This window comes from Pantherophis guttatus, chromosome 6, assembly GCF_059756535.1.
Source record: "Pantherophis guttatus breed Tessera chromosome 6, ASM5975653v1, whole genome shotgun sequence".
In the NCBI taxonomy this organism is placed as follows: domain Eukaryota; kingdom Metazoa; phylum Chordata; class Lepidosauria; order Squamata; family Colubridae; genus Pantherophis; species Pantherophis guttatus.
Window position 1 is genome coordinate 18,272,808 of NC_142068.1, and position 144,179 is coordinate 18,416,986.

Consider the following 144,179-nt stretch of genomic DNA (forward strand, 5'->3'; position numbering starts at 1 on the left):
ACATGATAGCAGTGTTCCAATATCTCAGGGGCTGCCACAAAGAAGAGGGAGTCAAGCTATTCTCCAAAGCACTTGAAGGCAGGACAAGAAGCAATGATCAAGGAGAGAAGCAATCTAGAACTAAGAAGAAATTTCCTGACAGTTAGAACAATTAATCAGTGGAACGACTTGCCTCCAGAAGTTGTGAATGCTCCAACACTGGAAGGTTTTAAGAAGATGTTGGATAACTATTTGTCTGAAGTGGTGTATGGCTTCCTGCCTAAGCAGGGGGTTGGACTAGAAGACCTCCAAGGTCCCTTCCAACTCTGTTATTCTATTCTGTTCTGTTCTGTTCTATTCTATTCTATTCTATTCTATTCTATTCTATTCTATTCTATTCTATTCTATTCTATTCTTTGTGGGGTGCCATAATTAATATCCTGCCATTGACAGATGAACTTTTCCTAATATCTGGTAGATCATGATAGCAATAGCATTTAGACTTATATACCGCTTTACAGTGCTTTGCAGCCCACTCTAAATGGTTTACAGAGTCAGCATATTGCCTCCAATAATTTGGGTCCTTTTATGATGATAAGGAACTGCACTAAACATTGTCCCAAAGGTGCATTTCCAAAAGGCAACTGGATTTTTGTTGTTGTTGTTGCTTTTCCTTTGAAATTTCAGTTCTGGAACAGAAGCAGCTTCTTGAATGAGAAAAGAAACATTTTTCAAGCATCTTTTGGACAACCATGAGCTGGATTGAGAATTTCCATAGGCATTTGCACCAAACTTCATTCGCTCAGGCTGTTTCCTGCTAAAATGTTCCCTCCTGGAGAAATAATACGGCTTTCCTCTCTTTGTATGAAAAGAGTAGGTTTGGTTGATGGTATTGTCAAGACAAAAGGTCAGATTGTAGGAGGCAAGTGAAGGCAGGGTAATTTAGCTAAGGGCATGAGCCAGCCCATATTCTATCTTGTTTTGTCCCACGGGGAAACACATTGATTCAGATCCACTCCCTTTTATCCCATTCTGTCTTTCATTCATGAGTTAGTGCCATTCTTCCCTCTTTTCTCTTCCTTCAAAACATTACCTATAGATCGTGAAAACAATCTTGGGTAAGAAGAAAGGCCATCTATCTTTTTTTTTTTCCTTAAGCCACATGGATGAACAAGTGGAAGAAGATGATTCATGGTCAGAACTCCTGTCTTGAGAAAAAAAGGAGAGCATCCAAACAATAAGGGAGAGATTTTATTTATTTATTTATTAGTTCGATTTATATATACTGCCCTTCTCCGGAGACTCAGGGCAGCTTACAATGCATTAAGCAATAGCCTTCATACTTTTGTATATACCTGCTTAGTAGGGCTTTTTGGCCCCCCACATTATATATTATATAATATATATTCTATATTATTACAGAATATATTCTGTATATTATACAGAATATATTATACAAAGTCAGCTTATTGCCCACACAAACCGGGTCCTCATTTTACCTCATTTTACCTACCTCGAAAGGATTGAAAGCTGAGTCAACCTTGAGCCTGGTGAGAATTGAACTCGCAGTACTTGCAGGCAGCTGGCAGCTAAGTGCTACTTTAACAGCAGCAGTTTAGTCCGCTGCGCCACCCAAGATCAGTGTATCATTCACATCTTACGTGAAGAACACCAGCACTGTCCAGTAATCATCTGTGATATTAAATGACCCACTTCCCTTTGTGAGAAAACAGTAGTGTTGCTTATTGTTGAAACCAGCTATAGTTTCTTTTTAGAAGCAAGCACAGGCTGTTCACAGCTAATTTTATTTCTGGTACAGTGAGAGCATTGGCTGTTCTGGCCATATTCTATTGTCTTTTCATTGTGATGGCAGGAAGTAGAATGATCTCAGGGTATTTCTCTCTCTCTTTTTTTTTTTTTACAATTTTTTTTTATTTTTTTTATAAAAATGTCAAATCAATGCGTGAACAGTGTGGCACCTGGGTGCCATACATTCCAATACAAATGAAACTGATCAGATTAAACATTATTATTACATTCAATCAACTTATGTATTTCTAATGACAGTGCACATCTATATTAGGTTACGGTCTATCATTATTCAATTATTCTACCTATTTCTCATTATTACTTTTACTTTATCAAATAAAAATGTATACATTAATATTCCCTTTATTTCTATCACTTATTCTAGCTTTTAATCATGTCACCCTTTATTAAGATGCTTTTTCTTTCTTTCCTGTCTTAACTTCTAATCATGTCAGCTGCCTAAAAAGAGAGGAAGGGAAAAGAATAGAGAGGGGGAGAGAGGGAAAAGCAACTCAGAGTAGCAACAAAAAAGAGGAATCATCCATCCATCATCTCTTGCCCGCTTCATACTTTGATTGCTATGCTTTAAACGAAAGAGAGGAAAAGGGAAAAGCGAATCAGAACAACAATAAAGATGAAAATCATCTACCCATCATCTGTTGTCCGCTTCAACACTTTAATTGCTATGCTTTTTTTTTTTTTTTGACTTGCCTCCCATATTCCTCTCTTAAATCTCCGTCTATATCTATTTCTTGGATGTCCAAGTGTTCCTCTCACCTCTACCCTCTTCCGTTGCCTAGTTTCTAAAATGTTTACCGAGGCCCCTGCCTACATTTCAAACATATCTTCTGACTTAATATGTTTTAGGGTATATCTCTGTACAAAGTACATACCCATGCAATTGTCAAGCTACTCACTGGCACTTTCTCTACTTCGGAAATCCCTCAAAATGGTAATAGCATGCACATCTTCCAGAGCTCACAGGTTATGTTTAAACATCTGTTTTCACCTTGTGACCTGGAAATGCACAGGTAGACATGGAACAGAGCATCTATAATGGGAAGGAGAAAATATAGGTGGCAAAATTGTCACCTAAATAGTAGTTTTAGGCATCTTAGATAGATTTTCAATCTAGATTCTCTGACTGTGTCAATAATCATCTTCTAAGTCTTAAGCAGTCCTTCCCTGATGAAGTTTAGCAATAGAACTTAACTGTTCTAGAAAATGTAAGTTCTAGTATTTTCCTCCTCTGGATTTCCTTGGCAGCACCTCATGTTTTAAGGTCTGCTGATAAAAAGACCTGCTGTAAAACACTCTATGAAAGTCTTCTATTTTACACATCCTTTTCCCTCTTTAAAATATGATTCTTGTGCAAACTAGACATAAGAAACTGACATAATCCAGATGGTAGTGGAGAAGGTTTCCCAACCTGTTAACATAAAATGTGAGCTGTACCAAAATAGTACAATAGGAAGGGTAATATAATGAGCTGGCTTTTCTTTCTTTCTTTCTTTCTTTCTTTCTTTCTTTCTTTCTTTCTTTCTTTCTTTCTTTCTTTCTTTCTTCTTTCTTTCCTTAATTTTCTTTCTTTATTTTCTTTTCTTTCTTTCCTTCCTTCCTTCTTTCCTTCTTTCCTTTCTTCTTTCTGCCTTTCCTTCTTTCTTTCCTTCCTTCTGTCTTTTTCTTTCTTATCTTCCTTCCTTCCTATCTTCCTTCATTTTCTTTCTTTATTTTCTTTTCTTCGTTTTTTTTCTTTGCATTTGGCAAAAATCATGTGCGAAATTGCATTTGTGTTTTCTCTTTGTTTTTTTTGCAAAACTGTCTGAAAGTGACCTTAAACTTGATGGGATTTGAGAACCATGCTGTGATGAGTGCCTCAGACTTCTATTTCTCTCTCTCTCTCTCTCTCTTTCTGTCCTCCCCTAAATAAATCGTTGCCCTCTGATTAAATTGAGAGTTTTAAGAATTGTGGCAGATGCCGTTTATGCAGCCTGGGGTAATCTCTTTCAGGTACATTACCCTGCTCTAGAGTCTTTCCTTAATAAGTGACACATTAGGCACAAACAGCAGGTTGCTGCAGCTGTAACACACTGCTGACAATTTCTGCCAGACTTGTAATTCAGCTAAAATAGCATCAACTGGCTTTCTTTCTCTTTCTCATTTTTTTCCCTTTTTCATTGCCAGCAGAGACTAGAAGGAAGAACAGACATTCTTCTGTTGCTAGATTAGATTGTATGTTTCCAACCGCAGATGGAAGTGGGGGAAGGGAAGGGATACTGCAATGGAAGCACCTAAGCTTCATTGAAACTAATAGGCAACTAAGCTTGTGTGCTCTATGGCAGGGGTCTCCAACCTTGGCAACTTTAAGACTTGTGGACTTCAACTCCCAGAGTTCCTCAGCCAGCTTTGCTGACTTCTGGGAGTTGAAGTCCACAAGTCTTAAAGTTGCCAAGGTTGGAGAGCCCTGCTCTATGGGACCAAAAGAAATTTACTAATCTGTGCACCTCAGAGTAGCCTGCCTACTCAGGGGCTGCCACAAAGAAGAGGGAGGCAAGCTATTCTCCAAAGCACCTGATGAGGGTAGGACAAGAAGTGGAAACTAATCAAGGAGAGAAGCAACTTAGAACTAAGGAGAATTTTCCTGACAGTTAGAACAATTAATCAATGGAACAACTTGCCTCCAGAAGTTGTGAATGCTCCAACACTGGAAATTTTTAAGAAAAGGTTGAATAACCATTTGTCTGAAGTGGTGTAGGATTTCCTGCCTAGGCAGGGGGTTGGACTAGAAGACCTCCAAGGTCCCTTCCAACTCTGTTATTCTATTCTAGCCACTGTGAAAAAGAATTAGCTCGAAAGAATGGCCAGGTGTTTTGGTGAATTCCAGATTACGTAGGCCAGAAGGCTTGAGTTACCAACACCTTCTGTGGTTGGTGGCCATGCGAAAAATCGGTGACTGGTTTTGTTTGATTTTCAAACAAGCATTAGTGCAGAGATACACACAATGTGACGTTCCAGGGCTGGACACAACTTCTGAACACCCAGGTTACACATAAATGCAAGGGTTGCCAACTAGAATGAAGACAACTGAAAGGAGAAGTTATTAAATCAATGGGAAGCAATCCCACCTAAAGTGGGTCAGGTGTGCATTTAATTAGGGACTGATTTGATAGGTTGAGACGCAGTGAAAATAAATATCCATGTGTGTGTGTGTGTCCCCGTCCGTCCGTCCGTCCAGGCCCACCTTTTTTTTTATAACATGGCCCTAACTGACTGGATAAAAGAAAGCCAAGACTATTACAAGCCAAAATCATGTGGCTAAAATAAAATGCCATTTTGCATTTTCTTTTTAAATTTTGTAATTACCATTTTTAAGGTAGTAGGCAAAATACCAGATAACTGCCCTATGCCAGGATCTAAATCCAGATTTCTGGTTTGGATGCAGTGATCCTGCCAAAATAGAGCATATTTTTCTCAAACAACCTATCAGCTACCCTTTACCCCACACAAGCTTTGTTCTTTTTGCATGCCAATCTTGGTAGCTGCATCAAAATTAATCCATACCATTTCTCTCCAAACAGCAAATGATGGTTTTGTTAATGTACTTAGAAGCCTGGTTTCATATAGTGCATCGGAGACCCAAGGGTGATCCCTAGTTTCTCTGTTAAGACATAGTCTAACTGGTTTTAGGTACAAGCAGAGACAGGTGTGGGCTTCAAAAATTTTAGCAAGGGGTTCTCTGCCCGGTTGCTGGGTAGGTGTGGCCATGGCATGCCTAGTCAGCTTCCTGCACCATGGCGGGGGGGGGACGTTTTTGCCCTCCCCGGGATCCGGAAGCTTTCCTCGAGCCTCCAAGAAGGTGAAAACGGCCTCCATTTCTGGCCTTCCCGTTTTTCACCCTCCCTGAGCCTCCGCACGTGCGCTGCACTTACCTGCATCCAAAACTGGCCTTGTGGGGACTCCTGGGAAGGGTGGGCAGGGCCAGCCAGGAATGGGATTTGGGGGTTCTCTGAACTGCACAGAATCTTAGCTAAAGTTTCTCCTGAATCCCTACGAACCCCCCAGCAGCCAACCCCTGGGCACAGATCCCTGGATATCAGGAGAGGAGAAGAGATCCAAGGCCAGTTCTATACAGCTCATTTAATAGGCAGGGAGTGGAATTCTTGCAAACTCTGCTTCTGAAATGTCTTAAGCTGTAATATTTATTTCCAAACCAATTCACTGAGAACATGTAAGAAAGGATATTATCGTTCATTTACTCAAGGGATCCTGGCGTGATTAAAACTGTACAGCAATAGGAACATAAAATTCCAGGCAACTTTCCAGCCCAGGTCTGAATGAGTATACTAACTTAAAGCTCCCCACCTGCTTCTGGACAACTAGAAGGAACCAAAGATAAGTTATCAGACAGCAGATGTTCGCTTAGTCCAGTGATGTTGCGCGAAAATGTCACGCGCACGCCCGCTCATTGGGGCCATGCTCTGGAAAAGCCAAACTTCCTTGTTCTAGCACGCATGCGCGCCTGACAATCAGCCGGCTGGCGGGTATGTGAAGGCTGGTTTTCTGCACTGCTGTGCGCACGAAGGGATCACGCTCCGGAAAAGCCAAACATCCAGGTTCTAGCGCGCATGCATGCCCAACAGTCAGCTGGCCAGCGCGCATGCACACATCGGTTTTCAGCACTGCCACACGTATGAAGGACAGCTGATTGTCGCATGCGCATGTGCACCAGAACACCGGAAGGCAAGGCCGCATGTGCCGGGCAACATGGCTTCGCGTGCCACTTTGGGCATGCGTGCCTTAGGTTCACCATCACAGGCTTAGTCCTTTTCTTGACAATATTTTTTTATGACTGGATTTATGCAGCACACAAAGCCAGGAGTGATAATTTCTGTGTGCGATCGTGTGCTGCTCTATTTTTTGAGCTCCGAGGACTGGATTAGTATCATCACCAAACTCTACAAGCAAAACATTTTGGCACCCATTCCTGGAGGAGATTGAGTCATTGATAGATGATCCCCATGTTGACATGCAGAAGGGGAGAAATGTAGTTATTTAGTGAGATTAGAGATGTCCATTTACTTCTAAAGTCCATTTAAAGTAGCTTTTCCAGTTGGGTCCCCTTCTGAGATTGCCTTAAATTCTCATACAGGTAGTCCTCGACCTATGACCAGAATTGAGCCCTAAATTTCTGTTGTTAAGTAAGACATTTGTTAAGTGAGTTTTGCCCCATTTTACACCCTTTCTTGCCACAGTTGTGAATCACTGCAGTCATAAAGTCAGTAACACGGTTGTTAAGCAAATCTGGCTTTTCCATTGATTTTGCTTGTCAGATGGTTGCAAAAGATGATCACATGATCCCAGGACACTGTGACCATCATAAATATGAGTCAATTGCCAGGTGTCTGAATTTTGATCACATGACCATGAGGATGCTGCAATGATCGTGTGAAAAATGGTCATAAGTCACTTCTTTCAGTGCTGTTGTAACTTAGAACACTAAATGCACTGTTATAAATTGAGGATTATCTGTCCTAATCTGGTCATCATAGACCAGTTAGGCTGAAGTATTATGGAGTTGAAGACTAGTCCCTCTGGAAAACAGCTAGTTGGGGAAAGCTTATGTAAAGGAAATTTTAATATTACTAGTCTGAGAATGTAGCAGGTATTGGATATTACTATATTTCCCATGGGATAGTTGATCTATGCCAGGAGTCAGCAACCTGTGGCTCTGGAGCCGCATGTAGCTCTTTCATTCCTCTGCTGCAGCTCCCTGTCGCTATTCAGCTCCACAATTGATGGAGCTTTTAGTTAGGACAGGTAGAGGAAAAAGGATGCCATGCTAGGAGGAGACTCTATGGTGGGGGAACTGGACTTCCGGTCAGCTCCAAAATTGAATGGGGGGGCTTCTGGTTAGGACCTTTGTGGCTCTTTGAGTGTTAAAGGTTGCCGACCCCTGCCCTATGCTGTTAAGCATTGTCAAAATTGAACATCGCCACCCAAAGATAAAGAATGAGACCAAATAATTATGTCAAGCACATTTTAATACGCTCTCTTATAAAGTCAGCACATTCTTATTAGAGGATTCTGTTAATGTAAGATACTGTATAGAAGATGGCAAGCACATTGTGATGAAACTACATTCAGATCCACATTTTTTCCCCCCATTTTTCCCACCAGTTTATTTCTAAAATGATCTCTGGCCCAGTAAAGAAGCCCAGTGAATTTGCAGTGAGGGCAAGTATCACGCTAGGCTACACTTGCAATAACCGTGCTATGGGGGCACAGCTCTAGTGGTGCGAGAATCCCGAGATCCTGATAGGACACTTAGTCAAGCGGTTCTGTTTGTGCCAATCATTTCTTTGAAAGCTCTATATCCTACAGTCAGCACTTCTGCTCTGGTTGTCGGCTGCCATGAAACCTGTAGGCATTTCCAGATCGACAGGTTCCAGACACCTGCTTTAAACATGAAAAACATGTTGACTCCACTGTCCTTATAATATTCTCTTCTGCATCCTGTCACCTCCCCGATAGCCTTTCCCATTGGTATAAATTTCTAGCATTTCTAGATTCCACGGTCTTTTAAAAAAGAAGATCATAAGATCTGATGTAGAAGCATGCTGCCACCAACTCTCTGGCCTGTGAGCTCATTTTGTGTTGCATGTCCTCCTAATGTCACCTCTGTCAATAGTTGCCTCTTGCTGCATGTTGTACGTCAAGAAGCCGGGGTCTTGTTTTTGTGCTTGCTTAAGAGTGTGGGTTGATATGGCAACCTTGGGGTTGTGTGGTTTTTTTTTTGTTTTGTTTTGTTTCCTTCTGCAATTCCTCCTCCTCTTCTTTTCCATATGACTTGTGTCTCTGCAGACTTCTGGTGACCACAAGCGCTCAGGCCACCCAGCCAGCAATGGCTTTGCTGGCCATGTCAACCTTCCCGATCTAGTGCAACAAAGCCACTCACCTGCGGGCACGCCGACTGAGGGCTTGGGGAGAGTCTCCACCCATGGGCAAGAGATGGAGCCAGTGGCTGAAGTAGGTAGCAGAGGCCCTTTGGGTTTTAGACACTTGTCTCTTTCCCTTTGTTTCGCTTTGTAGCATTCTTTTTTATAGAGGCACTCTTGAGTGGGGGGGCGGGGGGGTTGCGAGCTTTCCTGCTCTTTTTTTCTTAATTGCATTCTTTATTAAGATGACAAGCAGAATCTCAGCAGTACTTCCTCTCTTGTTACAAAGGGATGAGAAAGAAGCTAGAATGCTCCCAAGATACAGTCGTTCCACATGTTGGTAGCTATAAAACCCCTCCAAATGAAACAGGAAGTATATTATAGAAAAGGCAATCATTGCTACTTTTGCTCAAACCTTCTCATCACTGATCGTGCTGTTGTGGCACTAAGCAGCATTTTGGAGACATTCCAAATCTTCCAAGATCCTCAACAATCATCGCTATGTGTTTGAAATATTGATGTGCAGTGCCCTATAGTTACACAAGAAAGAACTGCAGTTCTTGCAATATTTAGAGCCATTACCGTTGTGAAGCAGAGTTTTCAGAAGAAGGGACTAGAGCTTCATTGACCAGTCTCACGCTTTTCACAGAACCACACATTTTATTTTTTGATTGATTTGATTTATAAATAAGATTTGTATAGCTGCCCGTCTTACGTAACATAATCCTGGGTGGCTCACAAAAAAAGTAAAACGATAGGAACCATAAAAGCCAACAAAAGCCTCCCAGAACAGGGGTCCCCCCAACCCCTGGGCCATGGCCCACTATCGGACCTTGAGCTGTTCCCAGTCAAGCCGTGGAAGTGGCAGGCAAGTGCACGCCTGTGTGCACATCCAACTTGCACAAGCAGCGGCCAAGCATATGCACGTGCACTCCACTTGCATGGAACCATTCCCCTCTCTCACACACACACCCCAGTCCGCAAATCTGGAAAGGTTGGGGAAAGGTTGTCCGGGGTGGGATCCTACTGGTTGAACAACCAGTTCGCTAAGCGACAAGGAAAGGAGCAAGGAAAACAGCTGAGGAGGGCCAATTCAATCTGCCGCCCCTGATTAGCTGGGCTTCAGAAGCAGAAATAAAGGTCAGTATAACCCAGGGGTGGGCGGGCCCACTATCACAGCAACAGAGAACCGGTTCACTCTCGGCAGGAAGTGGGAACTACTGGTTCGGGCGAACCGGTCTGAACCGGTAGAATCCCACCACTGACTTTGTCCCAGAACATTCAAGCACAACATTGTCCCAAAATGAACCGTAGAGCTTCCATGAGCTCCAAAGCTTGTGGGGGAAAACCAAGACAGCTTTTTGGAAGGCCAGGAGGAGAGTAGCCTGACGGATCTCATGGTAAAGTGTAGGAAAGTTGCTAAAAAGACAGTATCTAAGTGTCACCAACTGGTATCATTGAAAGGAAGGGACTTGGAGTATGCCCATTCTACCAGCCCTAGTGAAACAAAAAGATGCCCCCAGAGAAAAGTGGCCACAAATAACCTAGCCCTGTGCGATCTAGGGCTTTAAAGGTGATAACCAGCACCTTCAATTGCACCTGGAAAGAAATGGGAAGCTAGTGTAGTTCACAAAAATGATAGAAGAACATGGGCAAATCATGGGGTGCTCAAAATTACATGTGTCTTCTGTACAAGCTGTAATTTGTAGATGGTCACGAAGGGCAGCCCGTGTAAAGTATGTTACAGTAACCAAACTAGGATGTGACCAGGGATTGCGTTTCCTAATAAATGCAGAATAAATAACCAAATCGGAGAAATTGCCATGGTGGCGCAGTGGTTAGAAAGCAGTATGCAGCCTCCAAACTCACCCTTCATGTATTTTAACAGACTCTGCCATGGTTTGGGTTATACATGGTAGGCTAGGTAGTTAGTTATTCAGTGTAATGTCTCTCTGACTACAGGTAGATCCCGACCTTCGACCCCATTTGGAATAGAGTTTCCCTTGCTAAACAAGGCACTTGCACCCACTTTTATGATCTTTCTTTGCCACGGTTGTTAAGCGAATCGTGCGCTCGTTAAGCAAATTTGGCTCTTCCCATTGATTGACTGCTTGTCGGAAGCCGCCAATCACGTGATTCCGGAACATGGCAACCCAAATTTTGATCACATAATCCTGGGTTTGCTGTGACAATCATAAGTAACTTTTTTCAGTGCCGTTGTAAATTAAAACTGTTGCTAAATTAATAGTTGTAAGTCAAGGACTACCTGTACAGCTTTTATCCCGGATTGCAGGCATGGTGCTGGATGGCAGTGGTTTTTGAAAGAAATTCTAGGAAAAGGAATCGAATAGCCCTGGTGAAAAGAATTCCCCTCCCTCCCGCCCCTTGCTGCTTCCTATTATTATGACTCCTAACAGAGGTCATAAATATAGCAGACCCTGGATAAACAGCACACAGGAAGGAAAATAAACTCAAGAGCTCAGCCCCTGCATAAGCTTTGCAGCTATCAAAAGGAATGTAGCAGTGAGATTGTAGGGAGGCTGCAAAAGGAATAGAAGGGAGAATAAGCAAACAACCAAGAGACAGCCAGGGAGTCCATTTATAGCTAATCTCATAAATGGCAGTTTAGCTCAGATGCCAAAAAAAACTTGGGAAGAAAGGATTTCAGATCATTCAAAGAAATTCCACCTTAGTGAAATCCCTTATGTCGATATGGGTTGGAAATTCCTTTGGCAGTTTCCCCAAGACTATCATTAAAGATACTTTGCCGAATTCTGTGCAGTTCTTGCTTCCTTGATCTTGCCCAGCTCCCGGACTTGATCATTTCCTTCATGAGGAAATCTTTTGATTTTGGAGGCAAGCAGGGCTGTTTCCAAAGAAAATCATCCAACCGCTATGAATTTTTTTTACCTTGATTTCCTGTTTATGTACACACACACACACACACAAATGCCCTCTCCCCAAAAAACAAATGCAGGTATTCCTCAACTTACCACTATAATTGGGCCTGCAAAATTTATCATTAAGTGGCATGGTTATTAAGTAAGACTGCACTCGATTTTACTGCCTTTTTTGCCGCAGTCGTTAAATGAGACATTACGTTGCGACCAGTTGTGAAATCCAAATTGTTTTACTACCGGTTCTGTGGGCGGGGCTTGGTGGGCATGGTGTGGCTTGGTGGGTGTGGCGGGAGAAGGATACTGCAAAATCCCCATTCCCTCCCCACTCCTGGGGGAAGGATATTGCAAAATCTCCATTCCTACTCTGGGGCCAGCCAGAGGTGGCATTTGCCGGTTCTCCGAACTACTCAAAATTTCCGCTACCGGTTCTCCAGAACCTGTCAGAACCTGCTGGACTTCACCCCTGATTGGGACCTTCTGTGCTGGCTTCCCTCTTGATATGGCTTGATCGTAAGTCACTTTTTTCAGCGCCATCATAACTTCAAACCTTCATTAAACGAATGGTTGTAAATCAAGGACAACCTCTATCCCCCTTCTTTTTAAATAGCCTCCAATTCATACATTTGTTTTAGGCCACTTAACATTGGAAAACAAAGAAATTAAACACGGCAGAATCCCTATCTTTGTGGGAGTCACTTAGGAGGGTGCACTTGTTTTCTGGGACTTGGGGAAGGAAGAGAATTAGGTGATGGACTAATTAGGAAAAAGTAAAAAGTTGCTATGAGCACTGATACAGAAAGAGGGCAGAATACTGTCCCATTCATTTTCAAGAAAATTTGCAGCTGCTGATCTGTATAATTACTCTAAAATTGCACTTTTATCACCATGTCACCTGTAAGTGCAATTTGAAGGTACATTTCATAACTTTTCAACCCTTTGGTGTTGATTACTGCTTTTCCATTAAAACGTAGGGATCAACTGAATTGTCCATGCTAGCTGGAGATATATGGACTAGCTTAACATAGTGCCAGCTTGGTGTAGTAATTAAGGCACTAGGCTAGAAACCAGGAGACTGTGAGTTCTAGTCCTGCCATAGACAAGAAGCCAACTGGGTTTGACCTTTGACCAGTCACCCTTTCTCAATCCTAGGAAAAAAGTGATGGCAAACCACTTTTGATAAAACCTTGACAACAAAACTGCAAGGTCTTGTCCAGGCAGTTGTCAGGCATCAACACCAACTCAAAGAAACACAGACACACAGAAACACACAATGCTAGACCAGTTCCTGGTTTGCTAAAATTGTACCTGCCCTGGGTTTTGAATGAAACTTTTCCAGGTTCCACATACAAGAGTTCACACATGCGAGTGTAGCCACCTTGGCTTTTTCATCGCCCGATGAAATCCAACTGAATATATCAGATGGTTCTGCTGGAAAGGATGGTTAATTATTTTGCCTCTCCAAAGAGAGAGTCGCAGTGATGCTTATTTGATCATGAAGCATTGGCGTGGGGGGGAAAAATGCTAGCTCTCTCTGCTATATGAGCCACAAGGGGTCATTTACGCATGTAATCACCATTAGATGCTACAGGAGTGAATTATCTATACCATTAAAGTAGTCCTTAAATGAAAATACGAACAAGGAAACCTAGATCTGCACAGCTGGGCATAGAAGTCATTGTAACACAAGGATACCATGGGTGATTAGGGTGATGATGACAACCTTATGAATCGTTTCTTTGTTCTTCCCTTTATAGTACGGCATGGGGAGCAGTACAAAAGCTTCTTTCGCCCCATTTGTGGACACCAGAGTGTATCAGACCTCTCCAACTGATGAAGACGAAGATGATGATGAAGAATCCTCGGCTACAGGTATATTTATTTAGCATGTTAAGGAATATGCGCAGAGTAACCCTTGAGTAGCAAGGTTGTGCACATGAGAAACGGCTGAGAGTGATTGTGAATAAGCACTGTTAATACATAGACACACTGAGTTGTGATATTCTTTTACTTTTAGGAAAAAGCAAAGCAAAGTCAATAAACAATCCAGGTCATACACAGATAAAGATAGTTAAATTGTCAATCCAGGGATATTCCAAGAACAAAGTCTTCTTACCAGTTGTTGTAGTCATATGCAATAAAACAGTTCTTTTTGGAGTTGCAAACAGGAACAAGTACAGCAGTAAAACAATCAGTAAAACAGTAGAAAACAACAAGTAGCAATGATCAAGCAGTGATCATGCAGAGAGAACAGGCAGAGAGGAGCAGAGGTAGCAATAATAATGTAATAAGAAAAAACAAGCCATGATTCAAGCTTCCTCTTAAGTACATTGGCTACAGAGCCAGCCAATTAGAATACAGTATGATACAATACAGCATTACAGTCTTAAAGCTATACATTACATTTTGACTGCAAACATGCATTGATGGTTTATATATATTGCCAACCCAACCAGTTAGACAATAGCCATTCCCTAACATAGCATATGGCATGAAATACATGGATGAGTGGTGCGGTGGCCTAGAGGTGGAGCTCTTGCCTCACAATCATGGGGCTGTGAGTTCGATCCTAGGTAGAGGCAGATATTTCTCTCTCTCTGGGCACGGTGAGATTATATCTGCTGAATATAATTCCGCACTGGCGACAGGAAGGGCATCTGGCCAGTAAACACTCAGCTCCATTCAGTTGCCCACCCCGCAAGGGATTATGAGGTCATTAAAAAAACAATGATGGCATGAAATACATGGATAGCAGAAGGAAGAATATAAGGAAGGAACACATAGTGAAACAGTAACAGAGTCAGAAGGGGCCTTGGAGGTCATCTAGTCCAACCCCCTGTTCTCACAGGAGACCTATACTATTTCTGTTCAATCCCTTCTTAAAAGCCTCCAGTAATGAGACACCCACAGCTTCCAAAGGCAATTTGTCCCACTGGTTATTCATTCTCACTGTTAGGAATTTTCTCCTTAGTTCTAGGTGGCTTCTCTCCTTGGTTAGTTTCCACCCACTGTTTCTTGTCCTGACTACAGATACTTTGGTAAATAAATTGGACCGCTCTTCCTACTGGCAGTCCTTCAGATATTGAAAGACTGGTATCATGTCACCCCTGGTATCATGTCTTTCTTTTCACTAGACTAGGCATACCCAGTTCCTGCTGAGTGATATGTTACACTTAAAATGGAGATATGTGGTCAGTTTTGTAAGGTATAAGAAATTCAGGAAGTTGTACATTAAGTTATAAGTGACATTTTAAAATTCGTTGGGTCATGAAAATAAAATAAGGGTTCTATATATTAACATCAGCTATAGGTAAAGAATTATTTACCAGCCTAGGAAGGATGGAAGGCTGAGCTTTGCGCACGAGCATAAGCACCTTCTTGCACATGAAGTTCCATTCATATGAGTGGAGGGTGTGCGTGGATGCCGCTTGCACAAATGGAGCCGTGCGCATGCACCTGCCACTCACATAACCCTCCCTGCCCCGGGCTGGGCCAGGCCACCAAACTGAAAAGGTTTGGGACAACTGACCTACAGGATTTTCATTCTGCCTGTTTTTATCTCAGTTGGCACACTTTGAATCTCAACTAAAAAGATCATTTTATGGGAGCCATAAGACGCATCTTCTTGGTAGCTGCAACTTCTCTGTGGAATAAAACGCCCCTTGGTGTCCATATAGCTCCAGTCCTATTGGGCTTCTATAAAGCCATAAAAACTGTTTCTTTCAATAGACCTTGGAGTGGAGTGGAATGATCAGATCCCTGATGGTAATTGATGGGAAATGGCTTAGCCTCCATAATGTCTGTAGTATATTCTTCTGCTGGTTCTGTTTTTTTGTTATTTTTCATTATTATTGTTATTTGATGACTTAATCTTCTTGTGTAAGATGCCTAGAGTCACTTCCTGATTGAAGCATCATAACAATTGTCAGGGACCAAGGGAAAGAAAGGAAATCTTCAGAGCTTCAGAAAATAACTGCCTTAGCAAACATGACCAGATAGGCACATTTGGGTTAGCGTTGGTCTTTGGTTTGTAGCATACCAGCTTTCCCATTTTTTTAGTTAAAGAGAATTTATTAAAGTGTAGATACTTATTAAAATATAGATAATTAGTGGGACGCGGTGGCTCAGTGGCTAAGACACTGAACTTGTCGATTGAAAGGTTGGCAGTTCAGCGGTTCAACTCACTAGTGCTGCGTAACAGAGTGAGCTCCCGTTACTTGTCCCAGCTTCTGCCAATTTAGCAGTTCAAAAGCACGTAAAAAAATGCAAGTAGAAAAATAGGGACCACCTTTGGTGGGAAGGTAACAGCGTTCCGTGCATCTTTGGCGTTTAGTCATGCCGGCCACATGACCACGGAGATGTCTTCGGACAGCGCTGGCTCTTAAGCTTTGTAACGGAGATGAGCACTGCCCCCTAGAGTTGGGAACGACTAGCATATATGTGTGAGGGGAACTTTACCTTTACCTCTTTAGATAATTAGGACAACAAGACATCCAGGTACCGTATTGAATGCTATGCAACCCTAGGCTTGTTCCATTCCAGAATGGTGCAATTAAAATCTGATGAAATCCCTCAGTTACATATTTAACAAAGCTGCTACTGTGGTGTTTTTTTTCCCCCCTTTTCAGCATTATTTACCAGTGAGCTGCTGAGGCAAGAACAGGCCAAGCTTAATGAAGCAAGAAAAATTTCTGTAGTAAATGTGAATCCTACCAACATCCGTCCTCATAGTGATACCCCAGAGATTCGAAAGTACAAGAAACGCTTCAATTCAGAAATCCTGTGTGCTGCTTTATGGGGTATACATTTCATTATTCATGTAAATAGTAGAAATGAAGTCTGCATGATTAAAAGAGAGGGGAGAAGAAAAAATACTTCTGTTCAGAAGATAATAGAATTTAGCCCAGTGTTTTTATTGCAGTTCTGACTGGATATGTGGAAATGAACATGCAAATGTTAAGTCATTAGGCAGGCCATGACCATCTGTGTCCCTCAAGCCTAAGCAAAGGCTGTTTTTATGGTTTTACTGCTATTGCAGTTGGAATATTTGTAGGCCATATATTTAATGTAATTTACATTAAAGTAGAATTTCCTAAAATTGGCAAGAGCTGCAATAATTATAATTCCTTGGCTCTGAATAGGAAATGAAAATAGTTCAATACAGCGGTCTGTTCAAAATCCTAGCCTCTTTCTACGGCAATGATTGTATAAATATTTGCCCCCATAGAGATTTTAATGTGGAAATAATAGTCATCAGGTTAAGAAGAAAATATTAGAAAGAAAAGAGGATGAGGGGATGTTGGTGCTCTCTGAGCTTGGGTGTTTTCTTGCAGATGTTTCATTACTCAAGCTGCATTGAGGATGTTATCTAGTTTGGGTAATGAAATATCTGCAAGAAAATAACCAAGCTCAGAGAGCACCGTGGACCCCTCATTTCAACCCTGAGCTATAAATATTCTCTATCAGAAGAGAGGATGGCAGCTTGAAGTAGTAAATTCAGTATGAGAGAATGCAGTTAGATGTAAGAGGAATTCAGGCATTCTCATCCTGAAGAAGCTGACTTGCCTTTGGTTAGCAAGTTACATGAAGGTGGTTTCTAAACCAACTTCTTGCTTAGCCTGCTATCAAGTTAGTCTGGTTCCCAGTCACTGAAAATCCCCATCTAGGGTAACAAATGTGCATATGCTGTAGCAACTTAGTTCAACCAGCTCTTTGTATCTTCAAAGGGAAGATCTCTGTATGCATGCATTTTTTTTCCTGATGTAGTTTGCATATAGCAGGAGAACCTAAGTACCTCCATCCTACACACGCCCTGCCACACATATATACCTTTACCACACAGTTCATATGACAGTGCTTTTGTTTGACTTCTTTTGCTTATAACTTTGCTTCCTTCTCAACTACATAATGGGTAGTATCTCATATGTTTCATCCTCCATGATTTTTATGGGAAAATCAGGAATCCATCATTTCTTTCAATAACATCATTAGAACTCAAATTCTTCTGTGCTTTTCCAATAAAGCTCAGGTCCATTCAGGAAGTGCATCTAGAAGGTGAAAATATTAGATTTCAAGTGTAGAAAAATCCACAAAGGATGAATGAAATTACGAATAAAATTAAAATAATTACCAGAGTGGCTAAGCCTGTGGCCATATATCTTGATCCTTTAGCCCTTGAACAGTGGTGTCAATGGCATCAAAACTGAATTAAAGGCACACATACAATCAATAAATCTCTTAGAAAGGATTCCTAACTCAGGGAAGGGAAGCTGCATGTCTTGCCCTTCAGATATTCTTATATGACTTTCTTTCATTCGTGATCATAGGCCAAATTGACGGAAATCAAGGAGGACTGGAGGACCAAAGCTTTCCTAATTTCTCTCCCTAAGCAAATGAAGTATATAGCCAATAATGAGACCCTCGGTTCAAATGAATAAGTTGCCCCTGCTTAAAATGGAAACAGATGTTTCTGATTATACTATTTTTTTAATACCATTCATATAAAACTCCAGATTGCAAAAACTATCTTGAAGAGACATTCTTCCCCCATTTTGCCTCATGGGACAATGAGCTGTTCCATATAAGGTCATGGATTTTACAAAAACAATTGAAAAAAATGTTTCCTAAATATTACTTTCATCCTTAAAAAAAAAAAATCGATTCGCTAGTTAACTGTAGTGTTGCAGCTGTACTTTGATCCCCTTATTTTGTCATTGATGACCCCAATTTTTGTTTCATCTCCTTTTTTCCGTAATGTAGGTGTAAACCTGCTGGTGGGAACCGAGAATGGGCTTATGCTGTTGGATCGGAGTGGACAAGGAAAAGTGTACAATCTGATCAATAGGAGACGGTTCCAACAAATGGATGTTTTAGAAGGCCTCAACGTCCTAGTAACTATCTCAGGTATAATCACAAGACCACATCATGCTTCCATTATGCTCCTGGTGTCTACAGTAATTCCATCTGTAGTGAAAGCCAAGGTATATTTTGCAGGTTTCAATGAAATAAGCCAGTCAGATTGGAACTGGTCATTTTGTGTTAGCGATGACTAGCATAGGTTTAGACTCTAATTGCCCTTTCATTCAAACAAGAACAGGATGGCAGTTTCACCACGACCATCCTGTGTATCCTTCAGTCTGTTCTATGTCCAGAAGATGAATTGGGAAAATCAAGCCATTGTCAGATGGAAGCAGTAGATGTACAGTATCCCGTAAGCTACAGAAACAAACAAATAGTAGATTTTTTATTTCATTAAGAAGAAAACAGGCAAGATATATTCACACCATGTGTTAAATCATTGCAGCTGGCTCACATGAATGCATGAGCCACCTCATTTATGTTCAAAAATAGCATATGCTGACACACAGATATGTTGAACCCTGGATCAGTTCAGAGGGACCTGTTCAAATATATTTGCTGATTTAGAAGATTCAGTTTGGTCAAATCACCTTCTAATGGAGCCCTTAAGTCTAAGGTGTTACTAGTGGATTGCTTGGCCTCAGCACTCACCCAGATCAGATTGTCTCTTCTCTAAACTCTCTCCAGAGTTATGAAAGATTCTGCTCCCAATATGTCTTGTTTCTTTAGTACTTTTATCAGGGTTCCCTTCTGGGTTGCCAAAATGGGATTATAGAATATTCTAGTAAAGGAGATCTTAGACTACTAGCCCATTTGGGCTTTGTGTATTACACTGAAAATTCTCCTTGCTCCCTCTCTTGCTAACTTTAAGCAGTCATAAAATTGATTATATATTCATAATCACAAAGCAATATATAATTTTCTGTAATTTCTGTTCACTACAGCAGCGATAGGCAAATGGTGCTATCAGGATCCATGGCCATTGACCATGCTAGCTGAATCAGAAGAATGGGTTTTTTAAAATATAATTTGTATTAAGAATTCTGATTACGATATAAAAACTAATATAAACTAAACATAAAGGGAAGAGGAAATATAGTCTTCACTAACGTTGAGATAGATTTCACTAAATTCTGGCTCCATTCTTCAAAGATCTCCTTTAATATTTCTGATATAATTTTTTTTAATCTTTGAAATTCTGTATGTCCAGTTTTAACTGAAATCAAGAACAGGCTTCTATTTTTTTTTCCTTCTGTTTAGATTCTTTAGTCCCCTCTTGTGTCTGGTTTCCAAAATTATAAAGTAACTTATCTTTGTTATGACTTACAATAGTCAGGCTAACTAAAATTAATCTATTTCCAAGGATAAGCTATTTATTTTTTATAATTAATTCCAAAATCTTACAGTGACAATCAGTATTTCAAATTTATCTGGATCCTTAATCCATATTATAACTTTCTTAGATCAATATTATGTTTAGCTTTTTTCTGTTTATTTCAAATTCTTTAAGTTCTTAAGCTTATAATTAATTTTCTGTTTGTTCAGAGTTGAAGATAAACTGGCCCAATGAAGGTTTTTCAAACTTCTCATTCCAAAGATCACTAATAAATTTAAGATAGTTAATAGGCAATTTCCAAAAGTAAAGAGGAAAGTGAGGTTAGTGTCTTAAAAGTCTCCACATAGTTGCAAGCAAGAGGATTAATCCCTTTGGCCGTCAGTGCTCACAGTCATGGAAAACAATTGTCCTTCTCTGATTGTGTGTAAAGTAGCCATCTGGAATACAGCTTGAAGCTTAATACCTCAAAAATCAAGATCATGGTCATCAGCATACAACCGATTAATTTACCACCGATAACTTCGAAAGGAATACCAATAGAAAAAGTTGAAAGGATCACGTACCTCGGTTCTAATTTACATGAACGCTGGAACATGATCACTGAAGTAAAGACAAGGATAGAGAAAGCTCGAACAGCATTCTTCAAAATGAAAAAGGTCTTCTGCAATCACGACATAAGCCTAAGATTGAAAATCAGGCTTGTCAGATGCTACATCTTTTCTATCCTGCTCTCCGGAATGGAGAGTTGGTCTCTGACAGAAAGCCACTTGAAAAGACTAGAAGCATTTGAAATGTGGATTTACAGGTGGCTGTTAAGTATAAGTTGGGTTGGCAAAATCAGAAATGAGGAGGTGATATGCAGCCTGGAAAAGTCAAGAGAAATAATCAAAACCATAAAAAAGCTAAAGTTAGAATATTTTGGACATGTGTTGCGACGCCCAGAAAAATACAGCATACTTCATTTAATCCTCCAAGGAAAGATTGAAGGCAAACGAGATCCAGGCAGAAGAAGATCATGACTTCAAAACCTAAGGGACTCGTTTGGACAAAACTCAACAGTATTTTTTTGTGCAGCTGTTGATAAAAATAGGATCGCCAACATGATCGCCAACGCCCGATGACAGATATGGCACAAGAAGGAAAAGAAGGATCTCCTATCCTCTGTTTAACTGGAGAGATTCTAAGGAACTTGTCAACCCCGTCAGTTCCTTGGTCTTTGCCATGATCATCAGCTCCACTTTCACAGACATCTTCAGTTTGCCATATCTCTCCTGGAGGACCTCACCATATGATCCCCAGAAATCAGAAGCATGTTGATGTGTTTAATAACTGGAGGGCATCAGTTTGGCTGTGTCTGTAGTAGAAAAGCCAGCAGTGACAATTTTTAATACATGGTGATAAAAATATTTTAGTATTCAGGAAGACTAGCACAAGCATATTGTAATGTTCCAAAAGGATTTGTCCACTTGTGTGAGATAGATAGAGAGTAGAAAATAAATAAAGAATGAAATGAGAAGCATCCCTCGTGTTGCATATGTGTACTGTGGATTTTTTTAAAAAACAGTTAATATCCCCCAAATTAACTTGCTTGAACAGAATAATGAAACAGGAAAAAGCAAATGAATTAAACATATTGTCTATAGTTGGTGGAATCTATCTATCTATCTATCTATCTATCTATCTATCTATCTATCTATCTATGGTAGAAAAAATGAGCTACATGTCTCAACAGGAAAAAAGAATAAGCTTCGAGTTTACTACCTTTCATGGTTAAGAAACAGAATATTGCACAATGATCCAGAGGTAGAAAAGAAACAAGGTTGGATTACTGTAGGTGATTTGGAAGGCTGCATCCATTATAAAGTTGGTAAGTATAAAACAATTACACAAATACTGGTGGAAGCTCTCTTGCACGCAGAGCAAGTAAATTCATAAAATCAGTATTCCTATCACATAAGACCCATGCAAGTCCTGTGTAGCAAACTATGTTCTAGGGATAACAATCCCTAAATCTTCCATAGAAGCCTTGATGTGGCTAATGCCGCAATTTCAGAAGTAGTTTTCTGCAACAAGATGGATGGTGGTGTACTACACTTCATAAATTATCTTCTACCTGATTCACAGGACCTACTATTACAGGGGTTGAATATGCACACGTTGGACTTGTTATGGATTGGTTTGTGTTTCAGTGTCGTTTTCAATTCTTGTATGTAAAATTGGACCGTGAATGAAATAGGCAGGCATGGTCTTAATTCCCAAATTTCCCTAAAACGTTAATCAACAAATGGATTTTTTTGTTCTTGTCAAGTAGTTGAAAGCATTGCACATCAAGGTTTTTTGGGGGGTGGGGGGAACTGGTTGATTTCAGTAGACTTACTTTGCTTTGGCGAAATCTACGGAAGTTACGATTTTAAATCAATTACTTTCATTATCGTAAACAGTATTTTCTGCTCACCATGTTCTAACCTTAAATCATATATTACTCACTGAATGAATGTAGATAGTCCTCCACTTACAATGAGGTTATCTTCCAAGAATCTGATTGTAAGTCCATTTTGTTTGTAAGTCCAGCTAAATATAAAAACATGCACAATGCAGTTCATACCTTAGATAATTGTCAGGTATGCCTCAATATCTAATGGCAGTGGATGACCGAATGGGGTAGAATTCAAAATGGCGTACATTCAGCCCCCCAATGTGCAAGATATGTATGCAGCACATTATAAATTAACCCTTTCCCATATTTTCCCACTTTCCGGAACCTTCTAGATTGGGGTTTTCAACAGGTTTGTTCGTATTGGTGAAAGTAACTCAAAAGTTTATAAGAAGAGGACTGTCTGTATTAAAGATAGTATTACATGTGAAATTACTTTTCTCAACTTAAATCCAGTTTTCTTCCAGATACTGCATGCCTTTCTTCAAAGGCCTGCATTTGTATTAATTGGAGTTCTCTAATTACGATAAAGGCCCAAAATATGTTGCCACCTTTAATTTGCTTAAGAAATGGCAACCATATGAGTGACAAATAGACAAGAAAATTAAAATGGTTGCCTTTAGAAAATGATTCAATTTTGTATTTCAGTTTATGTAAATAGGATGTTTAAAAATTTTAGCTTTATTTCAATTTTAGTGAAATATGAGAGAATCAAGTTCTTGGTGATTGCCTTAAAGAATGCTGTAGAGATATATGCTTGGGCTCCTAAACCTTATCACAAGTTTATGGCATTTAAGGTATGTTTTGTGTTTTATGTTACCAAAAAATATCACTACTCATACATTTATTAATGTTTTTTGCAGATAAAAATATCTGTCATTCATTACTGGTGTTTATCTACCTATAGCAAATAATGACTTCAACTCATGCCCTTGGCAAAAAAAAAAATAATACCACATCATTAGAGCTGCTTTTCTTATCCACTGAAGTTCTTAGCAACCAAATCTGACTGTTCCATTATTAAATTACTGGTTGTGCTCTGACTGGATACCATGTTTGATGGGGCTGCATATATATCTAAAATGTCTGTAAGATTCAACACTGCAGTAATGTCCTGGATTTTACAAAGATCGCAGTCCACGTAGTTAGCCAATGGATTTCACATTTAAGTGATTGCTCCTTCCATCTTAGGACAAGAGGTAGGACAGTGACCCAAGCTACTCTACCCCAATCTGTGTACATCCCAAAGAGGCCTAATGAGTATTTGGAACAATTTGATAAAATTGAACCGGATTTTTTCTACGTTGTTTCCCCTTTCTGACTTTTTGTAACAATCTTGTTCCTCTTCACTAAGGAATTTAAAAGCAAATAAGTAATGAAAGTGCACAGCCTAGAAGTTAGTCCAAGATCTGAATGTGAGGGGTTTGAAATGCTCATTTCAAAGAAGAAGTAACAATGCCACGCTCGAGATTTTCTGCACTTTGGATTAAATCAGAACCCAAAATGGTTTCCTATTTAGGTCTAGATATCCCTTTAATCAGGGGTGAAATTCACTTACCTTCCCTACTGGTTTGCAAAGCCTTCTGCGCATGTGCAGAGGCTGAAATCGTCAGAAAAAAGGGATGTAATGACGTCCGTGCGGGTGGGCGGAGCCTCCTGGAGCCACCGCTACTGGTTCGCCCAAGCTGGATAGAACTGGCTGAATTTCACCCCTGCCTTTAATCCTAAAATCCTCTTTCTGTTCAGTTTTTAAGTGTAACGAAAGCTATAGAATTGTTACAGCAGGAATGGGGGCAGAATGCAAATGTCTTCTCCAGCCTATGTATCAGAACATAATGAATAAATCAGCCTGGTGGCCCTTGGAAACTACAGTTTTCTTAATGGGTTTAAGAAATTCTTGTTCATGCAACATGTGAAATGGGCTCACTCTCAAAAAATCCTTAAAAATAAAGAGGCAAAATTCCTGTGGAACTTTCCTATGGAACTTTAGACCTTCTCGTAATAGATCAATATATTTTAAAAAGCTTAATTTTGTCTAAATCTGCAGAGACCGTAAACTAGGAGACATAGAGGAGCACATTTTTAAAAGGAGAATGTCAGACTGTCACTTTGTTGCCACTGAATCCTAATTATTAGGATATTTATTTAATTACTTTGCATCTCACTCAAAAAAATTCATTGAGGGGATTTTAAAAAGTCTTTTGCAGATCTTCAGCACAAACCGTTGCTTGTTGACCTCACAGTAGAAGAAGGACAGAGGTTGAAAGTCATCTTTGGATCACATACTGGCTTTCATGTTATTGATGTAGATTCAGGCAATTCTTACGACATCTACATACCATCTCATGTAAGTTTGTGGTTGCTCTATGGTTACTTTTGTGAGTGGGATGGGCAGGAAACCATAATAATCTGATGCCATTTAGCTATAATTATTAACGATTGGAAAGTCTTTGTTTCCGATTCTGTCATCAAAAGAAATAATTCAGCTGTAGAAACCTCTGGAGGGTCTTTATGATAACTATAAGCTTTGGAATGTCCTGCTGCAGAAAACTCTTAGTCCTGTTTCCATTTATAGCTATGTAATTTCTAACGTTGAATGCTTCTGTTCAGTGTTGCTTCCATTTTTAACTCAATTGGATATTTAATTTTGTTTTATTAGTTAAAGAATATTTTTGCCCACAAACAGCAATGAATATGTCTTTGCAAACTAGCAGAAAAGCATATCAAACATAAAATGCAATTAAGCGGAACCACTTAAGCTAGAATATCCCTGCTCATATTAATGGATTTAAACATGAATATATCCAAGTATGTGTCTCAGATATTAAACAAAGCTTAATTTGAGCCTGAGCTGTAAGAAGCTTCCCGTTATTCCCAGAGCTCTTATACTTTGTCAGCCAAGTTTTGATAAACCTTCTGTCTTATGGGTAGACTATAGCATAACTCTGGCAAGCTTGTCAAAAGACATAGCCAATGTGCAGTCCGTAACCCTGGAAGCACATATAATTTCACTAGGCTGATGATTGCTCTGCTTATAGTGACCTATACCAAAGCAGGTTGGCTCTTCTTACCCTGAAAATGTGACTTAATGCTGGTTTGGGGGATGTTCTGTTCTATCCACAGATTCAGGGCAATATTACACCTCATGCCATCGTCATCTTACCCAAGACAGATGGAATGGAAATGCTTGTGTGCTATGAGGATGAAGGAGTATACGTTAATACCTATGGACGCATAACAAAAGATGTGGTGCTCCAGTGGGGAGAAATGCCCACTTCAGTGGGTATGTCACTACTACTACTACTACTACTACTACTTCTTCTTCTTCTTCTTCTTCTTCTTCTTCCTCTGCCTCCACCTCCTCCTCCTCCTCCTCCTCCTCCTCCTCCTCCTCCTCCTCCTCCTCCTCCTCTTCTTCTTCTTCTTCTTCTTCTTCTTCTTCTTCTTCTTCTTCTTCTTCTTCTTCTTCCTCCTCCTCCTCCTCCGCCTCCACTTCTTCTTCTTCTTCTTCTTCTTCTTCTTCTTCTTCTTCTTCTTCTTCTTCTTCTTCTTCTTCTTCTTCCTCCGCCTCCTCCTCTTCTTCTTCTTCTTCTTCTTCTTCTTCTTCTTCTTCTTCTTCTTCTTCTTCTTCTTCTTCTTCTTCTTCTTCCTCTTCTTCCTCCTCCTCTTCTTCTTCTTCTTCTTATTCTTCTTTTCTTTCTCTTTTTCTTCTTCTTCTTCTCCTCCTACTCCTCCTACTCCTACTCCTTCTTCTTCTTCTTCTCTTTAAAGATAAAGATGGTGATGACATAGATTGATATATTTAGAGTGAGGTAAGCAAGAATTATGGGTCGAATTGTGGTGTTGGACAACACTCTTAAGAGTCCCTTGGACTGCAAGGAGATCAAATCAGTCACTCAATCCTGGCTGTCCTTTGGAAGGACAGATACTGAAACTGAAGCTCATGTGCTTTGGCCACCAAATGAGAAGAGAGGACTCATAGGAAAAGACCCTGATGTTGGGAAAGATTGAAAGCAAAAGGAGAAAGACATGGCAGACGATGAGATGGTTAAATTGGGTCTTCAGTGTAGCAGGCATGAGTTTGGGCAGTGGAGGACAGGGGTCCTGGAGTACTAGGGTCTATGGGGTAGTGAAGAGTCGGACATACCTTAGCAATTGAACAACAACAAAGCTAAAATTATCTATTTTTCTGTATTTTAATGATGGAACCAGGATGCTGATTGATGTCTTGAACTTCGACCCTATGACATTTCCATTGTGAATAATAATACCTGCTAGGGAAGCTATTTTCCAGCTGTTTTTAATCAGAAGATATTACTGAATGTTTATGGATTGTCTGTTTGTTTGTTATATGACAAGCCTATATTCACTCCAATCAAATAATGGGCTGGGGTGAGAAAGCTATTGAGATACGATCCGTGGAGACGGGACATTTGGATGGAGTATTTATGCACAAGCGTGCCCAGCGGTTAAAGTTTCTATGTGAAAGAAATGATAAGGTAAGTCTATTTTCAGGACCATTAACTGCTTGGGGTGATTTTTCTCGAATCAGCATGGATAGCCTCCAGCCCCCAAATGTTTTAACTCATTAGTTCTACCTGATTATGGGAATATTAGTTTAGAAACATATGTTCTCTACTAACATCTGGAGGAGCCAGAAGATCCACGTCCTTCTCCCCAAAACTGCACACTTGTTTGTTCTGAACTTCTCCAAATGTGTAGATTTCACATTTAGAATTCTCAACAAAGAGCCATGCTTGGTGGGGAATTCTATGTTCTGAAGATCTTACATCCCTTAAATGTTCTTTAAAATAGGCTGGTTTATCTGGAAGGTAGGCTGTAAAAATATAGGACCATCCCCTGCTTCCAGGTGTGAGTCAATTCAGAATCTAAAATTCTGTAATCTGTGTTTCAGTGTTGCATGGTTGCTAAACAGACACATCTGAAAAGCTTATTTTGCTTAAAAAACAGCAGCAAAGCTTTTTTTTCTTTTTAATAAAAAGAATATATATGAAACATCTGAGTACCATTCCACACAAAGAAATATTTCTTCCATGTATCACAGAACATTCTGAAAACATGTCCTCATTCATAAGAGGTCACATTTTTCATGCAATGTGGACTTACAAATAATTTCCAAATTTGAAAAGTAAAACATCAAGAGTTTATTTTCACAGCATAAATGTATTTAAATCCTACTGATAGTTCTCACACTCTAAGTAAACTTGTATAATCCTAGTCATTAAAAGAATCCAAAGGACTTCCATTATTTTATCACATTCTCTGTTCAATAAAGTATTAACAAGAGGGGGGAAAAGTTTTTTTTTTAAATAAACACCCCAAAACCCAACCCTTCTAAAGAAGGCGAAAATCCTTGCAATCATCTTCTTCTACCCCAAACCCAATTTACAAAACATCCCTAATCAATAAAGTAATTGATATAATTATAGATTTTGCATTGATTTCCCTGATATCTATAGAGCTTTTAAATCATCCAGGCCATGGTTGTCCCAAAGGTGCTTTTCCAAAAGACTTTCCTGGGATTTTTTTTCCCTTGAAAAAATTTAGCTTCTCATCCAAGAAGCTTCTTCAGTTCTGACTGAATGGTAGGGAATAGAAGGATTTATGTTCTTTGCAGTCATCTGATAATTCGCATTCAGCTTGGTGCCAGTGGTGTAAATGTAAAATTTGTTACTGCTGGTTCTGTGCACGTGGCTTGGTGGTGGGGTAATGTGACTGAGTGGGCGTGGCCAACTTTTTTTTTTCTTTTAAAAGCATTTTTTCTACAACCTCCTCAGCCGAAGAGGTTGTAGAAAAAATGCTTTTAAAAGCCTCTGACGATCCCAGCTGAGCCGCACGATCATCAGAGGCTTTTTTTAAAAAATTTTTAAAAGCATTTTTTCGGCCGAAGAGGTGGTAGAAAAAATGCTTTTAAAAGTTTTTTTTAAAAAGCCTCTGATGATTGAACGGCTCAGCTGGTCATGGGGGGGAGGGGGCAGCACAGGGATTTTTGCTACCGGTTCTTTGAACCACATGCCGCCATCGCTATTGGATCAGGCTATCCGGTCCGAACCAGGAGCATCTCATCCCTGTTTGGTTCCCATATTGTGTGAGAATTCTGGGAGTGTGGTCCAAAGACACGGAGAATGGTTTTAAAAACATTCTGAGTTTTTAAAGATAAAAATAGTAGACATGGTTGTTTAAATGAATGATCAAATGGAGAAATTAAACAGACATGTTTAATTAAGTCTCTAGATCCTTCTGATTAAATACAGAAATGTGTGGGAGAGAGGAAGACACTTTTTTTCCCCATTTATATTTAATCAGAATACTTTCTTTCCAAACAGGTATTTTTTGCATCGGTAAGATCAGGGGGAAGTAGCCAAGTATTTTTCATGACCCTGAACAGAAATTCCATGATGAACTGGTAATGAAAGGGCATGTGGTGCTGATTTTGATGCCAAGATGTGTTAAATTTTGAAGGACATCTGAATTTGCAGAGTTACACTGTCAGAGCAAGCGAAGGAGAAGATATTGTGGATCCTGTAGCTTTCTTCGGTGATCACAGTCTGCTCATGGAGCCACATTCTGAGAACATGACATACTTTTCCCACAGTGATTTCGGAATGCAGGTTTCTTCAAGATCCCAAGAATGCAACACTGTTTGAGCAGGAAAGGACCAACGCTGAAGAGGTTTAGCTGAATAAACCTCTCCGAGGTGTTCAAACTAAGCTGTGATAGAATCGGCTCTAGGGTTTTTAAAAATAATAATTATTTTTTTTTTCCTTGATCCTGAGTTTGTATGAATAGAGACAGGTCTTAAAGTTAAAACAGAATATCTGTTTTAATAATGTCTGCCTATTAGCACCGATTATATAGTACGATGTAAGGCAGATTCCCCTGACCTGGTGTCTTTTAGGTGTGGTGGACTAGAGCTCCCATGATCATGGCTAGTGAGCCAGATGGGTATGTTGGTTTGGAATGATGGGAGTTGTAATCAAACACATCTGTGTGGAGGTTAGGCTGAGAACTGCTGTTAAGAAGTTATCACTTAAAACTGATGCAAGAGAGCACAATAAATGTACCATTTTTAATCTTTGTGTGAGAGGCCCTAACCATAGAGTGGCCACTTTTTGTAAACTCTTTTTCCTTTTATGGACATTTGTGTGAGGATTATTTTGTTGTGGTTGTTTTTGTTTTATTTTATTTTTATTGTTTGCAAACCGGTCAAAGATATTTCAGATAAGAGTATACATGAGATTTTTGTCCCATTCCTTTGGGAAATCTAAATGGCTAGACTCCTAGCTTTGGAGAGTATAAGATGATCGTGATAAGAGTTAACTTTTTGTCAATCTTTCAGTTCATACTACTTCTTCCCCAGCCTGGCCATCTCCAGATGGGATGAGAGGCCACCTCCCCAGATTCCCAGCCAGCGAGGTCACAAGCTGAATACATCTGGCTGATCAATGCTCTTCTTTATAGATCTTTGCATAATGGTGCTCATTGATTAAAAAAAAAAAAAAAAACAGCAGTGCCATTCTTGTTAGTCATTCCCACTTGTTGCCTTTCTCCAAGCTGTAACACGAAGGTATCTCTAAATGGGAAGCTAATTGAAATGGGTTGTAAGATTCCAAAGATTGGCTAAAGAATGCCCCTAGCAGCTTGATACGTAAGGCATCTTAACTCGGATGTGTTTGAATCCAAATCATACCTATTCTGTACAGTTGTACTTTACTTCGGGGGATAAGGGGGCATGATTCCTTGTAGATACTGGTGTGTTTTATTTCTTCCACTAAAAATTACAAAGAGACGACATCATTCCGATATTTCCAAGATGGAAGTCCCAAATACAGATCAGTATTTTTTAATCTAATGGTGTCCTCTTCTCAATAATGGAAAATCTTAATAAAATATTCACCTCTCGGTACGAAGACGTGCAGGAGAAGGAGAGCGGATTAAAGGAGGGTTTCATTGATCGGTTATCTGACATTTAGATTTCATCTTTCTGCCCTTCCCCCGTGTACCCATCTGTATAATGACCAACAAATGTGCAGAAGGATGTATGTTTTTCATTTGAATTTATCTCTGTCTTTATATGCTTTGTTCAAATTATTTGTATTTTTAAATTAGTTATTTCCACTGTCTCCAAGCCTGGATTCTCCTCCCTGGTTTCTGGATATAACATAATTGGATCTGTTTTGCTATTTTTAACCTACCTCATTTTATTTTTATTTCAGTTCTCTCTTCCTTATTAGCTCCCATAGATACTCGGAGAGTTTAACTGGCCAGTCCAAGGAATAGCTGAGTATTCTGCAGAGGCCAGGTTTTTGAGAAGTGGAAAACTGACATCAAACTCTCCATTTCCTTTCCCCCTCCCCTTTCAACCATTCCATAACTTCAGAATTTTGACTGTATATGCCAGTTGATGCTACTGTAGTCACAATGCATTGATCCGTGAGAGCAGTTGGCTATAAACACACAACCATGCAAAGTCATCTGTCAGAGACGCTACCCAAAATTACTGGAAGCCAGGAGCTCAGAATGTATTGCTATCATTATGCATACATGAAGTTATGAGTTACAAGCTCAGTTAGTCTATGTTACTCTTGAAAGTCATCAGAAGTCACTGACTTCTCGGAAACGGGCTTTCTGGATAGGCATATGCAAGCTGGATGGGAGAAATAATTGATACCTTTCTTAATGATACATTCCATCAGAAATAAGATCATGTTTGTCATCCACATTCAACTCTATCTCACTATCTGGCCTAGAGAGATGATGGTGATAGCAGTGCTGGCTATATGTACAACCAGATGAACCTTTCAGGTTAAGCATGCTCTGTCATTAGTATTCAACGTAATTGGTGCTTCCAAACTTTCTGAAGAGAGTGTTTGCTGGCACCTTTCAACTTCATACTGTTTGGTGGCTTTTCTGTAATAAGACACGGTGGGAGGAGTTGGTGATCATCTATGTCAGAAGATCTATGTCAGAGGATCTTGTTTCTTCCCCCTTTAAAAAGGGGCTAATATACAGAGTCATAAGTTCAGACTCCAACATTGACACATTATCTCCGAGATGGACATTCAAATCCGCTCTGCATGAATTCTGAGCATCAAAGTTGCACTCCCTCCATTTTTGGCTAAGCTCACAAAGGGGTTAATTAGGATTCTTTCATTACCTTATTTAGTTAGGATTTTTGCAAGCCTAACATTACTCCAACTTCTACAGATCAAATGATTAATTTATAATCAATTATTACAACCAGAAAATGTCGTAACCTAATCTATAAAAGAGAGACAGTTTGATGTAGCAGCTCTTGGGTTAGAAACCAGGAGACCATGAGTTCTAGTCCTGCCTTAGTACAAAGCCAGCTGGGTCACCTTGGGCCAGTCACACAGTCTCAACCCTCGTAAGGAAGGGCAAACCGCTTCTGAAATCTTGCCAAGAAAACTGCAGGGACTTACCGAGGCAGTCACCAGGAGACTGATTCAAAATTGAGTCATCCAAAAACATCTCAAATTGAGCTCAACTTCTAGTTACTTCATGGACGCATCCATCTAGATTTCTTGACGTTACTTGCTCATGTCTTCTATAGTCTTGGACTTTCCTGGCTTCCATCTACATATAAAATCTGTACTGATTTTTGTGATCAGCTAAGGTCAGCTAATGAAATATGCAAGTAATTTTAACAATAGATGTTTATCTCTACGTATTGCCACCCAGCCTCAAGTACTCTCCAGTACTCTTTCCTTTTGCCTCAAAAAAATGATTTAATGGAATGATATATACTTTAAAAAATGAAGTTCTCCACTTGAAGGAAAATAATAAAATTAAGATGCTGGAGAGACCTATAAGAACTTGTCTCAAAGATAGAAAACAAATACAATCAAGCAAATATGTGGCTGCTGAGTGACATTCAGTATGTCTGAATCTATGGACATTTTCTTCCAATGGAAGATCCAAGCAAGGCACTTCTGTTAATATAAAGATTTGCCCACCCTTTACCTTCCATTGTCATTGACCTAATTTTGTAATATAGAGCTCAAAATTGGTGCTGTAAAAGGGAGGGCTCACCTCATACCAACCACCAGCACTTTTATAACTTCAGTGCTTTTTGTGTTGGCACCCAGTGGAACTCTATTGAATACCTAAGATAGAGGTTTCCATATGTTTGCTCAGCATCATGCCAATTAATATATGGCATTCCACACAAGGTATTTGTGATACTCCAGAACCATCTCTGGACTTATCCAGTCTCATGACCTCAGGTATCTTAAGAACCAAGTTGATGTTTTGCTGGTTCAGCTGCAATATCTCCACATTGCATCAAAAACTGTTCTTTTCATTGGTGTTCCAGTATTGGGGATAACTCTGGATTAATTTCATGTCCCACCTTCTTCCTTTCCCAGCCCCCAGATGTTCAGCAGGAATACCATTCGCTGTGTGTTTTAAGGTTAATGAAATGAACATGATTATGAGTCAGCTTCAAAACTCTTGTGGGGTGGGGTAATGGGACTAGAGAGCAGAAACAACAGGCAAGCAGCAATGCCATCAGCACTGTAATAATGAACAATTGTCCAAATAAAGAGTCACCAACGTTTAGGAACGTTGTCACTTAAGCAAAAGAAGTTATTGAAAACTTTAGCAGCATTTTGCATCTGACTAGGCAAGTACAATGCATCGCCCTTACACCAACCTGGTGTCCTCTTCCAATTGTCATCCCAAAAATTGCTGGTTTCAATTCAATGATGTATGAGAATTCTGGGACCAACCCATTTGGAGGATATTTGATTGAGGAAGACTTAATCTGTGTTTACCATTTGTCATTCTTAGTAGCTGAAATAGAATGTTTCAGAAAGTGATCTGAGCTACCTAGTATTCATTGCCAACTTGAGCAATCTAAGCTAGACAGCTTGAGGCCTAAGGTCCATTTTTGCAAAATCCACCCATCCATATAACTTTATTGGAGTACTCTTAAAGACATACCCATCTCTTTTTTTACCCCTAATTTATTATACCATTACTCTTACAAATTATGCCAAACAGAGACCAAAATTACTTGGCTGGATCTGTTTTTTTTTAAATGACAAGAATCTCAATTGGAGTTCCGTATTCACGCACCCCCATCCCTCAGTGCTCCTTGTGTTTCTTCCTTGCTGCTAAAATGAGAAGGTCCCACAAAGAAAACAACTCTATATTCCATACATCAAATTGAGCAATAACATTTCCAACTCAGTTAAGTCTACAAGTGTAACTTCTGGGGACTGGTTTGAGTAAGAGCAAGTTTCATAACAACTGCCACCAGCTCTTTTATGTCTTTGCTGTGGTTACCTTTTAAACCAGAAGCTTCTTATTAAATTATGTTGAAAACATGAGTGAGTTTGTGTTGGGTTTTTTTTTCCATTCAGAAAACAAAAAAGCTTCAAGCATTGGGTTTAAATAATCAAAGCAGAAAGGATGAGGCCCAAATTATCATACCATTTATTTATTTAGGGTGTGTAGAAAGTTAGCACCCACCCCTCTCCTAGAAGAATGAAATATTTTAGGAAATATTTAAAAAGGCAGAATATTATATTTCCCTAAAGGAGGAATGGAGAAACATGCTCTTGGAGACAGAAAACAGCCCCCACCTTTCTTAATAGCCCTCAGCAGATGTTAGCACTTAAAGAGATTACAGAGTTTATTGAAAGAAGCCAAGTATCTAGGTAGCTCTATTCATAGGCAAAACAAATACTGCAAGCAGAAATCCATTCAACATAGGATATTTTGGAATTCCCTGCAGCAAGGTCTGAACAAAGGTAGGATTAGCCCTCAGCCACAATAGGAATTGCCCAATGCCTCTTCATTAAATCACCCTCAGAAACTTCAACCAAACTTAGATCAGACAAACACCTAGAATTTGTACTTCGCCTATAGAGCCAGCTATGATCCCTACATAACCCCCACAACAGTCAATAGAATAACATGTTCTTGCACAGGAACCGGAAGCTCAAGTACAAAGCCCAGGAGAAGGTATAAACCCCATCACTCAACTCCAGGTGGTCGGCTGCACCAGAACCCATGTGGTTCTATTCATCATTAAATGATCTTTCCAATCTGCCTCCATGTTTCCAGTGTCTTTCTCCCAGCTTGGAACTGAACCAGATGGATATTTCTTCCCACAAGTGTGACATATACACGGCAATTGTGAAATCCAAATTTTTTTACTACTGGTTCTATGGGCGTGGTGTGGTATGGCTTGGTGGGCATGGCAGGGGAAGGATAGTGCAAAATCTCCATTCCCATCCCACTCCAGGGGAAGGATAGTGCAAAATCTCCATTCCCTCCCCACTCCTGGGAGAAGGACATTGCAAAATCTCCATTCCCACCCCACTCTGGGGCCAGCCAGAGGTGGTGTTTGCCGGTTCTCCGAACTACTCAAAATTTCCGCTACCAGTTCTCCAGAACCTGTCAGAACCTGCTGGATTTCACCCCTGATACAAGGACTACCAATAGAAATTAACATTTCTACTAAATTAGTAGAACCCAATAAAATATAAATGTTAAAAAGATCTATGTTCCAATATCGAATGTCTAGGCCATCTAACCCTTGAAGCACAGCATTGTTTGTTTTTTCTTTAAAAAAAATCTGATTGTAAGCCCTCATCTTATGGCCGGTCATGATGTGATTTACAGCTTGACATGGAACCCTGGAGTCATGCTGAGGGGACGATACTATGCCCCATTTATACAGACCGTCCCGGCAGACGCTATGTGAGATGCGAAAGCTATTCAGGATTGTCCATTGCTGATGTGATAGTTCAAAGCCTGGCACCTTTTTTGTGGGTCATTTATATGTCTTCCTATAACTGAGTGTTCAGTGACCCATTTGGATTATCGTACTTTGGATACGTTATATAAACACCCAGCTCTCTGGAGAAAGCTCTAACGCTGGGAAAGGTGGAAGGAAGGCAAAGGAGAGGGCAACCCAGGAGCAAGATGGATGCAGTCAATTACAACAGCAGTAGGTGTGCTGTTAGAAGGCCTGAAGAACCAAGTTGTGTCACAGATGCTGTTGGAGAATATCTGTCTTATTTGGTTGCTAAAAACTGACACTTGACCGGCTGCCCATAATCAGTTTTTAAATAAGAGAATGAGAAGTTGGGAATTGGCATTCATTAAAAAGCACCGCAAGAAGGTTTAGGATAAAACGGGAGCTAAAATATTTTTTTCAGCTCCTAATTCAGCCTTCTGCAATTTAGTAGACCTCAGATTGCTCCACCAGAACTCTCATCACCTTCAATTCCATTGAAGATTCAATCTTATTCCTCCACATGTATTGGACTTCAATATTTACCAACATTTTTTTGCTTTCTGGAGATTAGAAGAGCTGAATGGAGGGCGACAGTTCTAAAATCACCTTAAGTTTATCTAGAAATGAAGAAACAGTCAAAAGCTCCTAAATAGTGTGTTAATGGCTATTGATGTTTCCTAGTAATGTGTTATCCAGGAACACATTGCATTGAGATTAGTGGGTTTCAAATCCCGTTGCTACCGGTTCGCTCATGGACGTGCTCATGCAACACTTCTGCATATGCACAGAGACGTCCGGGCAGGTGGGACTGCCATGATTCACTTACAGCTATGGCTAGAAAGGTTGTAAAATGGGGCAAAACTCCCTCAACTGTCTTGCTTAGCAATAGAAAAATTCAGACTCAGTTGTGGTTGGAAGTCAACGATTATCTGTATTGAAGTTTCTTCTTCTTCTTCTTCTTCTTCTTCTTCTTCTTCTTCTTCTTCTTCTTCTTCTTCTTCTTCTTCTTCTTCTTCTTCTTCTCCTCCTCCTCCTCCTCCTCCTCCTCCTCCTCCTCCTCCTCCTCCTCCTCCTCCTCCTTCTCATATTCCCGTAAGTGCAGGGTCCACTTTTCAGATCATTGAACGCCATTTTGCACAGTCAGCTGCATCTCCAGGGTGACGGCCCACGGCTTGCATAGCTTTGTTGATAGTGTCTTGCCATCTCTGTTTTGGACACCCACAAGGTCTTCTAGTTGGTAGGCAGTCTTGGCAACAGTGGAAGGTTCTGCTCTCAGGACATATCCATACCAGTGGAGCTGGCCTTCTCTCATTTTCTCTATAATTGGTGCCACACCAAAATGTTGTCGAATGGTTACATTTGTGATGTGGTCAAGAAGGGAGATGCCCAATATCCAATGGAGCATTCCGGAGGTGGTATTCAGCAGGTTCTGACCAGTTTGGGAGAACCAGTGGCAGAAAGTTTGAGTAGTCCGGAGAACCGGTCACCTCTGACTGACCCTGCCCCCAACTATTCTCTGCCTGCCGAGTCCCAGCTGATTGGGAGGAAATGGGCTTTTGTAGTAACCTTCCCCTGGAGTGCAGAGGGAATGGAGATTTTACAGTATCCTTCTCCTGCCATGCCCACCAAGCCATGCCCACAGAACCGGGATTCAAAAATTTTGAATCTCACCACTGGAGCATTCACATTTCTATGGCATGGAGATGTTTTCGGTCCCTGTTGTTGCTGCCCAGAATTCAGTGCCATACAGTGCAACAGGATGGATGGCTGTCTTGTAAATCTTAGATTTAAGATAGGTTGGTTTATCCGTATTGAAGTACTGTACTTTTATCCTTGGATTACTTGCCATTATACCTAAATTGCACTTTTACCAATGAATTCAGATGGAAATTGCAGTAGAAATGGGAGTGAAACAAAAGAATGTATCGGGACCCTGAAGCAAATTACAAACACAAGCATACATAGAACGAGTGAACACAAAGAGACATGCTGTAATGAAATCATGTTTAGTAGCCATAGTGTATTGAGCGTTAGTTGGAAAAGAAAAGCAGAAACTTTGGGAAATGGAGTAGCTTGAGGGAGACCGTGGTTGGTTGGCACTTGGAACAGCAGTAATTTAAATGCTCTGCAAAACTGCTTTCCAAGTCCTTCTTGTGATGTGCAAATGTGGTTATTTGCTCTGTTTTTTGAACTGACAATAAACGAAGTGACTTTTGACTGAGTATTGTCTGTTCCTAAGGTTCCTTGCAAAAAAAAAAAAAAAAAAAAAAAACCACGAGCAATTGTAAATAAAGAGCAGATAACCAACAAATAGACCTTGCAAAAACAAATGTCCCTGGAGCAAATGAGACTTTGGACATCGGTTTTATATGATTTGCATAAGGACTTCATTTGGAAAATCTTAGTTTTGGGAAGGGAAAGTCATTATCTTGTACTTTCTGAAGCTGATTCCACTTTCTGTAAATATCTCGGGGCAGGGATATAACAAATATCCAGGAACCTTTTCTTTGAAAAAAAACCTGATGAAATGAATAAACACCAAGGAATAATGGGAGGCACATTCTGCTAATCTTATAAACGTGTCAACTAAAGTCACTAATAGAATGGGCTACTTGTTTAGCAGCATTTTCAGGAAGTGAAGACATTTCACACGGATGAAATGGATGGATATTCCTCCTTCCCCCCCCCCCCTAAATCTGGAAGGATTGCATTGCTGGATTTTGCTAGCTTCAAATGCACATTTTAACTTCCTGATGGAAATGGGGAAAACGGCAGATTTGATTTTCGGCTATTGGTCTTTGTTTTATTGGAGCGACCCTGGAGAGACTCTGAAGGACTCCAAACGAAGTTCAAGGCCCGCTGTGGCCAATAGATTGCTTGCCCCAGGCTACAGCAGTGCAATATGCAGGACATCTGTTGAAAGCAATCCAGTGTGGCAGGAAATAAAGTTTATAGGGTTTGTATGTATTTTATTATGCCTCCTGCCAAACCATTTGGGCTAACAATCAAAAGTTATTGGCACTCCTCTTTAGCTACAGCTGAATACCTGGACTGAAATGCTCTTGAGAAGGACACTGCAGTTATGCTGCTGTTGGTGCCTGAAACTACCGTATTTTTCAGAGTATAAGATGCACCTTAGTTTTTAGGGAGGAAAATAAGAAAAAAGCTGATTGGCAGGTGGATAGGCCTCCCGGAATACCCCCAATCAGCTGTTCCCAGAGGTGAATTTCAGCGACAGGTTCCTTGGTTGTGAGCTCTGTGCCTTGCCTTTTTTTGCTTTTTTTCCCTGCTTCTGAAACAGAGCTTCAGAAAAAAAAGCTTCTGAAGCTCTGTTTGGGGACTTCTTTTCTGAAGCTTTGTTTCTGATGCTTTTTTCAGCCTCTGAAACCTCCGTTTGAGAAGCTGGGCGGGGCTACATTCGGAGTATAAGACGCACCCAGATTTTCATCATCTTTTTGGGGGGGAAAGGTGCATTTTATACTCCAACAAATATGGTAGGTTGAAAGTCATTGGCTGGCTGAGTTCAAGCAACAGGTAGTCCTCAATTTATGACCACAATTAAGCCCAAAATTTATGTTGCTAAGTGAGAAATGTGTGAAGTGAGTTTTCCCCCATTTTATGACTTTTCTTGCCACATTTGATAAGTGTTTCCCTGCAGTTGTTAAATTAGTAGCACGGTTGTTAAGTAAATCTATTTTCCCTATTGACTTTGCTCATCAGAAGGTTGAAAAGGCCGTCATATGACACCGGGATACTGCAACTGTCATAAATGTGAGTCAGTGGTCAAGCGTGACCGTGGGGATGCTGCAACAGTCGTAAGTGTGAAAAATGGTCATAACTCACTTTTTTCAGTGCCGTTGTAACTTCGGTCACTAAGTGAACTGCTGCAGGTCAAGGTCTGTCTGTATTTGTGATCCCTTTTCAGGTCCCATTTGGTTTGGCATATCCTGATTTGGAGGAACATCTTATCCTATGAACATCTACCCAAGTGTGAAGTTTTATGATTTTTCTGCATTTCTCCCCATTGGGGATATTACCTTCTCAGTTGGGACCCTTGAAATTTAGAATTGCTACCTCTCTGAAGATCTGCCAAATGAAAACCTACTTTCCCCAAGCTTTGGGTACAAGCAGATAAAGCCTGATGCCCTAACTAAATTATGAGCCTTGAGCCAAGCTTCAAAAGAAATCCAGTTATTTATTAGGAGCTTCATGTCCACATGTTCCAGGTGAAGCCAACTCCAACCCCACGTAATACGGCCCCAATCATGACCCTGTTTCCCCCCCTCCCCCCCAGAGTGTGTCATCAATCACATTCGCCAACAGAGCAATTTCACAGGTTGTAGACATCACTGCCCTCTGGCCGCTGTGGGTAACTCTGGGAGACAGCCTTGAGAGAGATATGTCTGAAATGTGCTCCTGTCTTTGGCTGCCATGCTTTGTCGGTTTCCCATCCCCCTTGCCTATGGCAACTCGAGAGCAGGCCAGGGATGCTTTGCAAGTTGACAGCCTGATCTTTTTAATTGCATGCAATGTTTTCTGAATGGCCCCCTTACTTTACTAATTGTATCCCATCAATCGAAGCCAAATTATAAATATTTTAATTTGATAGATTCATGGTTAAATTGACATGAATGCTATGTTACAGAATGTCAATGCCATCAAGGAAGGAACCCTGTCCTGGCACCTTATTTACTTTGGAAAACAAGGATGCCAAAAGTGTGATTCAAAAGGTGCCAATTTTGGTAGCTCCAATAGCCCACACAGAGCGGACACACAGAGCGGAGGTGGCCAATATTTTGATTCCTTTTCTGTATTTAGGAAGTTTGGGGAGCAGGTATAAAAGGCAGCATAGATCCTTCAAACCTTGCATTCATTCCACTCTTAAAGCTTACCTTGACCACAACTGGTTGGGAGTCTAGCATTTGCCATGCAGCGCCTGATGGAAGCTGTACATTTTTGCTTGAAAATCTATCTACTTCGGCACATGTATCAGAAGACATAAGGTATGGTTTTGTCATCTGCTCACTGCTGGAGGTGGCTGATGGGATAAGAAAACTTCATTCCTGGCCCCTCTGTCTCTTAGCTCTCTTGGTTTCGGTTTTAGTGCCATTTTTAGTAATATTTTAATCTGTGTAGTTTATATTGTTTTAATTATTTGTTTTAATTTGTTTTATAACTTGTAAGCCACCCAGAGTCATCTTGTAGGGAAGATGGATGGCATAAAATTTTAATAAATAAATAATTAAGCAAGCAAACAAACACATATCTGCTGCAGGAAGCAAAAACTGACCCCAGCAGTTTTCTTTAACAAGTGGGGAATGTATAAATGCTACATGAAAGCACAGCTAATTTAAGCTTACTTTTTATCAGAACAGAAGGCAGTGTATTACTGTATCATGCAGTCCAGTGATAAGAGAGGAAAATAACTTGGTTCCTCACCCAATTTTTTTTAATAACATTTATATTGGGGAAAATCATTTAATCTTTCACTGATTCCCTCAACGACCATCTTACTGAAGTTTGCTTAGAACAGAATCAATACATTCAGAATATAAAGATGTTTTTAACTCTCTCCACGAGGCTTGGGATTTTTGTAAGTCTTTAAATCAGTATTTCTTAACCTTTATGTGTGGACTCCAATTCCCAGAATTCTGGGAGTTGAAGTCCACATATCTTTAAATGGCTAAACTTTAGAAACATTGCTCTAAAGTCAGGTATTTGAGACAAACCAGAGAGATCTGGTTCGAACTTCCATTCTTAACCTTTTTAAAGCAATTCTGGGTCCCCTCCTCTCTGCCTACCTCCCACCCCCACCCCTGCCCATCAGAAGTGTTGTGAGAATAAAATGGGCTGCAGAAAATCTACAAGGAACCAAAAATCACAATAAATTTTATTTGGTTTACATTACCTGAAACTCTTGGAGTTAGGGAGCTAGGAATATCTGCTTTCAGAATGGGCAATCAATGCTCTTTTAAAATACCATTAATAGCCCCAAATAGCCCCAAACAATGTAGAAATAGCTGGTTGCATGTGGTTTTGATCTATATCCATTTCACAATGGTAACAGGTCAGCTGTATTCAAATCACCAGGAGGGGACATTGGGCTAAAACCTTTCCAGTAATGTTTTGCACAAAGCAGATAGTATTTCCAAAGCCTTATCTGGATGCATGTCCTAGGATTCTTTGGTGTCATTTAAAAGGATCCAGAGTTCAAACTCTTTCAGCAAAATCATCTTCTTGCATTGACACATCAGTTCCTCAAGGGAAAAGGATGAGGGAAGAATAAACTTGTGCATGGAGTGGAAACAATCTAATGGAAATTGATTCATTAAGGCAAGAGAAGGAGGAAACTGCATGCAGATGCCCAAATCCCTTTTGTAAAGATGCACAACTCCACTTTGTCTCACTCTGGAATTGTATCTCCTTTTGGAGGGGTGGGAATTAATATTACAAACTGACCAAACAATGTGGATTTAAGACAGGGGTGGGTTGGACTTACCTTTATTACTGGTTCGCAACAGGATCGCGCATGTGTGCTTGCTTCGCTCACGTGCGTGCCTTGCTTCTGCGCATGCTCAGATCGCCGATGATGACATCTGGGGCAGTGGGCGGGGCCTCCCACTGGTTTTACTACTGGTTCTTGTGAACCAGTCCGAAACGGGGGCAACCCACCACTGGTTTAAGATCAGACAAACCTGTTTACTACGAAGCATGTAAATAAACCAAGAACTATGCCCTACCTAGTATTTTCAATGACATTTGAAATAACTTATACATATATTTCTTGGAATTGATTGATTACATAACCTCATTTTTTCTTTATTCCTAGCAACCATACAAATATATTTTCTCCAAAGTGATCTAGCCCTAACATCTTTCAAGTCTTTCCATAGGTGCACTGATTGCCATTGTAACCATCTCCCTTGCTGTTGTGGCCCGTATGCGGCCTGTGCGGCTGGTGGCTGATTCGGACAGAGAGGAGGCTGGTGTGGTGCTGCGCCAGGAGCCTGTGCAGCTGGCACTCGAGTCGGACAATGAGGCTGGAGAAGATGTGGTGCCAGAGGCGGGGATTCAGCCAGGGCCTTCAGAACCTCCAGAAGCTCCCTTAAGTGAAGAGGATGAAGAGGAGGAGCCTCTTCTCGATGCACGAGCGCGCAGAGCTGCGAAAAGGCAGAAGTGGCTCCTCAGGAGGAGGTCTCCTCCAGAGTAAGGCTTGGGGCTAATTGCCCATTCCCTTAGCCTATTTAAGGAGGAACACCGACTGAAGCAATTTGCAGGGAACAACTTCATTCACTCTCCTTCGTGCCTTGATCTTAGTTCTTTGCAAATTGCTTCTGGGCTTTCTGCCAACCATAGTAAGATTAAGATTATTTATTCTTTGGATTCTTGTAGGCTGTTAAGAAAGTTAATTAACAGCCTTTGTTTGGGAAAAAAAACTTATTTAATTTAGTAAACTAAGGTTTGTACAGACTTTGTGTGTGCTGCATTCTTTGGGGTCCATAGCTGGGGTAGAACACTTGAGGCAGAAGTGGACAGAAGCATCCTCTTCTCAGTCCTACTATTTTTCCCCATATCTTTTGCAATACCTGACCCAACTTTCTGACTTGCCTTGGTGTATGGTATGGATACCTGAATCAAGACAAGAAGCAATACTTTTTGAATTGGTGTAGCTTGGCTGTACTTGAAGAACCTTCACGGTGTTGATACTGGCATCTCAGTGTTGTGAACAAGTTTGAAGTTGTTAAAGGCAGGTTACTTTTCTATTGCTGTACATCAACCAATTTGATGTCCTGAAGATACATTGCATTAACTTCCATAATCCGGTGGTCACGCTACTTAGGAGCTGAACTCTGATATATTTGATGGCTTGTCATGTGATATTGGAATTTTGATCACATGACCATGGGGATGCTGCAACAGTCCTAAGTGTGAAAAACAGTCATAAATGATTTTTAAGTGAATCACTGCAGTTGTTAAGTTAGTAACACATTGTTAAGTGAATCTGGCTTGACTTTGCTTGTTAGAAGGTCACAAAAGGGGATCACATGATCCCGGGACACTGCAATCGTCATAAATATGAGTCAGTTGACAAGCATCTGAATTTTGATCATGTGACTGTGGAGATCCTGCAACGGTCATAAATGTGAAAAACAGTCATGTCAGATTTTTTCAGCGTTGTTGTAACTTTGAATGGTCACTAAATGAACTATTGTAAATCAAGAACTACCTGCTACCCCATTAAGAGCATTCTTCAAAATTCTGAGAATTTTGTCACAAAGAATGGCATTTAATCACTGTCCTATCAGGAGTTGATGTGATCCTGGATTAACAAAATTCCCCTTATTCCTATTCTGTATGTTGTGCCTTTCCCCATCAATCTCCTTAATGCCTGTTATATGCATTATCTGATTGTGTACAAACAAACTGGAACATAACAGCTTATGAAGAGAAGCTAAGAAGCTGTCAAGCCACCTTTCCCCTTAAAAGACCTGCAAAGATGGCTGAAGTCCAGGAGCACTTGCAAATGGAGAATTGTTTCCCCTTACATTTCACACAGCCACAACATTTTGAAGATTAGTTTTAATGTGGTTTCAAAATGCTCTGCAAATGAGCCAGGAATAAATCACCTGAACTTTCAAACTTAGCCAATATCATGGGAAAACAGAAGTCCTGCTTTTGAATGGGCGTAGAGACCTCTTGTGGAAATGCCAAGAGAAACCATGAGGGAAGCTTGGAATTTATAAAATGCCCATTTGCAGACAGTAGAAATCTGTGCTTGTTTTTAATGGACAACTTCTAACGACTTCATTGAAAAAGAAAAGATGTAAAATGAGAATGTGACAATTCTCAGAAAGAATTGAGACCAGATTAAAATCTGCAAAACATCTTTAGTAGTGCAAACTTGAAAGCAAGTGGCTAGCAAGAACTCCATGAATTAAATCCAAGAATTCAGATAATCCCAAAGATAGGAATCCTGCAATAGATTCCTTCAGTATTGGGTTGAACTATCTGATGGCACATATCCAGAATTATTTTGAAATACGGTATTAGATTTGACCTTTAAAACACTAAATAGTTTGGATCTATTTGAAAGATGGGCTGTACCATCCAAATGTATCTGTGGTCGAAAGTTCAGGTTCAGGGACTCAGTTTGAAAATCAGCCGTTCAAACTGACAAGCATTAGAAACACAATTATTCTACCATTATTTATGAACATTTTCGGAATTGTATACAATTAGTTTCACATTTTAGGTGGCTTATGCTGGCCCTTAAATGGTCTTTAGACCTCTTATTTTTATTCCGTGCTTAACCTACAATTAAATTCTACTAACTTGTCTTCAATTGGTTTTGTGTTACTACTGGATTATGCAAGGTTTTGGATTCATGATTAAATGTGCTATTGTGCCATGAGAAAATTTTGTTCCAAAACAGCAAATAGCATTTAGGCTTACATACCATCCAATAGCAATTTATAGCACTCTCTGGGTGCTTTACAATATAGAAGCATTATTTGCATATTGCCCCCAACAATCTGGGTCCTCGTTTTACCAACTTTGGAAGGATGGAAGCTTGAGTCAACCTTGAGCCCAGTGTGGCTCAAACTCCATTCATATATAGCTGAGCTGTTCTCCATTGGGAAATGGATATGGATCATGCACCCAACTTCTACATTGTTAGGGTATATACTAGGGCTATTAATGGTATTTTAAAGACCACTGAGTGCCCATTCTGAAAGCAAATATTCCTACCTCCTCAATGCCAAGAGTTTCAGATAATGCAAAGTAAAAAAATATAATTTGAGCCACGGTGGCTCAGTGGTTAGAATGCAGTACTTCAGGCTACTACTGCTGACTGCCGGATGCCTGTAATTTGGCAGTTCAAATCTCACCAGGCTCAAGGTTGACTCAGCCTTCCATCCTTCTGTGCATAAAATGAGGACCCAGATTGTTGGGGGCAATATGCTGTAAAACTGCTTAGACAGGACTGTAAAGTACTGTGAAGCGGTATATAAATCCAAGTGCTATTGCTATTTATTTTGGTGTATGTAGGTTTCTGCAGCCCCTTTTATAAAGAGCTGTGAAACTAAATACCACACCTTCTGAAAATTTCACTTACCATAGTTCTTGAGCTTTAAAGAACCCTACTATCTGCCTGACCAAGCAGAGTGAACAGAATTTATAGCACATTGTTTTTAGAATGTAGAGAATATTAAATTTCAATTGAAACCAAATTCCAAGTGAAACAGATTGATTTTTTGATTGATTGGTTTTTTTCCATACCAAGTTAATATTTGGGCAAATATTACCAAATCTACCTCAAGGCTATCTGAAATATTTATTTGATTTTGTTCAATAAACCCTGAATGCATAATCCAAATACAATAGTATTCTCGTACATCAACTACTATGATAGGACAATATACTCAAATTAACATGTTTGAGTATAAAGGACAGGGCACAGGTCGTCTCACGATTAGAGCAAGTAGGAATCTTTACTGACATTGAAGAAAGAAAGTGAAGAGAGTACAGCTGGTTACAACAAAACAGTTGGAGGAAAGGTGATCAGTAGGAAAACAAATGTTTTGCATACCAAAAGAGCCAAGCCAGTTCAGTTCTGTGCATTTTGAGACAGAACTGGGAAAAAAACCATCTGAATGTTGTTGCAGAAGCTGATGTGGAAAATATTCAAGATATGTATTACTTTTTTAAAAAACAGCACAATAGTAAACCATTACAGTCCCTGCTTTTAAGGTCCTTCTTGTTTCAATCAGAATTAGGTACCTTACCTTTTGGACTTTGTAAATATTACACCATCATAATCCAGAGAACATCCTTGATGTTATGAAGGCAGACATGTGACGTATCACAAAACAACCACTTCATACCTTTATCTAAAGTTTCTTGAATCAATAAATAATAGCCACATTTTACTCTTTTCTGTCCGTTGAGAAACCAACTGGCCTATTTTTTTTTCCTCCTTAAATTAAGGTTTTATTTGCAATCAGAGCAAATGAAGTTTGTTTGTGCATATTATTTTCACGTGGAAAGCATTTAAAAGAGTGCACGGTTGACCTATGACGATTTAAAAAACAAAACAGCTTATAGTGCAGACTCTCTACCATCACTCTTGACTGTCCTTGGACTTCCTCGAAGGGGCAGTGCACAAATTCAACATCCAACATCCAACTGGAGCTGAATTATTTGTGGTGCTTTGATCTTGATAAATAGGCATTCCAAAATCCAGGCGATTCTCTTCCATTCCAGGGACCATCACTGAAACCCATAGCATGTAATAGATTAAAGGTATCCTCAAAGGTGAACCAGAACTGAGTTCCTAGTGTCCCCCAATGATTCTTTAGAAATATGGGAATAACATTGTGAACTTTGTTCACAGAGTTACAAGTGAAAGTATTAACCGCTTGCTCTTAACTTGTTAACTGGGGTTCAAAATCAAATGGCTCTAGTTCAGAAAAAATACACATCTTTGAAAACTAAATATACAGCACTTACTGTCTCTTTTTGCCCTAAGGCAATATAATTGTTGGAACTATTAATTCAGGACCCAGGAAGCATTTTAAAATGTAATTTTCTAGACATCTCTGGTTAGAATTAAGCTCCAAGGAATTCATACCACCAGATGAATATTAGACGGGAATAAATAATATTTCTTTGGAGGAACCAAGTTGTATAAAGGAGAATATTTGTAGCTCAAGGTTGAAATAAGGGGTCTTTGGTGCTCTCTAAACTTGGTTGTTTCATTACCCAAACTAGGTAACATCATCAGTATTTCAAGTTCAGGAAGGCTGGAGAAGAACTCTTCCATCTTCTATCCACTTATGGTACTAGGATACACTAACTTCAACTGGGTTAACTATTCTCCAAGTATTTAGGGTAAATGATTTTAATGGAATTTAAATATTCTCTTAATAATTAGCACAGGAATAGGCTGGATTGGCCATCCACTTGTTAGATGCCAATTATATCCAGCATAGCCAAATGTGAGAGATGATAGCAACATCATTCCATGGAGATTTGTTATTTCATATTTCTGACAGTTGTGATTTGAATCAAAATCCTGGAGGCTCCATGGATGATGATGATGATGATGATGATGATTTGCAACTATCTAATCTCAGTTTAACCATAAATCAGTACTAACCATACCTTAGCAATGGAGTTCTGGTCCCAATTGTAGTCATAAATTGAGGACTACCTATAAAAGTTATGAATAGAATATATGTAGAACAGGGTTCTCCAAACTTGGCAACTTTAAGATTTATAGACTTCAACTCCCAGAATTCCCCAGCCAGCATGACTGCCTGAGGAATTCTGGGAGCTGAAGTCCACAAGACTTAAAATTGCCGAGTTTGGAGACTCTGATGTAGAAGAAAAACAACATCTTGCAATTTTTTATTGGAGGAGCAAAAAATCAGAATTACTATCCTAGAGAAATTTCCCAACAATCCGGCATTATCAAACTGGGATTGCAACCCTGAAAATGATAGCCAACTAGGATGGGAATCTGAGAATTGCAAACCCAGGATTTTCCTAGGTACCAGTTTGGAAAAGGGTAACTCTTATGAAATTATCTGAATATTTTGGAGTTGGAGTCCAGCATATTGGGACAACAAGTTAGGGGAAGACTTCCTCTATTTCGCTGTCTAGAATGCAATAAACTCCTAGTGAACATTTCAGCTCATTTTGGTGGGTTTATCATTGTGCAAACTCCTTTGGCCTTTGCACTTTCTCTATTTAAACAACTGGTGTGCAGAATGCTTGGTTTTTCATTAACATTTGAGTTGATTAATTATATGCTTACCAGTGGCTACAAATAAGCTTCCTCTAATTCTCTCATGTTGTCTGCCACCAACTGTCTCTCCTTCTCCTCCTCCCCTTGGGAATCGTATACGATCAACTATGCCTCTCCAGCTCTTTAAGCAACAAATCTAATAAAAGTCGGAAACTCATCTTTTGCACAACTCTTTTGAGCAAGTGACTACCAGCAATCATGGATCCAATGACAAGAAACACGTTGATGGGCGTGAAACCTAAACAGCGGTTAACAAAGGTAATACTTATCGCAAAATCTCTTACTAAACTTCCAAATCAAGATTTATGCCCAGCATCTTAACTAGGTGCTGAATCCTGCAGTGCATCCCTAAGCATGGTTTAGTTGATACATGGATGTTCAGAAAGAAAGCCAATGTATCTATTGAGGCTTACTTCAGGGGAAACAGAGGCAAAGTTGCAGTCTCATTCATTACTGAGATAAGTCATTATAATTGAGGTGGAAAAAAATGAAAAAGAAAGGAAAGAACATATTCATAATTACAATCTAGAAGCTAGCGAATTGGAAAAATCAGCTCTTTTCTTGCGTCAATAGAATACATTGACTTCTTTCAAATATGTTTTGAATAAAACATGTTGTCAATAGCTTTCACACTGAGAGTGTTGCTTCTAGAGAATTTGTGAATGTTAGTATTAAACATACGCTGTTCACAACAATTTTCACTCTGGTGAATATTCTTGTGAACGTTTTTCATCCAGCCCAATCTGGCACACTCTGTTTACTTCTTTGATTTAATAAAACTGAAATTTGACATCAGTAAAAGTTTTCTGCAACTTTGGAGACAATTATTCTTTGCTTTATAAAAAAAATAAAATAAAGCGTTCATTCAAATATGCTAACAGTGGAATCCTATGCATATCTAACCGGGGGAAAAACATGGGTGTCAGTAAGCTTCAGCTTTTTGGGCTAAAATTTGGGTTTTTATTGAAACAAGAAGGGCCCTAAAAACAGGGAGTTTTTATTTTTTTTAAAAGAAGAAAGAAAATCAAATGAGCAAGCAAAAAGGGAAAAGAAGAAAATTATTGATATAGAAATATAATATCAATCAGTGGAACTAGTTTTATTAAAATTTCTATCATTGTGGTCTGGAGATTATGATGTGAGTTAAAACATGTTGACTGGGAACTGCAAGAATTCAGTTCCAATGTAACTGGATATTAGTAAGCTGGGAACACCAGTTGTATAACTCTGTAGGATTGCACTAAAGTTGTAAGTATACTTACTCAGAAATCCTTGCTATTGAATATAGTTAGACTTCACTGGAAGTCAAATCTACGTTTTCAGTTTCAAGCCCATACTGATTATTATGCATGAAATACTGTACATCTTAGAATTTCTCTCCAGGTTAGACACACATAAAACAGTACACACTAGGTAGGACTTCTGCGTCTCAAATATTTGTGATTTGGTGGTGATCTATGCTTCTTACTCTTCCTTTTGCAACATTGTTCTCCTTTCTTGCATTGGCCCTCTAAACGCCATTGCAATTTACATTTTATCAGCAGTTTTTGGTATGGTTTGGTCTGGGACAAATGCATTTAAATAAAGGTGTAAAAGAGCCATTTCCAGTTGTTGTTGATTTTCTCTTATAAATCTGACTTCAAAACATATCACCTATCTAGTTGAATAAGTTGGCTGATTTTGGACTTTATTTCCAGAGTTTCTAAGGCTATTTCTTTGCAGAGGTTGCTTGGCAATATGAACTGCATTGCATATGCTAAGACTCTAGATTTGCCTCTGTTTTTACTTTCAACTCTATCAAAAGCTTTATTTTTGATATGAAACGGATTACAATGCTCACGTTCTAAGAGTGCAACCCTATGCAGACTTCTTAGGCTGTAAATCACAGTCAATATAGTAGGACTTAATTTGGAATAAATATGCACTTGCAATATTGCTCACTTGGAATATTGCATTCAGTTTTGGTCACCACGGTGTAAAAAAGATGTTGAGACTCTAGAAAGAGTGCAGAGAAGAGCAACAAAGATGATTAGGGGACTGGAGGCTAAAACATATGAAGAACAGTTGCAGGAACTGGGTATGTCTAGTTTAATGAAAAGAAGGACTAGGGGAGACATGATCGCAGTGTTCCAATATCTCAGGGGTTGCCACAAAGAAGAGGGAGTCAAACTATTTTTCAAAGCGCCTGAGGGTAGGACAAGAAGCAATGGGCGGAAACTCATCAAGGAGAGAAGCAATTTAGAACTAAGGAGAAATTTCCTGACAGTTAGAACAATTAATCAATGGAACAACTTGCCTGCAGAAGTTGTGAATGCTCCAACACTGTAAGTTTTTAAGAAGATGTTGGATAACCATTTGTCTGAAGTGGGTTTCCTGCTTGGGCAAGGGTGGACTAGAAGACCTCCAAGATCCCTTCCAACACTGTTATTCTATTCTATAAGTAGGATGCAAAGTGTCACAGAGTAATGATATAACCATGTAAATAAATATTAATAAATAAATGAAGCATGAACTTAATTTTATAACAGAGCCTACCTGGTAGTCTGGGGCACAGCCTTCAGAGCCCCTTCAAAGGTCAACATCAAATTGAATGTTTTAATATAATAAAAAACAGAAAATAATGAAACCCATGGCCGGTCTTTATGACCCTTATTTAAGGAATATCTTTTAATTTAAGGGGATAAATAATTTTCTGCATTCCTGATTTGAGGAGACACAAACGGGAGTGGAAATTTGGAGAGAGTGTGGCAAGTTATTATTTTTTTTTAAAAAAAATCCTTTTAATATTTTTTTAAAAAATTGTACTCCTACTGGTTCCTTGAAGAATACAGGTAGTCCTTGATTTAAAACAGTTCACTTAGTGACCGTTTGAAGTTACAACGGCAGTAAAGAAAAGTGAGTTATGACCATTTTTCACACTTATGATACTTACAGCATCCCCATGGTCATGTGATTTACATTGACAACTGACTCACATTTACAGTATGATGGTTCCAGTGTCTTAGGATCACGTGATCCCATTTTGCCACCTTCTGATAGGCAAAGTCAATGGGGAAAGCCAATTTACTTAACAACCGTCTTACTGATTTAACAACGGCAGTGATTCCCTTAACAAATGTGGCAAGAAAAATCGTAAAATGGGGCAAAACTCACTTAACAAATTTCTCACTTAGCAACGTCAATTTTGGGCTCTATTGTGGTCATAAATCGAGGATTACTTGTAGTCAGAACTGGTAGTCCTCAACTTACAACTTTTTGTTTAGTGATCGTTCAAAGTTAGAACAACATTGAAAAAATGACTTATGACCGTTTCCCCACTTACGACCAGGGGTGGGTTCTAACCGGCTTTACTACTGGTTCTCTTTGTGCGCGCGCTTTGCGCGCGATCGCCTCGTGATTTCTCCTGTGATCTGGAGCACCTGTTTTTCTGAACTTTTTAAAAAAGCCAATGGGAAGCATGTGTGAGCTCAGGGTGCAGTCGTCCCATTAGCTTTCCTCATTCCAAATGTGGGACTTTCAGGCCTCAAAGTGATCAACCCAACAAGGAGGCCTCAAAATGATCACTCTAACATCAATAGCATGTTCAAATAAAATAAGCCCCAAACACTTATAGAAATTTATAAGAAACAGGGATGTACAAATAATCAGTTTGGAGATTCAATATGAAAAGATCTCAGTAGAATATCCTACCTCAGGCATGGAGTAACTACTGTATGGCCCAGAGGTGGGTTTCAGCAGGTTCTGACCAGTTCTGGGGAACCGGTAGTGAAAATTTTGAGTAGTTCAGAGAACCGGTAGTAAAAATTCTGACTGGCCCCGCCCCCATCTATTCTCTGCCTCCCAAATCCCAGCTGATCGGGAGGAAATGGAGATTTTACAATATCCTTCCCCTGCCACGCCCACCAAACCATGCCCACAGAACCTGTAGTAAAAAATTTTGAAACCCACCACTGGTATGGCTCCTTTATCACCTGTGGCCTTCAAGTCCCCCTTCATTGCTTAGCGCATTGTAAGCCGCCCTGAGTCTCCGGAGAAGGGCGGCATATAAATCAAATTTAAAAAAAAAAAAAGTCCCCAAATTCCTGAGGCATCATTCAGGAATGGTGGTTTCTGAAGGTTTCTGGGAGCTGAAGTCCACATTGTAAAGGAGTCACAGTTGCTCAACCCTGTCCTAACAGAATTAGGTTTTTACATGGCATTAATGTATTGATTTATATGGGCGAAGTGATCCCAGTATGAATAGATTTGATCCACTCTTATGCCTCCTGCCTACAGGCACCTCCCCCCCACCCCCAATTCTAGTCTGAACTGGATCCATTCAATTCAACATTACCATTCAGGATTTTATCAGCTTGCAAATTTAATCAACATTTAAAATGAAAGCACCTTTTTTTTTACATATTACTCTGAGAATACAGTCAATTTTCTCTTTCATAGGGCAAGAAAACTCTTGAGAAGTTCCAAGACAGATTTCAGGAAAATATTAACCAGGTGTTTCATAGGCTTTTGCAAAACAAAACTTTTATTATTTTAGTAGTATATTGTCTTTAGTCTGTGAAACAGAGGTGGTATTCAATTACCTTCGCTACCAGTTCGCAAATGTGAGCGCACACGCCATTTCCGTGCATGCGCAGGACCTTCTGCGCATGCACAGGGCATCAAAAACAGGACGTGATGACGTCCGGGAGGATGGGTGGAGCCTCCCGCAGCCACTGCTACTGGTTTGCCCGAACCGGATAGAACTGGTGGAATACCACCACTGCTGTGAAAGCATTATTAAAACATCTTTTAAGATCCAGAACCAGTGGTGGGTTCCTCCCAGTTCGGCCCGGTTCCACCGAGCCGGTAGCGGTGACGATATGACGTCACCGAACTGGTTCTGCTCGTCCACCTCCCCCGCCCCGCCCCTCTGCATTATTCTTACCTTTTATTTGGCCCCATCCCCAATCTATTGCTGCCTCCAGAGTCCCAGCTGATCGGCTAGAAGGAAAAAAACTGTTTAAACTGTTGCCGCGGGGATTCAAAGGGCCACCCTACAGCTGATCAGTGTTAAAAGGCAGTGTGGTGGTAGACCGGTGCCTCCAAAAACAAATGAGTAGACCAGTGCCTGCAAAAACAAATGAGTAGACCAGTGACTGCAAAAATAATTGGGTAGACCGGTGCCTCCAAAAACAAATGAGTAGACCAGTGTCTGCAAAAATAATTGGGTAGACCGGTGCCTCCAAAAACAAATGAGTAGACCGGTACAGCTCTGCAAGCAGTTAAAAGCTTGGTAGACCTGTACCTCTGCTAAATCCTAAAGAATTGTCACATGACCATCAAGCCACGCCCTCAAAATAAGCCACGCCCACAGAACCGGTAGTAAAAACATTTAGAACCCATCCCTGCCCAGAACGCTAGTCCAAAAAGCTCAGAGAGTAGAAACAGCGAGGATTTTTATTTTTACATAGTGACAGCTGGAATGTCTATTGGAATTTTCACTCTTCCTCACAATGGGTGGGCTGGGCTAAGAGAATTTTTAGCATCTGACAAGTGGATGGACCTAGAATTCTGTGAGACGGATCCCAACAGCAGAATATGGCAGTTACAGAGGTACAAACCAATATTCCTTTTAAAGCCTAGATGTACATGAGAAACTGTACTGTGTTAAAATTTACATGCTACTTCTGTCTCAGATAATTGGCTGGTCCCAATTTCTCAGTAAGGAGGGAGGTAAAGGTAAAGGTGTCCCTGTCGGTTTTACTCTGCTGTTTTACTCTGATTTTAAGGGATGGTGCTCATCTCCATTTCTTTAAGCCATTGAGCCAGGATTGTCCCAAGACATTCCCGTGGTCACACTGCCATCATGACACCGCACCGCAGGGCAAAACATATAGTGAAACACTGTTATCTTCCTGCCAAACTGGTATCTAGTTATCTACTTACATTAGCTTGCTGTTGAACTGCTAGGTTGGCAGGAGCTGAGGCAAGTGACAGGAGCACACACCATCACACAGTGCTAGGACTCGAACCGTTGGAGCATAGACCTTCTCTGACATCTTTTAAGCCACTGAGCCACCACCTCTGACAAAGGAGGGAGGGGGAAGGAAAAATTATTAAGGGTAACTCCCGGTTCAGTTTTCCCTCCGCACCCTCGCAATCAATTCCAATCCTTATTTCCAGATTGGAGCAAGCACACAGGTCATTCAGTTCAGCCAACAGAAAATTATTTATTAAAGCTCAACAAACATCGAAAACAGCTAACTGGCAAAATGGGACTGAAGGCTGGTAAACACAGGAAGAAAGGAAGAAAGAAAAAGAGACATGGAAAAACAGGCAAAAGATAAAAGGGCAGATAACAATCTCCATTTTCCATATCCATGGATCAAAAGAAGAGAACTTTTTAAAGCTGCTGAAAACAATACTGTGGGTGGCTTTTGTTTATTCTAGTGATACCCCTTTTATGTACATAGCAGTGGCTGAAAAGAGACAGAAAGCGCCACCAGAAGCAATTTGGCAAATGGAGATGATGTATCTAATAAGGAGATGGCCTTTTCCCTCCCAAAATCAGAGGGCTGGTGGCAGTCACATTTTCAGGATGGATCAGAAGAATGAAAGAAAGTTTGCATCTAGTGACTCATATCTATTCATTGATTGTAGAAGAAACCCAATAGCAATAGCACTTAGATTTGTATATCTCTTCAGAGTACTTTACAGCTCTTTCTGAGTAGTTTACAGACTCAACCCAATAATCTGGGTCCTCATTTTACGGACCTCAGAAGGATGGAAAGCTGATGACCAGGTTTTTGCCTCTTCTAAGGACTTCCAACAGCATATGCAATTCTCACCAGGAGACCTTCCTCTCTAGCAGTTGAAACATCCTACTCTCCATTTCCAACTCCCTTTAGGCTATTTTTTTTTTATTTAGTTGTTATTAAATTTATTTGCAGCCCATCTTGCAGATTGAAGCAACTCTGAGCTATAATCAGCGATGGGCTGCTGCCAGTTCAGACCGGTTCAAACGAACCAGTACTTGCGACCTGCAGGTAGGGCCACCCCCCCCCCGCCCCAGCGCTATGCCGTCTTACTGAGGTGTGTTTTTGAAACCGTGCATATGCACGCAAGGCGCAAGAGAGAGCGAAGTGCATGCATGCACTCCCATTTTCAGTGCTGGGTGAACTGGTTGTTAATTCATGTGACGCCCAGCTCTGGCGATTATTCTACATAGCATAGGATTGCACTTTTTGTTCCTACAGTACCATTGATCCCGGACCTCCATACCTTCCGTAAAGCCCTGAAGACGTTTTTATTTCATCAAGCCGGCCTAGCCTAAATGGTTTTTAATTGGGATTTTAAATTTTATGGATTTGGGGTTTTAAATTGGGTAGCCAGTGATTTAATTCATTTTAATTGTCTTAACTTTTGCATTTGTATGTTTTTTAATTTTGGCTGTTCACCGCCCTGAGTCCCTTCTGGGAGAAGCGCGGTATACAAATTAAATTAATAAATAAATAAATAAATAAATAAATTTATTCTACGAAGTAGCTCACAATGAAAGTGTCTTCTGGCCCTTTCCCAGCTAACAAATCAATGCCGTTTCTGATAAAGAGGACTCTCATCCACAAAAGCCTATGTTAAGCTCAACCTGTTAGCTCTTGAGGGATCACAACAATTCTTTTGTCTATAATGATTTTGACTGTCCTGCTGGATGAGAGAGGTTCCAATTACTGGATGAGAGCGGTCCCAACCCATGTGAGCTGAATGGGTTGAAGGTAAATGCCTCTCTCCGTGGAATACTCTGACCTCCAAGGTACGATCTGGCCTTCAAACAGCTTCTGAAACCATTTCTGTTTACATGGGCTTTCTCATGGTTAGTGAAGGTAGTGGAAACCATCTGAATTTACATTGGGGTTTTTTTTTATTTATAAAGCCATAGTGGTGCATGGGTTAGAATGCAGTATTGTAGGATAACTCTGCACACAAGCAGGAGTTCAATTCTCACCAGCTCAAGGTTGACTCGGCTTTCCATCCTTCCAAGGTCGGTAAAATGAGGACCCAGATTGTTGAGGCAATATGCTGACTCTGTAAATTGCTTAGAAAGAGTTATAAAGCATTATGAAGCAGTATATAAGTCTAAGTGCTATTGTCATTGCTACTGTTATTAGTTACATGTTGACTTTTCTTGGATAAATTGTTTGAAAAGCACTTAGAGCTTTTAATGAGATGGTATCAACCTATTGTTAATGAATATATACTGTAAAAAATAAATTCATAAATAAATGAAAACAATAGGAAACGGTGACCAGTGGTGAAATCCATTTTTTTTTACTACCGGTTCTGTGTGCGTGGCTTGGTGGGTGTGGTGTGGCTTGGTCGGCATGACAGGGCAAGGATACTGCAAAATATCCATTCCCACCCCACTCCAGGGGAAGGATACTGCAAAATCCCCATTCCCTTCCCACTCCTGGGGGAAGGTTACTGCAAAATCTCCATTCCCACCCCACTCTGGGATCAGCTAGAGGTGGTATTTGCTGGTTCTCCGAACTGCTCAAAATTTCTGTTACCGGTTCTCCAGACCTGTCAGAACCTGCGGGAATTCACCCCTGATGGTGACTACATAAACCCTGAAGCACTGACATCTGATACATGGCAGAATTTCCTCCTTATCAGGACAATAATACAACCTTTTTTGAAAGACTAGACCCTTTACATGGAGTTTTAGTTAAAAGAAGAAAAGACTGACTTGATGGTTTACATCAGGGATGTCAAACTCAATTTCATTGAGGGCTGCATCAGGGTTGTGTTTGATCTCAGAGGGCCGGGGTGGGCGTGGCCAGGATGGGCATGGCCAGCTCAACATCACTCGTGTCGAGAGCACCTGTGGTGGCCCGAGCACTTTGCCAGTGAAAGCGAGCTTTCGAGCTCCATTTTCAGTGTGACGGCCTCCTGCAACCCTCTGCCAGTGAAAATGGAGCTCGGGCAAGATGACTGTGGCCCTCCCAAGTTCCATTTTTGCTGGCAGAGGGCCCATGGGCCGGTCCTTTGCTGTTTCCAGGGTGGCCCCATGGGCCAGATCTAAGCACCCCACAGGCTGGATCCGGCCCCTGGGTCTTGAGTTTGACACCCCCCGATTACATCAATCAGTTAAGAGGAAGGTAATTACAAAGGAAAGGGATGCGGTGGCTCAGTGGCTAAGACATTGAACTTATCGATCGAAAGGTCGGCAGTTCGGTGGTTCGAATGCCTAGTGTCGCATAATGGGGTGAGCTCCCGTTATTTGTCCCAGCTTCTGCCAACCTAGCAGTTTGAAAGCATGTAAAAAATGCAAGCAGAAAAATAGGGACCACCTTTGGTGGGAAGGTAACAGCGTTCCGTGTGCCTTTTGAGTTTAGTCATGCCAGCCACCTGACCACGGAGACATGTTCGGACAGCGCTGGCTCTTCGGCTTTGAAACGGAAATGAGCACCGCCCCCTAGAGTCAGGAACAACTGGCATATATGTGCAAGGGGAACCTTTACCTTTACCTTTAATTACAAAGGAAGAAAAGAAGGAAGAGAAAGAGTAAGACAGTAGCTACTCATCAGAAAGAAGGGTGGAAATCTCAATTCTATTATTTTTCTCTTATCTTTCCTTTGATTCTTTATACTTTTATTGTATTTAATCATTCTTATAAAAGTAAATACAGAAAAAGGGAGAATATTGCAGATGGATCACATCCTTTTGCAAGGAAAAATGGTCTAATTTGATTTCCCTGTCTAGCAGTAATATAGTAACTAATGTGAGTTTGAATGAAATAATGTAAAATAAGTCATTGCTGGGATCACATTTGCTATTGTCTGCCATGCCGTAGCAATTATAGAGTTAAAACCAATTTTCTGCTTATTATGAGCTCTCCAAATACAAAACATAAGAAAAGGCAGCAGCTAAATGTCTATAATAACTTAACCGAACAGTTAATTTATTAGATTGGTGGACTGGCAATCAGATGTTAATTTACTTTCATTAAAGGGTAGGCAATCTTGGCAGCTGGCATGGCGGCATATGTCTGGATCAGCTGCCACTTTGCACAATGAGCACAGAAGAAATAGCTTATTTGTAGCAGATGACGCAACTCGGGGAATGTAGTGCCAAAAAGACCTGAGGGACTTATGTCCCTTTTAATAACCGTGAGTTGTTATTTCACTTGTGGGACGCCTTGTTACAATTTCTCAGGACACTGACTGTAGAGTGCAAAGATAAAAGGTAAAGGTAAAGGTTCCCCTCGCACATATGTGCTAGCTGTTCCCGACTCTAGAGGGCGGTGCTCATCTCCATTTCAAACTGCTAGGTTGGCAGAAGCTGGGACAAGTAACGGGAGCTCACCCCCCGCTTTATTTATTTATTTATTTATTTATTTATTTATTTATTTATTTATTTATTTATTTATTTATTTATTTATTTGTTCGATTTATATGCTGCCCTTTTCCGGAGACTCAGGGCGGCTTACAATGCGTTAAGCAATAGCCTTCATACTTTTGTATATACCTGCTTAGTAGGGCTTTCGCCCCCCCACCAAGCGGTGTTCTTTTTTATACAGTCAGCTTATTGCCCCCACAAACTGGGTCCTCATTTTATCTACCTCGAAAGGATGGAAGGTTGAATCAACCTTGAGCCTGGTGAGATTTGAACTTGCAAGTAATTGCAGGCAGCTGGTGTTACTTAACAGTGCTACGCGGCACTAGGGATTCGAACCGCTGAACTGCTGACCTTTCGATCGACAAGTTCAGCATCTTAGCCACTGAGCCACCACGTCCCTTTTGAGTGCAAAGACAGGGTTATTCAAATAAAGAATAAGCCAGGGTTTATTAAATAATGGGGAAATTCGCCGAGCCCTTATGAAGCACGAATGAAATCACAATGTAGGACATTATCCAACCTGGTGCCCCTCATGTTATCATTTCCAACCATTCTGGGGTCAAAGTCCAGCCTGTGGGCAATGATATTTGGGGGGATTTTACATATGATCATAGTTATGGTCTGTAGCCTATTAGTGTTATCCAGTTAGAAGAGCTGTGGTGGCACAGTGGTTAGAGTGCAGTACTGCAAGCTACTTCTGCTGACTGCCAGCTGCCTGCAATTTGGCAGTTCGAATCTCACCAGGCTCAAGGTTGACTCATCCGTCCATCCTTCCGAGGTCAGTAAAATGAGGACCCCAGATTGTTGGGGGCAATATGCTGACTTTGTAAACCGCTTAGAGGGGGCTGTAAAGCACTGTGAAGCAATGTATAAGTCTAAATGTTTGTTTGTTTTTGTTTGTTTATGTTTTATTAAATTTGTATACTGCCCTACTCCCGAAGGACTCAGGGCAGTGAACAGGCACAGGATAAAATACAGAAATACAAAAGTTAGAAACAATTTAAAACCAAATTAAATAATTTAGCCCACTACAATTTAAAATCCCAATAATTTAAAAACAAATTAAAATTTCAGTTTAAAAATTTAAAAGAAAGGTGAGAAAAATTAGGCCATGCTATTTCTATTGCTACAGGTAGTCCACAACTCTAATTCTAGTTGTTAGAACATGATAATCATTAAGCAGGACATCATGTGACAGTTTTATGACCTTTTTGTGGCAGTCATTAAGCGAATGCCATGGTTGTAAAGAGAATGCTGAAGTCATTAACGGAACCCATTGATCGCTATGGCGCATTCATAAGCAAATGCCGGGTTTTCAGCCAAAAAACGTAAATCATAGTTACGTGAGTGCGGGATTCTGCAAATGGTCAGCTGGTTGCCGAGTCTCCAAAATGTGGTCACATGACTGCGGGGTGGGGGATAGCCATCTTAACTTTGAATCTGGGTTATACAGAACTTTGGGGGGAGGGGTCTGTCATAACTTCGAATTGAAGAATTTCGTTAGAATTTTTACTAACTGATAGTAAATATTTGTAGTAGTTCGGAGAACAGGTAATAACATTGGCTGGCCACGCCCCTGAACCGGTCCCCGGCCCGGTCGCTGCTCGCTTACCCCGCCCACCTCATCAGAGGCTATTTTTTTTTTACTTTTAAAGGTATTTTTTCTACAACCTCTTCGGCCGAAAAAATGCTTTTAAAAGTAAAAAAAAAAAAAGCCTCTGATGATCATGCGGCTCAACTGGAATCGTCAGTGGCTTTTAAAAGGATTTTTTCTACAACCTCTTCGGCTGAAAAGGTTGTAGAAAAAATGCTTTTAAAAGTAAAAAAAAAATTGGCCACGCCCACCCAGTCACATTACCCCCCACCAAGCCACACCCACAAAATAAGCCACACCCACAGAACCGGTAGTAAAAAAATTTAGAGCCCACCCCTGGGTGAAATCCAGCAGGTTCTGACAGGTTCTGGAGAACCGGTAGCGGAAATTTTGAGTAGTTCAGAGAAGCAGCAAATACCACCTCTGGCTGGCCCCAGAGTGGGGTGGGAATGGAGATTTTGCAATATCCTTCCCCTAGAGTGGGATGAGGATTTTGCAGTATCCTTCCCTCAGGAATGGGAAGGGAATGGGGATTTTGCAGTATTCTTCCCCTGGAGTGAGGTGGGAATGGAAATTTTTCAGTATCCTTCCCCTGCCACGCCCACCAAGCCACACCCACCAAGCCACACCATGCCCACCAAGCCACGCCCACAGAACTGGTAGTAAAAAAAAATTGAATTCCACCACTGATTTAACTCCAATCATGGCAATATTCCTGATTGAAATAATTGCCGTGCCTTATTTATTTATTTATTTTTGATGTTTTGAATCTATGGAGATTCTCAAGTATCCAGATCCTGGTTGTCCAGAAGGATCTTCTTGGTTTGTTTTGTTGGGTTTTTTTGTTTTTTTTGTTTTGTCCTTGAAAATCAAGGGAAATGTTAAAGATGTTTTGAATCCTGCCAATCTTTGGAGGCATTGTTCCAATCAACTTTGGGAGCTTTTCAAAGGATTCCAAGCATTTCTTCTTCAATCTGTTGTAATGGGAATACACCGTGTAACCTCCTCTCATTTTTGCTCTTCTCTTAGGATGTCACATTTACTTTGTTTCTCTCAGTCTTTACTGCAGTTTTGGGTTTTTTCCAATATGGCTACTGTATTGGAGTCATCAACGCTCCTCAACAGGCAAGTCAATTTGATTATTTACATGTGCATTCATATCACAGCCATATTTGGGACTTGGGGCACCTTAACTATCTGGATATTTTCAGGAAAGAGATACTGGGCTGTTCCACCCCCCCGCCCACCCCCAAAAAGTGTCACTTCCGCTTACAACATTAGGCAAAGCAATATAAAAATGTATGATCCCTGCTACAGGTAGTCCTCGATTTACGAGCACAATTGAGGCCCAAATTTCTGTCGCTAAGCGAAACATTTGTTAAGAGACCTTCCTGTTTTCTGACCTTCCTTGCTTGTTAAGTGAATCACTGAAGTTTGTTAGTAACGTGGTTGTTAAGGGAATCTGGCTTCCCCTTGCTGGTCAGAATGTCACAAAAGGGATCACATAACCCCAGGACACTGTAACCGTCATAAATATGAGTCAGTTGCCAAGCATTTGAACTTTGATCATGTGATCAAACGGTCACATGATGCTGCAATGGTCGTACCAGGGGTGAAATGCTCCCAATTCGGATTGGATTGCCCGATCCGGTAGCGATGGCGGCGGGTGGTTCAGAGAAGCGGTAACAAAAATCCCTGAGTCCCCACACCATGCTCAGCTGAGTTGCACAATCTTCAGAGGCTTTTTTTTTTTTTTTACTTTTAAAAGCATTTTTTTCTACAACCTCTTCTGATGAAAAAAGTGCTTTTAAAAGTAAAAAAAAAAAGCCTCTGATGATCGCACGGCTCAGCTGGAATCGTCAGAGGCTTTTCAAAGCATTTTTTCTGCAATCTCTTGGTCGAAGAGGCGGTAAAAAAAATGCTTTGAAAAGTCTCTGACGATTCCAGCTGAGTTGCCTGATCGCCAGTGGCTTTTCAAAACATTAGAAAAAATGCTTTGAAAAGTTAAAAAAAAAAAAAAGTTGGCCACACTGACCCAGTCACATTACCCCCACCACCACCAAGCCACGCCTACAGAAGCGGTAGTAACACATTTTACATTTCAGCCCTGGGTCGTATGTGTGAAAAACAATCATAAGTCATTGGAGATTCTCAGTCATCCAGGTCATGGTTGTCCCAGAGGTGCTTTTTCAAGAGGCAACTGGACTTTCTTTCTTGTTTTTCTTTGAAGACGTTTCGCTTCAACTCAAGAGCTGAAGAAGCTTCTTGGATGAGAAGTGAAACCTCTTCAAAGAAGATCCAGAAAGTCCAGCCAGTGGCCTCTTGAAAAAGCATCTTTGGGGCGATCGTAAATCATATTTTCAGTGCCGTTGGAACTTCGAACAGACACTAAATGAACTGTTGTAAATCGAGGATTGCCAATATTGGCTTGGATCTAAGGTAATACAAATCAACACTTAGAGGACAGCATCCATATATCCATTTATTAGCACACTTTCTTCCTTTGCAGCGTGAGAGTGATTGAAGCTTCCAGTTTCAGTTCAGCATCGTTTCATCTGCCTCAACAGTTACAATTAGTTTTAACCCAGCATGATTTGAGTAAGCTAGGGCCATGCACCCCAATTTGACGCTTGAGAAAAATAAAAGGACAAAAAATGCATTCAAGTGCTGCCAATCTCTTTCATCGTGTTAGGTGTATTCTATGCTATTTTCCACGCACGCCTGAAACGTAACAATTAGGGGACCAATTTCAGCAACGAGAGGTGTGAAAACTCCCAATTAGTACAAAACTTGCATGGTTTTGCATGTAACCACAAAGCTCCTTTTCCTGAATAGGTTAGCACTACAGGTTGAGATATCTGGGGGCAAAAGCTATCGAGATAGATAACACTCAGATATATTTCTTGTACTAATCGTGATCCTCATTGCCAATTCCTAAACACCAATTTCAATTATATTCTTATTAAAAGTTATTTATTTATCACACAGATTTATACAGCTGCTCAACTCTCACATGATGACCAGGACAGTGGTGGGTTGCCCTCGGTTCGGACCGGTTTGCAAGAACCGGTAGTAAAACTGGCAGGAGGCTCTGCCTACTGACCCGGACATCATCAGTGATCTGCGCATGCCGACCAGGGGTGGGTTCTACTTACCTTTACTACTGGTTCGCATCGTGCCTGTGCGCTCTTCCGCACATGCGCAGATCACTTACGATGACGTCCGAGTCAGTGGACGGAGCCTCCCGCCGGTTTTACTACCAGTTCTTGCAAAGCAGTCAAACCGAAGGCAACTCACCACTGATGATGACTCTGGGCAGCATAATACAGAATTGGAACATTGGTCTGGAAGGGACCTTGGCTGTCTTCTAGTCTAACCCCCCCTCCTCATGCCAGGAGACCTTAACATTCACAGTTAAAATTCACAGTTAAAAACTCACTGTTTAAACCCTGACCCTAAAACAATTATGTTTGAAAGAGCCTAAAGAGCCTTGATGGCGCAGCAGACTAAAGTGCTGTTAAGTAGCACCAGCTGCCTGCAATTACTGCAAGTTCAAATCTCACCAGGCTCAAGGTTGATTCAGCCTTCCATCCTTTTGAGGTAGGTAAAATGAGGACCCGGATTGTGGGGGCAATAAGCTGACTTTGTATAAAAAAGAACACCGCTTGGGGGGGGGGCAAAAGCCCTACTAAGCAGGTATATACAAAAAGTATGAAGGCTATTGCTTAACTCATTGTAAGCCGCCCTGAGTCTCCGGAGAAGGGCGGCATATAAATCGAACCAATAAATAAATAAATAAATAAATAAATAAATGCAGATTTGGAACGTATATTCTAATAGGTATTCTTAGTTGTTAAAAAAATCCAGACCCAAAAGGTGGTTTTTCAAAAGGCAACTTTCTTTATTTTTCCTTTGTTTCACTTCTCATCCTGATGGGCAAATTCAGGTTGTGAAACATGCACTGTCCAAATAAACTTAGTTTTTAGGAGTAATGAAATGACTAATGCATTTTTGTTAACACAGATCATAATGACGCACTATGCAAAGGTCCTGGACATTGAAAGTACTAAAAATTCCACTGGCAGTTTTTTAATTGAAGAAGTATTGAAAGATCCAACGCTCATGATGCTTTGGTCCTTGTCTGTCTCTATGTTTGCTGTTGGCGGGATGATTTCCTCCTTCACCGTTGGCTGGATTGGGGAAAACATGCCACGGTGAGAAACATTTTTCCTTGTTGGGTTTCATGTCTCGCTAGAAAAATAAAATGGGCGTTCTGTGTGAATAAGGAGATGATGAAAATCATTCTTATTGGGTTCTGACCACCAATGACACATTGCAGAAATTATAATGAGACGATAGCTTGAGAAAATTTAAGGAAATAAGGCATGTGAATGTCTGTCTATCTGTCTGTCTGTCTGCCAGTCAGTCTATCCGTCTATCCATTCATCCAGAATAGAATAGAATAGAATAGAATAGAATAGAATAGAATAGAATAGAATGGAATGGAATGGAATGGAATGGAATGGAATGGAATGGAATGGAATGGAATAGAATAGAATAGAATAGAATAGAATAGAATAGAATAGAATAGAATAGAATAATTGTCACTTTGAATGTACACTAATCGGCATAGGTTAAAATGAAATTTCGTTGCATACAGCTCTCAAAAGGTCACTACCTCCAATACATACTACATAAACATGACAAAATAAATAAATAAATGCATAATTATGCATATACCCATATATATTATATGATCCAGAGAAACAAGACAGTTTAGTTCAGATGTATTAATTCAGATGTATACATATGCGTGGCGAAAAAAATGAATCTTGCAAGTTTACCAGCACAGGGAACAAAGTTGTTACAGAATCTGATAGTCCTTCTAGAAATACTTAGAAACTTCTGTGTTGTTTATCTATCTGTCTGTCTGTCTGTCTGTCTGTCTGTCCATCTGTCCATCCATCCATCCATCTATACATCTATCCACCCATCCAATGGTGGGATTCAAATAATTTAACAACTGGTTCTCTGCCCTAATGATTTCTTCCAACAACCAGTTCACCAAACTGCTCAGAAAGTTAACAACCGGTTCTCCCGAAGTGGTGCGAACTGGCTGAATCCCACCACTGCACCTATCTGTCAATCTGTCTACCCATCCATCCATCCATCCATCCATCCATCCATATATCTATCCATCTATCCACTATCTATCCAACCAACCAACCAACCAACCAACCAACCAACCAACCAACCAACCAACCAACCAACCATTTATATGGCCAGCCACTGGCCATGTGATTTTGGGTATTGAACAATCCTTTAAAAATAATACCGTGTTTCCCCGAAAATAAGACCCTATCTTATATTTTTTTTGAACCCTTAAATAAGCACTTGGCCTTATTGCCACGCACTCAAAAGCCTGATTGGGCTTATTATCAAGGGTTGTCTTATTTTGGGGGAATCAGGGTAACTAATCAAAAACAACACATCCTATTCTGGGTGACACAATCACATCTCCAAAAATGGGTTCATCCAGCATCCTGGCCCACAGCTTGGAAGGAAGAATTAAATCTTCCATGCTTTGCAGGGTCAAGAACATCCAAACTTCAGGAGTTATACTGTTTCATAAGACAGGCACTGCAACATAATGTAATATGTCTTCTTCAAGGGCTGCACTGGTTACTGATCAGCTTCTGGGTGCAATTCAGGTTGTCATCTTCAAAACACTATATTGTTCAGAGTGTGGATATTTATGGAATAAATAGATATTTATTTATCTACCTTGTTTCCCTGAAAATAAGACCCTGTCTTATATTTTTTTTGAACCCTGAACCCTGGCCTTATTGCCATGCGCTCAAAAGCCCGATTGGGTTTACTATCAGGGGATGTCTTATTTTGGGGAAAACAGGGTATTCCCAGTGACTTTCGTCCAATAAATTCAAGCAGGATAGGTGTGTTCTAGGATTTCCGGCTGAGGAACTTCTCCAGACATCCTGGAGATGCAAAGGATGGAGATTCAAAGAATATCTCCATCCATATATCATTTCCATAAACTAGGTTAATGGCTGCTAGCTTGGTTGATGTTAATGATGAAGCAGCTTAATGATATATCTCAATAACTATCCTGAGAACAAAAAACAGAGAAGTCAGTTGTCTTCATGTTCTGTTTGTCAGTTTCACAAAATGTCTGCTTGACCACATAGCATAGCTAGGCTGGGGAATTCTGGGAGTTGAAGTCCACATATCTTCAAGTAGTCGAGATTGAGAAACATTGCTTAAAGGATTACTCTGGAGAGGATGCTTCGCTGCCCATACTGCAAGACAGGGGGACAGAGACCCAGGGATGGGCTTCAAAAATTTCAGCAATGGGTTCTCTGCCCAGTTGCTGGGTGGGCGTGACCATGGTGGGCATGGCCTAGTTGGCCTCCTGCACCTCGGCAGGAGGGGGCATTTTCGCCTTCCCAAGGCTCTGGAGGCTTTCCTCGAGCCTCTGTGAGGGTGAAAACTGCCTCCCTTGGGCTCCAGAGGCCCATTTCCGGCCTTCTGGAACTTCCGGGAGGCCTGTTTTTCCCCCCTCCCCGAGCCTCCACACGGGCCCTGCACTTACCTTGCATCCAAAACGGGCCGCGTGGAGACTCCTGGGAGGGGCAGGGTCGGCGGGACGGGGCCAGCCAGAGGTGGGATTTGGAGGTTCTCCAAACCAGCCATAACACCCGGTGAACCCGTAGCAGCCCATCCCTGCAGAGACCCCAAGAATAAGTTTTCCTAATAGTAGCCCTCTCTTTTCACAAAAGCATTATCTCCTGCAGTCACCCTAACATTTTTCGGGAAAGTGATAAAAGACTTTCTGTGGGACCGCACGGTAGGAAAAGTTTCAATTAGGACAGGAACAGGTTTCCACGTTTCATTTTCCAAAGCCTTTTTTTTTTTTTTTAGTCCTGTGTATAGCCTCCCAGAATTGCCAATACAGTCAGCGCACAGAGATTGGAAATAAAATAATGAAACAGTGTAAGTGCCACAGTGGATGAGATGACAAGAATAGCAGCTATAATGAGAAAAGAGGATGACAGAGCAAAAAGCCTACTCTGCTACCTCTGGGAATTTATTAGGCCGAGGAGTGAAGGTTGAAGGAAGGGAAGCTGAAGGGTGCCTGCACTTCACCTTTATTAGAATAATTAAAGCACTGATACAGGCTACCCTTTATGTGGGCTGTGCAAATGTAATAGGACTGAACCATGATTAAGGGACTGAAGAGGAAAGGGGTATATTTGCACAGGATGGCTGCTACGAAGTACAGTTCAACTGAGCTACAAAGCCACCTGATGACACTTCTTTTGAGAGGCATAATAGCACACTGTCCATCGATGTTTTATTTTGTGGCAGCTGTGTGATGTGAGTTCACCACTGATAACTAACAAGAGTGTAGAAAAACCCCTTCTGTGTTTTGTAAGCCAGTTTAGGGATTGTATGGTTACTAAGCTAAAGCTAGTCCTCAGTTTATGACTAGTGGCTTAGTGACTGTTCAAAGTTGCAATGAATTCTACCTTGGGGTTACATATGACCCAGATTCAAAGTTCTAATGGTTGCTACCCAACACTCCCATGATCACAGGAGTAAACTTTGGCACATGTGAAAACCAGCTGGCTGGCATGCCGGAACCCGGAAGAGTAACAGGCAATGGCTCGCGTGCCCAGAAAGATAGATCTGTGTGCCATTTCCAGCATGCATGCCATAGGTTTGCCATCACAGCTATATACCAACCAATCCATTTAATTTTTATTTTTTAAAATAAAATATTGATTTTCAAACATTAAAAATACCAAAAAAACAAAATACAAAAATAAAAAAAAAAATTTTTTTTGCAAGACTGTGACCATTTACACAACATATCACTAAAAAATTCTTATGCTCGATACATTTTACTTCATCTAATTCTACTATGTCTGAGTCTGTTTTACTTTTCTGTTTTCAATCCATTTGTACCATTTCTCCCATGATACATAATACTCCAATTATGAGTATTACGTAATACTGATACATAATACTGTCATTCCTTTCAATTCCAATGTCAGTTTATCCATTTCACCACAGTCAAAAAAATTTTTAATTATTAAGTCATCGGAGGGCATCTTTGCGTTCTTCCAACATTGTGCAAAGGCCAATCCATTTTAATTTATTTTTTTTTTTGGTAAATATTTTTTATTTATTTTTTCCAAATTGAAACATAAAACATAACTTTCAAGAGCAAAAAACACGATCCGGTCATAGATGGTTACCACGCTTACATTCCTTTCACAAGCTCAATTAACAATTTCCATTACATCTTTTATAAGTAAAAAAAAGAGAAAAGAGAAAGTAAAAAAGAAATTCAAAACTTAGAAAAAAACCAATTTTAACTCAAATTTAACATTTTCATCTATATAAATGCATTATATCTATACAGATTGATTTCAAATTCACTGTAACTCATTTTTGCATCTGCATATCAATTCTAATCATATCTTTATTCTTCTTTACCTTATATCTTATACAAGTCATATCAAAATAATTTTTACAATATTCTAACCTCTTATTAAGTGTTTACCTTACAATTTTATCACCATTACTCTTAATTTCCAATTCAATACCACTCCATTTTTATTATATTTTATAAAACAACATACTATCTAATTTTATGATGGTCACAACTTACAGTGGTGATGGGCAGGCTCCATTATGGTTGTAAGTCAGGGGCTATTCTGTATAGATTTTGGTTTTGTGCCATATATGAGCCTAGCCAATTCAGTTAACAACCCCTCATGAAAGGCAAGTAGTAAAACCTGCTTGTAAATTACAGCAGCAGCAGCCTTAGACTTAGTTAACACAGAAGTAGTACAGGTTTAACCAAGGTTACTTAGTCTCTTCAAAGGAGACTCAGGTTGGTGGAAAAAAAGCCCTGAATTTTGAGAAGGTTTGACAAAAATAGGCTGCCTACCCAGCAATGTTCAGCTTTTTATCTACTATGGAGGTCCTTTCACTGTTTAGACACCAGCAGATCAAGTCATTTTGGATACTAAATTAAAGATCTAGTTATTTTGGGATATTACTGTTTTAATTTACCTTTATTAATGTTTTAATATGCCTTTATTATATTAATTGTTTAATATACCTTTTCCTGCTACTCTAGAGTGAGAGCCATGCTACTGGTGAATGTTTTTGCAATCTCTGGGAATATAATTTTTGTAATGGCAAAAAGTGGCCCTTCTCACATCCTGGTAATTATTGGAAGAGTCTTAACAGGCTTGCATGGTGGTAAGTTAAAAGCTGGTTCTCAATAGAGCTTTTCTCCTCGGATTTTTCCTGACACTTCCGTGATTGTTTGCAAATGAAAAAGGAACAGGCTGCATTATCAACTTGGCTGGGAGCAGTGATTCTCTAGGGTTGAGGTTTTTCCTAGTTATTCTGGGGATCGAACCAGGGATCTTCTCTTGGGGAAACAGGCACTCCATCATCCATCACCATCAGCAAGGCATTTGACAAAGTAGACTATAACCTACTTCTTGGTAGGCTAGAAAAAAGGACCAGAAGGACCAGGGGAGACATGATAGCAGTGTTCCAATATTTGAGGGGCTGCCACAGAGAGGAAAGGGTCAAGCTATTTCCCAAAGCACCTGAAGGCCAGACAAGGAATAATGGATGGAAACTGATCAAGGAGAGATTCAATCTAGAAATAAGGAGAAATTTTCTGACAGTGAGAACAATCAACCAGTGGAACAGCTTGCCTTCAGAAGTTGTGGGTGCTTCATCACTGGAGGCTTTCAAGAAGAGATTGGACTGTCATTTGTCAGAAATGGTGTAGGATCTCCTGCTTGGGTGGGGGATTGGACTAGATGACCTACAACGTCCCTTTCAACTCTGTTAATCTGTTAAATCTGTCATCCAGATTCTGAAATTAGCATATGGTATACATGAATTTAAGACAGAAAAATCTGAGTATAAGGAGATGACAGAGAAGTAAGATCCAGATCCAGCAATCTCAAGCAACTATCAGAGCTGTCAGTGATTGAGAGGATTACAACAGAAACTGACAACAGTATCTGGTGGAAATCCGATAACCATCTGCTGAGGGTTACATATTACAACTAATGCTTGCATTCAATAACAGCAATGGTTCTCAACCTGTGGTCCGTGCATACTTGGGGGCCCACAATGTCATTTTAGGAGATCCATGATGGCTTGAAGAAATGTTATGACTTAAATCTTCAGTTAAGTCTGGGGGGGGTCTGTGGTCATGGTCCATGGCCACAAAAGATATTTAAAGGGTGTCTGTGCTGAAGAGAAGGTTGAGAACCACTGCAGATAAAACCCAGACAATTGTACCAAAGAACTAGAAGAAGGGATAGGCAATGTATTGCCTTCTAGCATGGTTCTAGATGAGTTGTTGTTAGTTGTAAAGTCATGTCCGATCCATCGCAACCCCATGGACAATGTTCTTCCAGGCCTTCCTGTCCTCTACCATCCTCTGGAGTCAATTTAAGCTCACGCCTACTGCTTCATTGACTTCATCCAGCCACCTCATTCTCTGCCGTCTCCTTCTTCTTTTGCCCTCAATTGTTCCCAGCATTAGGCTCTTCTCCAGTGAGTCTTTCCTTCTCATTAGGTGGCCAAAGTATTTGAGTTTCATCTTCAGGATCTGGCCTTCTAAAGAGCAGTCAGGGTTGATCTCCTCTAGGACAGATTGGTTTGATCACCTTGCAGTCCAAGGGACTCGCAGGAGTCTTTTCCAGCACCAGAGTTCAAAGGCCTCAATTCTTTGGTGCTCAGCCTTTCTTATGGTCCAACTTTTTAGATGAGTAGAGCAGCTCAAATGCATCTAGAGATTGCATTGAAAGAGACAAGGACTTCAGGAAAGCTAGAACCAAGGTGACAATAGTAAGAAGCAATTTAGGCCTATGCAATCAAGAAATAATAAATTTAAAAAATTGAAAGTGTTCCAAATTTGGCCAGCATCTAAAAACACTTTCTTTCCCATATCAGTGCCATGTTGTGAGAAACAATATGCTGCTATCAAGGAAGAAACCACATGAAGTCACCCACGCATAACTTAAAGGAGTATTTGGTTTTATTTACTGAAACATCTACATTCTTGAAACAGATAGAAGTTCTCAGGGTTTTTTTAATGTTTATATGACATATTTTTTTGGAATATGATTTTCCACCATATTTTAAAGGCGTTCTTAAGATAGCTGGGGAAATGATGGTTTTGATGATTGAAGATGCTACAGTCAGTGCTCCTGTCTGTTTGTATTTGTCCAGGACTCTCATCTGGACTTGCTCCATTGTATGTTGGAGAAATAGCTCCAACTGCTCTCCGTGGAGCTCTGGGCACCCTGAATCAGCTGGCTATTGTTATAGGTATTCTCATCAGCCAGGTAGGTAAGACTGCATGGAGGACTCAGTATCCATGTAGCTAAGTTGTGCTATCATGACTCTTTATCTGTACTTTAGTTAAAAATTAATTCCTAGTTTCTTGATCTGGTTATTGCATGCATTTATTTATGAAGCATATTTATGTTTGAGACTCTAGAAAGAGTGCAGAGAAGAGCGACGAAGATGATTAGGGGATTGGAGGCTAAAACATATGAAGAATGGTTGCAGGAACTGGGTATGTCTAGTTTAAGGAAAAGAAGGACTAGGAGTGACATGATAGCAGTGTTCCAATATCTCAGGGGCGGCCACAAAGAAGAGGGAGTCAAGCTATTCTTCAAAGCACCTGACGGTAGGACAAGAAGCAATGGGTGGAAACTAATCAAAGAGAGAAGCAACTTAGAACTAAGGAGAAATTTCCTGACAGTTAGAACAATTAATCAGTGGAACAACTTGCCTCCAGAAGTTGTGAATGCTCCAACACTGGAAATTTTTAAGAAAAGGTTGGATAACCATTTGTCTGAAGTGGTGTAGGATTTCCTGCCTAGGCAGGGGGTTGGACTAGAAGACCTCCAAGGTCCCTTCCAACTCTGTTATTCTATTCTTATACATCAAGATTCCAAGTAAAAATACATTTTTTAAATATCTGAAAGCAAACAGCAAATGCTTGCATCCATGCATACCGACAATGCTATAGTTTCTATTGTTTTAATGATCATAAAAACTGTTTAAATACACCCAGCAATCAGCCAGTCATCAGAAAATTTGGTACCAGTTGCAGACAATATTTCTCCATCTATATTCATCCTAGGAAAACAGAGGGAACAGTCTCAAAATTATAGGGTCCTTGGTGCTCTCTGAATCTTTAAACTGCCCCTCAATTTGGAGCAGTGTGGACCAAAGCTGTTCTGTGTGAATCAGATATGTCAGTACTATTGCACAATGATTGAAAGTATTTGTCTATGTGTCACCCTATCGTGTGCCTGTCTACCTGTAAATACCCAATATGTAAATGTCTATGGAGATTCTCAGTCATCTAGGTCATGGTTGTCCCAGAGGTGCTTTTTCAGGAGGCAACTGGACTTTCCTTTTTTTTTCTTTGAAGACATTTCGCTTCTCATCCAAGAAGCTTCTTCAGCTCTGACTGGATGGTAGTGAATGGAAGGATTTATAAGCTGTCTGCAAGGAATATAAATCCTTCCATTTCCCACCATCCAGTCAGCGCTGAAGAAGCTTCTTGGATGAGAAGCAAAACATCTTCAAAGGAAAAAAGGAACAAGAAAGTTCAGGTGCCTCCTGAAAAAGCACCTTTAGGATACCCAATATGTACAGCAATTGTATTGCTGGCATCACCATCAGAAGAAAAAGATTGCATCTGGATTCCACTCCTACTGAAATGAACCATAAGAAGTGTCCTTAGGAAAGAGTTTTATTGATGTCACCACTTCACATACTCTTCCTTATTAATGCCAAGAGTCTTGACTTGACAAGACTTTTATTTAAATTGATATATACCATTCTATATTTTTTCCAGGTTTTGGGACTGGATATTTTGTTGGGCACATCAAAATGTTGGCCATTACTTCTGTCCCTGTCAGGTGGTGCTGCTGTCTTACAGATTTTTCTGCTCCTAATTTGTCCAGAAAGTCCCAGATACATGTACATAAAATGTGGAGATGTTGAAGGAGCCCAAAAAAGTAAGAAGACTTCTTCCAACTGCTTGAAAAATCATGTTGACAAATGCGGGTCGTAGCTTCCTAGGAGAAGTGGAACTTAGTTTGGATGAGGATAGTAGTATAGTTGACTCTAATTAGTTTCGCTCTGAAGCAGGGGTGTCAAACTTGATTTCATTGAGGGCCAGATCAGGGTTGTGTTTGATCTTGGGGCGCTGGGGCGCTGGGGCGAGCATAGCCAGGTGGGCATGGCCAGCTTGATGTCACTCATGTCAGAGGCCAGAGCGCTCTGCCAGCAAAAACGGGCTTCCGAGTTCCATTTGCGGCTGTGGCAGCCTCCTGCAACCCTCTGTTAGCAAAAATGGAGCTCGAGGGGGCTGCATGTGGCCCTCCCAAGCTCCGTTTTTGCTGCCAGAGGCACCGCTTTGCTGGCTGAGGAATTCTGGGAGTTAAAGTCTAAAAGACTTAAAGTTGCCAAGGTTGGAGATCCCTGCTCTAAAGGTTTTTGCTTGCCTCCTAAGACCATTGCTTTCTTATAATCCCTTCTTCTCCTATAAATGTAAACAGAAACATCACAGCTTCAGGATTAAGGGCTATATAAGGTTTACCCTTTTACCTGGCTTCTTTGTGTTTCCCCAGAGTTTAGGCTCACCTGGCAATTGTCCACCTAGCAATTGCTTTGCTTTAAGATCAAGTAGCTAGTCATCCAATGTCATTAAATGAGGGCTACCTGGAGCTCTTTTCCATAAAGAAAGACTTCTAACATTTCCTTCCTAGATTTACTAAAACTGAGAGGACAAAACTATGATCCCACCAAAGAAATTGAGGAAATGGAGAAAGAGAAAGAAGAATTGTCAAAAGAAAAACCTGTCTCCATTTGGCAGCTGGCTACAACTGAGACTTACCGCCAGCCATTCATAGTGGCCATAGGCGTTCATATTGCTCAACAGTTTTCTGGAATTAATGCTGTGAGTTTTTTTTTTTTTTTTGCTGATGGGTATTGTAGAAAGTTAGCACCCACCCCTCTCCTAGAAGAATGAAATATTTTGATAAATATTTAAAAGGCAGAATATTATATTTCCCTAAAGGAGAAACATATTTTTCCAGAGAGAAAGCAGCCTCCACCTTTCTTAATAGCCCTCAGCAGATGTCAGCACTTAAAAGATAGACATAGCTCTATTCATAAGCAAATACCCTCACCCACGATCCAACAAAGGTAGGATTAGCCCTCAGCCACAATAGGAATTGCCCAATGCCCCTTCATTGCATCACCCTCAGAAACTTCAACCAAGCTTAGCTCAGACAAACTCCTAGGATTTGTACATGGAACCATGGGAGTCTGACAACAGCCAATAGAATAACATGTTCTTGCACAGGAACAGAAAGCTCAAGTGCAAAGCCCAAGAGAAGATATAAACCCCACCACTCTCAACTCCATGTGGTCAGCTGCACCAGAACCCATGTGGTTCTGTTCATCATTAAACCATCTCTCCAATCAACCTCCATGCTTCCAGTGTCTTTCTCCCGGCTTGGAACTGAACCAGATGGATATTTATTCCAACAGTATTAATACTAAATGTTTACTGATATCACTTATACACAGCTATCTAGGAGTGTTATTCAGCTGGGTGGGAGTTCTAGGCAATGCAATAACAGAAATGAATATCTGTAGCTCGGGGTTGAACTGTAAAACACTTAATGCTCTCTGAGCTTAGCTGTTCGCTTGCAGACATTTCATTACCTGACTCCATAATGTCATCAGTGCTCAATCCAATAATAGATTTCACAAGTGATAATTAAACCACAAGCACTGGGGAAATTGGTTGAAGTCAGCTCCAACATATCAGTAAGATTGTTAATATATTCTGGGAAATATTTCCAATTTTATAAATACAGCTGCCGGTTAATGTGCTAGCAGCCTCCTGAAATTTCATTTAAGTCAGACACAAAACTTGCGTACACAGTGTGGTGAAAGGACTTCTGCTGCTACTAACAGATTACTTTTGTCTCCCTTGTTAGATTTTCTACTACTCTACTGACATTTTCAACAAAGCTCATGTTAAGAAGCCTATTTATGCAACCATAGGCGTCGGCTTTGTGAATACGGTGTTCACCGTTGTTGCTGTAAGTAGCAATAGCAATAGCATTTAGACTTATATGCCACTTCATAGTGCTTTACAGCCTTAAGTGGTTTACAGAGTCAGCATACTGCCCCCAATAATCTGGGTCCTCATTTTACCGACCTCAGAAGGATGGAAGGCTGAGTCAATCTTGAGCCGGTCAGGATTGAACTTCGGGCAGTCGGCAGAATTAGCCTGCAATACTGCATTCTAATCACTGCGCTACCACAGCTCTTTTTTCAGTGCCTTCAGACACTGAAACTTTAAAAAGTAAGCACAATTTATATGTAATATGCTTGATGTGGATCCAAACTGGTGGCTGAAGAGTTATTTTATCCAACTATAATAACTGAAAAAAGTGACTTATGACTGTTTTTCACACTTACGACCATTGCAACATCCCCAAAGTCATATGATCAAAATTCAGATGCTTGGCAACTGACTCATATTTATGACTGTTGCGTGTCCCGCGGTCATGTGATCCCTTTTTGTGACCTTCCATCGAGCTAAGTCAATGGGGAAGCCAGATTCATTTTAATAACCATGTTACTAACTTAAGAACAGCAGTGATTCAACCGAACCACTGTGGTCAGAAAGGTTGGAAAATGGGGCAAAACTCACTTAGCTGTCTCACTTAGCAACAGAAATGTTGGGCTCAATTGTGGCCGTAAGTGGAGAACTACCTGTACTTTTTGTCTTATTGTTGTAGAATGGATAATGCCATGTTCTGCCACTGGGTGGAGCTATAAAGCTCAACGAAGCCTTTTGTCCTAAGATGAGTCCCATGAGATAAAAGTCCTGCATCACTGTTTCTCAGCCTTGACAAGTTGAAGGTGGACCTCAACTCCTGCTGGCTGGAGAATTCTTGGAGTTGAGGTCCACACATCTTCAAGTTGTCAAGGTTGAGAAACACTGCCCTAAATCCTTTTAGTCCAGCATTCTGCATCACGCAGTGGCCAACTGGGTGCATGTGGAAAGCTCACAAATCTAGATTTCCCCCAAGGTGATTTTTCAAGAGGCAACTAGACTTTCTGGCTTTTCTTTGAAGACATTTCACTTCTCATCCAAGAAGCTAACAATTTTTCCACTTTTTTTCCCTTCTCCTTTTAAAAGTCAAGACTATTTAGGAGAGTTTTAGATTTGCCTCAATGCCACGAAATTGTCAACTAGGCTGATGACATATTCATCCATGGGAATAATGTTGAGTAGGAAGTGCTTGTTTATTACACAGAGCTGCTATTCTGTGCAATTCAAGTTAGAAGCATAATAGACAGGCAGAGACATCTACCTTACGACCCTAGCTTGTGCCTTGCAGATGCTTTGAGGTTTGGTTCAGAGGTGGGTTTCAGCAGGTTCTGACAGTTCTGGAGAACCGGTAGCGGAAATTTTGAGTAGTTCAGAGAACCGGTAAATACCACATCTGACTGGCCCCACCCCCATCTATTCTCTGCCTCCCGATCCCAGCTAATTGGGAGGAAATGGGGATTTTGCAGTAACCTTCCCCTGGAGTGGGGAGGGAATGGAGATTTTGCAGTATCCTTCCCCTGCCAGGCCCACCAAACCACGCCTACAGAACCGGTAGTAAAAAATGTTGAAACCCACCCACTGGTTTGGTTCTTATGAACCCCAGGCTGCATAGATAAGAAGATGAGAAATTTTAATGAAAAACATCTGGAGGATACACCAAGTGCCCCATCCTGACCACAATTCTGCAGTTGCTCTTAGGGTTTGTTTTATAGATTGTGGTTTAACAACCTTTCTTGGAAATGTTACAATTTGAGACTACCAAGCGTAGAAGACTTCTTCCTAAGGAATTTAGCATTACAGAAAGGAATGGGACTTGCATCTGAAGAAATCTAGGTAGGATTCCATGGAAACAAAGAAGAAATATTAGTTCTTTTAAAAAAAAAAAAAGATCAGGACAGCTTTGGACATTGTCCCAAAGTTTGAATTATAAACTGTATTTTCCCCCTTCTGTTTCGTTAGAATCCTAGTGTTCTATTAACCTTGGTTCTAAATAGCAGTTTTCAAATTTTGTCTTTTGACAACTGAGGTAAAATATGTCGTCCTGGTTCCAACCGGTGTTTATTTTTCTCTACAAAGCTTTTAAATATTATCTGAACTTTATCAGAAAATCAATGACTGGTAGTCCAGACCAACAGGTAGACGTAACCATTTATTTGAACTTTGAGCGCTGAAGTAGCAGAAAAGAGCTGCTACTCAGAATAAAATGAGCTGAGGTCAGCAATTCGATAGATGGGATATCAGCCAAGAGACGATGATATAGGATTACAAAGTTCCCCCCAAGGGGTGAGACATTTTAAGGACAAGACTTTTGTGTTTTATTTCCTTCGAATATGAACCCCAATGACGAAAGGTATTGTTGTAATCCTTGATTTATATCAGCAGACTTTTGTTTTTTTATCTCTCTGCAAGAGAAAACCCACCAGAGATTAGGATTAAAAGTATGGAATTTATAACCACCAGAGACGGTTTTTAAAGGGGACTGGACACCTTCACGAAGAAGAGAGCTGTCAATTATTACAAAAGTCGATGACCGATTGCTATCTCGGAGCTACTGAGCCCGTACTGTGATCTTAAAACACAAGAATCCATTCAAAGACCATTTGTTATCATTCGGATAGGAAAGAAAAATTCCCCGAATTGTTAAAAGTAATTTTGCTTAATTTTAAAGCAGTCATAAGCTCTGCTTCATCAGAGATGCAAACCAGCTTCAAAGCAAAAATAGGCTTGTCAGAGCAGTAAAAATAAATAAATATAATAAAACGCCAACATTAGTCCCTCATTCATGTTTAATGGCTTAAAGGAATAGAATACGGTATTCTCTGAGCTAGAGAATTCCAGAGATGGGGGCTATACTGTAACAGCAAAGGTCCTCTCCGTGGAAAATAGATTAAAGGAAAACCAAGTGAGTTTTCCCCCTCCATTTTTTGAGGATTTCCTTGTTTTCCAAAGTCTGTTTCCATCCTCTACCTCTGTGCATGTGACAAAACTGAAAACAACTATCTTGACTCATGTAGAAAGTGACTCTTGGCCTACGATCCAGACTGCAGTCTGTTTACGCAGCTTCTAAAAATGCTACCCCAAAGCTCTACGATGTGATAAGAGAGAGGATTTTCAGCTCTGTTGATCTGTGTGCAAAGCCACTTTTTGTGATGGACCCAGTGGATTCCACATGCAAAAAGCTTTGATACTCACAATATAGCTTAGTCGCATTGCCCAGTTGAAGTTGACTGTTCAATCAACAAAACTTAACTCTTTTTCCTTTTCTCCTCAACACCCACCCCCCAAAAAAACCTCCCACTTTCAGCTTTTCCTGGTGGAGAAAGCAGGGAGACGTATCCTCTTTATGGCCGGTCTGTTAGGCATGATGGTGTGTACCATAACAATGACTCTTGGGCTCCTACTTCAGGTAAGATACCTGTGTCAAGTGTTCAGTTATTAGTTCTGTCAACATCCACTATGTTTGAACATCTAATCTCTCTAGCAGAATGTCACTGCTACTTGGTGGTGAGCTATTTTGTTATATAGTGTAAATCATGTTGTGGATCATTGGCAACTTAATTTGCAAACCTCACCCTCCCAGTCAATTCCTTTATCCACATCAGAATAAGCACATATTCTACTTAGTTCAATTAACAAAAAATAAACTCCTTGATATTTATTAAACATCCGTAAACAAGTAAACAATTAACTAGTAAAATGGGATAACAGATAGACAAAAGCAGGGAATGATAGAAAAAGAGTTCACATTATCTTGTTTTTAAAAAATCAATCATAATAGAGCTGGAAAGCAGGAGAGCCTATAGGGGTGGACACCCCTATAGGGGTGAAATCTAGCCGGTTCTGACAGGTTCTGGAGAACTGGTAGCAGAAATTTTGAGCAGTTCGGAGAACCATTAGCGGAAATTTTGAGTAGTTCAGAGAACCGGCAAATATCACCTCTGGTTGGCCCCAGAGTGGGGAGGGAATGGGGATTTTGCAGTATCCTTCCCCTGAAGTGGGGTGGGAATGGAGATTTTGGAGTATCCTTCCCCTGCTATGCCCACCAAGCCACGCCCACCAAGCCACGCCCACAGAACCAGTAGTAAAATAATTCGGATTTCACCACTGCCCTATACCATTTCAGACAACTGACAATCCAGTCTCTTCTTTAAAACTTTCAGTGATGAAGCACCCACATGTCTGAAGACAAACTGTTCCACTGGTTAATTGCCCTCACTGCTAGGAAATTTCTCCTTAATTCCAGGTTGCTTCTCTCCTTGGTCTGTTTCCTTCCATTGCTTCCTGACCTGCCTTCTGGTGCCTCGGAAAGTAAATTGACCGCCTCCTTCCCATGGCAGCCTCCCAAATGCTGGATTAGTGCCATCATGCCATCCCTAGTTCCTCTTTTTTCTAGACTAGCCAAAGCCAAATCCTGCAACCGTTCTTCACAGGTTTTTTTGTCTCCAGGCCTCCGATCATCTTAGTTGCTCTTCTTTGCACTTTTTCCAAAGTCTCAACATCCTTTTTGTAATGTGGTGACCCTTATCTATATCAAAAGGGATAAAATTTTGCAGAGCCACTGGAAACATTAGTGCAGGTTATTAGCGTGGACAACTCGAAGAGGGATTTTGTTGAGCCAGCAGCAAATGTTTTATGTATCTAACAGTAGAGACGGAAGCATCAGATGTTTCCTTCTTCTGTTCTGCGCCATTAGAATCCTCTGTCTCAGGGTTTCTCAGCCACCGAAGCAGGTACCACTGTGACTGATGATGCACTGGAATCATTTAACTGGGATGTGAATCCCTTCTCCAGATCAAGAGGAAACGAGAAAGAGGAGAGCAGAGCAGCAAGAGACAAATGTCAGCGTCTAATTGCATGTGCTGATGCAAAGGGAGCCAAGACTCAGTAACAGTAACAGAGTTGGAAGGGACCTTGGAGGTCATCTAGTCCAGCCCCCTGCTCCCCCTAGTCCAACCCTGACCACTGACATTGAGCTTGCCAATCAGAAAAGAACTGCCGACCTTTCTGATCGACAAGCTCAGTGTCTTAGCCACTGAGCCACCTAATCAGAGTGTGTTTCTTAAGTTGGAAACTGAAATATGTATATATGGAAAAGGTCTCTAGAAAAACACCATCTGAAATAGAATTGCTGTTCAATATTGTCCATACGTACAGCTAAGATATTGCGATGGAGTTTGGACTGGACAAATGTGCCACCCTCACCATCAACAGGGGAGAAAGTAATATTTGTATCTCTCTCTTCTGAGAGCTTAAAAGAAGACGGATGGTGTAGAGCGGTGTTTCTCAACCTTGCAACTTTAAGAGGGGAGGGCTTCTACTCCCAGCATTCCCAGTATTCTGGGAGTTGAAGTCCACACATCCTAAAATTGCCAAGGTTGAGAAACGCTGGTACATACCATTGTGATACAACTTGAATGCAAACATGAAGCTTTTTTGGAAACTAGATGGAACTGTTTGCAACTGCCTTATTCCAGATTATAATTTGCTCTCTAAATATAACCTATAATAACCATGGGATTCCCAGGTGGCTGCCAATCCAAATACCAACCATGCTGACATTTGGTATCTTCCAAGTCCAGATAAGGTCAGCTAAATGCTACTATCCTTTGAGATCTTCTACAAAAGCGGTTGAACCTAGACCCCCAGCATCTTTCATCATTGTCCATGGCCCCTAAAATGGCTGGAGTTTTCAGCAACATCTGGAAGGCTTCAGGATCTTCCCCCTTTCAAGTAACCTTAACATACCTGTTATCTTTCATTAAATAAAATAAAGAAAATGACTGTTATGTAATGCCATCTACCCTTTGGCATGGAATCACGGTACTAGTCCAACTTCAACTCTTGAATTATCTACAGGGGATATAAATCTGGTCTGCAGACATAAAACCCAATACACACTGGCCAAAATAACAAATAATTAATGAAACCATGACATTTGACCGTGTAAATAAGGTTTGCACGTAGCCACACAGAAACACGATGGCCATTCAATTTTTTCCATTAACTGTGTCTGAAAGCTGATGATGTTGTTAATATGGTTCCATCTGCTTTTGTTTTCAGCCCAAGATTGAGTGGATGAGCTATGTCAGCCTGGTTTCCGTCTTCCTCTTTGTGTCCTTTTTTGAAATTGGACCAGGTCCGATTCCCTGGTTCATTGTTGCAGAGTTATTCAGCCAAGGTCCTCGCCCAGCAGCTGTTGCGATTGCTGGATTTTGCAACTGGGTCACCAATTTCTGCATTGGAATGTTCTTCCCATACCTGGCTGTAAGGAAACTTTGCCATTTGTTCTATAATGCTGAAACTACACTGCTGAATGATTGTCCAGGAGTTGCCGTTTAAAAATAATCTTCTGTCAATCATTTTATATCTAGCTTGTAGATAAAGTGATCAACGGAATATGATCTTTTTAGACTTTACCATGGCATCAAGGTAGGAGTGGATTCCATACTGGATTCCATAGAGCATCATGACTAACTTATTTTTTTTTTAATTTGATTTATATGCCGCCCTTCTCCGGAGACTCAGGGCGGCTTATGCAATAGCCTTCATACTTTTGTATATTTATACAAAGTCAGTTTATTGCCCCCACAAACTGGGTCCTCAATTTACCTACCTTAGAAAGGATGGAAGGCTGAGTCAACCTTGAGCTTTGGAGAGATTCGAACCAGCAGTAATTGCAGGCAGCTGTGTTAAGAACAGGGTGCTTAGACCACTGTACTATCAAGGCTCTTGAAGATTGAACATTAAGAGATGTCTTCAGCTTTATCTGTTCATGATGAAGAGATGCCAACAATATTGGATTTGGGGCCAGGATTAGTACCCTGTTTCCCTGAAAATAAGACCCAACCGGAAAATAAGGCCTAGCGTGATTTTTCAGGATGCTCATAATATAAGCCCTATTCCCAAAATAAGCCCCAGTTAAGATCGTCAGCAGATGGAGGTGTTTAGTATTGTATTTCCCCCAAAATAAGACCTAACCGGAAAATAAGCCATAATGCGTCTTTTGGAGCAAAAATGAATATAAGATCCGGTCTTATTTTGAGGGAAACACAGTATACTGTAAGAAGTGCACTACAGGTAGTCCTCAACTTAGAACATTTCATTTAGTGACCTTTCAAAGTTACAACAGCACTGAAAAAAGTGGCTTACTGTTGTGACTCCGACCCCTGAGCCCGTCTTATCGGAGGGTGTGCGTGTGTGAGACAGGGACAGAACACTTACGACCGCTTTTCATACTTACAGCATCGCCATGATCATGTTATCAAAAACCAGAAGCATGGCAACTGATTCATATTTATGATGATTGCAGTGTCTCAAGGTCATGTGATCACCTTTTGTGACCCTCTTACAAGGAAAGCCAATGGGGAAGCCACATTCACTTAACAATGTGTTACTAACTGATTCACTTAATAATGGTGCCATGAAAGGCCATGAAATGGGGCAAAATTCACTTAATAAATGCTTCACTTAGCAACATAAATGTTGGGCTCAATTATGGTTGTAAGCCGAGGGCTACCTGTACATAGTGGCAGGAATGTAACACTCCCTACAACAAATACCAATTATACCTCAATGCAAAGGTATAATATAATACCTCCCTGCAACTCCTCAAAGTTCACAGTCTTGTGAACTTTTCCCAGTTCACAAGACTGGGAAAAGGCATGGATGTTTTCAGAATTTTTCGTGATCTGCTACATTCAAGCCACTACCTGCTCCCAAGTAGCTTTTCGCTTTCAGATCTGAAGTGCTGAACAGTCCTAGCATTCAAAACGTGTGAAAGATGCTAAGACTGAATAGCTTGATCCAGACCAGTATTGTCTATATGGAAGATGTTAGCAGCTCACCTGAATTATGGATACAGGTCTTTTACAATACCCACTACTGCAATTTTCTATTTTGAAAACATATCTGTGGCTTAGCAGGAAGCTACAGCTCCTTCATATCATGGAAGGTATCAGTTGGATGGGAAGAGGATAAGGGCAGGGGTGGGGATTCAGCTGGTTCGGATCAATTCGGGCGAACTGGTAGTTGCCACCTGCGGGTAGGGAGTGGGCCCGCCCGCCCTCCTGTCCGGGCACAATCCCGTCCTATATCGCTGTGTTTTTTGACGCTGGATGCATGGACAACGTGTGAGCGAGCGAAGCTATCCGTCCTATACAATTGCTGTGCTTTTGATGCAGCACGAGTGAATCAAGTGCGTGTGCGTGAAGCATATGAGTGAAGCAAGTGTGCGCGCATGCTCACATATTGGATTCAGGGCGAACCGGTTAAGTTATGAGAACCCACCTCTGGATAAGGGGCATATCCCAGTTAATAATATGCAGGAAATCATGTTCTAATCTGGATATATCCAGATAAAAAGATTCCGGGTAGCCTAGGATAGAAACAATTCTTCTCTGGAAGAACTGCTACCAGATTTCTACCACAGACTATATGTCTATAGCGATACTCAGTAATCCGGGTCATGGCTGTCGCAAAGCTGGGATCGATATGGTGGAATTTACAGAGCTGTTAACAATGCACGAGTGAAACTATGCAAAGAGATGCACATGACGCAATGGGAACGTATGCAAAAGAAGAATATTTCCATACAAACATGAGTTTATTGCTTCCTGAAATCAATGATGGTTTAAATGCCTTCTCTCTTTGTTTCTCGCCCATCACAGAAACTATTGGGTTCCTACGTCTTTCTGGTCTTTGCGGCCCTCCTCGTCATTTTCGTCTTATTTGTTTACTTGAAAGTGCCAGAAACCAAAGGCAAAACCTTTGAAGAGATTGCAGAAGAATTCCGCCGCCGAAGCAAGAAAGATGTCGGGGGACCAACTGAAATGGAGTATTTGGGAGCCAACCAAGAGGCTTAGAAGCATCGCCGCAAGAGGAAGGTTTGGAGTCAATCCAGTTAGAAACTCTGGAGAAACAGGTTTAAGAAAATATAAATGCCTGGAAAGTTACATCTGTTCTCTGACTATTAGTGGATGATTTTGCAGAGCAGTCTCTTAATTTCCTGGTTCCCTCAGGAACATGTTGCGTTATGGAGTCTCACAAGCCTTATGCAAAAGAGGCTAAGGAAAGAACTTCAGGGAAGGGTTATCGATTTAATGGGGAACCTATATTCCCGGCGATCCATTGTACAGGTATTCCTCGATTTACAATCACAACTGAGTCCCAAATTTCCACTGCTAAGCAAGACAGTTGCTAAGTGAGTCTTAGCCCATTTTACGACCTTTCTTGCCACAGTAGTTCAGTTGAATCACTGCCATCGTTAAGTTAGTAACACTGTTGTAAAGCAAATCTGGCTTCCCTGTTAATTTGGCTTGGCGGACGGTCGCAAAAGAGGATCACCTGATCCCCCAGGACACTGCAACGGTCATAAATACGAACCAGTTGCCTAGCGTCTGAATTTTGATCACGTGACAATGGAGATGCTGCAATGGTCAGAAGTGTGGAAAACAGTCATAAGTCTTTTTTCCCCCCAACTAGTGGCATTTGAACAGCCACTAAATGAATTATTGTAAGTCGAGGACTACCTGTATTCTCTGAGATACAAGAGTGGTGCTTGAGCAAAGGAAAAAAGCACAAAACAGAAGCTGTTCTTGCTCAAAAAGGGTATATGTATGTGTGTGTATGTATGCATACACATAAATTCCAAGAATAAGGTGTTTTGCCAGTCAGAGAAATCCATTGCATTATTATTGGTTTATTCCACCAATTATGTCGCTTAAGGAAAGCTAAGCAAACATTTATTTCCTTTTGGTCAATGTTAAGTCGCTCTGGTTTTTGAAAAGTGAAATGTCGTCAGGCCATAGTCTGCCTCTGCCACATCTTGAATGTCAACTCACGAAGCATTCCTGACCTGCTCTCGAGTTGCGATAGGCAGGGGGATGGGGAACTGAGCCTTGCAGCTGCAGCAAGAGAGTTGCACTTCAGTCAAAACAAAAGCACATTCCAGCCATCTCTATGTCAAGGCCATCTCCACAGAGACCCACAGTGGCTGGAGGGAGGGACTTCTACAACCTGCGAAATTGCTTCGTTGCGGAATGTGACTGATGACACACCTTGGGGGGGAGGGGGGGACAGGGTCAGAGCCAGAGCATGAATTAAGTGAGGTCAGAGTTGACTTGCTGTCAGGGTTCTCACCGATGCCCTAATCAAATCATGACCCTCAAATCAAGCTTCAAAAGAAATCCAGTTATTTATTAAGAGCTTCATGTCGGCACGTTCCAAGTGAAGCCAACTCTGACCTCACTTAAAACAAGGTGATGGACAGCAGTGTCATGGATCTCAAAGGTGCTTTTTCAAAAGGCAACTGGACCATTTTTGGAGGAGGAGGAGGAGGAGGAGGAGAAGAGGAGGAGGAGGAGTGGTGGAATTCAAATTTTTTTACTACTGGTTCTGTGGGCGAGGCTTGGTGGGCATGGTGTGGCTTGGTGGGCGTGGCTTGGTGGGTGCAGCAGGGGAAAGATAGTGCAAAACCTCAATTCCCACCCCACTCCTGGGGGAAGGATATTGCAAAATCTCCATTCCCACCCCACTCTGGGGCCAGCCAGAAGTGGTATTTGCCAATTCTCCGAACTACTCAAAATTTCCGCTACTGGTTCTCCAGTACCTGTCAGAACCTGCTGAATAGGAGGAGGAGGAGGAGGAGGAGGAGGAGGAGGAGGAGGAGGAGGAGGAGGAAGAAGAAGAAGAAGAAGAAGAAGAAGAAGAAGAAGAAGAAGAAGAAGAAGAAGAAGAAGAAGAAGAAGAAGAAGAAGAAGAAGCAGCTTTGCTGAAGGTCATTGACAGAAAGATGAGGGCTATGGAAGGATTAGTTCTGACAGGATGGGAGAGAATCCTATTTATTTGCAATCATCCTGCAGTCCTTTAGCAGTTCCAAGAAGAGTCCCCCCGCTTTTGCACTCTGATACAGGTGACCCTGAAGCCATAGCTAAATCCCCACGTGGCCTCAAGAGCTCTCGGGGAGAGTGCTAAGACCAGATCTGAAAAAAGCACTTTTGAGACAATGATGACCTGGATGACTGAAAATCAGTGTTATGCTGGTTTGACAGCCTGCACCAAAGATTTAAATTTTCTTGCATTGTCATTGCCATGAATTCCAATCTTACAATCAAGATTTCAGAAGACTAGAGTTCTTTTCTCTATTTGAAAGGCAAAAAGTTTCTGTTTTATTTCTCTCCCCATCCCCCTAGACCAGCAAAATATTTGGAAAAGAAAGAGGACCTGGGTATGTCCGATTCCTGTCTCTGGGCTCTAATTCGGGGGGGGGGGGGCATGCACTAATTCTGAAACTGAGCAGGTTAAATAAATGTTGCTAAGTGTTATCTTTAAGCCAATATTGTCACTGTTTTTTAAAAAAAGAAAGAAAAAGAAGCTTCATTTATCTCATAACATCTCCCTGTGGAAAATACAGTGCATGCCAACAATTAACAAGAAGCAATGGATGGAAAGTAACGAAGGAGAAAAGCAACCTAGAACGAAGGAGAAATTTCCTCACAGTTAGGGTCCCTTACAACTCCGTTATTCTATGCCTACCAGTCATTCTGCCAGAGGCAATATCCGACAGAAACTTGACGGAAGTGCTATCTGTGTAATCATGCATTATCTACAGTTTTGATAGGTTGGAAATAAACAGCATTTCCCCTGTGATTTCATGCAATGTCATTGTTTTTATTACTACTTTGATATCATATCAGGTAGAGGATATAATCCTCTTTTCCTATTAACCAGTTTAATCTTCCCAAACATTCCTTTGAAATAGATTAGGCTGAGGGATTTTGAGTGAGACTGACCACCAGAGTGATTTTTATGGTTGAGGAAAATATGAACAAGAATCTTGTATCTTTATCAAACTCTGTTAATACTTCATCACTCCAAATATAAAAATCTAATGGTTGATTATGCTCGCTACGGCTTATGGGACTTGATTTTCCACCTCATGCAACGTATTAAGTTTGGTTAATGTTAATGCTAGATAGGTTTGTTGTGGCTGAAATGTTGGAATCCAGGCCACTGTTTAGTTTCTCATTTAGGCTATTGTGCAAATCCTCAAAATCCTTTAATTTAGTGGCCAGGTTAAGCATCTTAGATGAATATATAGGTTGGAAGATTTAGTATTTCTTGTTTGGTCTTAGAAAGTAAACAGGATCAAACCTGATAGTACTTAGATGAGGGACCATCAGGGAATCCTAGACTACAGTCTAGATCGAGGAGTCAAAAACTGATCCAGAAGAAAGCAGTAGTAACTGGCTCCTGTCTTGTTACCATGAAAACTACATGGTTTTATAGTACATGGTTGTACATACCTTTGCATACAAAACTAAGTTTGCCCTCTAATCTTTACACAATCTTTACAGAGAAAACACAGGACTAGAATAGAATACAATAGAATTCTTTATTGGCCAAGTGTGATTGGACACACAAGGAATTTGTCTTAGTGCATAAGCTCTCAGTGTACATAAAAGAAAAGATACATTCGTCAAGAATCATAAGGTACAAGAGGGGTGAGTTTCAAATTTTTTTACTACCAGCTCTGTAGGTGTGGCTTGGTGGGGATGGCAGCTGAAGGATACTGTAAAATCTCCATTCCCTCCCCACTCCAGGGGAAGGTTACTGAAAAATCCCCATTTTTTCCTGGTCAGCTGGGACTTGGGAGGCAGAGAATAGATGGGGGCAGGGCAGTGGTGAGTTGCTCCCGATTCGGTCCAGTTCTACAGAACCGGTAGTAAAACCGGTGGGAGCTCCGCCCCCCCCCCCCGCCATGACGTTATCATGGGTAATCTGCGCATGCACAGAAGCATGTGCATGCGTGTGCGTAAGCGAAACAAATGCATGCGCGCAGTCCCATTATGAACCGGTAGTAAAGGTAAGTAGAACCCACCCCTGATCTCCATGGTCATGTAATCAAAATTCAGAGGCTTAGCAACTGACTCATACTTATGACGGTTGTCTCAGGGTCCTGTAAACACCTTTTGCAACCTTCTGACAAGCAAAGTCAATGGGGAAGCCAGATTCACTTAACAGCCATGTTACTAACTTAACTGCGGTGATTCATTTAACAACGGTGGCAAGACAGGTTGTAAAATGGGGGCAAAAGTCACTTAACAAACTGTCTCATTTAGCAACTAAACTTTGGGGCTCAAATGTGTCGTAGGTCAAGGACTACCCATATCTGACCGTCAAGTTTTATTCATTACCGTTTTATTGTTTAGTAGCAATGAGATTTATATTGAACTTTAAACTGAACGTTTAGTTAGCAGGTGGAGACATTTCTAAATCACACCAGAAAAGTTTTAATCCCAGTTATGAACGAGCAGGTTCTCTGCTTTCTACCAGCATGAATATCAAGCAAGAAAAGAGAGTATTATATCAAAGTTAGAAAGGACTGTCAAAAGCATTACCTAAAGATTATTAATAGTTCAGCATTCCATTTCAGTCAGTCTCCTTCTTCAGCATATTATCCATATGAATCCATGGCTATTGTTTATTTCCAACAGACCTGCAAAAGAAGCCACAAAGTCACACATGTCACTGTGTCATTATGCTCAAAGGTACATAAAGAATCCACAATATTTGGATTCTGAAAGACCTTACAAAGATGTCTGACATTTCTAGGCCAAGGAACTGTGTACAATTTTTACAAATGCTGACGCTTTACAAAGTAAAAGTCCATAGTATGACCACACATGTGCAGTTAAGGTTCTACACTAAGATAAGAAAAACCCAACTGTATAGCTATAGACTAGGTGAAACTTAGGTTAATGCCAGTAACTGCGAGAAGGAGTTACGAGCCAACAGTGTGTGACAGCAGACAAAAAAAGGCAATGCAGTCCTAGGCTACATTAATAAAAAGATAGAATCAAGATCAGGTGAAGTTCTAGTACCGCTTTATAAAGCCTTAAGTAAGACTACTTAGAATACTGCATCCAGTTTTGGTCTCCACAATATAAAAAAGATGTTGAGACTCTGGAAAGAGTGCAGAAAAGAGCAAAAAAAAAAAAAAAAAAAGTGGGGGCGGGCTGGAGGCCAAAACGTACAAAGAATGGTTATGGGAATTGGGTATGTCTAGTCTAATGAAAAGAAGGACTTGGGTTGACATAATAGCACTGTTCCAATATTTGAGGAAGTCCTACAAAGAGGAGGGAAGCAACTTATTTTCCAAAGCACCAAAATAGAATAGATTTTTTTTTTTATTGGCCAAGTGTGATTGGACACACAAGGAATTTATCTTGGTGCATATGCTCTCAGTGTACATAAAAGAAAAGATACGTTCATCAAGAATCAAAAGGCAAGACAAGAAACAATGGTTGGAAACTAACCAAGGAGAGAAGCAACCTAGAACTAAGGAGAAATTTCCTAACAGTGAGAGCAATCAACCAATGGAACAGTTTGCCTTCAGAAATTGTGGGTTACTCCATCACTGAAGGCTTTCAAAGCGAAACTGGACAACCATATGTCTGAAATTATAGAGGATCTCCTACTCGAGCAAGGGGTTGGACTAGAAGGCCTCTGAGGTCCCTTCTATTCTATTATCCTATGTTCTGTCTATGCTTATGGCATAGTGCGAAATCCAGCAACTAAAACCATGGCACATTTTTGCGGTCTACTCTTTGGAATCTCACCTGTATTCCTGGCAGGCAGGCAGGTAGTTCAGTGTTACAGTTTTACCAACTTGCTAATCATTAAAACAGCCTCAGTGATCTAACCATGAGTATTAGCTAAATGGTAGCATGACTTTACTTCTGGAGGTTCAGACAATGTTCCCGGATTGTGGTCAGCTAATAATGCATTATAATTAATAGACTTTGGGAAAAGCCTCTTGTCAGCATGGCGTTGATGGCGTTTTCCTAAGTGCCAACATTACTGCTCTTAGGAGGTTGCTCTTGTGTTCAGATGAATGCTTGACAATGTGCACTTCCTACTCTTGAAAATGAGCCTGGTGTCCTAATGCAGCGAACGAGGGCCATGTGACCCCATTATGATTTTCTGTGCTATTATGAGTTTTTCTGCCTCACTTCACTCTGTGTTTTGTGTGTGTGTGTTTTTTTTTTTAATTTTTGCTTTCAGCCTGAAACCACTTTTGTGGCAGAACTGAATAGCTGGGGAAAAAGAAATGAATAAATGATCCAGAGAGACTGTGATGATTTGGGGCCGAGTATGCTCATTTCCCTTATAAATTACTATAGGTTGAAAAGGTTGGGCGTTCTGAATTCTCTGCTTCAGAAATAAGATGCTCTTCTGATTCAGTTCTTTCTCAAAACTCACCTGGATAGATTCCCGCCCCCACCCCCTTCCTTTGGGTCTCCGAACACATCAAAATCTAAAGATGTGAAATGATATTTATTGTTCAGCTAGAACAGGTGCAAAAAAGAAAAAAGAAAAAAAGGCAATCAAACTTAACAGAGCGTTCCCTACAAAGGAAGATATTGAAAGCTTTTTGGATTAGAAAACATTTACTGAGGAATGAAGAAAGTGTGCACCAGAGGTGGGTTTCAGCAGGTTCTGACCAGTTCTGGAAAACCGGTAGCAGAAATTTGGAGTAGTTCGGAGAACCGGTAGTAAAAATTCTGACTGGCCCCGCTCCCATCTATTCTCTGCCTCCCAAGTCCCAGCTGGGAATGGAGGTTTTACAGTATCCTTCCCATGCCATGCCACGCCCACCAAGCCACATCCACAGAACCAGTAGTAAAAATTTTTGAAACCCACCACTGGTGTGCACCCTTTGAAAATTATTTGGAAGTCGTGCTTCTGATCTGGTGTGTGTGTGTGTGTGTGCCACTTCTCTGCTATTTTAATTTAAACAGTTTAATTTTTATTTTTAAAGCTTTTGCACATGCTTGAAAGAAAGGGTGGCTGCTTTAAGGAATTGACTTTTAAAGCCGGGGCACCTATATGAAAATTCACGTTGAAGGCAGATCCTTTAAAATATGAATAATGTGTTCATCATAGGTTCAGAGTTATAAACATCAGACTCATCTCCAAATCAATTCTACGTAGAGAACCTTACAGTTGACAATGTTAGCGGTGCATAAATCGTCATTATTAACCTATTTCTGCCCAAATATGGATATAATGGTTAAGACAGAACTCAGAAAAGGCACTCAGATCTTACAGATTAACAGAGTTGGAAGGGACCTTGTAGGTCATCTAGTCCAACCCCCCGCCCAAGCAGGAGTTCCTACACTCCTTGGTACAAAAACTATGTGAGTTTGCATCGATAGCCAAGAATATAAATGGGACCACCCAGAGCCTGCATTTGCTCCACTGGAAGGAGGAGCACCAGTGCTGAGATGTTCTATAATTAGACAACTTTTCAAAAATATGACTGTAAAGAAGGATGAGTAGCTACCCTAGAAATGGTTCAATTAATAGGCAATTATACTAATCTTGTTTTGGGAAATAAGCCAAAATGTTTCCCTGCCACCTTTGTCTTTATTCATACAGGGATGTTAACTGGATAGGGAGAAAAAAAACCCTCAGATTAAACCTTCATGAGTTGGACGTACTATTTATCTGTAAACATTCAGGCATTCCAAAAACTTTGTTATCTGCATTGGCTTTATACAGACTTTGCTCTCTTACAAAACATCCATTCTTGAATTGCGGGTTCTCCTGGACTCTCATGTCCTGCTTGAATAGCAGAGGGAAGCCATGGCCAAGGAACCTTTTGTTCAGTTTATGTTGGATTGGACCAGGGCAGTGGTGAAATGTAAAATTTGTTACTACCAGTTCTGTGGGTGTGGCTTGGTGGGGGGGGGTTAATGTGACTGGGTGAGCGTGGCCAACTTTTTTTTTTTTTTTACTTTTAAAAACATTTTTTTGGCCGAAGAGGTTGCAGGAAAAAATGCTTTTAAAAGCCTCTGACGATCCCAGCTGCGCGATCATCAGAGGCCTTTTTTTTTTTTACTTTTAAAAGCATTTTTCCAGCCGAAGAGGTTGTAGAAAAAATGCTTTTAAAAGTAAAAAAAAAAAAAAAGCCTCTGATGATCGTGTGGCTCAGATGGGCTTGGGGGGGAGGCAGGGATTTTTACTACCGGTTCTCCGAACCATCCGCCTCCATCACTACCGGATCGGGCGATCCGGTCTGAACCGGGAGCATTTCACCCCTGGACCAGGGGTGGTATTCACTTAACTTCACTACCGCTTCGCAAATGTGAGCTTGTATGCGACACCTCCACTCATGTGCATGCGCAGAGTATCAAAAACGGGACGTGATGACGTCCGGGTGGGTGGGCGGAGCCTCCCGCAGCTGCTGCTACCAGTTTGCCCGAACCGGATAGAACCGGCTGAATACCACCACTGATGTGGACACCTTGGCAATAACTCATGTCATCATCATCATCCATCTTGACTATTGCAAGGCATTCTAGGGGTAAGTCTGCTGTGAAGAAGACTTAGAATGCAGCAGCCAGAAAGGTAGAGCCCCCAGTTCAAAATGCTTATTGCTTTCAAATCCCTGAATGGTTATATCAGGGACTGCCTAACCCATAATAATTGTGTTTCACCCTGCGAGAGCATCAAGGGATAGCTCAAGGTCTTATCCTTGCAAGAAATGAAAGGAACCTGCACCAAAATGGACTTCTTTTCTATGATTGCTCCAACACAGTGGAATACCCCATAGGAGAAATAATTCTGTCAGCCCTGCCTGAAGCCATTTTGGGAACATCTTCAGGGCTGCCACAGCGAGGGCGGTTGGAGCTGTGGGAACGGGAGCGGGGAGGTAGAGATAGCTGGGGGGATGTGTAGCCAAAATAACATTCTTTCCAGTGGTGGGTTTCAAAATTTTTTACTACTGGTTCTGTGAGTGTGGCTTGGTGGGTGTGACATGGCTTGGTGGGCGTGGCATGGGAAGGATACTGTAAATTCTCCATTCCCACCCCACTCCAGGGGAAGGTGACTGCAAAATCCCCATTTCCTCTCGATCAGTTGGGATTCAGGAGGCAGAGAATAGATGGGGGCAGGGGCAGTCAGAATTTTTACTACCGGTTCTCCGAACTACTCAAAATTTCCACTTCTCCAGTTTCTCCAGAAAAAAAACAAACCAACCTCTGTTTTTTTCCCATGAGACCCAAGGACGCTCCACCAGGTGTTGGAAAGTTGGGACCAAAGTCCGCTGGAGATGGGACTGAACCTGATTGGCCTGTGTGATGGACATGTGACCTGGGGGCAAGACCTTTGGGTTTTGATTTGGGTGGGGAAAACCTCGGGCCCTTCAGAGTTGGGTTTTCCCCAGCTGTGCCAATATGACATTCCTAATAAAATCATGCTTTGAGGAAATGCCAGAACTCAGAGTCTTGATTGCTTTGGGTCTGTTACTTGGAACTCTGACACTAACTTCTTCAGTTTTAGTATTCCAAAAATTCTCTATAAACATTCTTTGACCTGATGGTAGCTGAATAACTATTTTTTCCTTACATCACACATATTTGGGGAGATGGAGTTTCCATTTATATATTGTTTATTTTACATTTTCACTGTTAACCATGCAGCATCAATTGATTTGGGTGGTGTTTAGAAAAGGCAAATAAATGAGTATAAATATATTTGAAAACAAAGAAGTGGCTGGGAGATGCATTATCAAGGAAGGACTGCGATTTTAAAAATAAATGCAAGCATGGAACAAAATTCCTATTACAAAAATGTATCTGAATCAGATTAATTTCTGCTCTAGCTCTATATGGTACATATAAAATAAGATCAGAAAAAGTCTCCATATGGAACAGCTCTTCAATAGTATTGACCGGTGTGACAGAGCAACAAATTATAGATAAATTTAATTCTTTCCACAACCACACAAATATAAACCAAATTAAACTAAAAGATCCATTCTTGATTTGCAATTCTGTCTGAAGAATCATTCTTGGGAGGAGTAAAAAAAAAGGGGGGGACGTTTCTTTTTACACTAATAGAAAATAGATTTTAGAACAGGCTTTTTCCCCTCTAAACAACCTCTGTGTAAGTAATGTTCAGCTGAACAGAAATGCACAGTATATAAAGAACAGACTAATATTGATCTTCCCGCAAAAAATATCCATGATGTTCATTAAAAAGTAGCACGTTACAAATGGCCATCAATATTTCCTACAACTAGGGATAATGATAAATTTGCCAGACTTTAAATAAAAGCAACAGCATCCTACTTCCTTTTGCACAGGGATGTCAAACTCGCGTTATCACGGCAGCGTCACATGACGTATTAGGACTTTTTTTCCCCTTTGCTAAACCGGGTGGGGGCGGAGCCAGCATGTGACGCATCTGGCCCGCGGGCCGCGAGTTGTTTTTTTTTTAAACCGGGTCCTCATTTTACCTACCTTAGAAAGGATGGAAGGCTGAGTCAATCTTGAGCCTGGTGAAAATTGAACTCACAGTAATTGCAGGAAGCTGGAAGCTAAATACTACCTTTAACAGTAGCATTAGTCTGCTGCGCCACTCAGGCTCTTTTACACTCTGTAGATCTGGTGTAACTGCAGTTGGGTTGTTTTAATTTCTTGCAATGGAAAGATGCTGGTTTCTTCCCTCCCCCTTGTAACCAAGCCAGGGTGAAAAAGATTGGAACTCTGATTAGCAAAATCTCCAATCAGTGCTTCCCAGATGGTTTAGTCTGCATCTGTCATCACCCCTCAGCTAAGTTATCTGAGATCAATTCTGATAAACAAAAGCTCTTTTATTGCAGCATACCTACAGATATTTATTTCCCTGTTTCCTCCAGCCTGCTTGTTTTATCAGATGCTCAGCTGCTAAATTTCCAGTACAGTGGTGAAATTCAAATTTTTTTTACTACCGGTTCTGTAGGCGTGGCGTGGCGTGGCTTGGTGGGTGTGGCAGGGGAAGGATACTGCAAAATCTCCATTCCCACCCCTCTCCAGGGGAAGGATACTGCAAAATCCCCATTCCCTCCCCACTCCTGGGGGAAGGATATTGCAGAATCTCCATTCCCACCCCACTCTGGGGCCAGCCAGAGGTGGCATTTGCCGATTCTCCGAACTACTCAAAATTTCCGCTACCGGTTCTCCAGAACCTGTCAGAACCTGCTGGATTTCATCCCTGTTCCAGTGGCAGCATCATAGACTTCTTGAAACTTCAGCTATGTGGGTTCCATGCTAATTCCCCTCTCCATTCTACCCCAATTAAGACATCCCTGGAGAGAAAGCTACAAAGCAGTGTTGAAAAGCAAAACAAAATTCAGCAACTTTAAATAGGTGAACTTCAACTCCCAGAATTCTCCTGCCAGCATGCTGCCTGAAGAATTCTGGGAGCTGAAGTCCACAGTTGCCAAGTTTGGAAAAATACTACATTAGTGGCTACATTAGTGGCCACAACATTAGTAGCTTTTACCAGGCCAGGGCTGGTCTAAACTGCAAAGTAGCTGAAATGAGTTTGCAGTTGAAGCATAAATGAGAATCTAAATCACATTATGCCTGAGTCCTAAGAAGACAGATAGATGTTCATTAAAAGAAAACCTGGTTTAGGCAGCAGCAATGGGCCATTTAAATGTTAAAGTAAAATTGATTTCTTTATCAGGCTCAACAGAGCAACTACAGCAGGGAACAAAGAAGCTCCTGACTCACAATGGGAATTTAGCCTCACAAAACCATCCACAGCTGTGAAGGGCTGTGAATAGGTTTTCCCCACAGATGCTATTTAGATGAATTTGCCACAACAATATTCACCATTACCACTCTATTGTTCACAGCCATTTCCATAGCCTGCACTTGAGCCCCATTACCCAGTGGTGATTAACGCATATTTATCACAAGACATGTTAAATGGATTTTGGTACATGCCTGTAAGCACCGTAGCTGTTGATAGAAGGATTTCAATAATGAATTAGAAGGGATCCCTATGAGGGCAAATTGTTGGGGGTCCCATAATGCCATTATGGGAATAAAAGAATGGAAAGTGCAGGCAGCCATACTAGTGCCATGGGGGGGGGGGGAATTACCCTGAAATAATAGTATATTTTTATTGTACCAAAAGTTACTTAAAGCAGTGAGTTCAGTTCAGCATTTCTAGACTCATGGGAGATGAATAAGCTTGTCTGCAAACTTGGAGTTACTGAAGGTTGCTTACTCAAAACTGAATTAGAGTTGAAAGACATCTACTCTAAGCCCTTGCTTAGTACAGGAATAAAAATTAAAACATCTTTATAGTGATTTAACTTCTGCTTCAATACTTTCAGCAAAGCAGAGCCTATAAAAGGATTCTTGGCTGTTTTCTTAACGTTCAACTCCAGTTCAGTAGAGCAAGGAGTCACTGTTTATTGTTTGATCGCTGATATTTTCCTTAAGAGTCTGCACAAATGGAATTTCAAATAGATAACCTTTATTGTCACATTTACTGTGGGCATACTGGAACACGTTAAAAATGAAATTCTGTTGCCTGCTTTCAAAAGAATACACATAGATAACACGCATATACCAGGGGTGCTATTCAGCAGGTTCTGGAGAACCGGTAGTGGAAATTTTGAGTAGTTTGGAGAACCAGCAAATACCACCTCTGGCTGGCCCCAGAGCGGGGTAGGAATGGAGATTTTGCAATATCCTTCCCCCAGGACTGGGGAGGGAATGGAGATTTTGCAGTATCCTTCTCCTAGAGTGAGGTGGAAATGGAGATTTTGCAATATCCTTCCCCCAGGACTGGGGTGGGAATGGAGATTTTGCAATAACCTTCCCCCAGGATTGGGATGGGAATGGAGATTTTGCAATATCCTTCCCCCAGGAGTAGGGAGGGAATTGAGATTTTGCAGTATCCTTCCCCTGGAGTGGGCTGGGAATGGGGATTCTGCAATATCCTTCCCCCAGGAGTGGGGAGGGAATGGGGATTTGCAGTATCTTTCCCCTGCCATGCCCACCAAGCCACACCCACCAAGCCACACCATGCCCACCAATCCACGCCCACAGAACCATGAGTAAAAAAATTTGAATTCCACCACTGACATATACACATGCTATATACACATTGTACATATATACCTATACCCATACCTACACAGACATACTATATGTATAATCACTACCCATCTTGGATACAAATCGGAAAAAGGAAACTTGAGCGTTCACAAGATTGTTACTACTGTATATGGAACAAAACTGTGATTGAATCTGGATGATCTGCTTCGGATACCACGAAGCCTCCTCCCAGAAGGTAACAAGGAAAACAGGTCGTGAAGAGGATGTGCTTAGTGTCTCAGACAATACTGTGGATACTGGTCAAGCATCGCTTATATGCTACGTCCTGGATAGACGGAAGTGAACTGCCAATAATCTTCTCTGCCACCCTCCCCACTCTCTGTGCCGCCTTCCTATCTGAAGCAGGAATGCTTCCAAACCAGTCTGTAATGCAATACAATAGGATGCTCTTGATCGTTCCTCTAGAGCAGGGGTGTCAAACTCAAGATTTAAGCACCCCACGGGGATCTGGCCCGCGGGGCCAGCCTGGAATTAGCGAAGGACGGGGTATGTGGAGAGGGTGTATCTCCCGTGCCCTGTTTTGGCTGGCAGGGTGCTGCAGGAGGCGTCCGTCCCATCTCCACACCCCGGCTGGCCCACGGAGAACTACAATGCTGATCTGGCCCTCGAAGAAATCCAGTTTGACACCCCTGCTCTGTAGAAAGTGGTAAGAACAGGGTAAGGAAGATGTGCTCTTTTCATGCGACATAGAAAATTCAGGCTCTGCTGTGCCTGCTTCACCAGTGTCTCAATGGTGGGTGACCAAGCCAGCCTACTCATTAGCTGCACACTCAAAAACTTGATGCTGCTAACCACCTCCACAGGTGAATCATTAATACTCAGGTCTGTGGCTATGCCTGCCTTTTCTGGAATCGACAATGATCTCTTTCGGAGGTGGTATTCACTTACCTTCGCTACCAGTTCACAAATGTGAGCACCTTCAGTGCATGCGCAGAACGTCAAAAACGGAACGTGATTATGTCCAGGCCGGTGGGCGGAGCCTCCTGCCGCCGGCGCTACCGGTTTGCTCAAACTGGATAGAACCGGCTGAATACCATCACTGATCTCTTTAGTTTTTTCAACATTTAAAACAAGGCTGTTTTTATTACACCAGTTCACCAAGCACTCTACCTCCTTACAGTTAGCACCCTCATTGTTGTCCTGAATAAGACCTACTGCTGTTGTATCATCTGCATACTTCACAATGTGACAAACCTTGCACAACAGTCTTGGGTCAACAGGGTGAACAACAGCGGGCTTAGGACACAGCCCTGAGGAGGGGCCTGTGCTCAAGACAATGGTTTTTAGGAATATTAGTCCCAACTCGCACATAGTGGGGCCTATCAATAAGAAAATCAAAAATCCCGTTGCACAAAGGAGTATCAAAGCCTAAAAATCCAGAGCAAACTGTTATGCTCTGGAAATTCTGCCAAACATTTTGAATTGACCACAGTTGAGGAGAAAGGAAATGTGTAAGTTTTGGGCTTTAAAAAAACCCACCAGCTTTGTTTGGCTTGTGTGCGACGGATAGGAAGATAGTTGCAGCTCTCCTCACTTTTCTATAGCTGCTACCTAATTTCTGTGTTTTATTCAACTCTCTCCTGAAACAGCAATAAGATCCAAATGAGAGATGTCTTCTCATTTGATGTCTTCCTGTAACTTCAAGGGCTTGCCTAAATTAAACAGTCCCTGGCCCTAAGCCATTTGCACACATTCAGCAAAAACCATGCATACTTCTAATTCATAGCCTTTCTGTGTTATTTCAAGGCCACTAACCCCACCTGCTGGATAAAACCATGCAAGGTTTTACTGAACTCATGGCAGGTAGACCAAGGCAGTCACCGAATGGATTCCACTCAGTGGTGAAATCCAATTTTTTTTACTAGCGGTTCTTTGGGTGTGGCTTGGTGGGCGTGGCGGGGGAGGATACTGCAAAATCTCCATTCCTACCCCACTCTGGGGCCAGCCAGAGGTGGTATTTGCCAGTTCTCCGAAGTACTCAAAATTTCCGCTACCGGTTCGCCAGAACCTGCTGGATTTCACCCGATTCCACTTGATAAAAAGCGTTCACGGAAGAGGCCTAAAGATGGATTGATGATACCATCAAGTATGGTGGGCCCAATTGACAAAAGAAAGCTCAGAACAGCATAGATTGGAAACATGCGGAACAGGCCTGCATCCTGCATCCTGCAGTGGATAGACAATGGCTAAAATAATGATGATGACGACATATTCCACATGACTATCTCTCTGCTGATTCCCAACAGGTTTATTCTATGTTAAGCTACTGCAAAATTTAAATACTGTACAGGTACTTCTTGACTTACAACAGTATCTTTAGTGACTGTTCAAAGTTACAACACTGAAAAAAATGACTTATGACCATTTTTCACATTTATGACCATTACAGCATCCATGGTCATGTGATAAAAATCCAGATGCTTAGCAACTGACTCACATTTATGACAGTTGTAGTGTCCCAGGGTCATGGGATCACCTTTTGCAACCTTCTGACAAGCAAAGTCAATGGGGAAACCAAATTTACTTAACCAATGCGGCAAGAAGTCGTAAAATGGGGCAAAACTCACTTAACGAATTTCTCACTTAGCAACATAAATGTTGGGCTCAATTGTGGTTGTAATTCGAGGACTACATGTAGATTGCTCCAAAGAAAAGGATTTCTGAGAGGCACTGATTAAGCTTAATCACAAGTTCTTGGATGTATATCAGGTTGGAATCATAAAGATAGGTATTGAAGAATAACTCTCAGTGACAGTCCCAAATAAAAAAAGGATTGCATTGTCAGTCTCATATCATTATCCATGAAATGATTGTAATAATTATTTCTCGTAGGGTTACAGCAATGACAGATAAAAAAATGGCATCCAAAATTTAAGAATATAGATTGCTGACCATAATGGCTGGAAAGTGTGGACATTGCAATCCAACATATTTCGAGGGCACAAATGCATTTTATTTACATATTCCCAGAGTTGCTGGGAGCTGGGTGGCATGCATTTAACAAATTACTGTTATCTGTTCACAACAAGGTGAAGTCAGCGCTGCCAGTTCTACCCATAACTGAATGTATAGGGTTTTGCTTGCTTACTGACCACTTGTTCAGTGATCACTCAAAGTTGCAACAGCACTGAACAGTGACCCTTATGACAGGTCCTCAAAGTTCTGGTGGTTGCACTATCCCTGCAATCACAAGATGTGATTTGGGTTCTTGACAATCAACTCAATAGTTACAGCACCCCATGGTCACGTGATTGCAATTTGCAAGTTTTCTTACCAGCAGGAAATGTTGCAAGTTATTCCTGTAAGTATGGCCTGTTCTCCCTGCATTCATGTGGTGTGGCGCTTGCCTTCTCCTGGCCTTCCTGCTTTTGAGGACAGGCTACATCAAGCCTAGCCTCCATCCTTCCACTTAGCACTTCTGCGTTCCTTACCCACTGTTTCCCCACACATCTTGGGGTTTATGATAGCAACTGGGACTGCCAGGATTGTCATGATTTAAGTAATCTGGCCACATGACATTACGCTTCACAATTACATCACTTGACAGCAATCTCAATCCCAACTGTCTTTGTGACGTGGGAGTTACCTATATTTAAAATGAGACCAGAAAACCATCTGTTTGAAATGCTTTAATTTGTATTCTTCCATTGAACAGTGAACCAGATTAATTAATCTCTAAAGAGTTTCCTCCAACTCTGTTTCTAATTTATTAAAGACTTGCTAGCTTTCTTAAGTTTCCACCAAATTGAAAGAGCGCAGAATGGTGCTCCATTAGGGTAAACTGGCTTTGAAACTCTTTGAAATTTTCCTTCTGAAATACATTCTGGACTTTGTAAAGCTTTTGGGATTCCTTGTAATACTTCGAATATCAATGTTAACTTGGACTTTAGCATTCAAATAGAATGTTGCCTGTACCTGACCCCAAACATAACAATTGTTAAGAAAGAAAAAAAAAGTCAATATAATGGACCTAGCAGAGCCTGGAGACAGCGGAAGAGAAAGAATAAAATACAAAGTAATGCAAATAGAAAGAGAATGACTGTGGCAAAAGAAAGCAAAAGTAGTACCAATAGCAATAGTGTTGGAAGTTAAAACCCACCCCTCTCCTAGAAAAATGAAATATTTTAGGATATACTAAAAAGGCAGAATATTTCTCCCTAAAAGGGAGGCAGAAACTCTTTTCTCCTACCTTTGTCAATGGGCCATTAAGGCCTCAGCATCTCATCTGCAACACAAAGGACCCATCTTGCAACAGAAACTCCCCACATGGCACCTGGGAAGATTACATCAGCCAGCAAGGCTAGCTATGACCTCTGACAGCAACTAATCAGAATACTCTTCCTGTGCCCCAAGAAGTTCAAAGCCAGAGAGGGTAAAACCCAGGGACTCCCAGCATCTCTTCCCTTTTCTGCTCAGGAACTCAAACCATGTGATCCTGTCCACGCTTAAACCATCTTTCCAAGCAGTCTCCATGTTTCCAGTGTCTTTTTCCCTACTTGGAACTGTAGGAAGTTAGCACCCACCCCTTTCCTGAAGAATGAAATATTTTAGGAAATATTAAAAAGGCAGAATATTATATTTCCCTGGATGAGAAATGGAGAAACATGTTTTAAAAGACAGTTTCCTGCCCACCCCCCTTGTTAATGGACCATAATCTGCAACACAATAGCAACAGAAACTAACACAATGGGACCCATCTAGGACAGAAACTCACCACATGGCACCTGGGAAGATTACATCAGCCAGCAAGGCTAGCTAAGACCCCCACCCCCTGGGAGTCTGACAACCAATCAGGATACTATTTCAGGGCCCCAGGAAGTTCAAAGCCAGAGAGGGCATAAAACCCGGGGATTCACTGCGTCTCGCCCTTTTTCTGTTCAGGAACTCGAACCATGTGATCCTGTCCACCATTAAACCATCTTTCCAAGCAGTCTCCATGTTTCCAGTGTCTTTTTCCCCACTTGGAGCTGAACCCAGAAGAATATTTCTTCCAACAGAACTGAACCCAGAAGGGCATTTCTTCCAACAATTGGTGCCTTGGATGTAATTCCAAAATGTTTGGAGCGCCACTTGAACTCCATCAGCATTGACAAAATAACCGTCAATTGCAAAAGGCAGCTTTATTCAGAACTTACATCCTGTGACAATATCTTTTAACACCATCAAACTTCCACATCTGCCTATCCCACATCCTTGGGAAGAACTTGATAGGTAGACAAAAATTCCAGATCCAGTCTGAACATCTGGCTGACTGTGTAACAAACCATAATATGTAATATCTAGTCCTGCCTTAGGCATGAAAACAGGCTGGGTAACTATGGGCCAATTACTCTCTCTCTCAGATCAATTCACCTCACAGGATTGTTATGTGGAAAACAAGAGGAAGGAATATTAGGTATGTTCATTGCCTCAAGTTGTTTGTAAAAATAATAAAGATGGGATTTAAAAAAACCCTAAATAAATATATAAACAAAGATAAACCTTTTCTTTCTAGATTACAGTGGTATTCTGGGGGGGGGAGTGGGCCTTCATTCTAATTTCCCATTTTTAAAATCTCTCATGCAGAGAGTTTGACCAACTTCCCCTTCCTACACCAATAAAAGGCTTGGATTTAGGCCCGAAATTCCTCCATCCAAGTCCACAAATCCAATCGGGCCGTTCAAGGTTTTTGGAAGAGACAGCGCTCTCTCTTGTTCTTTAACACCTGCTGACTTTAATAGTATTTCATCACTTTTGCTATTAGCTAATGCAGTGTTTCTCAACCTTGGTAGCATGAAGATGGGTGGACTTCAACTCCCAGAATCCCCCAGCCAGCAGCGCTGGCTGGGGGATTCTGGGAATTGAAGTCCACCCATCTTCAAGCTACCAAGGTTGAGAAACACTGAGCTAATGGAAGCCCTGATGAACAATTCTATATAGTGCACCTGGGAGATACATTTCATTGCATGCCTTAGTTAGTATTACTCTAATTGTATTGGTCGCGAAGGCCCCGCCATTAATAACGCTTCCCACCCAACGGCTGAAAGAAACCGTTTCATCTGGGCCGCTTTCCTTACAAGGAGCACGTGCTTTGACAAGTCCACGCTAGTTTCAAGCATATGGGCGCGGACTGATGACGTTAACAAGATCCAGGCGTAATTTAAACTCTCGTAGGGAAACATGAGACAGTCAAGCGATAGAAAGTGGGAGAGTTACTAAGGTAGGTGGGGCCATTATTAAACGCAGCCAATGGCGAAGGATGCTTGTGGGGGAGTGGGCGGGGCTGAGCGCTTCCGGACGGCGCAAGAAACGTGCCGCACACGCCCTTTGCGTCCCCTTTTTTCCGCAGCTTGTCTTCCCTCCCTCCTCCCCCCCTCCCACTCCGGTCATCCCACGCGCCTTCCCGCTTCCCTTTCCGGCGGCGGCTGTGCGCATGTGCGTTGCTGCGACGCTCCGTCAGTCTTTTCCTGCGCCGCGTGAGGTAAGTGCTTGGCCTGACGCGGGCCGGCGGGCGCGTGTGCGGCATCTCCCGTCTTCCGCCCGACCTTTGGCGGGGAGGCTCGGGAAGCGCGGGGACGCTCGGAGGCCCTTCACGGGCGCCGGACGCGCGTTGGCCGCCCCTTCCCCGTTTCCTTTGCGGCTCGGAGCCCAGCCATGGCAGGGAACGAGGGGCCGGGAAACGAAGTCCGGAGGAGGCCCTCCGGCTTTCTTTCGCGTGAGGAAGGCGTTGCCGGGCGGATTTCCCTCACCCGAGCGGCGCCTTCACCGTGTGCCCAGAAATTCTCCTTCTCCTCTTCCCGAGGCTTCTTTCTTTTTTCTCTCGCCCGGGAAAGGAACGGAGAGAGGCTGCCTTTCGTATCCCTGCTACCCCCCCCCTTTTCCCGAGGTGCCCGCGTGGCTCCACCCAGGTAGGTAGCTTGTTATCGCTGGCGAGTATGAATGACTCCGCCCGCTGGGAAAAGCCCTCGTGGATCTCGACAGGGTCGGGGCCTTCTCTGCCCTCCAACCTCTTTCGCTCTTTCCTTCCCTGGGAACGCTGCAACCTCCACTAAGCCTTCCCCATGCCTTTAAAAAAAACAAAAAACATTTTTTAAGTCGCCTTCGGCCTTGGGAATCGATGAAAAGGCGGTCTGATAACTGCTGAGTCGTCAGTATCCGCCCGTCCCCCCCACCCCTCCCATTCATCAGGATAATCCATTAAAACACAGGTACATAAACGCGGAGCCAGGTCCGCCTCCTCTTGACCTTTCCAGGGAGCTTTAGAAGTTCATTCCTCTTGCTGAAGAAAATGCAATTCAGGCATTTGTCCGGCTTATAAAGAGGGTGTGCCCAAATCCCTGTTAGAAATTTGCAAGTTGTCCTGAGGGCAAGTGGGTCACACCTTGTTGGCCTTCCCAGAATTTCAGGTTTGGTGGTAATAAATCCTCCCTAAACGCGAAGGTTTTGCTTATCTCCTTAAGTTCTCCGGGCTTTTTTAATATTCTCTCCCAACAAGAGTCTTTCTCTTAGGAACTGAGTAGGTAGGTCTGGATATAGAGAGACAAAAAAAAGGAGGGAGGCGTTTGCCATACGTGGAGGACAAGCAAGCAAGAAGGATTGCTGCCAAAATGCAGTCTTGTTTGCCTCTGGCCGCAGCTGCTGCCGCCTTCCTTACTTGCACGTTCATAGTGCAACACACCCTTGTAGTTTCTATAATGGTGATGAATCATGTTTCTTTGTGATAGTTGTAATGACAGATCTGTTTAAGCTACTGAAAACTGAATCGCAGTGCATTCAACACTACTGTCATGGCCAGACTTCAATAAAAACCATTCCTGTAATTGTAACATTGTCTGGCTTAGCCATTATTATTAATTGAAATAAGCATGGTGTTATTAGTTTTCCAACTGCTTGATTCCTTCCACTTTTCTCAAGCATTTTAAATGTGGCCTGTGAATAACTGACATAAATAAAATATTTTTACTTGTTTCTTAATTATATAGATGGCTCCTGGAGGATATAATCTGAAAAAAGCAATTTTGAAAGATACCTCAAATTGTATTGTTGCCAAACATTCTTATAAATCATAGCTACCAATCCTATCACTCAAGCTCCACCTGAGGGTTGGAAAGCTTCTATGTTATCCTAACTTATATAACCATGACCACAGCTCTTCTTCAGTACCCCATTGGAATTTCAAACTAATTAAAAATATTATTCATAACTTTTTTCTGTAGCTTCCCCTTTTCTTCCCCCTCATCTAGATAATATATATTAAGCTCCTTTATCTAAATGGTGTGGAATTGGATGTATCTAGAGAATAGTATACTACTGAGCAAAAAAGTTTGTGAAACAGTAGTTGAGAACTAGCTAACATCTAAGGAGAGAAGAATAAACCCTACTTATTCTTTGGTGCAGAACAATATGTAGATGCTGCATTAGGTTAAAGCATCAATAGCAAGTTTGATGATATCAATGAAAACGCTGAGAACTGTCTCTTGGAAATTACAGTATTTTCTAGAATTCATTTTGTACTATGGCGGATGAAGTTGACTTCACCACTGGAGATGCTGGTGCTTCTGCCACTTACCCAATGCAGTGTTCTGCACTCCGTAAGAATGGCTTTGTGGTGCTGAAGGGACGTCCCTGCAAGATTGTGGAAATGTCAACTTCCAAAACTGGCAAACATGGTCATGCCAAGGTAATCTCGGAGTATAATTTACCTCTTTTACTGCTTTGAAGCACAAGTAGTGTGTTACGAATATTAACAATTTACCATTATTTCATTTTTACTTAAATTGCATTTGTAGTTGGTTGTCCTTACAAATTGATTCAATCATCAAATAAAATTGCATACTATCTTGTTCCTCCAAATAGAACATATTTAAAGTGAACAAATTCCAAAATGGCACATTGGATTAATTCAAGCATTGTGCTCTAATTCTGCATAACATTTTTTTTCCAGCCAGTTCTCCATGGTCTGTTACTTTCTAAATGTTTTGGGATTAGAACCTGCAGAATTGTTAGTCCACATGGTCTTTTCTATGCCTTGTCATAATTGAACTTACATGCCAAAAAATGAAGGAGAAAATCTATTTGCGGAAGAAGTGAAAGGATGGAGGAAATCCAGATGTAGCATGTTTTCTACAAATTAGTCTAAGATTCTAAACATATTTGGAGTGAATTAATCTAATTTTACAAGTCAGTTTCATAAAGAATATAGAAGTAGCTTAACTGAATTTTACTTTTGAAATTTGCAGAATGTGTTACATGCTAAAAGTAAGAAAGTTGCTTTATATGTAAATCTGCTTGTGATAGTTTTCTGATAGATTGCACCTTAGCAGAATAGTTTTTAGCTAAGAGCTGGAGAGTTGACACTTAAATTAATACTGGGAACTTGCTTCCCACCTATTGTGTTGCCTAAGGCCTTGTATGAATTTGCATTTAAATACTTGATGAAACTTAGGCATTATCTTATATACAATACTTTAATACAGCTGTTATGTATAATGCAAACACCTAATAGTTTTGAGCCTTTGGGAAAACATTAAAATATACATAATACAAAACATTCAGTTTATGACATTTTAATGAATGATAACATTAGAAATGAAACAGGTTTTCAAAAACGTTACATATTCAGAATACTTCAGAATTTATATTGAAACATGTTCATAGCTAGTTTGTTTCCCCTCAACCTTTTTAAAGAGATGTTATGTGGGAAGATTTGAATCAATATAAGAAAATTTGAAATACAATATTCTTGGTAACCTAATTACATGATTATGAATGTTTTCTAAATAGGTTCATTTAGTTGGTATTGATGTGTTCACTGGCAAAAAGTATGAAGATATATGCCCTTCCACTCACAATATGGATGTTCCAAATATCAAGAGGAATGATTATCAGGTAAGTATGTCTCTGAATCTAGGCAATATTCTGGATTGTATGTTTCCTATGTTACAAGAAAGAACATACAGGTAGTCCTAAACTTTATGACCATAATTGAGCCCAAAATTTATGTTGCTAAGTGAGATATTTGTTAAGTGAATTTTGTCCCATTTTACAACCTTTAACACCATAATTGTTGAATCACTTTAGTTGTGAAGTCAGTAACAGGGTTAAGTGAATCTGGCTTCCCTGTTGACTTGTTACAAAAGGGGATCCCATGACCTCAGGACACTGCAACCATCATTAATATGAGGCAGTTGCCAAGTGTCTGAATTTTGATCACATAATCAAGGGGATGCTGCAATGGTTGTAAATGTGAAAACGATCAAAAGTCACTTTTTTCGGTACCATTGTAACTTTGAATAGCCACTAAATGAATTGTCGAGAACTACCTGTACATGTACATTTAGGAAGCAGTAGTAATCAAATGGCTTGCCTCTTGCTGGGTCCCAGCTGATTATAAGCATTTCATTTCTTTCGTCTCCAATTATCATTAAATAATAAAACTATGTTGCATTTCCTATGGTGTGATACTATCGCATTGTCCTTTGTATATATTGTAAATGTGTACAAAACCTCGTGTTCCAGCCAGATTGGTATTTTTTGGAGGAGAAGTGAATATTCCAAAGTTCTCAATTGTGGAATGGTATTATGCATGTTAGAATATTGCAAGATGGTACCAAGATTCCCCAAAAATCTAAAACTTTTGGAGACATCTTGGTTTGAATTAACATTAATAGTTTTTAAAGTGAACAATAAAGAATACATTCTTTTTGTCTTCCCACTACTGATAGTCTTCTAAAAAGATTTTCTGAAATCTATGATTAACTGATGTGAGAAAATAGAAATCATACTGTAGTTCTTTAAAATATATGGGGCTTAAAAATTGGTTTGAGAAATGGCAACATTGAGAAATATGTTGCAAGGATGTTTTAACTTCACAGATCATTCTGATAACTTCAGGATAGGCATTCTCAAAAAGAACAGGCAAGTTTTATTTTCAAAGTGGTGGTTCTATCATTCCCCATTTTAATGAAAAATGTAATTGAATAAAATATTTTATACCATATCTTGCAGCTAATCTGTATACAGGATGGCTACCTTTCTTTGCTGACAGAAAACGGAGAAGTTCGAGAAGATCTAAAAGTCCCGGAAGGTGAATTAGGCAAAGAAATAGAGGGAAAATACAATGCAGGAGAAGATTTCCAGGTAAGGATGCCCATTTTACTCTTTCGTTAATGACATCAACTACTGTAGGAGTGTTTCTTATATTTTTTTCTTTTTCTCCATGAATAACAGTTTTTTCTGTAAAGCAAAGGAAGTGCTTTCTATCTAGAATCCCAAGTGTATTTTTTATTTTTTATTTGTTGGTTTATTAAATTTTTATGCTCATTTTCCCACAAGGTGACTCTGGGCAGTTTACCAGTTATAAAACAAGTAAAAATAATTAAAACATTAAAAACCACACATATTAAAATATTGTTTCAATTGTCAAAAATATTGTTAGTTTTGAGTTAGGTCTGTTTCTTTGCATTCATGTTCTAAGTGGAAGTCACCAATGTACACTCTATCCTTTAAATGAACATGAATTTTAATTTTAGTTAGGAATACTTCAAATATCTTACCGTCTTCCCACATTATTTTGATAATCCATGATTTAGAAAATATCCCAATGCAGTTAATGAACAAAGCAAAATTAGCTGGATTCACATCTATAAAATCATAAACTTTGGTTTAAGCTTCTCTGCATAGATTCATATGCAATATTCCATAAATGAGTAAACCACATTTTTCCTTAGTGTGCTCTCTTAGTTTTTCTTATATTTATGGGAAATGAATTTGTTGTAGGAATAGTAATTTCAAAACTAATAATGTAGCAAACTACAAAATGTGTTATTTGAAATGATAATATAATGGAATTGTAGAACCTAACAAAAATCTTTTTTCCCCTTTCTGTAGGTGTCAGTCATGTCTGCAATGAGTGAAGAATGTGCTGTAGCCATAAAACCTTGCAAATAGGACCACCTGGATCAAACAGTTGCTAAAGTACCAGCAACTGCAAATCTTGTATTTTAGTTCTGATTATCACCAAAGCTATAACCTTCACTAGCAACCTCGTGTCTTTGTTTGAAAATAGTGCTGACTGATGTTGCAAGCAGTTTGGCAATATTAAGATTGCTGAAGTTCAAGTGCTTACAGGAATGGCAAGGCAGTCAAAAACTGTCATTTTAGATCATGAGGTATTCTAAAGTAGTATGCTTTGCTCAAAAGAGACTCTATAGCAGTGCCAATACCAAGGTAGTACTCAGTTTGAGTTTACGTACATTTTAAAGAAATGAAAGTAACTTTGTTTTAAAATCTTAAACATCGTAAAATGTGGCTTGCACTGAACTGTGAAGCCTAATTGAGCTAGAGACAACGGAACTCATGTGATCAAAATGCCAGTGCTGATTGGCTGTTTACAGCAAACTAGCTTTGCTGTCTTGCTCTTAATTGGTCACAATTTGCTGTGATGTAAACATCCAGAATTGCTGGATGCTTTCATACTCTGGTTAATAGTGCACAAATGTTGGAGCAGGGTAGAGAGGAGGAGATTCACTAGAGGCCTTTGTTTTCAATGTAGAGTTCAACCACTTCCAGTTTTAAACAAGGCAATGCCTCAAGAGCTAACAGTATTTGATTTGGCTTTTAACTTTTTTTTTAGGTTTATGGCAGAAGCAAACTTTTTTTTTTTTAGGAATTGAAGCAAACCTGTATCTATCAATGGCCTGAAGGCTAAATTTCAACCCTGTGTCACTGAACAGAATTTGAGCCATGGATTGTTTTGTAGAGTTTATAAAGAACTATGATAGCGCAACTCTGTCAAACACATGAACCTCTGGACTACAATAGAACTGTTCTGATTCAAAACCTACTTGAGAAGGATTGGTTACACTGCATAGGCAAATGCCTAACTACTAATCAACCTATTATCCATGTGATCTTTGCAAGGTCATGTTTCAGCTTGATTAGCATTTGGGGAGAACCTAATCACTTAAATTTGCCTTATACTTTGGTAGCAAATGACTAACTTGAACTAGTGACTAGATTCTTAAAACATGCTTAGTTCATTGGCAGTTTTTTTGGGGGGGGGGATAGTAAATAGGATTTTGAGCTTAAGTTAATAGAATTGCCCTTAAGCGGTAAAGCTAGAGTAGAGGGGAAAAAGAAACTGCATCTGGATCTTTATAAGCTCTAGATTTAACTAAGCAAGTATCTATGCAGAACAGGGGCACAATACAACTTAATTTGGCAATAAACACTCTTGGAAAAAAGCACAGTCTTGTTATAATGGTAAATAACTACATGTTTCAAGATCTAGGGCTACTAGGAAGCTGAAGGATTCTAGCTTATTGTCAAAAGTTTAATCATGTGAGTGTTCCTTAATACTGTATTGTCAATATCCATACCAGGAATGGAAGTCACAGTTTGAAATGTGGACTCCCATTTGCTAGTATCATTTGTGATGATCATTTGTCCAACAGTTATCTATTGTGCCTGAGCAGCTGAGAATACTGAGGTCATAATATTTAAGGAGTCCTGCTAGTATCTCCCTAGTGTGTCATCTTTTAGGAATTACCAGAAGTACCCACTCCTGAAAGTGGTACTTAGACTTCAGATTAATTCCTAGCAGTCTGAAACCACAAGTCAGGGAAAAAATACAATGTCTATTAGGTAGATCTTATGTAGGACACCAGTAAAACTACAGTATTTCCAACAAACTAATAGCAAAGCCATTTCTCTTGTAGAGGTTAATTGTCTACAAACCCACTAAGTTTACAATAAACTTTGCTATTGAAACAATGCTATATATATTTCAGGTTCTTTGAGCTATTTCAGGGCCATCATGTTCCTACGAATCCATGTTTAGATTGTTTTTTACTTTTTAGATGAAACCAATCACATTTAATTTTCAAGAGCAGGGTCAAAATCTTACAAGCTGAGGGCCAAAATGAAGTCTGAAATAGTCCTGTTGTCAGTTTGTTATGATCTAAGCTATTTGCTTGGGGTCCATTATCTTTTGTTCATCAGACTGCAATTTTTTTTCCTTAGATGTTAGGGATTCTTTTGTTAAAACCCCAATTTACCTCTTGATGTCTTTGTTGTCTTGCATCTGTGCGCAACGAAACCACTGCTAGTTGAGCCATGACTTGAGTATATTCTTCTCAGGGCTGCTCTTGTGAAGATGTGAAAGAGCTTAAGTTGATTATTTTAACAAAGCTGCTTAAAAGTTGTAACAGGGTTTTGTATTGCATAAATTTAAAGCATGCCTAGGACACAAGTAAAATTTAGTATATTGAATTAGTCTAAAGGAGTCAAACATTGTGATCCATCTACCCTGTAGGTCAGGTGACATGTTTGACAACAGTAAGCTTTAAATGTTGGAATGCTGACTATGGGAATTTAATGGAATAAGCTGTGTTAAATTTTTGTGCGTGTGTAAAGAGCAAGATTCTTGTCTGTTACTATCAAAAATTTTCACAGTATAATTAGAGACATTGATCTTTGTGGTGTTTAGATTGTGGTACTGTACTTGTAGAATTCTGGGCTTTCACATTCAGTGACTGTTACATTAAAAACGTCATTGTTTTAAATTAAATGTGGGGGGGTGGATTGGTTTTGTATTTACCACAATAGGAAGCTCCCATAAGTATGCAATTATACCTACTGGCAAGTAATGTATGCAAAGTTCATTATATAAGAGTGCCCTTGACTTTAAAAGCAAAACTTGAAAGGTTTGTACTTTTTCTGCATTTCTGTAATAGTGAAGTGTTCATATGTTTAAGAGTTCTTGGCTTTTAATGATTTGTTTTAACAAAATGTTTGAATTATTATTTGAGTCACAGTAACAAAAAATAAAGTTTAAACTTAACGGCTGTTTTTATTTGTTGTCACTTCTATATTTCCTGTTCACCATGTCTTCTCCAGAAAATTAGAGAGGAGACTATTTCATTTCATAGCACTTCATGTACTATAGTTCTATTATTTAACATCAATGATCCCCAAGCGTAGGTTTTAAGGAAAAATACTGCTGAGAAGAACAACAGAATTGGAAGGGACCTTGGGGGTCTTCTAGTCCAACCCACTACTCAGCCAGTAAACTTGATATCATTGCAGACAAATGGTTGTCCAATCTCTTCTTAGAAACTTCCAGTGTTGGAGCATTCATAACTTGTGGATGCAAATTGTTCTATTGATTAATTGTTCTGTCAGGAAATTTCTCCTTAGTTCTAGGTTGCTTCTCTCCTCGATTACTTTCCACCCATTGCTTCTTGTCCTGCCCTCAGGTGCTTTGGAGAATAGCTTGACTTCCTCTTCTTTGTGGCAGCCCCTGAGATATTGGAAAACTGCTATCACGTCACCCCTAGTCCTTTTCATTAAACTAGACATACCCAATTCCAGCAACCGTTCTTTAGCAGCTTGTACGACTTTGGAGATGTATATTTCTGTACATCTAGATAGGTCTACATATCTTGAAATGGATAATGCTTTATCTTGTCCTGTTGGTCTCTGCTTGAAAATGTTTGATTGCTTGTTGAAGGCAATATAAGAAAGATGGGGGGGGGGGACTCAGCAGGCCTTTGTACCTGGCTTAAATGACAATGTCAAATTAACTTAGGATCCAATTACTTGATTCTGATTAGCACTGTAACAAGTAACCAGTAGATTCACACCTATAGAAGCTGGTGCTGTGCTCCATTTCTATTTTTTCATAACTATTATAGAGAGAAAAACCGGGGAAGTTTCTTATCAAACCTTAAGGCCAAATAGAATTAAGAGGAAATGACCATTATTATGCAGTACGCAAAAATATAGCAGCCTTCTACATTGCTGTGGGACTAGCAGATTTGACTATACCATTTCAAACAAATAGTTGTCCAATCTCTTAAAAACTTCCAGATGAAAGTTTTTTACAAGTTCTGGCGACAAGTTGTTCCCCTAATTAACTCTTCTAAGGAAATTTCTCCTTAGTTCTAGGCTGCTGCTTTATTTGATTAGTTTCCACCCATTGCTGCTTGTCCTGCCCTCAGGTGCTTTGGAGAATAGATTGACTCCCTCTTTGTGACAGCCCCTGAGATATTGGAACACAGCTATCATGTCACCCCTAGTCCTCCTCTTCATTTAACTCAATGCTTGCAACCATTCTCCATATGTTGTAGCCTCCAATCATAATCAGACGTTTATTTGTCAAACAACAGGTAAAAGTATAAACATAATTTGAATACATGAAGAGTAAGTAAAAAGGAATACTAGGACAGGGACGGTAGGCATGCTGGTGCACTTATGCACATCCTCTTAGGAATGGGGTGAGGTCAACAGTACACAGTTTACGGTTAAAATTTTGGGGGTTTGGGGAAGAAACTACAGAATCAGGTAGTGCATTCCAGGCATTGACCACTCTTGTTACTGAAGTCATATTTTCTGCAATTGAGTTTGGAGCGGTTTACCTTGAGTTTGTATCTTATTTGCTCGTGTATTGTTGTGGTTGAAGCTGAAGTAGTCGTTGACAGGAAGGACATTGTGGCAGATAATTTTATGTACTCTTATGCATAGGTCAGACCGAAGTCGGCGTAGTTCTAAATTATCTAAGCCCAAAATTTGGAGTCTGGTGGCATAAGGTATTTTATTGCGGTTAGAGTATCTTCGTTGCTCTGCAGAGTCTCAACATCTTTTTTTATGATATGGCAAAACTGGATGCAGTATTCCAAGTGTGGTCTTAACCAAGGCGTGGAACATGTGAATGATTTTTTAAATGTTATCTAATTCTGGGTTTTATTTAATTGACCAAACTAAGTAATAATTTTAATTAGCAATTTTATGATGTTTGTGTGTCTATATTTTTCTTGACTGTACACCGCCTTGAGTCCTACGGGAGAAAGGCGGTATAGAAATATAATAAATAAATAAATAAATAAATAAACTGGAAACCAGTCCTCCTAGAATACTCTCAAACCATTATGTACAGAGGGAGAAAAAAATGAGTGGAGTTAAGATAAGTGCAATCAGAGGGACGTTTGAGAACCATCACCTTCGGCTAAGAACCCCGCAAGCTGGAGTCCCAATGCACGTGAACGAAGCTGTGCTCTTACCCGGCATGCCTTGCCTTTTATTGAATCAGAAACGCCCCAAACCGGAATCATAGAGAGCAGCGCTTCCCCTAGAGGCGCCTACTACTACTAACAGTATCTCTCGGGCGCGTGCGGCACGCCTTACGTAGATTACGTCACAGTCGGATCGCTATAAAAGGGGGCCGTGCGGAGTCCTTCGCCCTTTTCGGCATCCGAAGACTTTGGCGACATGGCGCCGGTGAGCTGGTTTTCGTGTGTGCGCATGCGCATGAGCTATCGGTCGTTGACAAGGCGAAGCGGTGCGGGTTGTTTTCAAGGGAAAGGGAAGGAGCCCGAAACCCCTTGTGAGGTGGCCGTGGCCTCGGTGCTTTCGTTGGGAGCTGGAGAGAGAAAAGCCGCTCCGAGGTGGAGGCTCCGCTGGCACGGTTAAGCTTCTCTCTGCGAGGGTTGCCTTGCGAAAGACCCTGCCAGCTCTTCTTGGAGGGAGACCAGCCTCTAGACAGTGATGAAATAAGCATCTATGGATTAATGATGAAGACCTAAATTGCTTTTGTGGGGGGGGGGAGAAATATCCTCATGACTCTATAGATCAGGGGTCTCCAACGTTGGTCACTTTAAGACTTGTGGACTTCAACTCCCAGAATTCCTCAGCCAGCTTTGCTGGCTGAGGAATTCTGGGAGTTGAAGTCCACAAGTCAAAGTGACCAACGTTGGAGACCCCTGATTTATAGATCAGTGTTACTCAATTTCAGTCCCCTTAAGGTGGATAGGGTCCCATTCCCAGAATTCCCCCGCCAGCCATGGATAGAGGTGAAATAAAACCCGTGGCAACTCCCATTGTGGGTTTGATTTTCAGTGCATTACCATTCCAGCCCATTGCAGTATATGTGCCAAATTAGGGAAAAGGCACTGCTACAGAACATTTAAACCTTGAAATTGTCAAAATAAAATAAAATAGCAGAATGTTAACCTGAAGGATGTGTTTGGGTTTCTTTTTTTTTTTTTTAGCAGAAAGACAAACTGAAAAAAACAACTTGCAAGTATAACCTTGATCTTACCCATCCTGTGGAAGATGGCATATTTGACTCGGGAAACTTCGTAAGTAACTTTTAATTCTTACCCATCTAAGGAGCTATATACAGTAGAGTGGTGAAGCTTAAGTGTCAAGGAAGATAGAAAACTCTCATCATTGTAGTTTATTTTTAGAGAAAAATTAGGCATGTATACCATAGCTAATTTCAGGCAAACAAATTTGGATTTTGTCTGAGAAATCCTTCCCTGAAAAAGTAATTAATTTTAATAATACCTCTTATTAAATGTATTCATCTAATTTAGTCCCTTAGGTACCAGATACATTATATACAAGTATATAATTTAATATCAGAAAGCTTGCATATAGATACAGTATGTATTGTGTTTGCTAAGTTTCTTGGGTGGAATTAATTTTAATGTGCTTCATGGGGAGGCGCTTGTGGTATAATAATACTCGGTGAGTGTAATAACAAATGTTGCCTGGCTAGGGTTCCTTCCCTAGACCCACACCTAGGGCACCATTCCCTAGAGTTCTTTTGTTTTTTTGTTTTTAATTAGGAACAGTTCTTGAATGAGAGAATTAAAGTCAATGGAAAAACAGGAAACCTGGGAAATGTAGTTCACATTGAACGCTTTAAAAATAAGATCACAGTAACGTCAGAAAAGCAGTTCTCAAAAAGGTTGGTTTTCTTTAATTTTGTATTAAACAAATTTTTCTTTAGCTCCTTGCGTCATTGTTAATCATTTTAAATATTTAAAGATTGTAAAATATATTGCATTAGATGGCAAGTTTAATGGAAATTCCCTATAAAAATTGGACTTCCACATAAGATCCTTACCACTGGAGTCTTGTTCTTTTGTTGGGAGGGGGAGGTGAGTGTAGGGAGGAATTAAATACATATGATAGCATTGCAGTTCTTCATATCGTTCTCAGCCACCTCCACAACAATCTTGCAAGATTAAAAGTAGATAAGGGCTGGAGATGATTGAGGTGTATTCATGATATCTGAAATGAGATTACAGTTGAATTCAGTTTCTTAGCCTTCCTGTTTGGCTTGATTAAAGTGAACTCAACAGATGACTGTTAGTTACTTTTTCAGAATTCTTGTCTTCTGCTTTTTTTCTTTTTTCTTTAATTAGTAGACTCTCAAATGAAATACTGAACCTAAATCATTTTCTCTTCATATGGTTAAAGGTACCTTAAATATCTCACAAAGAAATACCTCAAGAAGCACAATCTTCGTGACTGGTTGCGAGTGGTAGCGTCCGACAAGGAGACCTATGAGCTGCGTTATTTCCAGATCAGTCATGATGATGAAGGGTCTGAAGCTGAGGAATGATGAGTTTTTAAATGGAGCATCATGTTCCTGAATGAACAGTATATATACACAACCAACTATTTATGAGCATGCATTAACTTATTACCAAACAGATCTTGTATGCTATTTTAAATCTCCTGTCACCTCTGAGATATATTTTAAAAGTGTCATTAAATGGCTGTTCTGAGAGAAATTTATTTTATGTCTGGGGCTGAGTTGCATGTGTTTCATTGAAGTTACCTGCAAAATCTTATTTTTGAACTATATAATATGAACATTCAATAATGTGTATGATGGACTATTTTCTAATTAAACCCCCAAGTAAAACTGCCAATATTAATTTTTTAGGAGATACTGTCTAAGAATGTCATTTTAATGACAAAGGAAGAACTTGTGGACACCATCCATCCACAACCTTTTTGGCTTGGCGGTGGGGGAAGGGGATGGTTCCGCATGAATGACAGGCATGCGAAGCTCCATGCAAGCATGCCCAGGCTAATTGTTTTTGTGTGGTATGCTGAATCACAAATTGGTCAACATATTTTTCAGGCAAGTTGTGTACATGTAGGAAAGACAGATTTCCTTAAAGTAATGATGTATTGTGAAAGCTTCAGTTTTCTAACACTTTTTAAAATGTAGGGGTAGGTATAACACAGGTCTCTAGTATTTTTTTTCAGAATGTGCTAGAAACTTGCCTTTTTGTCCCCGTTTTTGTAAATAATAGTTACTATGTATTATACCATTCTATGTCAGGGGTCTCACAGCCACATTGTATTGATGGAGGCCTTCAGCCTTTTTGTCCTTCTGACTATGCTTGGAATTTGGAGAAACTGATGGGTGCTATCAAAGATGTCTGTTTTCAAAACCAGTGAGAAAAATTTGACCCTGAATTTAATATATCACATTAAGGATCACCCCCACGTATATGGATCTCTTCCCCATCCCTGCATTACAAGGCCATGATAGTATGTTGTCATTTCTTGAATATATCTACACATCCTCCCTGCTTTTCTTTCCTGGCAGCATGTTCTCCAGCGTTCCCAAATTCTCACAATAAATCTTTCAACTTAGATAGCCCCAGTGGTATCCTAAGTCTTTCCTTAACTTCATTGCTTGCCTTTCAACTTAGTACTACTCCCCTACTTCCACCCTAACCTTTCTTTTTATTGAGCCTTGCATTTTGAGGAGGGGGTAGATCAAGAGCTGTTCACATTGAAGCACTGGCTCTCATTTGCTCCAATCTTCCTTCCTTTCATAGTTGCAGGACCTTGTAGAGTCCAGCAGTATTCTTGCTATCCAAGGTTAACTTCAAAGCAATGCTAACTGCCAAAACATGAACATTAAAAAGGAAAGTATATTTGAAAAGGGTTGGGGAGAGCTGTGCTTTCCGAGATCATCTTACAAGTGTAGCACAGGTAGTCCTTGAATTATGGCCACAATTGAGCCCAAAGCTCTTTTGCTAAGTGGAGGCATTTGTTAAGTGAATTTTGCTCCATTTTATGACTTCTTGCCACTGTTAAGTGAATTACTGCAGTTAAATTAGTAACTTGGTTAAGTGAATCTGGTTTCCCCACTGGCTTTGTCAAAAGGTTGCAAAAGGTTATCACAGGACCCCTGGACACTGCAAACCATCATAAATATGAACCAGTTGCCAAACATCTGAATTTTGATCACATGACACCTGGACACAGCAATGGTCATAAGTGTGACAAACAGTGCTTTCACTTTTTTCAGTGCCGTAACTTTGGCCACTGAACAAACTGCTGTAAGTCAAGGACTACCTTTACTATACTTCAGTGCTTGTGGCCAAACAGAACTCTATGCATCTCATCTGCCCAACACCAGGTATATTGGATTTTATTTATAAAATTGGAAAACTGTTAGTATTTTAAAACTGCTGCTTTGACTATCTCATATAGGCAGCAAACTGATATAAACAAAGCATTTGTGAAAGTATCTGAGCAACCCTGGTTGAGTAATGAAACAAAAGAGAAAAAAACTTGCTGGGATTTCAGATATATGTGTATGTGCTATATAACACAAGTAATTGGCAGGATCTATGAATGTGCATCACCCAGGTCTTAAGTAAATTCCTTTTAAAGTTCACCTTGGAATGTATACATCTGAAATACAACGTCTTTAACAAAAAAAAAAGTGCACCTGTTTGGGAAACAATGGGATTCCTCATAAGTTAACAGCTTTGCAATCAGTAGATCAGCTGTTCTGAAGGACAGTAACTGCTGGTGAACATTCAATACCATTTGTAGCCAGAAGGTGAAGTTTCAGGCCATAGCAATGCTACTGTATATTAAAGTAGCTGAGTTATTTATTGTACAGGTAGTTTTGCTAACCGATCACTTATTCGGCAACTGGTTGAAATTATGATGGCACTGAAAAAGGAGAATTACAAAGAATCTTCAAAGTTGCGATCATCACAGCAACCCCACAATCCTATGATTGCTATTTGCAACCTTCACTGCTAGGTTTCGATAGTGGGGAGGCCAGCAGGAAGTCGCAAGCTGCAATCACATGACATGAGTAATTTACCTGTGGCGATTTGCTTAATGACCACAGCTGGAGCTGATGTCATAAGTCAGCCCAGTGGCATGACATTTCACTTAACAACCATGCTGCTTAGTGACAGAGTTGCTATTCCTCATTGCAGTCAGTAAAATGATGGCTACCTATGCACAATTATTAATTAGAGCAGGTTTTTCTCATCCTTGGCCACTTGATGTGTGGATTTCAGCTCCTAGAATTCCCTAACCCAGGGGTTGGCAACCTTAAAACACTCAAAAGAGCCACAAAGGTCCTAACCGGAAGCCCCTGTTCAATTCTGGAGCCGACTGTCTGGTTCCCCCATCATAGTCTCCTAGCGCGGCGTCCTTTTTCCTCTGCTGACCAGAAGTCCGGTTCCCCCACCATAAAGTCTCCTCCTTGTGCAGCATCCTTTTTCCTCTACCTGTCCTGACCAAAAGCCCTATCAATTGTGGAACTGACGACCAGCAACAAGGAGCTGCAGCAGAGGGATGAAAGGGCCACATGCGGCTCCAGAGCTGTGGGTTGCTGACCACTGCCCTAACCAGCATTGCTGGAACCCTTAATCAACCAGTCTATTCATAAGTCACTGTTGGTGGCTGAACACTTACTATTTACAAAGTGATTCGTTTTACATCAATCAGAATAGAGCTGGAAGGTCCTTGGAGGTCTTCTAGTCCAATCCCCTGCTCAGGCAGGAGACACTACATCATTTCAGAGAGGGTGGCTGCCCAGTCTTTTCTTAAAAAACCTCCAGTGATGAAGCACCTACAACTTCTCAAGGCAAGCTGTTCCACTGGTCAACTGTCCTCACTGTCAGGAAGTTTCTTCTTAATTTCAGGTTGCTTCCCTCCTTCATTAGTTTTCATCCACTGTTTCTTGTCTTGCCTTCTGGTGCTTTGGAAATTAAATTGACCCCCTCTTCTTTGTGGCAGCCCCTCAAATACTGGAATACTGCTATCATGTCACCCCTAGTCCTTCTTTTCTCTAGACTGGCCAGACCCAATTTCTACAATCGTTCTTCACACGTTTTTGTCTCCAGGCTCTTAATCATCTTAGTTGCTCTTCTTTATCTTGAGAGCAAACTCGCCATTAGGGGATTCTTCTGTCATTCCCCAACTCTATGTTTTTCATCTAGCACAGGGGTGTCAAACTCACAGTGTCACATTGTCATGTGACATATTGCAACTTCCCGCCCCCCGTTTGCTAAACTGAGAGTGGGCATGGCTAGCGCGTGACGCATCCGGCCTGTGGGCCGCGAGTTTGACACCCTTGAATTCTAGCACGTTGATTTAGTAGGATGCGAACCGGGGTGGGTTCTAAATTTTTTTACTACCGGTTCTGTGGGCGTGGCTTATTTTGTGGGTGTGGCTTGGAGGTCATGTGACTAGGTGGGCGTGGCTAGCTGGTCAGTCATTTCTGGAAGGTCCTCGCACTTACGACCAGTCCTCGCACTTACGACCCGACTCATTTGTTTGCTTTTAACACTGATCAGCTGTAGGACAGCCCTTTGAAGCCCCGCGGCAAGAGTTTAAACAGTTTTTTTCCCTCTAGTCATCATCTGGGACTCAGGAGGCAGCAATAGATTGGGGGTGGGACCAAATAAAAGGTAAGAATAACGTGGGGTAGGGGGGCGGGGGGGAGAACCGGTTCGGTGATGTCATATTGTCACCGCTACCGGCTCGGCCGAACCGGACCGAACTGGGAGGAACCCACCACTGATACGAACACTTTCACATTAATTACCTCTGTCTGTTGCACGTAACAACAATCTGATACAATCTGTGCAGGAAGCCGGTTTCAGAGGCAAATAGCAATGTAAAATGGTGCTTGAGATGTAAAGCAGGCAAATGAGCTGCCGCTTTGGATGCTAGCAATACATTTTCTGTTTGTTTTTAATAGCCACTGGGTTTACTTCCGCACAGACGGTAAGTGGTGGGATTCCAATTTTTTTACTACCAGTTCTGTGGGCGTGGCTTGGTGGGTGTGGCATAGCTTGGTGGGTGTGGCTTGGGCGTGGCAGGGGAAGGATACTGTAAAATCCCCATTCCCTCCCCACTCCAGGGGAAGGTCACTACAAAATCCCCATTCCCTCCCCACTCCAGGGGAAGGTTACTACAAAATCCCCATTCCCTCCCCACTCCAGGGGAAGGCTACTGTAAAATATCCATTTCCTCCCGATCAGCTGGGACTCGGGAGGCAGAGAATAGATGGGGGCGGGGCCAATCAGAGGAGGTATTTACCGGTTCACCAAACTACTCAAACTTTCCGCTACCGGTTCTCCAGAACTGGTCAGAACCTACTGAATACTACCTCTGATTAACGGTAGTGAATATGTTTCCTAAGGTCACAAAAGCCCCAGTGGTACAACTACTACAGATAAATGAATTGGGCTATTTCTAGTCCATGTCAATTTTGTATCTATCAGTTGTCAGTCAATTCCATCCAATTTCTGTGCTCTTATTATGTTTTTATAGTTGCATATAGGAAGCTCTCAATTTAGGACCATTTGTTTAGAGACCAAGTGAAGTTAGGACGGCACTAACAAAAGTGACTATAGTGACTTATAACCAGACTTTGTACTTATGACCACTGCAGCATCCCACGGTCATATGATCATCATTTGCGCGCCAGCTCCCAACAAGCAAAGTCAATGAGGAAACCAGGAGTTGCTTAGTGACTGTGTGACTTGTTTTAACCACAGGGGGAAAAGGTTGTAAAAATGGGTGCAGTTACATGATGACTCACTTAATGACTGCATCGCTTCACTATGGAGGTTCTAGTCCCAATTGTTGTCATAAATCAAGGACGACGAGTATCTTCTTTGGAGCATGCCTGTCGGTGGTCGACATACCATGATTTGTCAGCAGGTGGCAGTACCTGGCCAACATTGAACCTGGTAATTAAATGCTCAGGCTCAATTGGGTAATTGAGGGAAAGCTTGTATTTCTAGAGCTGAAGGCTGGATAATGAAACTGCCTATGGGGAGTGGGGGATTTCGTCTCCTGGAAGTGGCAAATTGCCTTCAGATGGATACAGGTAGACCTTGATTTAGCACAATCAAGCCCAAAATTTCTGTTGTTAACCAAGGCAGTTGTTAAATGGGGTTTACCTGATTTCCAGCTCTGTCTCTCTAACCCTAACCAGAGGACATGGCGGCCGTACACGCGTTTAAATATTTTTTGGGAGGGCTTATTTATGGGGGGGGCTTATTTTCGGGGAGGGATTATTTTAGTGCATGCGCTCAAAAGCAGAGCTGGGCTTATTATCAAGGGAAGTCTTATTTTCAGAGAAACAGGATAACTTTTCTTAAGGCATACATTGTCTACCTCCCTTGAATATGTCTGTTATGTAATGCTACAATGCTGTATAATTTCTTAATTTCTGAACATAGGCAACGATCAGTAGTTCATTCAACCCCTGTGCATTGCATTTAGGAAAAAAGGGCAAGTGTGTTCCAATCTGTGTGTTGGTGTGAAAAATGCAAATTGCTACATTCTTAAAAGAAGACTATTCTCCAATAATTCATCTTTAAAAGAAGGAGGCCATCATAGAATTTGATGGGAATAGAAAAATGGAGGGCAACTAAAGCTTTCTTTAGTTATTACTCCTTGAAGTTGAAAAATTCGAGTTTTCCTTCCTTCTGGATAAATGCGGTAATTCAACTCATTTAAAAAGCAGAAATTAGTCAGACATCTGTCAAGGAGATGTTTTAAATTGGACTGCTATACCAAGCAGGGAATTGGACTCTGCTTACAAAGTGTCCTTCTAATTCTACAAATGAATGGAAGCCAAATTTCCTAGTAATCATCCATATGTTTTGCTGCACCGCCTACCTCTGGTAGAACAGCTTTCATTGTTTTCTAAAAAAAATTAGACAAATGTATTACTAGCGTCAAAGATGGGTGAGACTTTGACATTTGAAAGTGCCAATCTCCCATTAGGAAAGTTTTGCCCTCCAGAAAAAGAAAACACCAGTTTTTATTTGCTGGAAAAGCAATTAAACAACAGACAGAGCTATTGATTTATATTTTTGCTTGTAAAACAATAGCAGAGAAAATGGACATGGGGAACAAAGCACAAAGATAAAAATACATTGTTAACGAAAAGTAAAAAAGCAACCACCAGAAAGTGCTTTAAAAAGCAAAAACATGCAACAAAGGAAAAAAGAAAAAGATATATTTTTGTAGTAAATAGTTACAGTTCTACATATAGTTATCTAATGCAATTATTATTCAAGCATTACACAGTTATTATTCAAAGCTAATGCAGTACTAGGCTGCATTAGCAGAGGGATAGAATCAAGATCAAGTGAAGTGTTAGTGCTACTTTATAATGCCTTGGTAAGGCCACATTTGGAATACTGCATCCAGTTTTGGTCGCCATATTATAATAAAACATGTAGAGACTCTGAAAAGAGTACAGAAAAAAGCAACAAAGTTGATTAGGGGGCTGGAGGCTAAAACAAACAAAGAACAGTTTCAGGAATTGGGTTTGTCTAGTTTAATGAAAAGAAGGACTGGGGTGACATAAATGGATATATGTTCCAATATTTAAGAGGCTGCCACAAAGAAGAGGAGTTCGACCTATTCTCCAAAGCACCTGAAGGCAGGACAAGAAGCAATGGATGGAAACTAACCAAGGACAGAAGCAACCTAGAACTCAGGAGAAATTTCCTGACAGAACAATTAATCAGTGGAATGACTTGCCTCCAGAAGTTGTGAATGCTCCAACACTGGAAGTTTTTAAGAAGACATTGGAAAACCATTTGTCTGAAATGGTATAGGGTTTCTACCTGAGCAGGGGTTGGACTAGAAGACAACAAGGTCCCTTCAAGTCTGTTATTCTGCATAGAATAGAATAGAATTCTTTATTGGCCGTGTGATTGGACACACAAGGAATTTGTCTTGGTGCATAGGCTCTCAGAGTACATAAAAAAAGATACATTCGTCAAGAATCATAAGGTACAACACTTAATGATGGTCATAGGGAAACAGTCAATATAAATCTTAAGGATACCAGCAACAAAGTTACAGTCATAAGTAGAAGGAGATGGGTGGTGGGAACGATGAGAAGATTAATAGTAATGCAGACTTAGTAACTAGTTTGACAGTGTTGAGGGAATTATTTGTTTAGCAGAGTGATGGCGTTCGGGGAAAAACTGTTCTTGTGTCTAGTTGTTCTGGTGTGCAGTGCTCTATAGCGTCGTTTTGAGGGTAGGAGTTGAAACAGTTCATGTCCAGGATGTGAGCGGTCTGTAAATATTTTCACAGCCCTCTTTTTGACACCTGCAGTATACAGGTCCTCAATGGAAGGCAAGTTGGTAGTAGTTGTTTTTTTCTGCAGTTCTAATTATCCTCTGAAGCCTGTGCATGTATATACTGTATTTCTAAAGCTAATGATATAACTATCATTTTTAAAAAAAGCAATAGAGCTGAATCTGCACTGTAAGGGAACTCTGAGCAATTCCATAAAATGAGAGCCTTTTTCTGCCAATGGTCTGACAGCAATGACATGGCTTCAAGCATCATTGCCACAATCTGCCCAGCAATCCTTTTTCTTGCTTTCACACAGTGCTCCACACATGCTCCATTTGGGGAAATGAAATTAACAGCTGGATTTGGTCAGAGTGCCAGCCCGACCCCCCCAAAAAAGTGTGAGGTCAATGGGATTTAAAAAGCCCCCTAATTTCCAGATGAGGATTACCAGCCCAAGAACCAAGTGCTTTGTTATCTTCATGGGGAACTCCACATTAAGAAATGTTGGGTGTTATTTCTAAAATTTCATTCTTCCCCCACCCTGCGCACGCCTCCTTTTCAATGTTCATCTGTGTGTTTGAAACCGAGCCAGCCAGTGAAAACTCTCTAACCAAGTATCAGCTTGGACAAAATAGCCTTTGTTTTCCAAACTACAACAACGTGCTCATCAAGCAACATTTGTCTAGGGCACAGGGCGTTGCGGTTTGAAGCGGTTTATCGCTGCTTCTGCTGATAGGGTTTTATTTGCAAAGCTGCCAGTTTTACAGTCTCCCCCTTTAAATGTTCCTAAAGCGATATTTTAAAGGAAGCATTAATTGTTTCCTGAGTCCATCCTGACTCAGCCCTGGAAGATAACCGAGTGGAAATTTTTCAAATCCTGGCATCAGAATGCGTGCCAGTTTTACACAGTGTCAGATTGAATGATCGGCACTGCCGTGTGGATTTGGAAGGACATCAGCAGATAAATCAAACTTTTTAATTGGATTTTTGTTGAAGTTAGCAGTACTGGTGGCGCATGCACGCAAAGCCTTTCGCAATTATTAAAGCGGTGGCTGTATTGACTGTTAGGGATGGAGATGATCACCTCAACTATAATTTTGTTATACAGGTAGTCCTCGATTTACAACAGTTCATTCAAGGGCCATTCAAAGTTAAAATGGCGCTGAAAAAAGTGACGTAGGACCATTTCCCACAGTTACTTACGACCTTTGAAGCAGAGGTGAAATGTAAAATTTGTTACTACCGGTTCTATGGGCATGGTTTGGTGTGTGTGGGGGGGTAATATGACTGAGTGGGTTAACCCAACTTTTTTTTTTTTTTTAACTTTTAAAACCATTTTTTCTAAAACCTCTTTGGCTGAAGAGGTTGTTAAAAAAATGCTTTTAAAGCCTCTGACGATCCTAGCTGAATTGCCTGATCGGCAGAGGCTTTCTTTCTTTTTTTTAAAGCCTCTGATGATCCCAGCTGAGCCGCGCAATCATCAGAGGCTTTTTTTTAACTTTTAAAAGCATTTTTTCTAAAACGTTTTTGGCTGAAGAGGTTGTAAAAAAAATGCTTTTAAAGCCTCTGATGATCCCAGCTGAGCCGTGCGATCATCAGAGGCTTTTTTTTAACTTTTAAAAGCATTTTTTCGGCCAAAGAGGTTGTAAAAAAAATGCTTTTAAAAATAAAAAAAAAAGCCTCTGATGATTGCGCGGCTCAGCTGGGCAATGGGGGGCAGAGATTTTTGCTACCGGTTATCCAAACTACCCAGCTCCATCGCTACCGGATCAGGGATCCTGTCCGAACCGGGAGCATTTTACCCCTGCTTTGAAGCATCCCGATGATTGTGTGATCAAAATTCAGATGCTTGGCAATTGTTTTAATATTTATGACCGTTGCTCTGTCCCAAGATTATGTGAACACCTTTTGCAATCTTCTGGCAAGCCAAGTCCACAGGGAAGCCAGATTCACTTAACAACCAGGTTACTAACTTACCAATTGCAGTGATTCACTGAACAACGGTGGCAAGAAAGGTCGTAAAATGGGGCAAAACTCCCTTACCGAATGTCTTGCTTAACAACAGAAATGTTGGGCTCAATTGTGGTCGTAACTTGAGGACTACCTATATAGCTTTCATTTGGTTTCATATTTGAATTGAATTGTTTTGTTATCTTTATCTCATTTTAAATTGTTTGGAGTCTGGCCCAGAGATTCAGAGGGCTTTCGTAGGTTGGTTTCACCTTCATGGCATTCAGCCTCTATTTTGAGGCAGGAACAAATGAACATCATGCTTGAGTGGGTCTTGCAATCTTTGATCTGGCAAGATGAACTTTCCAAATTGTATAAAGCATCAATGCATCGAGTGATGAATTTCTGGCTTACGTGTCTCATGACATATGAAAATTGATGACTTTGACCTGTCTCGCAAGAAAGTAGTCAAACAAGAGAAACTTTAGCTCTGTTTGTGGCATGTTTATTACATGGGGTAGCCCAGGGGTGAAATGCTCCCGGTTTGGACCAGATTGCCCGATCCAGTAGCGATGGCGGTGGGTGGTTCGGAGAACCGATAGCAAAAATCCCTGCACCCCCACCCCACCATGCCCAGCTGAGCCGCACGATCATCAGAGGCTTTTTTTTTTTACTTTTAAAAGCATTTTTTCTACAACCTCTTCCGACGAAAAAATGCTTTTAAAAGCTTTTAAAAAAGCCTCTGATGATCGTGCGGCTCAGCTGGGATCATCAGAGGCTTTTAAAAGCATTTTTTTCTGCAACCTCTTGGCCGAAGAGGTGGTAAAAAAAATGCTTTGAAAAGTCTCTGACAATCACAGCTGAGTTTCCTGATCGGCAGAGGATTTTCAAAGCATTAGAAAAAATGCTTTGAAAAGTTAAAAAAAAAAAAAAAGTTGTCCAGGCCCACCCAGTCACATTAACCCCCCCCCCAAGCCACACCCCAGAACCGATAGTAACAAATTTTACATTTCACCCCTGGAGTAGCCTGTAGATGTGTTACAGATTATCCACCATGGACTAAGTTCCCATAACTTGATTGATTTGGTTTCTTAATTAACTCACATTCTGAGTTTGCACAATACACTGAATTCTAACTAAAAAATGTGGATTCACACCCATATGATCAGAAAAACTATGAAGATGAGAGTATCCAAGCTTAGCATGTTGCATGAGTGCATTTTTTAGGTCTACATTTACCCTGATTAAGTATGTTGTATGTTGTATACTGTATGCATACAGCCACAAAATTCCTCAATGTTGTTTAGGTAGACTGAGGAGTCAGAGATTCTATACCTTGAGAGCAATGTTTCCCCACCTTGTCAACTTTAAGCTGTCTGGACTTCAACTCCCAGAATTCCCTAGCATGCTGATGATTATACTGGGGAATTCTGGGAGTTGAAGTCCACACATCTATCAAGACTGGAAAACTGATTAGAGGGTATAAAATTGGAGAAGACTTGAATAAGAGGATTAAGTATAATGATTTTTCTCCCCAGTAGGTGGAGCAGTGTCTTTAAAATGCTGAGGAATATTTTTGGCTTACATCGGCTCCCTCACATCACACAGACTCACAAGTAAAAGAAACATCATGGTGTATTGAACGCAACTCATTCCTAAATGCTGCATTGTTATCACATAGTGCTCTATAGCTTTGTATGCAATCATTTTGTGTATCTGTAAATATGAAAGTGTCGATTGATAAAAGCTAAGGGTGTCCTCATTGTTCTGCAATAGTAATGGAGCGCATGATCCTTTGTGTAAATTTTGTGCAACATCGTGTAACATTAACATTGTGTAAATACCATGCAAATTTTTATCTGCAAGTTTGACACGGTACAATAGAAGGAAACCATTCCCCTATCCATGCATTGTTGCTGCTTGCAAAAGCTACTGTTCAAAATTTGAGACTCTGCATCTCAGGTTTGGAAATGTAATATGCAAGACTTAGCTGCTTTTCAGAGTTGTAGCTTGCAGAATGGAAGGTATTCAGCTATTATTATTTTTTAACTTGATTTATATGCCGCCCTTCTCCGGAGACTCAGGGCGGCTTACAATGCGTTAAGCAATAGCCTTCATACTTTTGTATATTTATACAAAGTCAGCTTATTGCCCCCACAAACTGGGTCCTCATTTAACCTACCTTAGAAAGGATGGAAGGCTGAGTCAACCTTGAGCCTGGTAAGATTCGAACCTGCAGTAATTGCAGGCAGCTGTGTTAATAACAGGGTGCTTTAAACCACTGTACTACCAAGGCTCTGTATTCATGCTATTCATACTTTCCTTGGTTCATCTGGGCTTGTCCATAAGAACAAGCAGTTGAAGCCAGCACAAAGGTTCAGGTAACCAGATCTATTCCTCAATGAGAAAATGTTTTATTTAGGGGAAAAATTGAATAAGGGAAGACATAATATACTGGTAAATGGCAATATAAAATGATGCACGGCATGAAAAACATCTGAAAGCATCTGCCTCTTTTCTTCCTTTAATATAGGAACTCAGAAACATTAAACTAATGATGGCTTATTCCAAACATATTAAAAGTATTGCTTCATATAGTGATGATGAATCTGGGGAAATTATTAAGCTGCAGTGATGGCTATGAACTTGGAGAAGGAGTGTCTTTAAAAAGGGATAGACGAATTGAACTGTATGTGTAAATTCTTCTATCATGAGCAATATGTCTTTTGTTTCCAGCTGTTGGAAACCATGAGAGGGAAGGCTAATGCCTCCCTTTGGTGTTTTTAATTGGCACTTAATTGAGATCTTTGGGAATAGAGTGCTAGGCATAAAAGCCTTGGTGGTACAGCGGACTAAAGTGCTGTTAAGTAGCACTTAACTGCCAGCTGCCTGCAATTACTGCGAGTTCAAATCTCACCAGGCTCAAGGTTGACTCAGCCTTCCATCCTTCCGAGGTAGGTAAAATGAGGACCCGGATTGTGGGGGCAATAAGTTGACTTTGTATAAAGAAAGAACACCGCTTGGGGGGGGGGCGAAAGCCCTACTAAGCAGCTATATACAAAAGTATAAAGGCTACTGCTTAACGCATTGTAAGCCGCCTTGAGTCTCTGGAGAAGGGCGGCATATAAATCGAACCAATAAATAAATAAATAAATAAATTTGATCTGATCCTGCAGAACTTTCCTTACATGATCGGGGCTAAAACCAGTCTCCCTTCATCTCTAGTTGCCTCATCAGATCTATTCCAGATGGGTTTTCATTCTTGGTTCAGAAGAGAGAAAAAGAGAGCAATCAGGCCATGAAATTCTATCTGGACTAAATAGCTCATCAGGGCATGTTAACCAAATGTTATATGAAAAAAGCCTATGCAATCCTAAACTGCATTAACAGAGGGAAACAATCAAGATCAAGCGAGGTACTAAGACCACTCTATAAAGCCTTAGTAAGACCACATCTAGAATACTGCATCCAGTTTTGGTCACAACACTATAAAAAATAAGTTGAGACTCTAGAACCGTGATGGCTAACCTATGGCATATGTGCCAGAGGTGGCACGCAACGCCCTCTCTGCAGGCACACGAGCCATCGCCCCAGTTCAGCTCTGCTGCACAAGCGAGTGCACCTCCTGCCAGCCAGCTGTCTTCGGGTCTCTGCCGTGCATGCGCAGGGGGTAGGACATGTGCGGTGGGCGTGTACACATGCAGGGGTGTGTGCAGGGCCGCATGCACATGTGCGGGGGGGTGAGGCGCACACGCAGGGCCATGCACACATTGCATTTTGGGAGTCCGGGGGTGCGTGCATGCAGGTGTGCGCGCACCTGTGCACTTTGGCCACTCGGTCCGGAAAAGGTTAGCCATCAGTGCTCTAAAAAGTGCAGAGAAGAGCAACCAAGATGATTGAGGGACTGGAAGCTAAAACATATGAAGAACGGTTACAGGAACTGGGCATGGCTAGTCTAGTGAAGAGAAGGACCAGGGGAGACATGACAGCAGTGTTCCAATATTTGAGAGGCTGCCACAAAGAGGAGGGGATCAAGCTATATTCAGCATGAATATCAAGCAAGAAAAGAGAGTATTACTATATATCAAAGTAATAAAGGACTGTCAAAATCATTACCTAGAGATTATTAATATTCCAGCATTGCATTCCATTTCAGTCAGTCTCCTTCTTTGGCATATTATCCATATGAAGCCATGGCTATTATTTATTTCCAACAGACCTTCAAAAGAAGCCACAAAGTCACACATATCTTAGTGTCATTATGCAAATGATATGACACATATAGCATCACCTGTCCCAGTTAGCAAAGTGCATACCTTAACCAAGGATAAGCAATATTGCTTGCTTTTGAGGCTTTAAAGCCAATAATTCTACTGGCAGGGCCCGTTGTGTTAAGAATTTTAAACTGGCAAACAAGAATGGTAAAAGAAGTCATTTAGATCTCATTCTTGGTAAGCCTTCCACTAGGCTTCTTCTGCTATGTCTTTTCATTGGGGGAAACTATGCAGGTAGTCCTCAACTTACAATACTTAGTGACCATTCAGTTACAACACTGAAAAAAGTGACATAACTTTTTTTTCACATGACCATTGCAACATCCCCATTGTTACGTGATCAAACGTCAGACGACTGGTAACCAGTGGTGGGATTCAGCCGGTTAGGGAAAACAGGTTATTAAATTGCTGGCTGGCCCCGCTCCTTCCAGGAGTCCCCATGCCACCCGTTTTGGCTCCCAGATAAGTGCAGGGAGGCCTACTAGGCCCAAAATGGGGCGCCGGGGGGGCAGTGTGCCCCCCGCGACCTGTTTTTGCTCCCAGGGGATTCAGGAAGCCAAGTGCTGCCTGTCACACCTGGCCACACCCACCATGGCCACATCCACCCAGCCGGTCATTAGGGCAGAGAATCGGCTGTTAAATTATTTGAATCCCACCACTGCTGGTAACTGACTCACATTTATGACAGTTGCGGTGTCCCAAGGTCATGTGATCACCTTTTGGGACCTTCTGACAAGCAAAGAGGAAGAGGAATTCCTTAACAACCATGTTACTAACTTAACAACTACAATGATCCACTTAACAACTGTGGCAAGAAAGATCATAAAATAGGGCAATATTCACTTAACTGTTTTGCTTAGCCGCAGAAATTTTGAGCTCGTTTGGGGTTGTAAGTCAAGGACTACCTGTATAATTTGTTAAAGCTAATTTGATCTTCTTTTTAAGGTGATGGTGCTTTGATTTATCCCATTACCTCTACTTCAAATGCTCTCGCAAAAGCATGGAGCTACCTTATAAGGCCAAAGGCATGTTAGCTCATGTGAGCTGAGATTTATGGGATCTGAAATTCAGTATACTTGGACGGAATTTGTTACCCCAGACAGCAGCTATCCCTCCCCACAAATTATATTTTTTCCCCCAACCATTAGAAGGGGCTGCATGAACTTGTAAGCAATCTAGTGCCAAAGATAATATCTGGATCAGCAATTTCTCATTAATAAATATATAAATATACACAAAAGCAGAAGAACTCAGGAATTCAATCATAAACAGAAGAAGGTGCATAAGCAACAGAACTGAAACCAGATGAAAGTCAAGTGCCCTCAATGACTCTCTAAAAGAAGGCAAATGACCAGCTGTCTGCAAGGAATATAAATCCTTCCATTCCCCACCATCCAGTCAGAACTGAAGAAGCTTCTTAGATGAGAAGTGAAACATCTTCAAAGAAAAACCAGAAAGTCCAGTTGCCTCTTGAAAAAGCACCTTTGGGACAACCACGATCTGGATGACTGAGAATCTCCGTAGACAGATGAAAGTCCATGTGTGTGTGTTTTTTAGCAGAGACGATCAAGAAGAACTTTCTTCCTTGGGTAAGTCATTAATGCAACATTTCTCTTTGTCCATTCAGGCAACACCAACAGACCTTGAAGTAGGCTTTGGAATATTAACATGTCAGCATCAAATGAGTCAAGCTTGATTAATACAGTTTTCATTAGTTAAAGTTTTGCCTTGCCAGCATGATAAGGATGAGGGAGTGGGATGAAGGGAACAATGTTTATTTTATTTCTACAAGTGCCTGTCATTCACAGCATAATATCTACAATTATGTAGCTGGCAATTAACCTCACGCTGGAAAACTCCAGCATTTGGAAGCGCTGGCTTTTGGAAGAAGACAGGAGTTGAAAAACAGAATCAAAGCAAGAGTTTATAAACTTGGCTGTGATTGGATTGTTGTACTTGGATACCTGATTGCAGCAGCTTTATAGTGAAATTATTGTGGATTGAAAGTAGATCAAACTGGGATCCAGAACATTAGTGGGGGACAAGACCAGTGCTGAAATGTAAAATTTATTACTACCGGTTCTGTGGCATGGCTTGGTGGGAGGTGGGTAATATAACTGAGTGGGTGTGGCCAACTTTTTTTTTTTTTTTTTTTACTTTTAAAACCATTTTTTCTACAACCTCTTCGGCTGAAGAGGTTGTAAAAAAAATGCTTTTAAAGCCTCTGACGATCCCAGCTGACTTGCCTGATCGGCAAAGGCTTTCTTTTTTTTAAAAAAAGCCTCTGATGATCCCAGCTGAGCCACGTGATCATCAGAGGGTTTTTCTTTTTTACTTTTAAAAGCATTTTTTCGGCCAAAGAGATTGTAGAAAAAATGCTTTTAAAAATTAAAAAAAAGCCTCTGATGATTGCATGGCTCAGCTGGGCAATGGGGGGGGCAGGGATTTTTGCTACCGGGTCTTCCAACCACCCGCCTCCATTGCTACCGGATCGGGCGATCTGGTCCGAACCGGGAGCATTTCACCCCTGGACAAGACCCACACTTAGATTTGCCTGGGAAGGTCCCAAATGGAGATGACATGAACCCAGGACGTTACAATCATCGTAACTACATGCCAGTTGCCAAGTGCCCAAATTTTGATCACACGACCCATGGGGTTGTTGCAACGGTTTAAGTGTGAAGACTGGTTGTAAGTTACTTTTTCAATGTCATTCTAACTTCAGAAAGTTGCTAAATAAATGGTTCTACGAACACAGTACATAGAATAATAGAGTTGGAAGGGACTTTGAGATCTTCTAATCCAACTCCTGCTTAAACAGGAGATCCTACACCATTTCAGACAAATGGCTGTCCAGTCTCTTTTTGAAAGCCTCCAGTGATGGAGTACCCTCAACATCTGAAGGCAAGCTACATTTGAGCCCCAATGTTTCGCTGCTGAATGAGACAGTTGTTAAGTGACATTTGCCCCACTTTACAACCTGTCTTGCCACAGTTGTTAAATGAATCATTGCAGTTAAGTTAGTAACACGGCTGTTAAGTGAATCTGGCTTCCACATTGACTTTGCTTGTTAGAAGGTTGCAAAAGACCCTGAGACAACCGTCATAAGTATGAGTCAGTTGCTAAGCCTCTGAATTTTGATCACATGACCATGGACATGCTGCAACAGTCGTAAGTGTGAAAAACAATGTCACTTTTTTCAGTGCCAAGGCAAGCTATTCCCTTGGTTGATTTCTCTAACCATTAGGAGTTTTCTCCTTAGTTCTAGGTTGATTCTCTCCTTGGTTAATTTCCATCCATTGTTTCTTGACTTGCCTTTTCAAACTACCTGAAGCCGAGGTGGCACAGTGCTTAGAGTGCAGTACTGCAGGCTACTCCAGCTGATTGCTAGCTGCTGTTCAGCAGTTCAAATCCCACCAGGCTCAAGGTTGACTCAGCCTTCCATCCTTCCGATATGGGTAAAATGAGAACCCAGATTGTTGGGAGCAATATGCTGACTCTGTAAACCGTTTAGAGAGGGCTGTAAAGCACTGTGAAGCGGTATATAAGTCTAAGTGCTATTGCTATTGCTACTTCTACATAATTTTTATTTTTATGACAACAAAATAAGGAATGGTTTGCCAGTCCACTGAGGACTGGCAATTTTATTCCTGAATACTTGTAACATTGATGACAAAATAAACTTTTCTCCTCTGCGAGCTAACACTCTGATGTGAAATTTAGACTGATGCTTTATGACATGTTTACAAACTGTAATGAAGAGATATGTGTCATCGTTTTAAACTAATTGAAAGCCTTACATATTGATTGAAGTATAATAACATAGTGAAAAAGATCTGAAATGTATTCTTTCTCTTTTAGCCATCCATAACAGAAAGCAGGTAGAAACAATTATGTAGAAAACTCTGAGTACGCCATCTTCTTTTGTGTTTTCTAGTTCAGTTTATTTATTATAATAGTGCTGATTTCCTATGAATATTCTTGGGCACAGTTTCCAAATTAGCCTAGCTGTGAGGCAAGTATTATCTATAGTGCTTTGGGCCAAACCAGAGGTGAAATCGAGCAGGTTCTGACAGGTTCTGGAGAACCGGTGGCGGAAATTTTGAGTAGTTTGGAGAACCAGCAAATACCACCTCTGGCTGGCCCCAGAGTGGGGTGGGAATGGAGATTTTGCAATATCTTTCCCCCAGGAGTGGGGAGGGAATGGAGATATTGCAATATCCTTCCCCTGCAATGCCCACCAAGCCACACCATGCCCACCAAGCCACACCCACAGAACTAGTAGTAAAAAAAATTTAATTCTACCACTGGGCAAACCATTTATGTAGGACTTCTGTAAATTGCCAAAATTGAATGAGATTGAACTGTACTTTCTGGACACTGCTCGCCACATTACAAGATCTGTCATGATTGATATTCCGTAGGAAAAACACCATGATAAAGGCCTTGGGCATGCCAAAATTAAAGATAAACAAAAATGGACCACATCAAAGTTCCTGATGAGAGCTTGACTTCGGAAAGAACAGCAGCCAGTTCTAAAAACAACCCCCCCCAAAAAACAGCTTTTCTCTCTCAAAAATAATCTTGACAATTTTGTTTTGAGAACTGTGGTGGAAACGGAGGGCAGTTGCATAGACAAACAACCAGGAGGCCAACAAAGGTGTGTTGTCCTTTGGTATTTCCTGTACTCCAGCCCTCTGAATATTTGGACTTCAACTCCCAGAATTCTCAGCACCGAACCTGCTGGCTGGCAAATTCTGAGAGCTGAAGTCGGTATATATATGTAAAGCACCTTTGAAAGTCTGTATATCTGGAAAGAGACTTTGTTAGCCACTTAAGCCTGTAGAAAAGTATGCTGGCTCAAGTCAACTCCCAGGGAAGGTTTATTGTGATATCGATGTCAGCATGCAATGATTTCCTAGAGTGAGTAATTTGGAGACTCTAAAGTTTTTTGTTAGTATGGTGCTCTTAGCTACTTAGAAGTAGGAGAACAAGATCTTTTGAACGTAGGTTGCTCCCTGCTGCTTGAAATAACATTGTGACATGACTGGGCATAATATCAAGAAGATGTGCGAATGTTCAAGATTAATTAACACCATTTTCAAGTCTGACAAAACTTGTACAACAGCAAACGAACTCTTCCAAATAGGATAATGTAAGGACAACTTGTTCTAAGCTTCAGTGTAACCAGACATTAAAAAAACAACAGCCCAACATTATCCAAATCTATGCAAAGTTAACATGTCAAGAAAGAACACTCTAAGGTTCACCCTGCTGTGTGAATTTTACATACTGCATACTGAATTTTCCCAGGAATATAGCCTGCATTTAAAGAGGAAGCCTGTCGCTTGGTTTCCCAAACCTAAAGAATGCCAAAAGGTGTTGGATGACATTTCCCATACATTCCAATAGAAAGGCAGGCTGAGGAATCTGGGTTTTGTAGTTCAGTGAGATTACAAGTCCCCAAACTGAGGAAACCAGGTGAATAACGAAGATCATCCCATAGATCAGGGGAGTTATCTTTATTTAATTCAAGGCTTAGGTCCCTATTTTTGGTGTTTTTAAAATTAAATATTTGAAAACATAAACCAAGAGAGGGAAAAAAGAGAGAGAAATGTAGAAAACCCAAGCAGTAAATGCGAAAGAGATTTATAAACTTTACAAAATTAAATTTTAAAAATATGCAAGACAATTGTTTGGTTGCACATATTAAATACAGCACTGTATGTTACACGAATTTAAGTGATTAGTAAAATCAACATAATCAAAGCAATAATGAAAGACAATAGTGAGCATAGTATAATAAAAGAGCCTTTCTTTTTTTTAAAAAAAAAGTCCAGATTTTTCCATTAATGTACATTCTATTCCCTTGACAGAAGTTACGTTAAGGTCTAAATTATGTTATCGCTTATCATCTGCAACATCAAAAAGAAAAGAAACAATTGATAATTCAGAGGAGGCAAATTGTAATAATTCTGACCGGGCAACTGGCTTTTTGTTTAAACTATTGGAAGGCATAATTGATTTAGGAGACTGGATTGTAAAGTGAATCCACCCATCCTGTTTCCATATCCCCTCCCAGGCAGCAGGGAGTTCAGCACATCTACGTGATTATCATGTGTTTATTTGTGTATACACACAGACATATACATGAGTGGAGAACGAAATAGGATGCTGCAGGAATAGGAAGAGCCAGGCATTGAAAATTCATCTACGTAATGAATGAGCTGAATGTAGTACATGCCCACTTAGAGGTTTCTGCAACATGCATACATATTTAACATATACCCTGTTTCCACAAAAATAAGACATCCCCTGCTAATAAGCCCAATTGGGCTTTTGAGTGCATGCACTAAAATAAGCCTCCCCCTGAAAATAAGCCCTCCCCGAAAATATTTAAATGCAGAGCTGGAAATTAGGTAAGACAGCAAGAGGAGCCCCATTTTGCTCCATGAGCCCCCAAATAATAAAACCTCCCCGAAAATAAGGCCAATGCTTATTTTGGGGTTCAAAAAAATATAAGACAGGGTCTTATTTTCGGGGAAACACGGTATGTGTTTTGGAGTGGGTTTTGCTCTATTCTCTCAGTATGAAAAAAATTGCATAGGAGATGGATCTGCTTCTCCCGCCCTCCCATTTTATGATGCTTCCCTGCCTAAAGACATCGCAACTTGTTAGGTTCCTGGAAATGAATCTCACTGATGCTAATGAGGTTTGCTTTGGAACTGACTTGGGTTTAACGGAATAGTTTCCTGCTTTCCCTTGAGTAATGCCTGCACACTCAAGCTTGTAATTGGGATACGAGTAGAAGGGATCATTAAATTTGGTTCCAGCCCACAATGGGATGGTTTTCATCTCTTCTGTTTTGAAAAAAAATTAAAATCCTACAGTCTAATTTATCAATAATTAAAATAAGCCAGAAAAGAGCATAATAGGGTGAAGAAAAGTTAATTGTCCAGGTAGTTTCCAGATGCGAATGTTACAGTTCTGTAACCGTAGCACAAATTCACCAAATTAGTTTGCATATATTTTTTTTCCTTAGCTGTTGACCTTAGCTGTAAACTTTTTAAAAAAGAACTATATGAAGTCCTTCCTTCCAGTTAGGCAGGTCTATTAAGGCTGGTCCTTTTGGAAGGTATTCAGTTTCAGATTTGGAGAGGTAGAAGTGAGAAAGAAAGTCAAAGTAAACTCACCTTGAGTTTCTTTAGTACAAGACAGAGGTGGTATTCAGCAGGTTCTGATCAGTTCTGGAGAACTGATAGCGGAAATTTTGAGTAGTTCGGAGAACTGGTAAATACCACCTCTGGCTGGGTCCAGAGTGGGGTGGGAATGGAGATTTTGCAATATCCTTCCCCCAGGAGTGGGGAGCGAATGGGGATTTTGCAGTATCCTTCCCCTGCAACGCCCACCAAGCCACACCACGCCCACCAAGCCACGCCCACAGAACCGGTAGTAAAAAAAAATTGAATTCCACCACTGGGCCAAACCATTTATATAGGACTCCTGTAAATTGCCAAAATTGAATGAGATTGAACTGTGCTTTCTGGGCACTGCTCTCCACATTACAAGATCAGCCATGATTGATATTCCTGAGGAAAAACACCATGATAAAGGCCTTGGGCATGCCAAAATTAAAGATAAATTAATAAATTAGATGAACTAATTGCTTCCTGCAAAAGCTCACACCCCGTTCGCTTCTCTTTTATGACTTATGGGAGGGGCCAATCATCTCCAAGCCTTACTTCCAAGTCGACCCTGTTTCCTTAATTGTTCCTGTCTCCTGGCAGCTCTGTGCACGCACACACTGGGAACAGGCTCACACTGTTCTTCTGACTCGCTGATGTCAGACTCTGGAGGCAGCAAAGAACTACCAGACGGCCTTGGCCCCCTCTTTGCCTCCGACTCAGAGCCATTGTCCGAGCCTTCCCCAGACTCCAGGACTGGCCCACATTCCTCCCCAACCTCCTCACTGTCTGAATCTGCTGCCAGCTCTGCTGGCTGCTGGCGGGCCACAACACTTAATAAGATTGTATTTTGTCAGTTACAATAACAGAATATTGAACTTTCTCCAAGTTTTTTCTCTCTTCCCACCCTATATTAAACAAAAAGAAAAAAAAATCAAGGCAGGCCCATTTTGAGTTTCTTTCTCACACTGTCTCTGTCTCAGGATTATAGTCTTTTTTGCTAGTCCCTCCTTAACAACTCTCCCATGAGGTCTCTAAGCTCAGCTCTAAATTCCTTCTGAAGGATTACTAGGATGTGCCATCAAAGCCAGCTTCCAGTTTCCCATGGTTGCTAGCCCAACTGGACATGTCAATGCTGCCAACCCTGCCTTGAAGGTTTTAAGTTGGGAGTTCCTCACTCAAATTTATACCCCTCACTCACCTGCTTGAAGGGTATTGCAGTCCACAACAATTTACACTGGCAGTTCTCAACCTTTTCTTCACCACGGACCCCCTTTAAATACCTTTTGTGGCCATGGACCATGGTCAGGGACCCCCAAGATTTAACTCAAGATTTAAATCATAACACTTTTTCAAGCTTTTGTGGATCACCTGTGATGACATCACAGCCCTCTCAAGGCTCCACAGACCATAAATTGAGAACACTGATAAAGGAGAATATTTATAGCTCAGGGTTGACATGAGGGGTCCTTGGTACTCTCTGAGCTTGCTTGTTTTCTTGCAGATGTTTCATTATCCTAACTAGCAATGATGATGTTCACTAGTTAGGATAATGAAACATCTGCAAAAAAACAAGTAAGCTCAAAGAGCACCAAGGACTCTTGAGAACCACTGGGTTACTCTATGAAAAAATCCACCAGTCTTTAATGTGGTGCAAAAAATATTGTTGGTAAATAGATAAACTTGGAGATACTTTGAGAAACATTAGAATCTGTAGCTTCATTCAGGGAAGGTGACTGGAAAACTGAGTTTTCCTCATTAAACTCAGGAATAGGTTTTACAAATGTAGTAATGATCATCAATTTCTTTTTTTTCTCTCCAATTTTTATTTATAAGTATAAACTAAACAGAACAATGAAACGTACAAAACATAAAAACATATAAACATCCATTTCAATACATGTCCAGTTTGTCGCAACTATAATATACATTTCTCTTTGTATTTTGACTCTTCCTTATTTGGTCATTCCCTTTTATCTATCTAATATTGATCTTTGTTGACCTATGTCTGTTCTTTGTTTCCATCATATTATATTTGGTCATTTTATTTACTTCCTATTGCTTCATCTCTTTCCTATCTTTCAACCAACTATACCACTTTTCCCATACTAAGTAAAAGTCATGTTCTTCCCTATTTTGTAATTCCTTTGTGAGTCTATCTAATTCCGCACATTCCATAATTTTATTGATTACTTTATCTGGTGTTGGTATATCACTACTCTTCCAGTGTTGCGCGTATAGTATTCGTGCTGCTGTTATCATATGTATAATTAAATAGGTTGTTTCTTTTTCATAGTATTCATTCACTATGCCTAATAAGAAGCTTTCTGGTCTTAGTTCTATCTTTTGGTGTGTTATTTCCTCTAGTTGTATTTTGATCCTTTGCCAATATTGTCAATTTGTCAAATTGTCAAATATCAATTTCTTATAGCTAGAAAGGGGGTTAAACACTTTCATAGAGGATGAAGTTATCCATCATTTCTATTAGGATAATTCTTGTAGAAAGAGCAGCTAACCCTGAAATACTAATCACTGGGATAAATAGAGAGAATGATACGATGAAACTCTTGTTCTCCTTACAGACCATATGAGCATCTAACATCTTCTGCCAATGACAGCATTGCTGCTATGAAACAGATCTATGCAAATATGATGACATTGTCTGATGTGGGCACACTTGCATAATTTTAGACTTAATGATTGTGGTGCCTGTTGAGTAGATAGGATATATTGCCCCACTTACTTCAAAATATGCTAAGCCAAACTGCTGGACGGTGAGATCTTTTGCTAATGAGCCCTATGTGATTCCTTGGGAGCTTATGCTCCAACGTCTAACCCTGACATTATCACAGTTTATAGAACTGGAAAAATCAGTATACTATCTGGAAAATGTCTCCCATTTTCTTGTATTGATGATAGTCTGAAAATCATTATAATTTTATATCGATCAGTCAAATCTTTATTATGGTCATAGACCAGCATAAGAAGGATGAAATACAAACAATAATTTTAAGAACATCTGTCTATATTATCTATCTATCTATCTATCTATCTATCTATCTATCTATCTATCTATCTATCTATCATCTATCTATCTATCATCTCTCCCTCCTGTCTGTCTATGTAAATAAAAGTCTAAAAATGTTTTAAACCCTATAAAAAGGGATAAAAGTATTATATAAAAAATAACAGCCAATACATAACTAACTAAATCTATCATAATGCAAAACACTCTCAACTAACAAGTCAAATACTCTTTAAGGCTGGTTATTATCTACTTGGCTTTTGCCAAGTTCAAATGTCGTATCTATAAATTCATATACAAGACGTAGAGAATCCTGGAAAAACTTGAATTCAGAGCTAGACGAAGATAAACATTTCCATTTAAATGGGACCATATCAGGATAGTGTTTAGGGATTCCTAATTTTGGGAATTACATGATCTTGAGTCTGCATCCTTTCCAGGTGCATTAAGAACTATTCATACATTTCTCCCAATAGACTTCTCCAACAGCTGATTGTCATAATTTATATTTTATCTGAGTTCAGATGTTGCTTGTGTAGGACGAAGCTTGACTGTCTGATCACTAAGCAAAGAAAGCCCCATCTAATAAAACATGCATGTAGAAGTGTGTGGTTGGTCGTTGCTTAGCAACCCTATATCCAATTTCTTCCAGAGCTTCTTGCTTTCCCTTGAGGCCAAGAAAAAACTAGTTCAAAAACTAGACTTTAGGATGAACTCTAATTGCTTCAGAGGAAGAAGCATATTTGGGAGAGCTGGATATTTGAAGCCATATATTGTATAGTCAGTTTAAATTAGCACTGGACTAAAAGTTTATCTGTATTTTATTTTATTACTATTTCCACTGAATTTTATGTAGAGTTCCTTAATTCCCCAGTGATTTAACCCAGACATACAGTAGGTCATAAATCTAGCATCTTCATCGTGTAATAGTTCAGAACAGTATGAGAGTCTGATTTCATTGCACATTCCTCTCTGATCATGATTAAACTGTATCTCTAGAGGAGAAATTATTAAGAGATTTTTCTCAGGAACCCTTGTCAAATCAGGACATTTGAGCATATTGTATCACCATTTTTAAATAAAATAAGTTCTGCATGATGATCTATCCTTAACCTGGTCTTCCGGGTTTTGAAAGGTGCACTCAGACAAGGTGAGTCCATCCACCTTGCTGCTGGTTGTCCTCGTTCGTCCCACCTTTTCCAGTATTAGAACTTTTCCAGAGAGCTGGGTTTTTGCACGATGTCTCCAAAGTAGAATAATTGGAGCCTGGGCATTAAGTACCTCAAATGATTATTTGAGTTTATTTCATTCAATGATCCATTGATGTGAAGAATGGTTGCAGGAACTGGGTATGGCCAGTCTAGAGTCAAGAGAACTCTAGAGAAAAGAAGGACTAGGGGTGACATTATAGCAATATTCCAGTATTTGAGGGGCTGCCACAAGGAAGAGGAGGTCAACTTATTTTCCAAAGCACCAGAAGGCAGGACAAGAAGCAACAGTTGGAAACTAATCAAGGAGAGAAGCAACCTGGAATTAAGGAGAAACTTTCTAACAATGAGAACAATTAACCTGTGGAACAGCTTGCCTTCACAGGTTTGTAAAAAAAGACTAGACAGCCATCTATCTCAAATGGTATAGGGCAGGGATGGCTAACCTTTTTGCTATCGCGTGCCAAAAGTGGAGGAAGCGTGGGCGGAGTCATGCACATGAGTGCCCACACCCATAATTCTATCCGCCCCGCCCCCACGGATGCACGTGTGACCCCCCCCCTCCAATTTTGGCACACGATGACACGGTGGGCCCAGTCGGCCCATTTTTCGCCCTCCCCAGGCTCCAGAGCCTTTCTAGGAGCTTGGGGAGGGTGAAAACAGCCTTCCTCCCTCCGGAGGCCAGAAACGGCCCATTTGCCAACTTCCAGTCGCCTGGAGGGCCTCTGGAGGGTGGGTAGGAAGGCCGTTTTCGCCCTTCTCAGGCTCCTAGAAAGGCTCTGGAGCCTGGGGAGAGCAAAAAACAGGCCTTTCTCACACACACACCCAGGCCCTCCGGAGGCAGGAAACAGTCTGTTTCCCTACTTCCAGTGGGCCCAGAAGGCCCGAAAATGAGCTGGCCGGCACACACATGCACACCGGAGCTGAGCTCCGTGCCCACCGATATGGCTCCATGTGCCACCTGTGGCACATGTGCCATAGATTCGCCATCACGGGTATAGTGTCTCCTGCTTGAGCTGGGGATTGGACTAGAAGACCTCCAAGGTCCCTTCCAGCTCTATTCTGATTGATTTGTTTTCTTGGCTGTCCACAGTATTCCCAGATACTTTTCCATCACCAAAGTTGAAAAACTGTATCTTGCTTCTTCAAAGTCCAACTTTTGTTTCCAAAGAGTATCACAGGGAATACCACATAATTGTAATCTTTAGAGACTGGAATACTCTGCTTTTTAAATGTATTTTGCCCCAGGATCTCACATTCACTGAGGTAATAAGTGGAAATAGTATTCAATTGTCAGGGATAAGAGCTGTCAATACCCACTTCCATCCATCCATCCATCCATCTGTCCGTCCGTCCATCCGTCCGTCTGTCCATCCATTTTCTTCCTTCCTTTCTTCCCTATGTTGTAATTTCATAGTGAATCTCACTGACCCTAATTGAAAACATAATGGGCTTGTAGGAATCTGGGTAATAAACTGAACATGTAAGTTAAACACTTTAAAGGATTTTATTGGTCATTAATTGGCTGCATTGCCTTGATCTACTACCAAAAGGATTAGAAAGCTGCTGGAGGACCTGTCAAAATTACAAAAGTTATAAATATTTTGAAAAATATTTTGGGTAATAAAGGCAATTGTGATTGAGATCCACATTCTAACAAGAGCTGCTGCAGAAATGGGCTGTCATGGAGCTGAAAAAAAACCCTGCCAAATCTTAAGTTTCAACTTCCTAATTATATTCTGATTCAACAGAACTTTCTAAAATATGTCCAAAGCTTTAGAGTTAATTGCAGTAAAATGCATTTGATTACACATTTATGGGATGTAGCAAATCCACATAGACAGGATAATTTTGCAATTTTCTACTTACAAAATTGCCCTCGGTTTTTAATCAACTTGGAAAGCTTTTTTTTCAAGCCGTAGCAGTTCAGCCTTGTTAAATCATGTTCATTGTTTTAGCTGGCTCTCGCAGTGCTGCTCTTTTTAAAGATAGACTTTCTTAATCCAGGAAGGCAGGAGCTGTTTGGAGAACTCACTGGAGTCTATGAACTTCTGGAATTTGGCTGCTGTTTACATTTACTGCCACATTTTGGTGCCAAAAAAAGGTATCAAATCAGACATCTAACATGAGGATAAAGCTTCACCAATATCTGATGAAGTAACCATATATCTCTGCTTTCTCCATAAGGGCTTTATATGTACATTTTCATTTCACATGGACAGCTTGTATTTTTCAGTGTTCTGGTCAAATCGGAATCCCGGTATTCGCTTGCTATAGATGTATGGGCTAGATTGATCCTCCTTTTTTGAAGAAAGATAAGAAGGCCTCTACTTAAGCTTTCAGAAAAGTAGGGATAAAT

At 40.7% G+C, this 144,179-nt stretch overlaps 4 protein-coding genes and 1 long non-coding RNA gene across 19 annotated transcripts in view; 4 read left to right on the forward strand and 1 right to left on the reverse strand.

The window, feature by feature from the left end:
* TNIK (TRAF2 and NCK interacting kinase) overlaps nucleotides 1–33,623 on the forward strand; it is a 338,950-nt gene extending 305,327 nt beyond the window's left edge. For 7 of the 11 annotated variants that reach the window (XM_034438985.3, XM_034438989.3, XM_034438987.3 and 4 more), the window contains 10 exons: nucleotides 8,650–8,814; nucleotides 13,378–13,492; nucleotides 16,249–16,419; nucleotides 18,380–18,523; nucleotides 21,547–21,681; nucleotides 22,945–23,045; nucleotides 24,446–24,595; nucleotides 25,372–25,531; nucleotides 26,608–26,747; nucleotides 28,596–33,623. In XM_034438985.3, the coding sequence (XP_034294876.1) occupies nucleotides 8,650–8,814; nucleotides 13,378–13,492; nucleotides 16,249–16,419; nucleotides 18,380–18,523; nucleotides 21,547–21,681; nucleotides 22,945–23,045; nucleotides 24,446–24,595; nucleotides 25,372–25,531; nucleotides 26,608–26,747; nucleotides 28,596–28,679 (1,365 nt within the window). In that variant the 3' untranslated portion in view covers nucleotides 28,680–33,623. The remainder of the gene's footprint in view (nucleotides 1–8,649; nucleotides 8,815–13,377; nucleotides 13,493–16,248; nucleotides 16,420–18,379; nucleotides 18,524–21,546; nucleotides 21,682–22,944; nucleotides 23,046–24,445; nucleotides 24,596–25,371; nucleotides 25,532–26,607; nucleotides 26,748–28,595) is intronic. The other 4 variants (XM_034438988.3, XM_087872521.1, XM_087872518.1 and 1 more) reach the window with 1 other exon arrangement.
* Nucleotides 33,624–47,887: 14,264 nt separating this feature from the next.
* Nucleotides 47,888–84,000, forward strand: SLC2A2 (solute carrier family 2 member 2). Of its 3 annotated transcripts, none has more exons than XM_034438990.3 (11): nucleotides 47,888–48,110; nucleotides 60,850–60,945; nucleotides 63,844–64,034; nucleotides 68,990–69,114; nucleotides 71,119–71,234; nucleotides 72,764–72,926; nucleotides 73,680–73,870; nucleotides 74,922–75,026; nucleotides 78,354–78,455; nucleotides 81,110–81,313; nucleotides 83,716–84,000. In XM_034438990.3, the coding sequence occupies exons 1-11, from the start codon at nucleotides 48,051–48,053 to the stop codon at nucleotides 83,908–83,910; spliced, it is 1,548 nt and encodes a 515-aa protein (XP_034294881.1). In that variant the 5' UTR covers nucleotides 47,888–48,050; the 3' UTR covers nucleotides 83,911–84,000. The 3 variants fall into 3 exon arrangements, with proteins under 3 accessions (XP_034294881.1, XP_034294883.1, XP_034294882.1); XM_034438991.3 differs by lacking the exon at nucleotides 47,888–48,110 and adding an exon at nucleotides 53,366–53,444; XM_034438992.3 differs by lacking the exon at nucleotides 60,850–60,945.
* On the reverse strand, nucleotides 63,701–98,003 carry LOC132709463 (uncharacterized). Its single transcript, XR_009620502.2, has 3 exons — nucleotides 97,903–98,003; nucleotides 88,447–88,544; nucleotides 63,701–64,093 (listed from the first exon to the last, which is right to left on the reverse strand). It is a non-coding gene; the product is annotated as an uncharacterized LOC132709463 (long non-coding RNA).
* A 5,264-nt stretch (nucleotides 98,004–103,267) lies between these two features.
* Nucleotides 103,268–111,835, forward strand: EIF5A2 (eukaryotic translation initiation factor 5A2). Of its 2 annotated transcripts, none has more exons than XM_034438993.3 (5): nucleotides 103,268–103,474; nucleotides 105,484–105,673; nucleotides 106,777–106,881; nucleotides 108,001–108,132; nucleotides 108,883–111,835. In XM_034438993.3, the coding sequence occupies exons 2-5, from the start codon at nucleotides 105,509–105,511 to the stop codon at nucleotides 108,940–108,942; spliced, it is 462 nt and encodes a 153-aa protein (XP_034294884.1). In that variant the 5' UTR covers nucleotides 103,268–103,474; nucleotides 105,484–105,508; the 3' UTR covers nucleotides 108,943–111,835. The 2 variants fall into 2 exon arrangements, with proteins under 2 accessions (XP_034294884.1, XP_034294885.1); XM_034438994.3 differs by lacking the exon at nucleotides 103,268–103,474 and adding an exon at nucleotides 103,610–103,901.
* A 2,299-nt stretch (nucleotides 111,836–114,134) lies between these two features.
* On the forward strand, nucleotides 114,135–116,580 carry RPL22L1 (ribosomal protein L22 like 1). 2 transcript variants are annotated; one of them, XM_034438995.3, is made up of 4 exons: nucleotides 114,135–114,270; nucleotides 115,041–115,130; nucleotides 115,623–115,744; nucleotides 116,260–116,580. In XM_034438995.3, exons 1-4 carry the CDS (start codon nucleotides 114,262–114,264, stop codon nucleotides 116,402–116,404), a joined length of 366 nt encoding a protein of 121 aa, XP_034294886.1. In that variant the 5' UTR covers nucleotides 114,135–114,261; the 3' UTR covers nucleotides 116,405–116,580. The 2 variants fall into 2 exon arrangements, with proteins under 2 accessions (XP_034294886.1, XP_034294887.1); XM_034438996.3 differs by having other exon boundaries at nucleotides 114,164–114,270; nucleotides 115,044–115,130.
* The last annotated feature ends 27,599 nt before the right edge of the window (nucleotides 116,581–144,179 follow it).

Bases quoted from the DNA above. Each gene is read 5' to 3' on its own strand.
- SLC2A2 (XM_034438990.3), top strand. From the start codon at position 48,051: ATGGATCCAATGACAAGAAACACGTTGATGGGCGTGAAACCTAAACAG. The intron at 60,946-63,843 runs GCAAGTCAATTT...TTGTTAACACAG, and splicing joins TCATCAACGCTCCTCAACAG to ATCATAATGACGCACTATGC. The intron at 81,314-83,715 runs GTAAGGAAACTT...CGCCCATCACAG, and splicing joins TGTTCTTCCCATACCTGGCT to AAACTATTGGGTTCCTACGT.
- EIF5A2 (XM_034438993.3), top strand. From the start codon at position 105,509: ATGGCGGATGAAGTTGACTTCACCACTGGAGATGCTGGTGCTTCTGCC. The intron at 105,674-106,776 runs GTAATCTCGGAG...TTTTCTAAATAG, and splicing joins GCAAACATGGTCATGCCAAG to GTTCATTTAGTTGGTATTGA. The intron at 108,133-108,882 runs GTAAGGATGCCC...CCCTTTCTGTAG, and splicing joins ATGCAGGAGAAGATTTCCAG to GTGTCAGTCATGTCTGCAAT.
- RPL22L1 (XM_034438995.3), top strand. The intron at 115,131-115,622 runs GTAAGTAACTTT...GTTTTTAATTAG, and splicing joins TATTTGACTCGGGAAACTTC to GAACAGTTCTTGAATGAGAG. The intron at 115,745-116,259 runs GTTGGTTTTCTT...ATATGGTTAAAG, and splicing joins GAAAAGCAGTTCTCAAAAAG to GTACCTTAAATATCTCACAA.